General features: G+C 41.7%; 2 protein-coding genes across 3 annotated transcripts in view; one reads left to right on the top strand and one right to left on the bottom strand.

The window, feature by feature from the left end:
* Positions 1-36585: 36585 nt before the first annotated feature.
* On the top strand, positions 36586-113049 carry ZNF366 (zinc finger protein 366). 2 transcript variants are annotated; one of them, XM_058434090.1, is made up of 5 exons: positions 36586-36607; positions 95306-96651; positions 100123-100314; positions 109236-109410; positions 112346-113049. In XM_058434090.1, exons 1-5 carry the CDS (start codon positions 36598-36600, stop codon positions 112879-112881), a joined length of 2259 nt encoding a protein of 752 aa, XP_058290073.1. In that variant the 5' UTR covers positions 36586-36597; the 3' UTR covers positions 112882-113049. The 2 variants fall into 2 exon arrangements, with proteins under 2 accessions (XP_058290073.1, XP_032001197.1); XM_032145306.2 differs by lacking the exon at positions 36586-36607 and adding an exon at positions 50703-50782.
* A 9948-nt stretch (positions 113050-122997) lies between these two features.
* PTCD2 (pentatricopeptide repeat domain 2) overlaps positions 122998-144179 on the bottom strand; it is a 110829-nt gene continuing 89647 nt past the window's right edge. The window contains exon 12 of the transcript XR_009211798.1: positions 122998-123064. The gene's annotated coding sequence lies outside the window, so the exon portion shown is untranslated. The remainder of the gene's footprint in view (positions 123065-144179) is intronic.

The following is a 144179-nucleotide window of genomic DNA, read 5'->3' as shown; positions in this document are numbered from 1 at the left end:
GAGCAGAGGGAATAATTCAACCTTAAAAATCAAACTGATAAAAATGGTAAAGAGAAGAAAGGACTTAATCTTTCTCTGCTTGGAAAGGTCAAGAGCCTTTAGATCTGGTCTCATTAAAGTTTTTTCTCTTTTCTCTCTCTCTCTCAAAAAAAAATCATATTGTAATTTATGTTACTCGTAATCCCTTGCGATGACTTTAATACTTTTTCAGCTGCTGGGTAGCTACTGGTTTTCACATTTAAGACAAGAAATCTTCATTTAATGATCTTAAAAGTGTTGGTATGGACCCCACCAATGGCCACACTCTAGGAAACTGGAAGCTGTGACTGGTGTTTTTGTTCCTTTCCTGTTTATTCGGATCCATCCCCTTGCTTTTTCTTCCAGATAGAATTGTCCAGAGGAAATGCCTTTTTAGAGTCACAACTCTAAAAAGTTCAGTCTTTATTCAATATTTCTTGAGAGCTGCTATGTGTTGAATGCTAGCACTGAGATAGACGCTGGTGAGTAAGGAGAAAACAAGACAAATGGGATCCCCATGTTCCTGAAATATACAAGGATTTGTGTGGGGTGTGTGTGTGTGTGTGTGTGTGTGTGTGTGTGTGTGTGTGTGTGTGTTGTGTGTGTGTGTGTGTGTGTGTGTGTGTGTGTGTGTGTGTGTGTGTTTAGATGGCACAGCCTAGAAACAGGAAAGCAGAAAAATAAGTGAAATGATTATCAGAATATGTATTGTGATAAGAGCTGTAAAGTAGACAAAGGGCTGAGATAGAGGAAATGGCAGAGCAATGATGTGTCCATCTGGATGTGGGGAGGTAATTATGGCTTGGATCTGTTTTCCCACCTAAATCTCAGGTTGAAGTGTAATCCCCAGTGCTGGAGGTGAGGCCTGGTGGGAGGTGACTGGATCATGGGGGTGGATTTCTCATGAATGATTTAGCACCATCCCCTTGGTACTGTCCTCATAATAGTGAGTTCTTATGAGATCTGGTGGTTTACAAACATGTGGCACCTCCTTCCCCCCCACATCCTGCCCTCGCCATGTGATATGCCTGCTTTCCCTTCACCTTCCACCATGATTGTAAGTTTCCTGAGGCCTCCCCAGAAGCCAAGCAGATGCCAGCATCATGCTTCCTGTACTGTCTGCAGAGCCCTAAGCCAATTTCACCTCTTTTTCTATATAAATTGCCCACTCTTAAGTATTCCTTTATAGCAATTTGAGAGCAGATTAATATAGGAGGTGTGAGGCGAGTGGGGTGCTTTTGAGTGTGCAGCCAGAGAAGGCCTCTTTGCTAAGAGAAGCAGCTACACCAAGAGTGGAGACCTGATTGGGTGGGTGAGAGTGACCAGTGGAAGGAATTACTGCCTCCTCAGAGCAGCTGGGGAGATGGAAGCACTAGTATCCTCTTCTCTGCACACTAGAATACATGAAATTTTTATTTGTGAGATTTAGTTTAGCTATCAAAAAGAATGTCCTAAGCTCACATATATTCACATATATGTGAATATATGAAGCATTGTCAAGTCTCCTTAAGGCCAGTCTGGAACTGCTCAGCAGGCCCCACCTTCTTTAGCACAGGCTCCAGAGGAAGTGGGCTCAGTGTGTTGCCTCTTTCAGTGGTGAAGGCCAGCCAGGATACTGTGTGCAAAGTTTGGGACTGAAAATAATCTCCACTTAAAAAAAAAATCCTTCCATCAGGAGGAGATCGAAGAATGAGAAATAGAATCAAATAATAATTGCTGTTTTTATTATTTTTATTAGATTATCTAATTTATGCCAGGCTCTTTATAATTGTTTTACAAGTTTATTTTAAGCCCTGACTCATCTGTATGAAGTAGGAATTATTGTTATCCCAATTTTACAGATAAAGACAATGAGGCCCAGAGGGCTCAAAGTGCTTGCCCAAGGTTCCAGAATGCATTCCCTTAACCTTTGGCAACACTGCTTTGGAGGGGTTAGTTTCATATGAGAATTTCAGGTAGCACACATTAGGTAGCACAACATTAGAAACTAAGAAGTTCTTTTCGGAGTTAAGAGAATGCCAGTTTTCCATTTGAGAGTGAGATTTCTAGACTCCCATCATCTCTAAATTAGAATCTCTGGGCGTAGAACTCAGGTATTTGCACTTTCAAACTGCTGCCCAGTTGATTCTAAACACTGTTTGAGAAGCGTGGTTGTGTGGGCACTCACAAGTATAGAGCCAAGAGAGTAGACTCTGAATTCCTTCAAAAATAATAATAATAATAATCATAACAACAACAATAATAATGGTGATAATAATGCTATTTCTTGAGTGCCTTCTCTGGGTTAGACATTATATTAGCTGTTTCCATGTGTGATTATATTTAATGTTGACAACTCTACAAGAATTGTATGATTTTTTACATTTTACAAATGAGAATAAATCTAAACTCAGAGAGAAAAGTAACTTGCCTAAAGTCATATAGACAGAGAGTTGCAAATCTGATGTTCAAACCTCATCTGCCTGTCCATGTTCCACAACTTCATGCTTGTTATCTACAATTCTATAGGCTCATTTTTAGATTACAGAGATCAACCTAAAATTTTCCATCTTGTCTCATCTCAAAACACAACCAAATGAACAAATGACATTTTTCCAGGTATATGGTCTTTGACAAGTTGCTTATCCTCTAATTTTCTTACTTATAAGATGAAAATAGTAGTGCCTACCTCATGAGTTTGTTGTAAGGATTAAATGGGATACTCCATGTACAGCCTGGAAAGTGCCTGGCATTTGGTAAGCACTCAATAGATGTAGCTGCTCTCACCAGTAACATGATTATACTGCCCAAGTCTTCCTAAGTGAATTTATGCAATTGTTCCATAATCAGAATTTCTGTCCACCAATACTGATTGCTGGTTTCCTCTTGGCCATATTGAACTGACAAAGATCAACCTACTCCTTAATAAGCAAAAACAAAGAATCCTCAGATGTCTGTGACTATTCCTGTGTTCAAACTTCTTTCTCCCAACTGACTTCCAGGAAGATATGTCACGTCATCAGCTGAGCTCTAGCTGCTAATCTGCAAAGTCACTGTCTCCTTCCTACTATCTTCCCTTTATCAGGGAAACTTACACTTTTCACCCATCATTGACATCCTCTTCATTCAGTCACTCATTCATCCAGCAAATATTTATTGAAGACCTATTCTGTGTCAGGCACTCATTATTCCAGGCACCATAGATGCAGCAGTGAACAAAGATCTCTGCCTTTTCGAAGCTTACATTCTAATGGGAGCTGAGCAAGACAGACATAAACAAACAAGTTGAGTATAACATATGTTAGCTAGTGATAAATTCTATGGAGGAAACTAAAGCAGGGAAAGGGGATAAGGGTTGCAGGGAAGCAGGGAAAGGGGGAGATGGGGTGCAGTTTTATGTAGCATTGTTAGAGAAGCCTTCACAACGGGAATATTTCAGCAAAGGCTTGAAGGAGGTGAGGGAGTGAGTCATGAGGATTTCTGGGGGAAGAACTTGCCAGGTAAAATTTAGCACATAAATAGTCCTTGAGGCAGATACCTTTAAGTGGCTGCTGCAGATTGAGTAAAGCCTGCAGACTGAGTGAAGGGGACTGTGATAGGCTATGTGCTCAGAGAGATAATGGGGATGGGTATGCATAGGGCCCTGTAGGCCACTGTAAAAGTCTATTGCTTTTAATCTGAGTGGGATGGGATGCATTTGACGGTTCTGAATAGAGAAATGTTATGCTATAATTGATATTGTTTCAGGAACTGTAACTACTCCATTGAGAACACCTGCAAAAAATGGCAAGGCTCAAGGTAGAGAGACCACTGCATGACTTGCAATAATCCAGGGTAATTTAGGAAGAAAACAGGCCGGGCGCAGTGGCTCACGCCTGTAATCCCAGCAGGTGGGTGGATCACCTGAAGTCAGGAGTTCAAGACCAGCCTGACCAATATGGTGAAAACCTGTCTCTACTAAAAATACAAAAAAAAAAAAAAAAAGAAAAGAAAGAAAAAGAATAATTAGCCAGGCATGGTGGTGCATGCCTGTAATCCCACCTACTTGGGAGGCTGAGGCAGAAGAATCGCTTGAACTAGGACGACAGAGGTTGCAGTGAACTGAGATTGCGCCATTGCCCTCTAGCCTGGGCAACAAGAAACTCTGCCTCAAAAAAAAAAAAAGAAAGAAATATTTTATTCAAAGGATATTGGGTAGCTCATCAAATATATCTAAGAGGTCTAAAACCAGCTTCATCATAGTATAGAACTGGTCCTGCAATGCCCTCTCCACTGCCAGCACTGCATCCCCAATGTTGCAGCCTGCCCCCACCAATGCCCTTGATACTGGACCCATCTGCTAGAACCACTGCCACTGCTGCATCTGACAACTAAAAATAGCTGCCTTCATGCGTCACTTCTGGTCACTGAGCTTTTGATTCTAAGTCTGGGGGTTGTCTGTGCTTGGTGGACTCTGGTCAGGTAGCTATGCCCATGCTCTAGCTACAAAGGCAGCATGCAAAGTGTGTGTCTGATGCTCTTAGCTTCTGTCAGGGAGGTAGGTGATTCCCAACCATAGGGCAGGGATTCAGTTGTTAATTGGGGGGAAAAAAATATGACAACTGCCCCCTACTGGTGGGTTCTTGTGTTCCTTAGTTGCTGCATTGCTACCTGGTTGCATACCAAATGGCAGTTTGGGGTCTGTCGTCTTGTTTTCAACAGCAGCAGCAGCAGTAGAGTATCAATTGTTCCCATAGTCATCCACAGCAAAACCTCACAATGTTGCTGATTCATACATAGAAGGGAGCCATGTTTAGATGTTACTTCCCCATTTTCCCATTGTTCACAGCATCTTACCTAGTTCATCACTGAAGCCCTGTTGTTTCCCTCCGTCTGCTCTTATCATTATAATTGACAGTTCAGAATGGGGAATAGATGGGGAAATTGACAAGAAATGGAAACAAGAATGAGTAATAAGCGTCCTGGTAGTTTCACAGCTGTCGATATTTTTACTTCGATCACTTTACCATCAGATGATTCATGTTATGAATGAACCACGTGTTTGAAATAAGCAGAATTTAGAATTTCCCATTCTTCATTTATCTTAGAGACCGGACAACGAGGCATTGTGTCACTCCCTTAAAGACCCCTTCTCCTCTCTCCCCTTTTCTATTTATTTCTTTATCTTTGAGGCCCCATGTCACTCTGTCACCAGGCTGGAGTGCAGTAGTGCAACCATAACTCAATGCAGCCTGGAAGTCCTGGGCTCAAGTGAGCCTTCCGAGTAGTTGGTACTACAGGCATGCGCCACCATCCCTGGCTAATTTATTTTATTATATATATATTTTCTTTTTGGTAGAGACAAGGTCTCATGTTATTGCCCAAGTTGGTCTTGAACTCATGGGCTCAAGCAATTCTCCTACCTTGGCCTCCCAAAGTGCTGAGATTATAGGTGTGAGTCACTGTGCCCAACCCCCTTTTCTATATAAATTCAATATTAACAGGTACAAAATGACCTAGGAGGAATTTATACGATTTTCAAGCCCAAAAACTAAAATGACCCGAAAAGGCTAATTTGTAGCCTCTACTTGCAAAATGCTTAACTCAAAAGTTAGTATTTAAAGATAGTTATCAGAAAGTGGGAGTATATTACCCTCTTCTACTCGTTTGATATTGTACTTTTGATGTTCACTCCTTGCTTAAAGCTTCTGGTGTTGTAAGTAAAACGGTGATGGGATTTTAGAAGACAGTTTCCCTGGTCAAATTAAATAGGGAGCTGCCAAAAATACCTACATCTGGATTCACTCAAGATCTATTAAATGAGACTCCCTGAGGCCCAGCCCCTCACTCCTCCTTGATTCTAACTTACAGCCAGAGCTGAGAACCACTGGTCTAGGCCTTGGAGGCATTTGTGTATTGAATCAAAGAACAGCCAGGTGGTGGCTCAGCAGGTAACTCAAACTTGACTCAAGCAAGGAATGGGAATTTATTAGGTGGCCTAAAGATAATGTAGGCTTTAGCACAGGGGCGGGCAGGGGGGCAGGAAGGGGCAAACAAAACAAGTTAGTGAACTTGGGGCTGTATCAGGGGTGGGGGAGAAGAGGTGAGGTTGCAGGGAACACTGGTACTTCCTGCCAAGGTCACACCATTCTGTTCCTGAACAAGACCTTAAAAAGCTGACTTTCACCCAAGGGTAAAATCAGCCTTAAAAACAGGTGGATTGCTGTCTCGAATGAATCAAACAATATGGTTGAAGAGGGTGGGCCTTCCCAGGACCAGAGACAGACCTGCAGGAATAATAACAGTCAGAACTATTAGGTTGTGTGAGACTTTGATTTGGAAGGCAATGCTGCAATGAACATGGTGTCTTGAGAAAGCGCAGTTAGCAGAAGCAGCGGTGCCAGAAGCCCTAATAGATGCCTTGCAGGCCTGAACAGGTGGTGCAAGCTGTGAGGCCTATGCCAGCTGCTGCAGCAGGAAGAATCTGCAGGAGAATCTGGTGATGGGATTTGAGAAGCCTTTCTGGCTTCATGGCTTCCAAGCTGGATTCCCCAGCCTTCCTAGGGATTCTGGTCCTCAGCATCCCTTAATAAACGACTCTTGTGCTTAAACCAACAGAAGCTCTGTGTTTATAATTAATATCTCTGAATGACACACATTCATTCTCATTTAACATTCATTCAACCCAGTGGGATAGAAGATATTATCCCTATTTAATAGAAAAGAAATTGAAAATCAGAGAAGTTAAGAAGCTTGTCCGAGGCCAGACAGCCAGAAAACGGCAACACTGGAGTCAGATTCACATGTGAATGACCCCGAAGCCCATGCTCCTTCCCTGTCGGGCTCCAGGAAAGAGGCCACATAGGCAGCGTAGTAGTAGCGAGGCTGTCTTTGGCGCGGCCTCCTTTGTCTTCATGGTTCAGTTGAGGAAAATGACCTGAGCCCCAAGGTTGCCTAAAATTTGCCTGCTAGTGTCTGCCTCTTACTAAGGTTCCTCACAAGAATGTGGGCTCTGATTGGATGCTTCTACGATTTTGTGTTTTTGTACTTCATAATCTCCTAGCAAAATGTCTCTCTGAAAAATGTCCTGCTTTCAGCGTTGAACTACAGGAAAAAAGATTTTTCCCATGTCTGAGCCAGTGGCAGGGTGGTCATACGTGTGTGGCTCGGAGACCCAGTTTTAGAAGAACTGAGGCAGGTGGTGAGTGTCCAGGAGAGAATAAACCCGGAGTCACTGTTGGCCCCTCTTCCTAAGGGCAGCTCACAGATGTCACCTACCCGTGGCCCCCCAGAAACAATGCATTTAGACCCCAAACCACTGTACTAGAACAGCTCTATCTAACTTCCAGCTCTCTAGTTCAGGAAAGTCTCTGAATTTAAAAGCTGGAAGAAACCTTACAAATCTCATTTTGCATATGAGAAAACTCAGAAAGGATTTTCCTGAGGTCACACAATTAGTGGCTGGGCAGGATTATTGCTTACAACAGAAACTACAGAAAAAAAATTGCTTAAAGCAATAAAAGCATATGGCTCTTTATGCTTCACAATTTACTTGGGAGACATATACCGAGAGACGAGACATCTTGTGAACTATAAACGCCCTACAGGAACACAGGCGTGGGGGACCACGGAGGCCGCAGCGGTTAGAAAAGTCTTCAGGGGAGGTGAGGGGCTAGCCTGGGCCCCTGGAGGACGAACAGGAGAGCCCGGCAGAGAGAGGGCGACGGCGAGGAAAGGAGCAGAGAGACAGGGCCCCTCTCTGGCTGGGCCTAAGGAAAGGGAGGAACCCCGCCACCCCACCTCACCCCACCCCTGCTCAAATCTCTGGATGCTGGAGCAAAAATGGGAAAAAGCGCCCAGACAGCTCTGCGGGGTGGCTCCTCCTTCTCTGGGCGAGTGTAACCAAGCCCATGTGTTGGGACGCGGCTAAGAGGATCCGGGCATGCTTGGCGGGCGGCCGGGAGGAGGCGCCCGCCCCTGCCCAAAGCAGCCCCTCTGGGCCCCTCCCCGCCGCTCTTCGCTCTGTCCTCCGCCTGGCTCCGGGTTGTGGGCTCCCAGTCACCTCTGCATCCGCCTCCATCGTCGGTCGCCTACTGCTGCTTTAGCCGTGAAAGGACCAGAACACGCTGCCTTTTACAGTTAACGTGGGGGCTGGAGGGAAGGAGAGAGCTCGTGCTCCCCTCCTTTTCCCTCCTTTGTCCTCACCCCTGCCCTGCTTGTCTAGGCGAAGGAGGCCCAGGAAAGCGGCCCTGCCCGCAGCCCTGCCGGCCTCAGCTCCCGCAGTCCACCCTTAGATCTTACAACTGAAGTTGGCGCTTTCAAATCCCAGTTTCGTTACATATTTGTGCTTCCTATCTACCGGATACCGCGAACTGCTCTTCATGCTACACGGGGAGAAAAAGATGCATTCAGACCTTCAGTTTGTTTACTACAGTAACCATGACGCTGGAAGACCGGGCATGCAATATAAAACCCAGGAAGGGAGCGATTAAAAGAATAGAAACAAGACAAGCAGGCAACACAGCCCAAATCCCAGAAAGCAGAACGGGCATTGCTCTCAGGTTGCTGCCTCGGCCCCGTCAGCCAGGGAGAAGCGCTTTTTGGAGCATTTGTTAAGTGCCACAAAGCCCTACCAGGATTGATAAAAAGCGTTTTCCTCTGAGATTTTCATGCATTCCTTCAACAAATATTTACCAAGTGCCTAATATGTTACAGACATTGTTCTAATTGACAGACATCTTTGCCCTCATAAGAACTGACATTATCATGGAGGAAAGAGAAAATAAAGAACAAACATAATAAATAAGTGAATTACATATTGGAAGGTAATTTTTAAAAAACAGAGCAAGCTAACAGCATGAGTGTGTGGGGGTTCCAGTTTTAAAGAGAGTGGCCTGGGTGGTCCCCAGGGGGAAACCTGCTGGCAGGAAATAGGCAATCCCAGATTAGCCTGCTGTCCCTATGAGCTCACGGGCCCTTCCTTGTGCTCATACATGTGCATGGAGCTGGAGAGCCTTGCAGAGGGTGGCTGTCTTTTACTGCTTGAATAGGATGGGAGGTGGGGTATCAGTTATTCACACTTTAATAGACCATTGCAGCTTTGACTTCCCCTGCTTCCATTCCTAACCTCTGGAGAGCTGCGAAATGGTGCCGATTTCCGAAAACAGGTAGGAAGGTAAGGGAGGAAAAAAATCCTAAAACAAGGAGTTGTGTGCTTTGGAGAGGCACTGGCGTCCCCGGATTGGCTCCTGAGAAAGCTAATGGAAGATGGATCCCGCTTTAGGGTAGGAACTAGCTATTTATCTATTAGTCAAGGGATATATTTTAACCATCCTGAATTAGATTGTGCAATCAGGTTGATAATAATGACAATAATAATTAAAGTAGCTGGTGTTTATTGAGTACTTACTAGGTAACAGGTATCGTGCATAGGTTTCACATGTAACCTTTTAGTTTTTTCTTCAGCTAGAATGTCATGTAAGCTCCATGAGAGTAGAGACTTTATTTTGTTCACTGCTATATCAGAATCAATGCCTGGCACCTAGATGGCACTCACTGCACGAATGAATGAGTGATTGCATTCTGGAGAAGAGGTTCAAGGTGCTCTTGCTCTGGGCCTTACAATGAGATGCTGAGGAGGTTTTAGGCCCTTCCTCTTCTTCAGAGTGCAGCAAACATAACACACCTCTTTCTTGTTATTGTTGACTGCTCTGTAGATACTCCAGGCACTGTTAGAGGGACAGTTTCTTCTCTTTACTGTGTTTTCCACCCTCCCTATCTCCTTGGTGGGCAGGTGGTTAGAGGAGGAAAAAAAGGGGGTGAGGGGAAAAGAAAACTTTATGTTGCCATTCATCCATGACTTCATTTACATTTAGTTCTTACAACAACCCATTTTACAGAAGAGCAAACTGAGACTCAGAAAGATTAAGTAGCTGTCAAGGTCTTGTGGCAAGTTAATGCCAAGGAGCCTCAGCCCCTGGAGCTGTGCTCTTACCCATTACACTAGATGGCAGGGCAAAGAATGCACTATCATTATTTTGCATTTTTTCTGTTGTTTCGCTTACCCCATCTCCAGGGGTACGGCAATGTTTAGGGCAGGTTCCCTACTGTCTAGGGGGATATTTAAAAGCATGCCAAATAGCTTGACAATGAATTCAAAGCAAGAGATCACATTATTTTCTTTCTTGGAATTAACAGTGAACTGGCTCGAGTTCATTGTTACTAACAGTTGGCTCAGTGGAGGAATATTGGGCCATGAAGCTTATTTGGGCATAGGGTGTTTGTTGTTCGGCTGCTTACCTCCTTTGGGGTTGTCAAGGAACAGGGGTTTGTTAGTGCCTATTATATATTCAGTGCTTAAGCAAGTTACTGAGTGGGGAGGGGCAGGAAGGATTAAAACTGCAGCAGAAGTCCTGCTTAATCTGACTGCACTGATGGCTGGCAGCTACTGAAGAGAATAGTAATAAAAAAGACTACTACCAGATCATCCTGGCTAATACAGTGAAACCCCACCTCTACTAAAAATACAAAAAATTAGCTGGGCGTGGTGCCGGGCACCTGTAGTCCCAGCTACTTGGGAGACTGAGGCAGGAGAATGGCGTGAACCCAGAAGGCAGAGGTTGCAGTGAGCTGAGATCGCGCCACTGCATTCCAGCCTGGGTGAAAGAGCGAGGCTCCGTCTCAAAAAAAAAAAAAAAAAGACACACATAAACTGAAAATAAAGGGGTGGAAAATGATATTCCATGCAACTGGAAACAAAAAAAAGAGCAAGAGATATCAGGTAAAAAACTACAAATTAAGGACTGTAAAAAGAGACAAAGTAGGTCATTATATGATGATAAAGAGGTCAATTCACCAAGAGGATATAACAATTATAGCTATCTATGCACCTAACACTGGAGTGTCTAAGTATATAAAACAAATATAAATAGAACTAAAGGGAGAGAAAGACTGCAATACAATAATAGTAGAAGACTTCTACACCTCACTTTCTGTAATAGACAGATCATCAAGACAGAAAGTCAACAAAGAAACATCAGAGTTAAACTATACACTAGACCAAATAGGCCTAACTAACATTTACTGGACATTTCACCCAACTGTGGTGGAATACACATTCTTTTCATCAGCACAGGGAACATTCTCCAGAATAGACCATGTCTCACACTACAGAACAAGTCTCAACAAATTCCAAAAGGTAGAAATCATATCAAGTATCTTTCTGGCCACAGTGGAATAAAACTACAAATCAATAACAAGAGGGACATTGAAAACTTCACAAACACATAGAAATTAAACAACATGCTCCTGGACAACAAATGGGTCAATGAAGAAATTAAGAAGGAAATTAAATAATTTCTTGAGGCAAATAAAAACAGAAATACAACAAAGCAAAATCTATGGGATACAGCAAAAGCAGTGCTTTGAGGGAAGTTTATAGCTATAAATGCTTATATCAATTAAGTAGAAAGACTTCAAATAAACATCTAATGATGCACCTTAAGGAACTATAAAAGCAAAAACAAACCAAACTCCAAATTAGTAGAAGGAAAGAAATAATAAAGATGAGAACAGAAATAAATGAAAATTAGACCAAAAAAAAAAAAAAACCAATACAGAAGAATGAAATGAAACTTGTTTGGACAATATAAACAAAGCTGACAAACCTTTGGTTAGACTTTGGTTTTCAAGAAAGAAAGAGAGAAGACCCAAATGAATAACATCAGAAATGAAAAAGAAGACGTAACAATGGAAACCACAGAAATACGAAGAATCACTAGACTATCATGAACAACAAATTGGAAAACCTAGAAGAAATGGATAAATTCCTGATCACATACAACCTACCAAGATTGAACATGAAGAAATAGAAAACCTCAATAAATAAATAATAGGTAATGAGATCAAAGCTATAATTAAAAGTCTCCCATCAAAGAAAAGTCTAGGACCGGATGGCTTCACTGCTGAATTCTACCAAGCATTTAAAGAACCAATGTCAAATCTACTCAAACTCTTCAAAAAAATTGATAAAGAAGAAATACTTCCAAACTCACCCTACAAGATCAGAATTACTGTGATGCCAAAACCAGGCAGGGACACACACACACACACACACAAAAAGAAAACTACAGGCCAATATCAGTGATGAACATAGATGCAAAAATTCTCAACAAAATACTATCAAACTGAATTTAACCACAAATTAAAAATATCACTCACCATGACTAAGAGGGATTCATCCCAGGGATGCAAGGATGGTTCAATATAAGCAAATTAATAAACATAATACATCACATTAACAGAACCAAGAACAAAAGCCACATGATTACTTCAATAGACGCCAGAAAACATTTGATAAAATTCAACATTCCTGTATTAAAAGCCCTCATCAAATTGGGTATTGACGGAATATATAACAAATTAATAAAGGCCATATATGACAGACTGACAGCTAACAACATTGTACAGAAAGGGGAAAAATGGAAGGCCTTTCCTTTCTTTAAAATCTGGAACAAGACAAGGATGCCCACTTTCACCTCTTTTATTCAACATAATACTGTAAATCCTGGCCAGAGAAATTAGGCAAGAGAAAGAAAGAAAGGGCATTCAAACTGGAATGAATAAGTCAAATTAGCTTTGTTTGCAGATTACATGAACTTATACTTAGGAAAATCTAAAGACTCTACAAAAACTGTTAGAATTGATAAATGAATCCAGTAAAGTTTCAGGATACAAAATCAACATTCAGAAATTGGTGGCATTTATAACACACTGAAAGGAAATAATCTGAGAAAAAAATCAAGAGAGCAACCCCAGGTCAGGTGCAGTGGCTCACGCCTGTAATCCCAGCCCTTTGGGAGGCTGAGGCAGGCGGATCACAAAGTCAGGAGATCAAGACCATCCTGGCTAACACGGTGAAGCCCTATCTCTACTAAAAACCCCCCAAAATTAGCCAGGCACGGTGGCTGGTGCCTGTAGTCCCAGCTGCTCGGGAGGCTGAGGCAGGAGAATGGCATGAATCCAGGAGGTGGAGCTTGCAGTGAGCTGAGATAGTGCCACCGCTCTCCAGCCTGGGGGACTAAGCAAGACTCCGTCTCCTCTAAAAAAAAAAAAAAAAGAGCAACCCACTTACATTGAAAGAATACAAAATACCTAGAAATCAATCTAACAAAGAAGTGAAAGATCTATACAAGAAAAACTATAAAATAGTGATGAAAGCTGCTATAAAGACACATGTACACATATGTTTATTATGGCACTATTCACAGTAGTAAAGACTTTGAACCAACCCAAATGTCCATCAATGATAGACTGGATTAAGAAAATGTGGCACATATACACCATGGAATACTATGCAGCCATAAAAAATGATGAGTTCATGTTGTTTGTAGGGACATGGATGAAGCTGAAAACCATCATTCTTAGCAAACTATCGTAAGGACAAAAAACCAAACACCACATGGGCTCACTCATAGGTGGGAATTGAACAATGAGAACACTTGGACACAGGAAGGGGAACATCAGACACTGGGGCCTATCGTGGGGCGGGGGTAGAGGGGAGGGATAGCATTAGGAGATATACCTAATGTAAATGACCAGTTAATAGGTGCAGCACACCCATAACATGACACATGTATACATATGTAACAAATCTGCACGTTGTGCACATGTACCCTAGAACTTAAAGTATAAAAAAAAGTGATGAAAGAGACAAAAGAGGATACAAAATAATAGCTATTCCATGCTCATAAATTAAAAGAATTAATATTGTTAAAATGACAACAGTACCCAAGGCAATTTACAGATTCAATGCAATCCCTATCAAAATACCAATGACATTCTTCACAAAAATGAAAAAACATTCCTAAAATTGATATAGAACCACAAAAGACCCCAAATAGCCAAAATAATCCTGAGCAAAAAGAACGAAGCTGGAGGCATCACATTCTCTGACTTCAAAATTTATACAAAGCTATGGTAACCAAATCAGAATGGTACTGGCATAAAAACAGACCCATAGACCAAGAAACAGAAGAGAACCCAGATATAAATCCATACATTTACAGCCAACTCATCTTCAACAAAGGCACCATGAACATATAATGGGGAAAAGACAGTCTCTTCAATAAATGGTGCTAGGAAAACAGGATAACTATATGCAGAAGAATGAGACTAGGCCCCTACCTCTCACCATATATAACAATCAAATCAAAATGGTTTAAAAACTTAAATCTAAGACCTGAAACTAGTCTGAAAGTACTAGAAGAAAACATTGGGAAAATGCTCCAGTACATTGGTCTGGACAAATATTCTCTTGTGCAAGACCTCAAAACCACAGACAGCCAAAGCAAAAATAGACGAATGAGGTTACGTCAAGCTATAAAGCTGCTGCACAGCAAATGAAACAATCAAAAGAGTGATGTGACAACCCACAGAGTAGGACAAAATACTGGCAAACTACCCATGGGACAAGAAATTAAAAACCAGAGTATATAAGGGATACAAACAACTCAATAGCAAAGAAACAAATAATTTAAAAATGGGCAAAATATCTGAACAGACATTTCTCAAAAGAAGACACACAAATGGCCAAGAGATATACAAAAAAATACTCAATATCGCTAATCACTGGAAAAATGCAAATTAAAACTACAATGAGATATCTCACTCCAGTTAAAATGGCTATTATCAAAAAGGCAGGCAATAATGGATGCTGGTGAGGATGCAGAGAAAGGGGAACCCTGTGCACTGTTGGTGGGAATGTAAATTAGCACAGCCACTATGGAGAACAGTATAAAGGGTCCTCAAAAACTAAAAATGGAACCACCATATAATCCAGCAATTTCACTACTTGGTATATACCCAAAAGAAAGGAAATCAATGTATTAAAAAGACATCTGCATTCCCATATATATTGTAGCACTATTCATGATAGCCAAAATATGGAATCAACCTAAGTGTTCATCAGTGGACTAATGGATAAAGAAAATGTGGTATGTATATACACAATGAAATAGTATTCACCCATGAAAAAGAATGAAATCCTGTCATCTGCAGCAACATGGATGGAACTGGATGTCATTATGTTAAGTAAAATAAGCCAAGCACTGAAAGACAAATCTCATTCTCACTCTTACGTGGGAGCTAAAAAGTGGATCTCATGAAGAAAGAGAGTAGATTGGTGGTTACCAGAGGCTGGGAAGGGTAGGCAGGAAGGAGAGATGAAGAGAAGTTGAATAACGGGTACAAATGTATGTTTCATAAAACAAATAAGATTTAGTTTTAGATAGATCAGTAGCTTGACTAGACTTTACAATATCTTTTTTTAAAGACACTTCTATAAAGCAATACAATATCTATTGTATATTTCAAAACAGCTAGAAGAGAAGAAGTCAACTGATTTCAGCAAAAAGAAAAGGCAAATATTTAAGGTGGTGGATATTCCAAGTACATTGATTTAATCTTTGCAAACTATATGAATGTATTAAATTATCACATGTACCCCCAAACTATGTATATTTATTATGCATCAATAAACATTTTTCAATTAAAAAAATTAATAGAAGTGACTATGATTTGTCTTTTTGTGTATATAGGTTACACATCAATAACATTTTTTAAAAATAACAAAATCTCACAGCGTTCTGATATTAAGTTAGTCCTGGGTTGAAAGGATCGTCCCATTGCTCTGGGTAACTGTACATGAAGTAGGAATAAAGACACCTCAGAGGTGGAAAGCCATTTTGAATAGGGTTTAGGATTTTGCAGTGCCCATTCTACCTCATCAATCACAGGCCATGGTCCTCTTGCATCTCCCCACCTCATCACTAGAGCTGTCAGACCTCTGGCTCTCATTCAAGCTGTGAAATGGCACACAATTTGAAACTTATTTACTGGGTCTGAGCCAAGGCCATATCCCACTCCTGCTCATGCATCTCAGTTGGCTCAGTACAAACTTCCATTCCCTTCACTTTCAGTCAGGATCCAGATAAGCCAGGACAAAGCTGGAGCTCCAGTGGCCTGATTAGAAATCTTTCCATCTAAGCTTAATGGGAGGGTTGGGAGTTTCAGCTCCTGACACCCAGTGGGTGGTTTCACAAGTTTTAGAGGGTGACTGTTCGGGTGACTGTTCAGGTGATTGGCAGCACAAGGAAAGAGGGAAAAGCCTTTTCTGTGAATCTCACAGGCAGGGTTGCAACCCGGTGTGAGCATGGAGCAGCTTGGCACAAGGCAGTGTTAAGAGGCCCCTGGCTGGCTGCGGGGATGATATCAGATCCCGACTGGATACTGCCCCATTCAGTCAAAGCCGTGCAGCCTGAAATGGTACATGTCCCCGCGGGTCAGCTGGCCTGGAGAAAACAACATGGCCTCAACGTGACAGTCCCCACATTCTGCAGACTTAAAAGGGAAATCCCTTGGATTCTGCCTGGACTCCAGGGGCTCAGACTTGGCCTTGCCCTGGGGCTGCAAAGAGAAATAAAAATATGGGAAGGCCTGTGTGTGGCTGCGATGGATTCTTAAACGATCAGAGGCCGTTTCCTGCCTGTGAGGAGTTGGTACCCTGAGCGTCTTGTTCCTTGGATCCCTCCTTTCCTCTGCTGCTGATGCCCCCGACACCTCGGTCCCTCCCTGTTGCTTCTCCTCGCCCCACCTCACTCCCAAGGACGTCTGCTTTTTTATTGTGAATTTCAGCTGCCTGCTTGTTTCACCTCCCGTTATTCAAAGGTTTGCCCCAGTGTTGCTGCCCCTTTAAAAGACTCCATTCCTAGGTCTTCCTGCTCCATTCTCTCATGCCCTTCCCTGGCTTTCTCAGATTTTCATTTTCATTTCCCTTCCCATTTCTACAAAGGCAGGATGCAGAGGAAGGCCAGCAGAGGGCAAAGAGCCCGAGAGCCGGGATCAGGAGACAGGAACGTGTTGACGTGTGGCTCTGGGCAAACCACAGAGACTGTCTCTGGTCATCCATGTTCCCCACTGTTGGTGAGGCTGGGTCACCCAGGCCAGAACTCCAGTGCCGTGGGGTGTGCCAGTGTTGGTGCTGTGGTGGATGCAAGGAATGGGACTCTGCCCTGGCTTGTGCACATCTACCGAGTAAAAAATCTTTACCCCTCCCTCCCTCCCTCCTCTCTCTCTCTATCACACACACACACACACACACACACACACACACACACACACACACACACCCTCTACCTAGAGGCTGAATCAGAATGTTTCTTAGCCTTGACTCACTTTAGCAGCTCCTTGCTGTCAGGTGTAACTCCACACCCCATTTTATTTTTCAAAATTTTGTGAAATGAAGACATTAATTCAAGGCTGATTTTCTTTTGCTGCCACAGATGTCTACATAATTGTCGGATCCTCGTAGTGGTGAAGGTGGTCTACTGTCCTTACCTCAAGGCAGACAAAGGGAATGGCAGTTAGATCCAGAGAGACGCGATAAGACAAAGCGAATCAGAGATGTAGAGAGCGGAGTCTGGCGGAACTAGAAATAGAATTGCACTAGGGAAGAGCACTGGCTTACATTTGGCTTTTTGCAGAATCCACTTGACCTCCTCCCTACTTGGTGGCTTGTGGCTGCCACTAACTTCTGTGCTCAAAGGGACAGTATTTTTCTGATTAGCCAAACCCAGATTCTGCTTATATTTGCACCCAGATCCTTATATGATGTGAATAGGCCTGTTACCCTTCAACATCAATTAATTAGGGTAAATATTTCTCACTTTCAAAACAATTTACACAGAGATAGGATTTTGTTTCAAAGTAGAAGGGCAAATGTAAATGGGTATATCTGTGTGAATACTCAAAATCCAAGTCAAAGAGAGTCTCAAGTTTACTGTGGACTCAGGACTGCAATATGACCTAAGGATTAACTTTCTTTTAGAATATAAAATATGTTGCTTTCTATTAAGAAGAAGAAGAAAATAAATATACCTTAATACCTGCTATGTGCTAGGCACTTTACATATATTATTTTATTTGATTCTAATCATAACTCTCTAAAGAGATATTTAATTCCCTTTTCACAAATGAGGCAACTTGAAGAGGATACAGAGCAGCCAGAGAGCCAAAGCCAGAGTTGTAACCCACACACTGAAGCCACTAATTCCACGTGACCTCATCAGACCATAACTCTGCCATCTTCTTTCACCACATTTAATTTCATTTTGTTCCTGGTACTATGCTGGTGCTATGACTATTATCAAAGAATAAGATGATCCCTCCCTTTGAAAGCTTACTCATTTGAGAGAAATTAGAACCAAAGACAAAAAAGCATTAGAGCATATCTGATATATAACTGAGATGGAGGAGGATCTTGAGTTAATGAGTGAATCAGATTCAACTAAGTACAAATAGATGGATGTCAGATGAGGTCCAATTAGGGAATCCACCCTAGAACACATGGAAAGGTTTCATGGAAGGAATGGCAGTAGGTCCTGAAAGATAAAGTTGGCAAAGTGAGAAAGGAAAGATTGGCTGACTGTCTTGGGGCAAGAGATTCAACCCCCTGCAGTGGTTAGCCCCAATGCATTCATTTCTGTGGTAGTTGGTAATAAAGAGACTTAAATTGTAACTGAATATGATAAGAAACTATTGTTGTAATTTATCCTTTATTTTTCTGTTCCTTATTTTCTTTTTCTATGACCTTTTAAAATTATGCCTTTTAAATGGAGGGTTTTTCTTTTTTTCTACTTATGCAAAACTAAGCAAAGAGGGGCTATCCATAGAGAAAGCTTGTCTTCTATCTTTTTGGAGTTGCCTATTTAATCCCTTGAAACCTCAACTGCATTCGCCTATATCTGTGTTGTTTGAAATTTGTGCCAATAATTGACAGGAGTGTAAATATCCTGGCTCTTTCACCTCTCATGGAGGATGACTCTGTGGCAGGTGTTTTATCCTGGATCCAAGAACTTCCTCAATGAAAATTCACTTCAGTTGCCATAGTCATAGCTGGGTTGATCATCCACTTCTAATCATCTTCCCTGTCTCACTTTCTTATCCCACTTGCCCACTTCTTACCTCCCAAATAAACTGCTATCATTCTAATCCTTGCCTTTGATTCTGCTTATAGGAGAGCCCAAACTAAGATAAACATATAAATAGATCTATAGTCAGAGAATGAAAAACAAAAGTAAATTATATATATTTAAGAATAAATTATCTTTTCCATATGTGGCATCAGTTGCAATATTTCTACTGAATGTGGGCTATATTGGTACAATAAACTCAAAATTTCAAATGATTAAAAATAATTTTCCTAGTTGGGTTTTTTAAATGCTTTGGTATTCTCATTTGCTTATGAAAATAGCTGGTGGCTTAAGAATTTTCAGGATTTCAAATAAAATAATGAAGTCAGTAATTAAAAGACTCTTCCTCAACTGCTTACCTTGTTCCTACAAACTCTAAGTTAGAGAAGTTTTACTTTGCCCATTGATGTTAAGCACCAGCTTAAAATGCATGTCTGCTGTAGTTTTTCTTCATATTATTCCTGGTTTTGGAAAAATTATTGTTTTCATTTAATCTCTTTTCTCCTAGGTGCTTGACTGGATAGGAAAGATGGATGTAAACAATAATATAAGCTGAATAATTTTCAAATCTACCTGCTTAATTACAAGTATTTGCCCACGGAACTCCAAACAAGGTTTGCTGTGGATAATGCATTTTATGTTTTTGAAAAGAAGTTGCATCTTTATCTGCTAAAGATATGGCCACTTTCATAGGAAGCCTGTATGTCCAGATTTCCAGGAAGGCTTGGGATGACAGCATTGGAGACTAGGAAGACACCAGTCTCGGCTCACATCTCATGTTCCCCCCCAGACATGTATAAGATTCTCATCTGACCACAAATTTCTTCTGCTGGCATACTTCAGTTTTAAGTAATTGAATTTCTTTATGGACCATGTCAAAGGATTATTTTCTTCATATTAGTTTTTATCTGTCTTCTGTCTCTAGTTTCTGAAACTTCATCTAGCTCTCTTCCTCTTTGTTATTTCCTTCAGACTTTTCTAAAAACAGTTCATACCCAAGAGGATTTCATTATCCCCAGAATACACTTCCTAAGGGAATCTTCTAGTCTATGATCAGCTGTAAATTGCACTCCAATTGTTTCGCTTGTAATCTAGTTTTTCCTTCAGCTAAACTGTAAGCCCTTGAAGGCAGGAATTGAAGCGTCTTTTTGTATTTACCATAAAACAGCACTGAACACATAGTAAGAATCAACACATACTGACTAGCTGCTTCACTCTTGCACTCTATGACAATAAATACAATATCTGCAGGTCCTTTCAATTTAATTGAGAATTCAAACTAGGAAATTGCACATAGAATGGCACCTCCACCACGGCTATCTTGCTTATCCAAAAAATTTTGCAGCTGTTTAAGGCTGTATAGCTTACAAAGCACTTTTAAATGTTTTGTGTATTTCATCCTTACAGTAGACATTTGAGGTAGAAAAGGCAGGGATTAGATCTCCATTTCACAGTTGAGAAACCAAGGGTAAGGGATTTGCACATGGTTATGAGGCTGGTATATTGTGGAGCTGGAACTAGAGCCCAAGCCTTTTCGAATCAATTTATTCCATAAAGATCTTACTACCTATAGTGCTGTGTATTAAACTGGAACTAGGCTCAGAGGAAATTTACCATATATTCCTGAGCATTGTATTCACCGAATTTTATGACCAGCCTTAAAGATGCCCCGTAAAGTGCTTTCGCTTAATGCTTATGAGCTTAGGTACTGTAGTCAGCCTGCCCCAGCTTCACCACTTAATCGCTGTAAGCTTCAGTTTGCTCAGCTCTAAAATGGCGATGATAAGTATACTTACCTTCTAGGCTTTTTGTTAAGATTGGGCCAGACTATATAGCGAGGATTTAGCATAGTGCCTCCATAAATATTAGCAATTATCCCATTACTCCTTTGTAATCTTTGGACCTTTTTATCCCTGCCTTGTAAATCATAGCCATTGTTTTGAAACTTCATTGGTTTAACTCTTATATTTTTAAGTTCACTTTTATTCTAGTCTACATATAATAGAATGTACCCACCAGCAATGTGTCAGAGTTTTAGTTGCTCTATGTTCTTACCAATACATAGTATTTGCAGTCTTCTTCATTTTTGCCATTTTAGTGGGCATATAGTTGTATCTCATTGTGGTTTTAATTTGCATTTCCCTGACGATCAGTCATACTGAGTATCTTTTCATGTGCTTATTTGCCATTCGTATGTCTATTGTTGTGAAGTGACTGCTCAAATCTGCCAATTTTTAATTGATTACCTGACTTCTTAATGAGTTGCAAAAGTTCCTTATATATTCTGGTTCTTCATCAAATATGTGTATTGTATTAGTCAAGGTTCTCTAGAGGGACAGAACTAATGGAATAGTTTTATATATTTATATATATAAATATATATATATAAATATAACTATATATATAAATATATATATATATAAAGGGGAGTTTATTAATTATTAACTCATATGATCACAAGGTCCCACAACAGGCCGTCTGCAGGCTGAGGAGCAAGGAGAGCCAGTCTGAGCTCCAAAACTGAAGAACTTGGAGTCCAATGTTCGAGGGCAGAAAGCACCTAGCATTGGAGAAAGACGTAGGCTGGGAAGCTAGGCTGGTCTCTGCTTTCACTTTTTTCTGCCCACTTTATATCCTAGCTGTGCTGGCAGCTGATTAGATTGTGCCCACCCAGATTAAGCGTGAGTCTGCCTTTCCCGGCCCACTGACTCAAACGTTAATCTCCTTTGGCAACACCCTTGAAGACACACCCAGGATCAATACTTTGTAACCTTCAATCCAATCAAGTTGACACTCAGTATTAACCATCACATGTATCATAAATGTTTTCTCCCATTCTATAATTTCTCTTTTTATTTTCTTAATGGTATTTTTCAGGGAACATAAAATTTTAATTTTGAGAAAATCTAATTTATCAAAGTTTTTTTTGACGACTTTTTTGTTTTTTTGCATTGTAAGAAATCTTCGCCACCTCCAAGGTTGCAGGTATTTACTCTTGTGTTTTTTTTATCCTAGTTTTACAGGTTAACTTCTTATATTTAAATGTGTGATCCATTCTGAGTTAATTTTTGTGTATCCTGTGACGTTAAGGGTTGAGGTCCATTTTTTTGCCTAGTAATATCCAATTATTTCAACACCATTTGTTGGAAAGTTATCCTTTTCTCATTGAATTGCCATGGCATCTTTTTTAAAAAGTCTATTTACCATTGATGTGTGGGCCTATTTCTGATCTCTCCATTAATCTAAATGCTTGTTGTTCGGCTGATACCAGACTCAGTTTCTTCAGCTTTATAGTAAGTCTTGAAATAAGGCAGTGTAAATCCTTCAACCGTGTTCTTTTTCAAAGTTGTTTTGGTTCATCTAGGTACTTTGCATTCCCATACAGATATCTTACTGCACACACATACAAAAGCCTACTTGAAGTTTGATTGGAATTGCATTGAATCTATACATCAATTTGGGGATAATTCACATCTTAACAATATTGAATCTTCTAATTTGGGTACGGCATAATATTCCATTTATTTAGGTCTTTTAAATTTTTTCTCAGCAGTATTTTCTAGACTTCACCATACAGGCATTGTACATATTTTGTTAAATTTATCTCAGTGTTCCATGTTTTTAGAAGCTATTATAGTATTCCATGCTTTAGAAGCTATTGTACATTGAAAGTTAAAATTTTATTATTCGATTATTCATTGTAATATATGTAAATACAAATGATTTTGGATTTTTATCATGTAAACTTGTTAAATTCACTGCTTAATTCGTAGATTTCTTAGGATTTACTATGCACAGAATTATGTTTTCTGCAAATGCATTTTTTATATATGTGTGTATTAGTTTGTTTTTATTGTTGAATATTATTTCGTTTTATGAATATACCCCAATTTTTAAACCATTCACTTGTCAATTGACATTTGGGTTATTTTCAATTTTGAGGCATTACAAATAAAGCTCCTATGAACATTTTTAACAATTTTGTGTGCGGACATGTGCTTTAATTTCTCTTTGGTAAATATCAAGGAATAGAATGGCTGGATCAGAGAACAGTTGTACATTTACCTTTGTAAGAAAACACCAAAATATTTTCTGAAGCGGTCGTGCTATTTTACATTACCACTAGCAGAAAACGCAGTGTATTTCTTCACACTGTAAGTGAGAAGTAAGGAGGAAATACTGTAAGTAGCCTCAGCTCTCATGTTATTGCTTGCTGTCGTGGTCATTTTCTTTCTTTTAACCATCTTCTGGATGATCGTCTATGCTCCAGACACCTGCTCCCTCTCAGAGGCTTAAGCACACAAAACAGTTCTTGCCTTATGGCCTCCATGCAAGTTTCTTTCTCCACCCGGCCCGGGACACTCTTCCTGTGTCTCCTCACAGGCCACCTCTATCTTGTTGATCAGCTCTCAGGTTGTGTATCGCTTCCTGTGAGGCCTTTTTTAATCACTCTATCTAGGTAGCTCCCACCCCCACCCCATTGTACTCTATTGTTTCTTTCCTTTGTAGCACTCATTACTACTTGGAATTTTATTATTATTTGTTTATTTACTTGGTTTTGACTATCTCTTTAGCTAAACAGTAAGTTCAATGAGAGCAGCTTTGTCTACCACATATTTATAGGGCCTAGGTTAGAACAGAGTAGATGCTCAGTTAATATTTGCTCATCGAATAAATGAGCATCCCCCTCTTGGGGAACTTCAGAGTCCTTGCCCTACCTTGACCCACTGCTCTACATGTGATTGCCAGGCTTTTTGCCACCTGACCTGCCACCCTGGGTGACTCATAATGCACATTCCCCTGTTGAAGGCTCTGAAAGGCCCTACAGGAAAAAAAAAATTCTATTTAACTCAGTATTTCTCAAAAGTATTTGGTAATCGAATCCTTTCTTTGTGGCTTCTTTATTTGCTTCCTACACAGGAACATCCTGTAGAATCCTTATTTGGGAAATTCTAGTTAAGGACAAAGCTAGATCTCAGCTCAGTTAAGCAGACTGAGTTGAATGCATGAATAATGATCAACATCCCTTCCTCCCCTTCCTCCTCTTTAGAAAGGGTGAGGTGAAGAATATGGTGAAGAACAGTGCTATGTCTTGCACATACTTCATCAATAAAAATACCTTTTTGTATTTGATGCAGTTCAGTTGTTTTATATGTTGATGTCTCCCTCAAAATGGATTTATCAAATCAGCTGATCAAAGTGTCTGGCCTTGATTTGAATGAAATTTTTCAATACAATTAAAAACAGGCCAAATAGGATTATAAAATAGGAATTGTGAAGTTTCCTATAATTCTTGTGTACTTTGACCTTCGTCAAACATTTTCCAGTCTATAAATGTTTAGTACATATAGGACTACTAAAGTTGATTGCTTCTCCTTTTGGGAGCATCTTTTCCTTTAAGTCTTTGAGCACAGTTACAGTAGCTGCCTTAAAGTACCTGCCTGCTAAATTCATCTGTGTTATTTCCGGGTTGGTCTCCCTTGATTGCCTTTGTCTCTTGAATATGAGTCACATTTTTCTCTTTTTTTGTATGTCTAGCAATTTTTTATTGTATCCTTGACATTGTGAGCAATACATTAAGGAGATTCTCTATTCTGCTATTAGGTTGGTGCAAACATAATTGCGATTTTGCCATTACTTTAAATTACTTTTGCATCAACCTAATATGTTCATTCAAAGAATATTGACTTTTTTAAAGCAAGCAGAACCAAAGTCTTAAATATAAGTTCAGTGCTTAGCCTTAACTGGGTTGCTTGGAGTCTGCCCCACACATGATGATTCAAGAGTCAGCCAGAAATATGAGCGGTTTATCAGCAGAGGGGACTCTTCCTCTCTGACTCTGTTCTTTCTGGAATTTCTCCCCTCACTTTCTTTTTTTTTTTCTGGAGACTGAGTCTCACCCTGTCCCCCAGGCTGCCAGGCTGAAGTGCAGTGGTACCATCTCAGCTCACCACAACCTCTGCCTCCCAGATGCAAGTGATTCTCCCACCTCAGCCTCCCAAGTAGCTGGGAGTACAGTCATGCGCCACCATCCCCGGCTAATTTTTGTATTTTTAGTAGAGATGGGGTTTCACCATATTGGCCAGGCTGATCTCGAACTCCTGACCTCAAGTGATCTGCCCTCCCTGGCTTCCCAAAGTGCTGGGATTACAGGTATGAGCCACCGTACCCGAGAACCCCTCACTTTCTAGCTGGTATGATTGTCCTGATCTCTGTCTCCTAATTCTTTAAGCAATAAGATTGTGGGTTTCTATGTCCTGCAGAGTGTGGACCAGGTCTGCCTTTAGGCTAAAAGCTGTAAAACAAAACGAAAGAAAAAATAGGAAACTCATCTAATGTCACTGGTCTCTTCTAGATTTCAAACCCTTTCTAGTACCTACCTGCTCTTACTTACTCTCCAATACTTTCAGATGGTGGTTCTAAAATACTTTGTCCAGAGTTTCTCATTATTATTTGCAGTAGGACCTCCTCAGCCATTACTGGAAGTGGAAACTGTCCTCGTGGGAATGTCCAGTTCTGACCACAATTGAAAGAAGACCTGAGTGGAGACATAATTTAGGCTATCTTGCAAATCACATGACAACTTCTGAAATTTCGTGTATAAGTGTGACCCTATAATGGTTTTTGTGTCTTTTTTTTTTTTTTTTTGGACGGAGTCTTGCTCTGTTGCTCAGTCTGGAGTGCAGTGGTGTGATCTCGGCTCACTGCAAGCTCCGCCTCCTGGGTTCACGCCATTCTCCTGCCTCAGCCTGCCGAGTAGGTGGGACTACAGGCGCCCGCCACCACGCCCGGCTAATTTTTTTTTTTTTGTATTTTTTAGTAGAGACGGGGTTTCACCGTGTTAGCCAGGATGGTCTCGATCTCCTGACCTCATGATCCACCCACTTCTGCCTCCCAAAGTGCTGGGATTACAGGCGCCTGGCCTTTTGTGTCATTTTTTAAAGTGTCTTACATCTAAACAATTAATTTTCTCTCAGAGGCCATTTGCCAGGGCTCCTTGCCTACACGCAGGAGAATGGTGACAGGATCTTCCCACAGGCTAGGGCTGGGCAAGCAGAGCCAGGCTTCCAGGGCAGAAGTCCTTCAGAACTATTTCCCTGGAGGCAAAAGCAGACCCAGAAACTGCCTCTTCTTTGTGTTGGCCTGGACTCTCTAGTGGCTGCTCAGCTTCCCTGAAAACCTGCCTCTCTAGGCATAGAGAGTTTCACTGCCTGGTCATTAGTTCACCCTAAGGCATCCAAACCCACTTTAAGTGGCAGGAATTCAAAAGAGCTCTCCTGCTCAAAGACATCTTGGATATTAGAGAAGGGAAAAAAAAAGAAATATATAGAGAGAGACAGAAAGCTAACAGAGCCGGTCTTTGGGAATGCATTTTTTTCTTGGAAACCTGCATGCAACTTTACAACTGGTTCTTGCGTAAAATGTCATTAGACTGGAAATAACCCACTCAGTATGCCCTCTTGGCATCATTCCACCCACACTGAACAATGTAACACTTTTCCCTCCCAACCCTCTCCATCTGCTTCTGCTACCAGAATATTGCCTGGCCTCAGAAAGTACGCAGAGGGATGGCCTCCCTTTCTGACGTGTTATCCCTAATCCTTCCACTCCCACCACAAAGGAAAGGCCAATCATAATTCACTCTTCAAACACTTGGCCACTCAGAGGAGTCTGAAGAAACATGGGACTCTATTGGAAAAGAGGAAGAGAGAAGAAATTGTTGAGCAGATAGCCAACTATATCAACTTCACCTGAATATTTTTAGTAAACCTATTTGGATATTAATATGTTTTCAAATATTTGTTAATAATTGACAGCACGGATCATAATCCACTTGTTCTCAAACCTGACTTCGTATAGCAATCATTTAGGCAGTTTGAGAAAATGCTGATGCCTGGGTGCTTCCTCCAGAGATTCTGGTTTAATTGGTTTGGGACACAGCCTGGGCAATGGGATTTTAAAAAGCTCTCAGGTGATTCCAATATACAGCAAAATTTGAGAACCATTGTCATAGTCTGCTATGGTTTGAATGTGTCCCCCAAAATGCATGCGTTGGGAACTTAATCCTCAACGCAATAGTGCCAGGAGGCAGAGCCTCATGGAAGGTGTTTAGGTCACGGGTGCTCCACCCTCATGAATGGATTAATGTTGATTATAAAAGGGCTTGAGACAGTAAGCTTGATCCTTTGTGCTCTCTCGTCCTCTCTTTACTCTTCTGCCATGGGATGACACAGGAAGAAGGTCCTCACTGGATGCCAGCCTTTTGATCTTTGACTTCCCTGCCTCCAGAACTGTGAGCCAATCAATTTCTGTTTATTATAAATTACCCAGTCTGTGGTATTCTGCAATAGAAGCACAGAATAGACTAAGACATAGTCCATCACTATTTCACACATTCCATCTAGAAAAGAGAGCCAGAAAGGTAGTTGCAGTTAAAAACTAATGTCAATAAAGCCAGATGGTTCATAAATGGTATTTTTTTATCTACTGTAATTGGTATGTGTACATATGAAGTTAAAACTCCATTTTAGTGTTTGAAATAATCATTTGAGTCTCCTCCCCGTGCCCCCCACAGGCTAATCAGTAGAAAACCCACCTCCCTGTCTAGGAATCCCCCTCATTCTGACCTTGAAGTTGTCCAAGAAAATCTTGGTGCTTACTGAGTACCAAGTGCCGGTCCTGATTCTTATCATGGATAAAGAAACGTGGGATGTGTTCACTCCTCCAGCAGGCCCTTCATATTCTCCTGCCATTGCTTCTGTGCCTGCCACATGATGCCATTTCGTTAAGACAGATGTACGTGTGCTGTCTGCTGCTACCAAGATCACTCTGCTGGAAGCAGCCAGCAATAGTGTTTTGGCTATTATAAAAATAATAAAGCTACACTTCACTAGGTACCCACTGTGTGTTTTTATTCACTCTTGCAAGTCCTTAACTCAAAGGAAAAAAATCGTTTTGTTTTGTTAGCTGGTTAGATGAAACTTGAGCTAGAAAAGTTTCCTTTAAAATTTGCTACTGACTTCTTCACCTGCCTGTAATCTAAGTATCCTCTCTTACTTATACAAAGATAAGGTGAGCAGGCACTTAATACTGGAAGTTTAAATGACATTTATGACTTAAAAAATAACCTTACTTTTTGTTGCAGTACCTCTTTTTATGCAGAATTGGCCCATAGAGACTTAAACATTTTATAGAGATGGAGGTAAAGAAGGCTTTTGGAATGAGAGAGATAAGATCTCTCCTCTTTTGAAGTCGAATATGGTTTTGACTGAAGTATACCAGCAGGACAAGGCCTTGAGGGCCCTATCAGGATAACTCACAGCAAGGGAAGGTGGGGAAGGGGCCGTGGCCCCTGACCAGGGCTCACTAGCAGTCTTGGATATTCCTGTTTGGAGAGCTGGTTCAGCTCATCATGTGTCTGAGACTAGAACACATCCACAACTCCCCAGGAATAAGGGGACGAGGTGAGTGTGAGCCAAAATGCTTATCTTGGGAACTCCAACAGGGGGCCTCACCCAGTCCATTAACAACTGCATTCAGGAACGCAGCAGTGAGAGAGGGCAGCTGCAGTCCCAAACACACATGCTGGGACCCTGTCTAGATGGGCAGCCACTAGCCACACATGGCTTTTGAGCCCCTAAAATGTGGCTATTCTGACACACATGTCCTCTAAGTGTAAAATGCACATTAGATTTTGAGGACTTACTGTAAAACAGGATTATAAAATTTCTCAATTTTTATGTTGATTACCTGTCAAAATAGTGTTTTGCATATATTGGGTTAAATATGGTATATTATTAGACTTAATTTCATCTTAATGGGGTTATTAAAAACAATTAAAAATCACATATGTGGTGCATATTTGTGGCTTGCATTGCATTCCTGTTGGACAGTGCTGGTCTAGAAGATCCCATTGCCACTGCTGGAGCCATTTGGAAACAGGTAGTGTCATTAGGATGTCTTAGTTTCAAGGGATAACAACTCCAACTCAAAGTGGTATTAATAATGAAGAAATGCATTATCTCAGAGCAGTTTGAGGCTGGAGAGCACCAGTGTTTTGAACACCACGGCTTGCTGGCATCATTAGACCCAGTGCTTCTCACTTTCCCACTTTGCTGTCATCTGGCTCATGCGAGGTCAATGTGTATCTGTGGAAGTCCCAAGTGTCCATCTAATGTCCAGAGAAAACTGGGGGGGGGGGTGTTGCCTTTTCTTATCTCTCTTATTAAAAGTGGAGACATCTTTCTAGATGTCTAATTAGCCATAATTGAGTCACATAGTTTTGCTGAACCACTCACTGGCAAAGTCGTTGAATCCTGAATGGCTTGGAGTAATCTAGAGTGAGGAGTCTGTTGGGGAGGAAAGAACCAAGGCCATGATAGGAGAAACGAACATTTTGGACCAAATAACCCCTGATGTTCTTGGACAATTTAGTGAAAGATCACAGGTCTCACCAGGGCTACTACATATTCTGCTACTGAGACAGGGCTTATTTAGTTTGAAACACAAAAGAGATGTTATTGTGTTTGTACTCACAGGCTATTGTAGCTTAACAAGCAAGTAACTTTATATAAATAGACAAACAAGCAAATAAAATCCCATAGTTCAATGTGGCAGAATGGAAAGAGCACTGTATCCAAATACGGCAATCTAGAGACTTGGCTTTACCAACACCTTGACTACTAATTTGTTGTGGCACCTGTAGAGCTCAGCTAACCTTTCTGTGCTTCTGCTGGTTAACCTCTAACATGAATGTCCGAAGATTATGAGTCCATATGGCAAAATCATCACATGAATTCTTCATTTATTCTCTAATACAAACATGTAATGCATGGTGATAGAAATGGCATATAACACATTTTTAAAATACATGTCTTAGAGAAAAAGAGAACATCTCTTTTAAAAATAAAAAATAGCAAGTGTTTGGAAAGTTGAAGTTATGGGGCACATAGGGAGTAGGTGCTGTCAAAGTTCCTTTGGAAATGAGGGTCAAGAGAACTCTATTCACCATGGGAGACCAAGTTCCTTGAATTAAGCAGGGGGCTGGACAGCACCTTCATCCAGGGAACTGGGACTTAAATTTTTCTGCTTGACCACATAGCTATGGCTAGAAACATTCTACTTGTGTAGAGAGGAGCCCACGTAATAAAGAGAACCAGGCTAGCACAGGGCACAGGTGTAATGTGTTACCTGCTTAAGCTGAATGATTGGAACTTTCATGTAAGACTATCCTGGACGTGTGAGGTCCGGAAGGCCAGGCTGAGGCAACCACGGGAAGGAACAGGCATTCAGCAAAGTTTCTCGCAGGATGAAATCTCAAAAGAAATCTACAAAGCACACAAAAAAATTTATTGCAACACGAACCCATTACGAGATTCAACGAGTGAGAATTCATACCCAAAGAAATTGGAATGACATATAAATTTCAAATAACTTTAAATTTAACATGCTTAGAATTCTTAAAGAGATTAAGGATGTATTAATAGCATTCTTTCGATATTAAATGGGAGGTTATATGGCAAGAACAAGAAGATATAAAATAAGCTTGTTGAAAATTAAATTTTATTCCTTGAATTAGGAAAAAACACACTCAAAAAATAAACCTTAATACTTAGCATAAACAAGAGACTGGGCAGACTTGAAGGCAGAATAAAAGAATTGGAAGATTGCGCTGAGAGGGGTCATACAGAACTTAGCCTAGACCCAGCCTAGAAAGAGGAGATAGAATAAAAGAGTTCAGGTAAAAGAAAAATAGACAGAGAAACACAGACCACACATCCAATGGGAGTTCCAGAAGGAATGAATAATAAAAATTGGGCAGAAAAACTACTTAAAAATATAATAACAGAAAAAAATTTAATTGAAAAAATATTGAAATCCTCAGACTGAAAAATCATCCTGAATGCTTAGGAGGACAAAAATAAATAAAAATAAAATTCACATTTAGATAGAGTGGTCTAAAATTAAAATGGATGTTAAACAATTAAAAAGGTTGTCTTGATTTTACAAAATTATTTTGAGGCTCAAATGAACAATGGGTGGGAAGGTGCCCTGTGGAGAAGAGCAGGTAATGCTATGATGTGCTGGGGTTAGAGGTGATAATCAGTTATATCTCCCCCCAACTCTGAGTTTGGAACCAGTTGAGAAATAGCCACAAAAGATAGAGAATGAAGATACAAATATCAGCTTTATTATGGATAAGTCTAGATTGGAGAATACTATCCACCTTCAACCAAGATGATTCTGATACATAATAATACTTGGGGGCCGGCTGCAGCAGCCCACACCTGTAATCTCAGCACTTTGGGAGGCCGAGGTGGGAAGATCACTTGAGGTTAGGAGTTTGAGACGAGCCTGGCCAATATGGTGAAACCCTGTCTCTGTTAAAAATACAAAAATTAGCCAGGCGTGGTGGCACGCACCCACTTGGGAGGCTGATGCAGGAGAATTGCTTGAACCCAAAAGGCAGAGGAGGCTGCAGTGAGCCAAGATCGCACCACTGCACTCCAGCCTAGACAACAGCATGAGACCCTGTCTCAAAAAACAAACAAACAACAACAAAAAAAGGAATCACTTGCTACATTCCTTTTCTTTCTTTTTCTTTTTTGAGACAGGGCGTTGCTCTGTCGCCCAGGCTGGAGTGCAGTGGTGTGATCTCTGCTCACTGCAACCTCTGCTTCCCAGGCTCGAACAATTCTCCTGCCTCGGCCTCCCCAGTAGCTGGGATTACACCTGCCACCATACCTGGCTAATTTTTTATTTTTTTTGTAGAAAAGGGGTCTCACTATGTTGCCCAGGTTGGTCTCAAACTCCTGGACTCAAGCAATCCTTCTGTGTTGGCCTCTCAAAGTGCTGGGATTACAAGTATAAACCACCATGCATGTCCACTGTACTCATTTTCTATTGCTGTGTAATAAATGTTTTAAATTTACCAGCTCAAAACAACACGGATTTATGATGTCACCATTCCTGCAAGTCAGGAATCTAGACATTGCTTAACTGGATCCTCTGCTTGGGGCCTCACAAGATTGTCTGCAAAGAATTGACCAGGTCTCCTTCCTTCCTGGAGCTCAGAGTCCTCTTCTAAGCCTAGGGGGATGTTGAGCAAGAGTTAGTTCCTTGTGGTTACAGGACTGAGGCTGGAAGTTTCCTAGAGACTTCCCACAATTCCCTGCTTTGTGACTCTCAACATATGCAGTTGACATGATGGCAACTTGCTTCTCCAAGGCCAGCAGGAAAGTCTTGCTTCTTCAGTCTGCTAAAACTTCTATCACAACATAATTATGGGGTGATAGCCCAACATCTTTGTTGTATAATCTAAGCAAGGGAGTGATAGCCTATCACTTTTGCCATATTCTGTTGGGTAGAAGCAAGTCACAGGTTCATCCACACATAGAGGGAGTGGATTACACAGGGCTTGAACAGCAGGCAGCAGGAATTATCAGCAGTCACCCTAAGGTCTGTCCACCATGCTCACTGTCATAATCTGTAAAATGGGAATATTTCACAAATGGGAATATTTGTTATGAGTATCAAACGGAATAATAATATGAGAAAGGGCTTGACACAGAGAAAATGCTCAGTAATGTGAAATACCCTTTTCTGGCCCAAGAAGAGGGTCAGTGATGATCAGACCACAGGGTAGTAATTTAAATTTTTAGCCAATGCCTCAGTGCTGATGCAGATTGTCTAAGGGCTGTATTTTAAAAACACAGAGAGGATATGTCATCTGCGCAAGGTCCTATAATGATAAAGCACAGACAACCTGGAGTCTTTGTCTGACTTCACGGTCAGCACATCACAGTGCCCACCCACCCCTGTCCAAGGACCTGAGGCCTCTCAGTTCCCCTGTAGCCCTATAATTCATGTCACTCTGGAGGTCCACCCAAGGGCTCTGCTTTTTAAACTAAGTCTAGAGTCTCCAGATTTCTTTATGTACTCCTTCCTCAAATTTGAGTATACATCCCCAAAATGTGTATCTGTGTTTGATTGTTTATAAATTATACATATAAGCTATCATATTAGTTTATTATAAAACATACCCAAAAGGACTTTTCAAAGGATAGAAAACATGTAATAAACCATACGTTAAAGTTTTCTGCCAATTGCAATGGCTCTTCTTCATGAGCTGGTATTAGTTGGGGTTTCCATTAATGATTGATGGTTTAAATCTATAGTTCAAATAAACTTCTTGGTGGAGTTCAATACCCTTTGGCCTCTGTGTATGCTTCTTTGTGGATCTGATTCAATTATCATTATTTTTACTTTGTAATATGATTGAAGGAGTAGGAAAAATGTCTGCTCTGCCATTTTCTTATTCTTCGCAGAATTATTAATTGCATTATTACTAATTGCACTGTTATTTGATTTAACTTATTATTCGATTTAACTTGTAATTCTATTTAGTTTGTAATTTAGAGGGCAGGAGTTTTTTAAAAAATTGTTAGTTGGCAACATAAAAACTGTATTGTGTCACAATACACTAAACGCCAGTGAAGGAATGATATTATAACAGTCAACCTCTTCACGGTGTGAATTCCCACTTTTCCTTCAGGATAACTCAAGTTCTGTTTGTAACCCATGACTGGCTTATATAGGGACCAAGTGAGATTACCAGTGCCATTATTTATACTAAATGTTGATCAATCTAGATTGCCTATGGGGGAGGATGAATATAAATAACTTTGGAAGTTCTGCAAACCCGTATTTAGAGACCAGTGAATAGGATTTTTCAGTTGCGAATCCAAGTTAATCAATATTGGAGATTCTGGCATCAATATGAATAGTCATTTTAAAAAGGTATTTATCACACCTTTGCCACCTCTAATGCATAACATTTCCATATGTCACGAGATATCTTGCCAAGTGAGATAAATGAAGCTTAAGAGAATTCAGTTTTATCTCAGCAGAGGGCGTCCCTTCCTTCAACAAGAGGCTGTCTTAAGCCCTGGAACCTAAGCAAAGAGGTCATGAGAATAATCTCCAAGTCTAAAAGGACTAAATGAAGTTCATCCATTATCCAACCTAATGTCCTAATTTCCTGTGTGAGCTGAAGTCCAGAGAACTGCTCAGAATTCCACGGTTAGCTGATGACTAAAGTAGGACTAGAATTCAGGCCTCCTATCCTCAGCTCATGGCATTCTCCAATATTCCCCACAGCCCTTTAATGCAGATTTATTAGGAAATATTTATTAGGAATATTAAGGCTAGCTCATTTACATTTAATGGAATCACTGATAAAATTGGGTTTTAATCTAGCATCTTATTTCATGATTGATATGTTCTACCTCTTCTGTGATTCTTTTTCTCATCTCTTGACTTCTTTGTGATCAATTAAGATATTTTAATCATTAATCTTCCCCTTTACTATTTTGGAAGATTTACAATAACTATTCTTTTAGTGGCTGGCCTTAAAATTATTATCATTTTCTATTTATTATTTTATTTTTAACCTTTCATTGTTAACTTATCCAAATATAATATAAATGTTAATCTCTATCATTGGCCTATACAATTCAGAAGGCTTAGAACACTTCAGTCCCATCTATCTACATCCCAATTAATTGGCGCTTGTCACAATTTAAAATTCTATGTAATTTTAAAATTCTATAATATATTTTTATTGTTTTTAGGTCTTCACTTCTTCCTGAATCTCAGATTTTCCATCTGGATCATTTTACTTGTCCCTTAAATAATCCTTTAAAATTTTCCAAACTCTCAGTATTTTTTTAAAAAGTATTTATCTTTACCATATATAATATAAATGGATATATAATATAACAATATATTAATAAATATAATATCTCCTGGGAATAGAAATCTCAGTGAGCAATTATTTCCTGTGAACATGTTGACAATACTATTTTACTGTCTTCTGACTTCAATTATTAACTTTTAAAAGTCAGCTGTCAATTTCATTTTATTTCTTTAAAGATAATATGTCCTTTTCTCTATGGCTGCTTTTAGTGTATGGTGTGCTTACAGTTCAGTTTCTTTGGTTTTCTATGGTTTCACTATAGTGTTTCTGGCAGTGCTGTTCTTTAAATTTATATTGTGTAAGCTCTATTAGCCTTCTTGAATCAATCGATGTCTTTTATTAGTCCTTAATATTCTTGGCTGTCATATCTTAAAACATTGCCTTTGGTTTATCCTGTCTGTTTTCTCCTTCAAACACTCAGAGTTATTTTATAGTTTGTGACTAATAATTCCAACAGACATTATCTCCAGTGATTATGGGTCTATTTGTGTTGTCTGTTGTTTCTGCTGGTGTTGTTCAATGAACTCTGTTTCCATGTATGACTGGCTGTTTTTGACAATGTGTTGGACATTGTGTTTTAAAGATTATTTGTACTAATTTTCATAATAATTTGAGGCCTAGCGTAACATCATCTTCTTCCAAAGAGGATTTTCCTCTGCCTCTGCCAGACACTTGAGGTGCTACCAGTCTAGGTCTATCTTAAACCAAGTTCAAAGCTGGCAGTTTCCTAGACCACCCAAATGACATAAAGCCAAATCAAAATTCTTTGCAGGGATTAGCTTACCCATGATTTACCTTATCTGGATCCTTTGGGATCCCAATTTAAAATGGTCATGATTTATTAAAATCCTGACTTCTGGTGGATTACAGGTCTTGCCTTTTGCCTCCTGGCCCCAGGAATTTGCCGAAAATAAATTTCTTTAGGCTTAGCAAATGTTCTTAGGGCAAAATCAGATTCAAATGTTGGTTTTACTCTCTAGGTTCTCCTCTTCTTGATTTTGTTTTTGTAATTCCTCAATATATTGTTAATACTTTGATTCTTTTAAGAAGTTTTTTTATATTTCATTCAGTTCTTTATGTTTCCTTAGTGGGAGGATTGGTCCAAATCTTCTAATCATCAGTTATTGTGAGTAGAAGTTTCAGTTTATGTATTTATCAGAAAAAAAGAATATCTTTCATAGCTTTCTATTTCTACTTTATGTTTATGAAATTGTTAGTCACTATAAATCACTTTACATATACCAAGAATAGATATATATATATGTGTGAATGTGTGTGTGTGTGTAACATATCCTACAGAATCAAAATTGTTATGTAGCATTTATCAAGTCCCTTTAAAGACCCAATCCTGTATGATATGAAATTGTTTATAAGATAATTTTAAGTCGTGACTACTTCAGGTGTTTGATATTCAGTATGAGAAATGTGTGCTTTACCAACTCATAAAAATACAATGGAAGATTCAGTGATCTATATATAATATACATACATAATATCATATCCCACCAAGGGTGCTTATTCATCCCACTGAATGAAAGTGTCTTCCCCTTCTCTGGCCTCTTTCAGGTCTTTTCTCTATCCTCATCTTCTCAATGAAGCCTTTCCTATATATCGTATTTAAAATTGCAAACTCCCCCACTCCATTCCTGCATTTCTTAATCTCATCTTGTTTTTTGCTTTTCTCCATCATACATACTTATATACTAAACATTATATATCCTGGCTCTATCTATCACTGCCTCTCCAATTTTGGTAAATCTAATTAACGTCTCAATTCCTCATTTTCCCTAGATATAAAACAGCATGAAGAAAAGCATCCCACTCTTCTTCATCTGGATGCCTCACAGTAAGCATGGTGATAGATCACAAAGGGGGTTAAATTTTGATAAGATTGCTACCATTATTTTTGCATAATAGCATTTTTTATATTAATGTGCTGGATTGTAAGAAATGATCACAAATTCCTCCTATCTATATATGCACACATACAGTCCAATCTTCATTCTCTTAAATCTGGATAGCCTATGACCTGCTTTGTGGTGGAAATGACACTGTATGTTTTAATTGCAGGCTTCAAGAGCCTATGTAGCATCCACTCTTACCCTCCTAGAACCCTGAGACATTTATGTGAAAAAGTCTGGGATAGTCTCCTTGAGAATGAGAGACCACATGAGAAGAGAGGCCCAGCCAACTTCTTGCATCAATTGCCAGTGAGTGAGAATGTCTTCGACCATATAATTCCAGTCAAGCCACTGGAAGAGTGCAACCACATATGTAACAATAAACAAGACCAGCAGAAGAGCTGCCCATCAATCCCAGCCCCGACTGCCAACCCATAGAACCATGAGAAAATAAATAGAAAACTGAGACAAAAACTATTTGCTAAAGAGCAAAATTGACTAAGTCTTGGAAAATATTTGAATAGTTATTTGTTCAAGAAGCAAAAGAATAAAAGTTATACTCCCTTTTATAATAATAAACCCTTACCTACCCAACTTTTCTGCAGATAATAATTTAAAACTTTAGAAAAATAGAAAAATATCTGAGGGCAAATAAAAGCAGGCAGATATTACAGAAGAGTCTATACTCAAAGAAGAAAATACCATGAGTTAAGTTTTATGTTTTTCTTTTTTATAGCTTTTATCCTGAGAGCAGGCTATAGCTGGTGTGACATGGGGGTCACTGAAACTCAGATAGAAACCCACAGTCTTCCTGGCTTGCAGAACCAAATGTCAGAGTTTAAGGCAGCCAAAGCTTCTTGAAAATTAGAGGGAAATTCCATGAAGGAGATAATCAGAGAGAGAGAGAGACAGGGGGAGAAAGAGAGGATACCCAAATGCTGCCTAGAAATTTCTGGTTGAACCCTATGTCTCACATTTGTGGGACAGAGCTCAGGCCTCTCAGCTGAGGCTAAGAAAACAACTTGGATTTGAGCTGCTGCCTACTTCAGGGCATACAGAATTTGCAGTTTGAATTCAGCCAAGATAACTGCCTGCCTAGAAAAAGCTGCACAATATTCTTTAAAACAGCATAGCAGAACACAGAGTCTCTTCAATATATCATTTATAATAGCCAGAATACATTCCAAAATTGCTCAACATTTGAAGAAAAAAAAGACCCATTCTCAAGAGAAAAAAAAACAATTTGAAGATAATACAGGTGATAGAATCGGCAGACTAGATTTTAAAGTGGTTATTGTAACTATACTTAAGGACATAAAGAAAAACATACTCCTAATAAATGAAAAGATAAGAAAGCTCAATAAAGAACTAAAAACTATTTTTTTTTCTTAAAAGAACCAAATAAAAATTCTAGAATTAAAAATTACAATATCTAAAATAAAAAATTTACTGATTGGCCTTAACAGGAAAATAGAAATAACAGAAAAGTTAGTAAGCTTTAAAATCAATCAATAGAAGTTATTCAATATGCAGAACAGAGAGAAGAGACATTGAAAAACAATGAGCAGGTCCTCTGGGAAGAGTGGACAATATCAATAGGTCTAATACATATGTAACTGGAGTCAGAGAAGGAGAAGAGAAAAAAATAGGTCAGAAAAAATATTTGCAATAAAAGTATAGGTGAAAATTATTCAAATTTAGAGAAAGGCATAAAGTTACAAATTTAGGAAGGAGAGCAATGCCCAAGGAGAAGAAGATTAAACACACACCTATACATGCCCCCCCCCACACACACAGGAACATCAGAGTCAAACTGCTAAAAACCAGAGAACACAAAGGATCTTATTGTAGACTCATTCTACACCAAATAAAATACTACATCCAGAGTTTCACGAAGTGTTTTTATTCAGGAAATTTTCAGTGTAGGATAAATTGCTACTTTTCACTGCAGACACAAATCCTGGGTGTGAGGAGCTCATCCACACAGTCAGGGCCCAAGGAGGTGGGTGGTTGAGGAGGAGACTACCAGCCTTTCACTTCCATTTCAGCTGGGGAAGAGCTTCTGGAGGAGACAGGATGCTGTGAGCTCTCTGGAAGACAGAAATATTTTGACATAAATAACTCTAAAATCAGGGAAAGAGAAGTGAGATCCTCATGGTAAACTTGAGAATGACCCAACCAGAGAATCTAGTGCCTTGGAGCCAAGGGAGTTTTTGAAATGGAATTAGCAGAAAGAAATTTGGGGGGAATGGGGAAGGCCCAGAAGATTTTGATCCTTACAGCATGTATTTCCTTATATGCTTTCCCTCCTTTCTCCCACAATTTAGCATAACCCTATTCAGGGTGGATCAGTTTGAAACATAAGGAGGTAGATTATTTCCCTTCCTTTTCACCAATAGATCAGAGATATCTGGAGGTAGCTGCCTTGGGGAATGTGTGGCCTTGTTTTGACAAATGTGGACCTCTTAGTTCATGGAGGATGATGTTAATAATTGAAAACAAATAAATAACAAAACCTCAAATGTAAACCCAAAGTTTGCTGCTTGTTATAATTATGTTTTTCATACTAGGCTGGAAATAAGGCTATTGTGTTTCTGTTTGTAGTGTAAGCCTCTTTTTCTCTTTTTATTCCCCCTCCCTTATTTCCTCACCCCTCCATCCCACACCATCTTGTTTTAGGGGCAATATTCCCAAGGGAAGGTAGTAGTCCAAAAAATAGCCGGAGGCTGGTTGCCTGAGGTTGAGGCAAGGGCCTGGTGTGATTCCAGGCTGAGCACCAGTGGGGAATAGTGCAACCCAGCAGCATTATGGCCGGTCTTTCAGCCCGTCTGCAGCTCTTCCTGGAACACAGGCCTTTTCCTGTGTTTGAACTCACCGCCAATGGCTGTCCTACCAAAGGTAAACAGTAGCAGTCTAAGCAAACTACTCTGTTTCCAAAAGAAAGCTTTTAACTTTTCTTCTGGAGGAGGCAGGAGGGGGTTGTCTGAGGACTGGGTGGAGGAGAGAGAGGAGGTTAGACCAGAGAAAACACAAGTGACCCTGGAGCCTTGCCCTGCTGTGTTTCTTTCTTTTCTTTTCTTTTTTTTTTTTTCCTTTCACCGCTCTCATTATTTTTGGCTGGCTCCTTTGTGCATGCTGCCTCTATTCACTGACAGCTGCTTTGAACATCAGTCATATCAGGTCATGTGCCAAGCTGTGCGCCTCTGGTCACATCGCTCTGAGGCCTCCGGTTTTTTAGCTTCAAAGCATCTCACAAGCAGTGACCCGCCTCCTTCAGGGAGGGTGTTAAAAAAAGGGGAAGCTTGGCACAGAGTCATGAAACCTCTGGTGTTGAGGCTGGAAGCTTTGATCTCATTTTGCAGAGGAAGAAATTAGGACCGAAGAAGTGCGGCAGAGGCCTACTTCCAGGGCCTTGTGGTCAGGACCAGGGGTAGAAGCCAGATCTACTCTTGTCTAGTCTGAAGGTGTTCTTCCCACTCTTTGGATTTCACACCATATTTCTTAAGAAGTCTTAGCCTACCTCAAATGTGCCTCACTGATGATGACATTTTGAGAGTGAGATGGGTGAAGGGGTGGGGCAAGGAGAATGCCCCATGGACGAACCCATCCTCCTCTTCCAAGTGGAGAGTCTTCTCTTTGGTCTCATTTACTCACGTATTCATTCATTCAAAGTTGCTTGTTGAACAAATTTCACATGCCAAGTGGCTTCCAGACACCAGTATACAGCAGTGACCCAGCAAAGTCTGATTCCCATGAAACTTACATTCTGTTGTTTGAATTTGTTTCCAAGGAGGATTATTTTTTCGTGAAAGAGTTCTGTTGATTTTTTTTCTCCTTTAAAGAAAATAACATCTTTTCAACATCTAGCCTTCAGAGTATTAACTGGCATTCGTTAAGCACTTGCAACACTAAGTATAGTCACCATCTAAAGCAAATTAGCTGCTGATCTTCTAACCCATGGTCATGTAAAATCTATAAAGAAAAGACGCCTAAAAAGAGAACTTGCCTAGACAGCGTCACCTCCACTCACTAACAAATGTGGGAAAGAAATAAACAAGTCGATGGCATAGTTGGTGAGTTAAACTCCTGTGGCTTATAGTCTACAAAGGGACACTACTACATTCACTCTTTTGTTATCTCATATATGATATAGGGTGGTGAAAAAATATGTGACTATTTTACAACAGACCCCCTTGGTTGGTGGTGTGGTGAAGGTGGATGCAGCAGTTAACAGCCTTAGTTAGTTTCAGAGTCAAACTTTGAGAGCCACCCACCTGTGAATATTCCTACCTGCGATTTTTTGGTTTGAAAAGTTAGAGCCAAAATTGTAAACTAGCAGCCTCTCAGCTGCTGAGTATATCACTTATCTTTTGTTACATAACAAATTATACCAAAACTTATTGGTTTTAAAATAAATGTTTATTATCTCATTGTTTCTGTAGGGCAGGAATTCAGAAACAGCTTATCTGAGTGGTTTGGCTGAGGATCTCTGATGAGGTTGCCTTCAGTGTGGCAGGGGCTGCCACGGTCTAAAACTGTGACTGAGCTGGATGCTGGATCGATAGCCAAGACAGTGTACTCAAAAGGCTGTTAGTGGGAGCCCTCGGTTTCTCTCCATGTGGCCCTCTCCATAGATTACTTGGGTATCCTCATGACATGGCTGCTAATTTCCCCCCAAAGCAAGCAATCCAAGAAAGTGTAAAAAAGGAGGGAACCCCAATGCCTTCAATGACTATGTCTTCTAAGTCCCTTACGGTCACTTCTGCCTTATCCTGCTTTTATGTCCAACTCACACTGAAAGGATAGGTAATCAGATGTCATCTCTCAAAGAAAGGAACATCAAAGAATTTGGGGACATATTTTAAAACCCTAACACTAGGTCCCCTTCACATATATAATTTATTTTTTTCTTAAGTTATTTTATTTTATTTTGAGGGGGTCTTACTCTGTTGCCAAGGCTTGAGTGCAGTGGGGTGATCACTGCTCACTGCATCCTTGACCTCTCAGGCTCAAGCAATCCTCTCACCTCAGCCTCCCAAGTAGCTGGGACCACAGGCGTGCACCACTCCACTCAGCTAATTTTCTTATTTTTCGGCCAGGCGCAGTGGCTCATGCCTGTAATCCCAGCACTTTGGGAGGCCGAGGCTGGCGGATCACAAGGTCAGGAGATCGAGACCATCCTGGCTAACACAGTGAAACCCCGTCTCTACTAAAAATACAAAAAAATTCGCCGGGTGTGGTGGCGGGCACCTGTAGTCCCAGCTACTCAGGAGGCTGAGGCAGGAGAATGGCATGAACCCAGGAGGCGGAGCTTGCAGTAAGCCAAGATTGGGCCACTGCACTCCAGCCTGGGTAACAGAGTGAGGCTTCATCTAAAAAAAAAAAAAATTAATTAATTTTCTTATTTTTCTTCTGTGGAGATGGGTCTTGCTATGTTGACCAGGCTGGTTTCAAACTCCTGGCCTCAAGCAATTCTATGGTCTTGGCCACCCAAAGTGTTGGGATTACAAACCTGAGCCACCAAGTCTGGCCCAATTCTAAAATGTTTAAATTCTAGATTCCACGTAAGTATTCAGATTTTTTCTTACTTTTTTAAAAAAAATCTGGTCACACTAGGCCTACGTGCTCACAAAGCACTTTATATTGAACATAAACTCTTCAATTTTTCATACTCCCCACCAAACCCTCTGTATTAAACATGGCACACTTATTTAACACATGTGTGTTACCTGCTTGGATGATTTAAATAGCTGAGTTTAGATCTAAATACTGATCTAGATTTAATGAGACTGGAAGACATGACAATGGAATTGAAGAAAGAAGCCTGACCCCTGGTGTGAGTTGAATCCCAGAAGACTGGGAAATGAGACATGTTGTGGGTTTTCTTAGAGTGGCAGCAACCTTGCATTACACCTGCATAGGGCTGTAGAGATGACAGGGGCAACTGTGGAGATCTGGGCATGAGGCAATAGTCAAATAGATTTGGCAGACATTCTTGTGATGGAACTTGACACTGAGTATGTAGAGTCACCAGGGGAACCAGCCCCTTTGAGAGGATGATGAATGACCCAGCGTGGATCAAGGCTCACTGCTGTCTTCCTGAGACTGCCTGAGTCCTAGGTCTGGGACAACCTAAGGAAGGATCCATGTGGGATCCATTAAAAATAATGATACAGAACTGTTGGCCAACTTTGTCAAGGAGGGGAACTCTAATCATATTTAATTTAATGTATAAAAATAAAGAAAGTTATTTCCTATCCCTGGTGTGCCACAGACACATAAATAAGCATTTAGAATGCTTGAAGAGCGCCTACAAGCAGAGGAAAAGGCCTTTACAACCTCTCTGGAGGAGACTGTGGAAAGGTGAGCTTTACTAAATTACGGAAATGAATACTGGAGAATGATTAGCCTAATAATAAGCTCACAGTTGACAGTGTACTCAAAAGGCTGTTAGTAGGAGCCCTCCGTTTCTCTCCATGTGGATCTCTCCATAGGTTACCTGGGTATCCTCATGACATGGCTGCTAATTTCCCCCTAAAGCAAGCAATCCAAGAGAGAATAAACAAGGTCATGCCTGCAATCCCAGCACTTTGGGAAGCTGAGGCAGGCAGATTATCTGAGGTCAGGAGTTCGAGACCAGCCTGGCCAACATGATGAAACCCCATCTCTACTAAAAACACAAAAATTAGCTGCGCGTGGTGGTGCATGCCTGTAATCCCAGCTACTAGTGGTGGCTGAGGCAGGAGGATCACTTGAACCTGGAAGGCAGAGGTTGCAGTGAGCTGAGATTGTGCCATTGCACTCCAGCCTGGGCCACAGAGTGAGACTCTGTCTCAAAAAAAAAAAAAAAAGAGTAAACAAAGAGGACTTGTTTTACTTGTAATATGACTACAGCCATTCCCCAACTTAAAAATGTTTGTTTGCTCATACCAGATATTTGGAGCTCAGACTGCATGTTCCTTGGTGGTTAAGTCCACAAGCCAGTTGTGATATGGTGGCCTTAGTCCCTATTTCCTGGCATACAACTCCTAAAATCCTTGGAATCTTCAAAATGATGTGGCTTTTGGTATGCTAATCAGTTGACTGGTGGCCCGCAGCCCAAGGTAGCTTCAGAATGCGGGCTGGTCACAGGAAAGACCGAGCTGTAATTACAGAATTGGGACTCTCAGCCTCACCCTCCAACCTCCAGGAAGGGGAGAGGGCCTAAAGGTTAAATTGATCATCAATGGCCAATGATTTAGCCAATCATGCCGATATAATGAAGCTTTCATTAAAAACCCAAAAGGACTGGGTTTGAGAGCTTCTGGATGGCATGCCCAGAGAGGACATGGAAGTTCTGCCCTTCTTCCATATTTTGCCCTATCCAACTCTTCATCTGGTGTTCACTGGTATCCTTTGTAATATCCTTAATAATAAACTAGTAAATGTAAGTAACCTGAGTTCTGTGAGCTACTCTAGCAAATTAATTGAACCTGAGGAGGGGGTCATGGGCACACTGATTTATAGCCGATTAGTCAGAAGTACAGGTGAAACAACCTGGGGCTTTTGATTGGCACCTGAAGTGGAGGAAAGTATTATAGGACTGAATCCTCAACCTGTGGGATCTGATACTGTCTCTAGGTGGATAGTGTGGACATTGAATTGAATTAGGACACCCTACTGGTGTCTACTGCAGAATTGGTTGATTCCTAGGTGTGTGGGGAAAACTCCCATACATCTGGTGTCAGAAGTGTTCTGTGTTGTGAAAGTATAGCAGGAAAAACTGAGTGTTTTTTCCTATATCCTCAGACTAGTTCTTAAAACCATAATATGCTGGAACTCTGTTATAACACCAGCAATCTACCAAGTGTAACAGTTTTCTTAGAAATTTCAGCCTGGGTTCTACATGGAATGCCTGGGGTACATTTTCCCCCACGCTAGTAGTTCAAACACTGAGATCTACTCCATCCCTCCCACTTACCACTCCTGGGCTAGCTTGGAGGATGCCACTAGCTTTTTGGTAACAGCACTGGATGTGTGTTAAAGGAAAAGCAGCTCTCTGTTGGGTGAGTATTGAGAAATTCAGACATGGGACAATGACAGCAAGGCAAACAGACAGGAGGCTGCGGTGGAATAAAGGAGGGTAGGCACTCAGCTTTGGAGGCTCTGGAAATTGGGGATGGCAGGGCAATGGTAGATGTTGCTGTTTGAAAGTAGGAAGCTTTCATAAGCCAGTTATTCTTAGGCCAGGCATTGCCTATATTCATTCTCCAATAGACACTTGTCATACAACATCTGAGCGCAGCTCTCAAATTTGGTCGTCCTGTGACCTCTCCAGGCACTGACATTGAAACCGCCTTTGCAAAAATTATAACTGAGGAAATTATGACAGTGAAAGAGATCAGACCTAATTGACTCTGTCTTGCTTCTAACCCTTAAGCTGTCCTTGTTCATTCCTGGGCATATGTTGAACTAACTTTGGGAAGGAATTCAGTTCATGGTTTGACTCTGAAATAAAATTGACAATAGCCCTTTCTGGAAAAGACCCCCTTCTTGCCGGGGGACCAGTCTGCCTTTATAGGACTAACAAATTAGCTATAAGATTAGAAATTACAGTTTATGGGTCATGTAGCCTCCGGCTCCAGGAGTCTGAGCCTCCCTGAATTGCTCCTGGAAATAACATCACTGTTGTACAACCTAAGATCAGTGTTTGAGATAGTTTGCAGACCCTGCACTGGATGGATCAGCTGACACCACCGAGACTGGTAATCTGGCTCAACCAGTTCTGCCATCCCACCCAGGAACAGAAGACAGCAAGAAATCTGACTTCCACCTCCTGTGATTCCATCTCCAACCTGACCAATCAGCACTCCCCACTTTCCAAGCCCCTACCCGCCAAATTATCTTTTAAAACTCCAATCCCCAAATGCTTGGCAAGACTGATTTGAGTAATAATAAATCTCCAGTCTCCCTCACAGTCGGCTCTGCGTGAATTACTCTTTCTCCACTGCAATTCCACTGTCTTGATAAATGGGCTCTGTCTAGGCAGCAGGCAAAGTGAACCCACTGGGCGGTTACAGCACACCCACCTATGTCTCTTGATAGGCCCTACTGGCAGGATTGAACTTAGCCTAGACTTTACAACTGCTCATCTGCTTCCACTCTTGTCCTCCTTCATTCTTTGCACAGTGACCAAAAATAGTCTTTCTGAAATGCAAACCCGATCATTCTATCCCCTTAGTAAAATCTTTAACGATTTCCCACCCTTCTCAGGATCAAGGTCACAATCTGAACCCAGACCTGTCTGACTGGCCCTTGCATGAGCTGCTCCTCACCATCTTCCCTGACTCATGCTCATTCTTGAGGTCTCAGCTGACATGCCATTTTCAGGAAGAGCCTCCTGACCTTCTTGCCCACATTTGGTCCCCTGCTATATGCTCTTGTAACTCCCAGACTTAATATTCAGAGCACTGACCGCCGTGGTAACTGTTTAGGTATTCAGGTATGGTTTGTTTGATTTCTTTAACGTATCTCTCCTCTATGAGGCAATAAAATCCAGAAGCACGTTAACCACACCTAGCATGGGGCTTCCTTGTCCATAAGACATGCTTGTTAAAGGGTTGCCCAATGAATCTTTGTGTCTATTATAAACCTGTGGTTCTCCAATTTTAGGGAGCAGTCATTAGTTTTTACTAAGCGACCTACAGTGTTAGAGAGCAAGGTATGTTAACTTTGTGGTTAAAAATTAGGGCTCCGAGCCAGAATTCCCTGGGTTTGAAATCTTACTATTTGTGTGGGATCAAGGAGGTAGTATGATGTCTCCATTACTCAGTTCCTTCATCTGTAAAAAGGGCAGGGGGGATGGTGGACGATAACAGCACCTACTTCATAGGACTGTTGTGATGACCAAGTTGGTTTGATGTGTGAAGTGTTTACAAGTGTCTGGCACATGGTAAGTATGTGAAAGATGTTAACCTATTCTTATTTACTCCAAATACTGTACAAAATAGATGTGTTCTTATCCCCATTTGTCATATGAAAAAACTGGATGCATAAAATAGACTTTCTTCAATAACTTGTCTAAATGAATCCTTCATATCATCTTTTCATGCTAAAAAAAAACTTAAAAGGAAAAAAGAAATGAACATTCTCACATTTTTGAGAGTTGGGACTTGGAGGCTTTTGGGGTTTGGCAAGTTGAAGACAATAAATCAAAGAAACAAAGGAAGTTTCAAAGCAGTTTCAGGCCGGGGACTGCGCCATCCCTCCTGCACTTTCATATAACAAAACTCGGCATGTTCGTGAGAAGCCCGGAGCGGGGAGGAGAGACACATTTTCCATCGAATCTGTAGTGGAGATGGGGAGCCGCTGGAGCGTGACTCAGAGCACCAGGAACTAGCATCTCCAGGTTACTGCAGGAAGTGAGAACAGTGGCTCCCAACCAGTGCCCAAGTGCCTCAGGAACTCTGCCAGTGTCTCCAAAGGCATGGCCACGTCCTCAAATCAAAGTCATTTGATTTCTTTTTTTAAATCTATGCTATGCATCCCCTTTGAGAGGAAGTGGGTGCCAAAGGATACCAAACAGAAACACTGAGTCACTGGAGTGGCCATTCTTCCTGGAGAGAGGAGTCCTGCATCAGGCTTCTAAAAAGACATCTGGCAGGGACAGGAATATTCCTGGCAGCCCATTTGTAATGGCTCCAAACTAGAAACAATCCAATGTCTGTCTTAAGTAGAACAGACATATAAATGGTGGTATATTCACAGAATGAAACCCTATCCAGCAATGAGAGTGAATGAGCCACAGCTACACTAGACAATAGGGACAAATCCCATGAATATACTATCGAGACAAAGAAACCAAATGAAGTGCAAGCCAATGCCATTTTCACGTACATTCAAAACCAGGTAATGTACATCCATGTCAGGTGCTGGAAGTCAGAGCACCTGAGAGGAGGTAGTGACAGGAGGGGCTTGGGGGGTCTCTGTCCTGTTTCTTAATCTGAGGGCTGGCTACTCAGATACGTTCCTTTTGTGAAGTTCCCTGACCGGGACACTTACGTTTTGTATACTTTTCTGAAGAATATGTTCTATTCCAAACCTTTCTCCATTCTCTCCTACCCTGCTACCTCCATGACCTGAAGTCAAGTTACTCTGGGAGTCAACAGATGACCCCAGAGTCTGTGTCACTGGAAGCTGGTGCCATACAAATTAGGATGCTTCAGAGGCAGGATGCCATTTTGAGTAGAGCTCCTATTTCTGTGGTGCTGGTTCTGAGGGTTGGGGTCACAGCATTGTCCTCACCTTGGTTTCTCTCTTGTCCTCCTATCTAGTCCCAGGGGTAGGCAGCTCCTCTCTCTACTCAAGTGATCTCTATGATACGCTGTGCAACATGGGGCTTTCCGGAGGGGTGAGAGCCAAGGCCATATGCCATTCCTACTCATGCGTCTCAGTTGGATCCTTCACTTTCAGTCAGGATCCAGATAGGCCAGGACAGAGTTAGAGCTCCAGTGGCCTGATCAGAAACCTCTCCTGCCAAACCTAATGGGAGGGTTAGGAATTTCTGCTCCTGACACCCAGTGGGTGGTTTCACAAGTTTTAGAGGGTGACTGTTCAGGTGATTGGCAGCACAAGGAAAGAGGGAAAAGCCTTTTCTGTGAATTTCACAGGCAGGGTTGCAACGCGGTGTGAGCATGGAGCAGCTTGGCACAAGGCAGCCTTGAGAGTCCCCTGGCTGGCTGCGGGGATGATGTCAGATCCCGACTGGATACTGCCCCATTCAGTCAAAGCCGTGCAGCCTGAAATGGCACATGTCCCCATCCAGGCTGTCTGGGCGGGTCAGCTGGCCTGGAGACAACAACACGGCCTCAACGTGACAGTCCCCACATTCTGCAGACTTAAAAGGGAAATCCTTTGGATTCTCCCTGGACTCCTGGGGTTCAGCCCTGGCTTTGCCTTGAGGGTGCAAAGAGGAATAAAAATATGGGAAGGCCTATGTGTAGCTGCAATGGATTCTTCAAGTGATCAGAGGCCGTTTCCTGCCTGTGAGGAGTTGGTACCCTGAGCATCTTGTTCCTTGGATCCCTCCTTTCTTCTGCTGCTGATGCCCCTGACACCTCGCCCCCTCCCTGTTGCTTCTCCTCACCCCACCTCACTCGCAAGGACGTCTGCTTTTTTATTGTGAATTTCAGCTGCCTGCTTGTTTCACCTCCGGTTACTCAAAGGTTTGCCCCAGTGTTGCTCCCCCTTTAAAAGACTCCATTCCTAGGCCTTCCTGCTCCATTCTCTCATGCCCTTCCCTGGCTTTCTCAGATTTTCATTTTCATTTCCCTTCCCATTTCTACAAAGGCAGGATGCAGAGGAAGGCCAGCAGAGGGCAAAGAGCCCGAGAGCCGGGATCAGGAGACAGGAACGTGTTGACGTGTGGCTCTAAGCAAACCACAGAGACTGTCTCTGGTCATCTGTGTTCCCCACTGTTGGTGAGGCTGGGTCACCCAGGCCAGAACTCCAGTGCCGTGGGGTGTGCCAGTGTTGGTGCTGTGGTGGATGCAAGGAATGGGACTCTGCCCTGGCTTGTGCACATCTACTGAGTAACAAAATCTTCATGTCTCTCTCTGATACATGCACGCATATTCAGATAACTAGATAGACAGAGAGATAGATAGATGTATGGATAGATTAGATAGATAGATAATGATAGATAGATAGATGATAGATAGATAGATAGATAGATAGATGATAGAAAAATATCTGTCAGAATAAAAATATAATCCTATAGGCCAATAAGGACTCGATCAAAATCTTACAGGGTCACTGAATCAGAATCACTCTTCCCCTGAACTCACTTTCATGACTCTTTGCAATCAGGTGTATCTGTCCACCCCATTTTTTTCACAATTGGGTGAAATGAGGAAGTAGTGTAAGGCTGGTTTTTCTTTTGCTGCCACAAAGGTCTACATAACTGCTAGTTCCTGTTCACAGTGAAAATGGTCCTAACCAGATGAATGAGGGACACAAGAGATATAACACAAATCAGAGAAGTTAAAACCAAGCTTATTCCTAAGTGCAACTAAGCCTAAGCGAGCTCATGCCTCCCTGCTGAAGCCCCAAGTCTTCTACCTTGATAAAGGGTACTCCCTCCATTTTATCTGCTCCTGCCTCCCCCATCTTTTTTCAAACACCGGGGCTGATTTATCTAAACCCTATGCTGCTTCGCAGTAGTTTGAAAACAAATTAGAAATCTCCTTCCAGTTTTCCAGAGGTGATTAAATCCAAGTCGCCTTAGGAATGTAGAGGATAGAATAATATAAACAACAGATCTGAGATAACCATGGCCGGCAGCAGTTGTGGTTAGCTGCTTCTTTTCCTTTTTCGTCCATCAGTGATGGAAGCTGGATTGGGTCCACTGTATAAAGTTCGGTGGGCATAAATCTGCTATTTGATCCTGGAAAAACTCTAAGGATCTAGAGTCAGCGAGGAATTGCAGCAATGCCGGTGTTTCAAAGGGCCTAGGAAAGGCCAGGAGTCCTGGCTGACCAGCCCCGACACTGTCTTACAGGCTGCAGGTTCACCTCGGTTAGCACAGCAGGCCAAGCTCTCCCTTGCTCTAAGTCGACATGACATGATTTGTTCCCTTTCGGCTGTGTCAGTTCTGCAAACCAGATACCAGAGGCTGCAGGCTCAGGAGAGCCTGCCTGTCTGGAACACCGTTTGTTTGGACAGGACAGGCCACTAAGGCGTTTCATCTCTTTAAAGCTCCCAGGGCAGAGAGCATATTTGAGGAATTCCTTTTTTTAAAGATTTTTTTTTTTTTTGCCCCTTCCAACATTTTGTTTAAGAGAAAATGAGATGTCTATCTTCTGTTTCCTTATTTTTTTTCAGGAAAGCAAAGGGTTGTTGACTTCCTCCCTCTCCCCTCCCTTCCTTCCTTCTTCCCGAAGGTACTCATCTGAGAAAAAGAGAACGAAGTATTGTTCCTGTTCTCTTTCTTAAGTCATTTGAAACACTGTCCCTGCGAGTTCTTTAAGTTCCCTGCAGTCTGTACACAAGAGAAAGAGGGAAAGAGAGAGGGAGAGAGACAGAGAGAGCAGGGATCAGGTAAAGGAGTGGGGCTGCTGCAGCCATTCAGACCTCAGGAGCTGGTAAGTTACCCATGCAATCATTTCTGCTTCCATTTCAAGGTTCCTGGGTGGATACTGCTGTGGGCATCTTCAACAGAAAATACCTTACTGGGAGTAGTCCTTAACCAAAGGGTATGAGTGATAGATGGCCCAGAATTTAAGCTAATACTTTTTTTTGGTAAGAGGATACTGATGCTTTGCAGAGCTAAGGCTGGCAAAACTAGAAATAGAATTACATTGGGACTAAAGAGGACACTGTGTTAAATCTGAATTTTGGCACAGATCATGTGGCTGGGTGAACCAGGAGCCACTGGCGTGTGAGATGTGTCCCACTGGAGAATTTGCTCTTCCTCAGTACTGTGTCCTGGGAACCTTATCAGGGTGTCTGTTAAGGACTGTGGTTTGCTCTGGGGTTTTTGTTAATACGTTACCTGGATTGAGGTGCCCTTCTCCTGTTCTTTCCTTTCCATTCAGCATCCCCCTAAAGGAGGATTGTTAATTGTTATATGATGGTTATTGTGCATCACTGAAGTAGAAGGGAAAGAGAGAAGGGAATGTCACTTGGAAATAGTTCTGCATGTGGGGAGCTTATGTGTTCAGGTTCCCCATGCGGGTTGAGTGTAAATTTATTATTGACTGTCAGTGGAAGATGTCATCTGCCACATGATAGAAGGCAAAGGTTTTGGGGCATATAGCTTTAGTTTTGGAAAACAATATGCAGCTAGAATGGGAGGATTAAGATGGATCGTTTGTGTCAGTAGGAGGGAAAAACTAAGTTACAGACGCAATTGAAAAACATTCACCCAGTGCCTGGTTTTCCAAGCACCAAACAGGGCGTAGCAAGCTAGTCAAGCTAATATACACAACTAGTTTTTAAAAGTCTAACTTGCTTCAATTAAATTTGTCATAAAGGATAATGTTACCAGGACCCATCATTGCAAGCCATGAGGGAGCCAAAATCATGTTGTCAAAAATAGGTTAGCAAGGTCACTCTGAGAGACTCGTTATGGTTCCCAATATTAATACTTTAATTCAGAGAGATGCCGAATGGGTAAAAGCCAATGGCCATGCATAATTTTTAAAAATATTCACTGCTATGAAATTTACTGACTGAAATCACCTGGGATGTGAAGAATAAGATAAAAATAGCTGGACTCTCATTTAAAAAATTAATTTGGCTAGACTATGCTTTAACCACATTCAAGTAATTAATCTTTATTCAAAATTGAACCATTATCTTACTAAGGATGAGAAAACATGATAGAACTAGACTGTGATGTAGCTTTTGTTCCATTAGTCAGACCTCTTTTTTCTTCTCCTTTTTTCAAGGATTTTCTTTAGGAGCACCATAAAATGAGCAATGTAAAGAGACGTGAATAGCGTTTGCCAGCTTGCAGATGCAAAATTATTCTAATAACAATTGAAAATGTTTTACAGCTACCCTACCACCTCCCCTAACTACTCCATTTCCACAGATCTTCAGATCAAAAGGTAGCTGGAATAGATTGTCGAGGGCATTATTGCATCATTTATCAGCAATTTTGGCCCCAGAAGAAAACGCAGGTCTGCGAGCTTGACTTGCTCCTTTCAGTTTCATTTCTCTTGATAATGTATTGAATTTTGTGCTCAACTAAAACAACGTCACAGAACACATTCTAGTTTTGTTTACTGAGTAAAAGCATCAGATGCAACACAATAGGAAACAAATGACAGCAGAGTCATTTGTTAAAGACAAGGAAGGCAATTAAATTAAAGACAAGGAAAGCACAAGGTGGGTAGGCCAGTGGCTCAGAAAACAGCCCCACTGCTAGCATGACTATGGCTTGAGATTAAGAAGCTGAGGATACGCAGTTTTCTTTTAAAGAAAAAAGTGTATTCAATATTTCCATTTAAGTTGTTAAGTCATTGCTGTGAAAATATTTCTTGGATACTGGGGGAAATGAATTTTAGCTACCTGAAGAATAAAAGCCATCGACTAGTTTAGTCTAAGTCACTGCCACTCAATCTATCTTTACTCACTCAACTCCAAAGAGTGAGTTGGAATTTGTGGAAACTTCCAGTGTGTGATTCTTTGGGGGTCATCAGAGGCTCTTTTGTGATATCATTGGGGGAATTCCAGTTTGAAGTGATCCAGAATTTGAGACACACAATATTTTATTCATTAATTTCTGCCAAAACTGTACACATAACTAAATTACAATTTCTTATACACATTTTAAATTATGTTAGGATGTGTGTCCTGCAGATCCGTGTGCTGGGATGTGAGTGAAATTTGAGCAGAGCACAGGCTCTGTTGTTATACTAATTTGGGTTTGAATTTCAGCTTCGTTGCCTACTGTTTATGGGCCTCGGAGCAGGTACTTAACTGCTCTAAATCTCAGTGTCCCCAAATGTAAAATTGCATCAACATAATGGAGTTGTGAGAATTAAATACAACTATTGGCATAAAACACTTAACATAATGTTTGGCAAGTAGTAGGAGTCAATCAGTGTCAGTTATATATTTTTTAAGGGTCATATATTAACACTGAAGAGTACTGTATTTTGTTAATACAGAGAATAGAATGAGTCTCCTATAATTTGTGTCATTATTCTTGCTTAATACTACACCAAGGATCTATCAGAGCAGATATTATTCCTCATAGCTTTAGAGTTGGGCACACATTGAGTGAAGATATTCTGAACTCTAAATTCTTATAAAAGAGTGTAGAGTTTAATGTATTGATATTCATATTCACGAATGGCAGAAATGGCAGATTTAGCTTCACTGAATGCAGCTGTATTCAACACAGCTCAATGCAGGGGAAAGTTTGTCTTGGGATAAAAGTTTTCAACTTAGATGAATGTGCGAAGAGAGTTCAGTTATATTGTAGACATTTTATTCTCCCTTTCACCCACTTCCCCAACTGCTTGAGCTCTGTGTTATTGGTGACCTTTTCCCTGGTTGTGGAGGGCTGGAGACACTTTTTTTGGAGACCATCGTGGTTGTACCATGACTCAGCTAAAGAGGAAAGGACTTAAAGTGACACATTCTCCTCCTGCCCAGGGCTGAGCACACTTGGGGTTCTCTCTCCTCAAACATTCTAACAGTGAGCCACTCACCTTCACACAGAGAAATAGAACACTATATATCACCATGGGTGTGCGTGTGTGTGTACGCGCGTGTGTGTGCGCGCATATGTGTGTGTGCGTGCGTGTGTGCGTGTGTGTGTGTGGTGCCTGATTGATCCAACTGCTATTTTTCTTTCACTCTAAACTTTAAAACCCGTATGACCGTTAGTTTGTCAAGTAATAATGATACTTTTACTTAGGTCTTAGTTAAATTTCTCTCCACTTTCCAAAAGCAAAACACACAACAGCAAGGATAACAAAAAATCTACCACCAATAACCAAAGCCATTCAGGTCCTTTTGTTAGACTGAGAGCTTGTGAAACAACAGAGACGTGTTTGGACACTTAACCTTAGGGACAAATCGAAGCTGAGTTGTTCTGCACTAATGTGCAAAAGGTGCCCTCTCATGTGGCTTGGTGGAGTAGAAAAAGACCAGACTGGGAGTCAGAACACTGCTGTTCTCATCCAATCTCTGCATTTCCTATATGCATGACTTGACAGGTTTCTTTACTTGCTTGGGTCTCAATTTTCTCATCTGTGAAATGACAAAATGGGATAAATAAGTAATTTTTGAGGTGTGTGTGTGTGTGTGTGTATTAGAATTCACCTGGGGGCTTATTTATAGTCTCCTCCTGCCCTGCCCACTTCATAGGATGATCTATGAGACTCTTTGCTGACATGCTGTGATTCTCTAAAACAGATGGTCAGTGGCTTGCTCCGTCTTCTTCTGGGTGGCATTAACCTTAACTGTAAATGCTCGTTTTAAGAGCCATGCTTTTAGCTGGAATTCCTATTCAGCACTGGATGTTCTCTCTAGAAGGTAGTTCTGAGTATATCAAATATTATTTTAGAAGCTATTAGTATTATGGAATAAGGAATGTCCTAGCTGGTTGAGCAATCTGATGATAATGACCAGTGTTCTAGAACCATATGTAAATCACAAGATCAATTACTTAGATCTGTAAACATTATAAATCAATATAAATAGCACTTTTTTTTTTTTTTGAGACAGAGTCAGGCTCTGTCACCCAGGCTGGAGTACAGTGGCACAATCTCGGCTCACTGCAAACTCTGGCTCCTAGGTTCAAGCGATTCTCCTGTCTCAGCTTCCTGAGTAGCTGGGATTACAGCTGCCCACCACCACGCCTGGCTAATTTTTTGTATTTTTAGTAGAGACAGGGATTCACCATGTTGGTCACACTGGTCTCGAACTCCTGACCTCAAGTGATCCACCTGCCTCGGCCTCCCAAAATGCTGGGATTACAGGCATGAGCTACTGCGCCCGGTGGAATAGCACTTTTTGATTTATCCATTTCTATATTATTTGCATCTTAGATTGAGCATGTATTTGTTAATTAAGAAAAACACAGATACTAAGCTTTTTCTATTCCCTTTAAAAATATTAGTAGATTCTATCTCATAAGGTTTTGTTTCTTATTTTTTTACAACGTGTGCTGTGATGAGCCTATTTTACAAGTTAGATCCTTGTCCCTAATTTAATGGTAATGTAGAAAGGCAAAAAGATTGATAATGGTGTTTGAAAAATCAGCATTCACAGGTCATATTGTATGCTTCAATTATAAGGAAAATATAAACCTTATAGAAAAAGTTGTTCTAATTCTCCTGATTGAGTTTTTACCTAAATCACTCATTTTTTTTCCTTCTATGTTTATATGGATAATGAAATAAAGCAGCAATGGACACAGATCTCCCTCTGACAGGAACATAGAGACAGCAAATAATTTTAATGTGCACCCTCAGAAACAACTAGCCTAATGATGGCTGTTCTTTTAGACTATTCAAAAACCAAATACATTTACATAAAACAATGGTTTTACATGAAGGAATAAGAACATGTCTTCATCCAGCGTTATGTGTAATACATAAGTTCACAAGAAAGGAAGCACCATGAGGACAGGGACTTTGTTTTGTCCACTGCTGTCTGCCCATGGCCTACAATAGCACAGAGCCTGTCATAGATGCACAATAAATATTTGTTAAATAGATGAGTTAATGAATCAGTGGGCTGTAGAATGAAAGATGCTATCTTTATACAATGCCAAATGAAGCCATTAATTTGAAAAAAAAAAGTTAGTCAAACTTTTTTGGAGTCTAGACAATGCCAAACTGCCAGCTTGATGGATTTATCCCTCACCTGAATTGACTGGAATTATGTGGGCTTGTTCTGCTGTTGTGTGCATGGGGCTGCTACATGTGTATTAAAATGTCATCTTGGCAAGCACCCCCACCCATTTGTTCATGGGAAATCAACATTTATCAGATAGATACACAGACTATCTGCTGTTGCATTTTATTTTCCATTTATTTTCTGGGCAGATGATGGGTTTGCAAATTGTTTTTGGCGAGACAGAGAACGGTCATTTGTTTTTCCTTGACTAAAAGAGCTGTGAGCCAGGATCCAGCCTTGTAGGAAATGTTCGGCTCTCTGGTTTGTTATAGGCAAAGGCTGTGAATCCAAGCTAAAGGAATGCCACTTGGGCTGAATTGACAAAACACCATGGGGTAAATTCAGGGAGAGAAATGTGATATCCTTGTTGAGCACAATGCCCTTTCCTTTCTTTAATTCAAGGCAATTGAAGAAAGACAAAACCACTGGATCCAGTCAGTTTTATACTTATTTGGCAAATTTAAAGTGGCAAATCTAAACACCTAATGACAAAAGTTGGGATTTTGGATGATGCTTTTTACATTTAACAACATTGGGGTTCTAGGTGTCTGTTAACTGGAGTAGAAACTGAAAAAGCTCTCTCTATTAACATTGATAGAATCTCTCTTTAGTGTCAAGTACCAGGGCACACAAAGAGAATTCTGGACAATTCTCCTATATTCCTTTGATAGATTATGGCCCCACCCTGACCTCATTCTGTGATGGCCACTGATACTAAATGGGAGAGTGATTTACCAACAACGGCACTGCCACCACCAGTGCCAACAATTATGGAGGAGTCATTACTAGGTTTGGGGCCTCCTCAGAACTTTAGATACTTCATTTCACTTACCCCATTCTCAAGTATGTGCCTTATTCTCCTCATCTTAGAGCTGAAGAAAGGCAACCACCTTGTTTAACAGATAAACTACAGAAAGTACATGATTTGCTCAAGGTCAGTAAATTAATGTTGCTTGTTTCCAGGTTCCTTAGTAAGGAAAAAGTGTCATCTGTAGCTAATAATTTCTTTAAAACAAATATGTATCCTTTAAGGTAGTAGCCGTCAAATGGAGTCCAAAGACCAACACCATGGCACCACCTAGAAGCTTGTTAGAAATGCAGAATCAATCCCAGCTCCACCGCACATCTACTGAATCAGAATCAGCATTTTAACAAGATCTCCAAGTGACCAGTTGCACATTCAAGTCTGAGCAGCACTGCCTTATGGTTTTGAACTGTTGCCCACAGATTGATCAGGGAATATAGGACCCTATTCCAAGGAGTTACAAAGCCATTTGTTAACTTTGACCTTGTCCAAGACAACATTCCTCCCTATTAAATAGTGGCATTACTGGACAAGTCTCCAGTCTATTCAGCTCTGAGCAACAGTAGGCATGATTTCTGTGATCTCTCCCATGAAGTTAACTCCATATCATGGGATCCTAGCACTCTCAGAGAGGAAAGGTCGAGGGTATTATTTTCAGGTGCTTTCTGAGCACCAATCATCAGAGTTACCCGGGGCAGATTTCTAGGCCCTTCCCCAGATCTAACAAAGCTAAAGAGGGGACCAGGGCTCTGCTTATTATTCAAGCTACTGGCTCAGGGTAAGGAAGCCCCCAGGGAGGGTAGTGATGAGTATTTCAGGGAGATTACCCTAAAAAATAGTTTAGCTTTTTTCAGTAGCTTGAAAAAAACATTTAAAACCATAGTGCACGCATTAAGGCACCGCAGAGTTCTTCCAGGAAGAAAAGGTACTCTGCCGATTTCTTCCTTTGAATGCTTGAGAATAAGGATGAGAAATCTTGCTGTCTGCCCTGTGTCTTCCTCAAGGAGAAAGGGAGGACCCGCTTCTCCAGCATCACAGCCAAAGAGGAGACGCCAGTCCACACGCCTCCCTCTTCCCAGTGAGAAAACTCTGTGGAAAGAATCCTTAGAGTTTCCTTTGCACTGGGGACTCACCGTTCTCTCTTGGAACAGAAATCAAGAGGAGACTATTGTTGGAGGGGTGGGGGAAGGAAGCAGTGCCGGAAGAGAGCGAGGGAGAGGACCGGAATCGCCTCTGGTTCGCTGAAGCCTGGACAAAATGGGGCCTCTGCCTGGATGGAGCCGATGGCGTCTCTCCCGTGACTGAGGCCCTCTGGCCACCTTCCATGGAAAGTTCAGGGAGATGAGGAATTTCAGGTTTTCAGCGCTGTTTGATGGAACACCTACCTCCATAGTGTCCACCACTTGTTAGTTGCTGTTTTTCTAGTTCAGGCATTTTCTTTCCCACAGCACGGTGGAATTTCCTCCTCTCACCCCTACTTCCAGAGAACTTTTTCAGTTGTGTTTTTTCTTTTTTAAGTACAAAGAAGGGTCTTCTAGCATTATCCTAAAAAATGTATATATTGAACATTTTTAGGGTACCAAAGAGTTCTATGCTTAATCTATAAAGGCGGGGTTGGCGACAGAGCGAGACTGCGTCTCAAAAAAAAACAAAAAAAAAACAAGGCGGCTTCCCTGAAGTGCTAGAATTTGAATTCTTAGGGTGAGGAATATGTGAAAAGTTCTGAAAGGTTGCTGGCGGGCATATCCAGAATCTCACCTCCTACCTGGCTTTTCAGAGATCTGAGGAAGGAGGGACTATTCCCAGCATCGTCTTTCTTGATATTCAGGAAACATTCAGTGATGCAGCAGGCAAGCAGGCGTCTCCTCCAACATGGTCTGCAGCCCTCCTAGCACCCAGTGATTTCATGGCACAATCACCTGTCTCTGGCTGGGGAGAAGTCTCCAGGGTCACAGAGTTCTTCTGGTGGCAGCCTGGGCCCCAGATCTAAATGGGGATGTTTGTGAAGGAATAGAGACACCAGTTTTGTGGGTAACAAAGTTCTGCTCAAAACTGCATCATTTTGCGGAAGGCAGTCCCATTCCATGTGTCTTCACATCCTCCATATGTTCAGACATATCCCACTATTTAGAATGACTGACATTGGCTCTTTTCCCCCTTGAGTCTCCTAGGAGAGAAATTTCAGCATCACATCTTTAATACATGCAGTTGGGAAGGACATTTAATGGTGAGAAAATCCCATTTCAGAAGGATTAGGACATAAAATGCCAAATGTATTTGCTCTTCAAGCAATATGGATATTTTGGGGGGGATAGTGGTTTGCCGAAGTGCTATCGCTATGTACATGGTACATGTACCTTACACTTGTGTATACATACACACACTGCCTACCCAAAATCATTGGTTCTTATAAAAGATTATGAGCCAATGGGTTAGCCCCAAATTGTTTGACTCAAGAATGTAGTATCTGATATTCAATCTCTTAAACTTCCAAACAGATTTACTGTCCTAATTATATTTTTCTTAGTGATGTTAAAAAGAGTTTGAATATTGTTAGCTAGTGGGGGCAGGGAGAAAATGAGAGAAGATTTAAGTGTTACTACAAGCAATTCATAAAGCACTTCATTCACTGACTGTGTGTTGTTTTGAGAATGTGAGTAAAGCAGGAAAGAATGCTACTTGGAGTCAGAGAATAGAGGATTGAGTGTGTGTACTGACACACGAATGGATGGCAGATCAGTGAACTAAAATGCATATGGCAATTTAGTACATGATAAAAATACCATGTATATCAGTGGAGAAAGTTGTATTATGTAATTAATGAGATTGGGACAACTGGGTAGCTATTTGGGAAAAAAATAAACTTATATTCCTACTTGATTTTTTAAATTAAAATAAATTCCAGATAGATCAAAGACTTAAAATGTTAAAAATAAAAATATACTGTGAACTTAAAATTTTCCTTTAAAAAGTCTTAAATAAAACAAAGAAAACATAAAAACTGTAGAGATTTTTTTTCGAATCGCAGAGTAGGAAGGGCCTTTCTAGTTTTACGCAGAAGCCTTAACATTTATCATGCATTTTATTGCATTACAATAAAAAGCTTCTGCAAGGCCAAAACTCAATAAACAAAGTCAAAAGACAAACAAAAAACGGAGGAAGCATTTGCAACTTGTATCACAAAGAGCTTAGTATAAACAGAAAAATGAGCAAATGACATGAAACACATACTTCATATAAAATGAAATATAGTTGGCTCATAAACATGCACAAAATAAAAGATATTTAAATTCATAATAAGAATATGCAAATTAAAACTATGAGATACAAATTTTTATTTACTTGATCGGCAAAGATGAAACATTTGTTAACACACTTGTCTCTGGGGTTCTGGAGAAAGCTCTCAGATATTTCTGGTGTAACTGAATTAGCGGAACATCTACAGAGAGCAATTTGTGAATGTCTATCAAAATGTAACATTGACTCCTCTTGAATTTATCCTATATAAATAAGACGTAAAAATACATACCTACAATGCAATGTATCTGCCACAGCATTATTTGGACAGAAAATAATTAGAAATAGCACAATTGTCCATTAATAACAGACTGGTTAAATTAATACAGGGCATCTGTACAATGGAATATTGTGCAGACCTACCAAATGAGGGAACATAATAGAGTCCAGAAATGGACTCTCGGTATATGTTCAATTGATTTGACAAAGGTGTCAATGAGGGGAAAATAGTCTTTTAAACAAATGGTACTGAAACAATTCCATATCTATAACAAAAGAAAAAATGAACTTTGGCCCTTATCTCATACTATACACATATATTAACTTGGAGTAGATCATAGGCCTGAATGTAAGAGTTAGAACTATAACATTTCTATAGGGAAACACAGGGGAAAATCTTTGTAACTTTGGCTTAGGCAAAGATTCCTTAGTTATGACGCAAAACATGAAATACATGAAAACATTGATAAATTGGACTTTATCAAAATTAAAGACTTTTGCTCTTCAAGAAAAAGATACCATTATAAAAATAAAAAGACAAGCAACAAACTAGGAGAAAATATTTGTGAAATATGTATCTGATAAAGGACTTGTTTTAAGAATATCTGATAAAGGACTTGTTTTATACATATTTTAAAACTCTTAAAATAAGGCAAACAACCCAATTTAAAAATGGACACAAATTTTGAATAAATACTTAAAAAAGATATAGAAATGGCAAATCAGCACATCAAAGATACACAATATTGTTAGATTATGAAAATGCAAACTAAAACCATGATGAGATATCACTACACACCCAGTAAAATGTCTAAAACCAAAAAGATGGAAAATATTAAGTGTTGGTAAGGACATGGAGAAACTGAAATTCCCACATGTTGCTGGTAGGAATGTAAAAGGGTACTGCCTCTTTGCAAAACAGTTTGGTAGTTTCTTAAATAGTTGAATATATGCTTACCATACAACCCAGCCATTTTACTCCTGGGTAACTACCCTCAAAAACTGAAATCATATGTTCCCATGAAGACTTGCACGCAATGTTCACTGCAGCATTATTCATAATGCCCTCAACTGGAAACAGTCCAAAGGCCCATAAGTTGGTGAGTGGATAAGCAAAAGCTGGTTTATCCATGCAATGGAATACTACTCAACAATAAAAAGGAACTATTGACATATGAAACAATGGGTGAATCTCAAAATCATCACACTGAGAGAAAGAAGCCAGACACAGTATTATTAAAGGAACCAGACACACAGTAAATATTGAATGATTTTGTTTATAAGAAATTTCTAAAAGCACAAAACTATAGAGACAGAAAGTAGATTGGTGGTTTCCTGGGCCCGGGGATGGCAGCAAGATTGGCTGCTAATGGACATAATAGAACTTACTGGAGTGATGAAATTATTCCAAAATTGGATTTTTTGATGGTTGCACAACTGTATAAATTTTCTAAAACACATCACACTGCATATTTTAAAACACAAGAATTGTATATCGTGTAAATTATACCTCAATAAAGCTGTTTAACTTGAAAAAAAATGAGGCAGCTTTATAAGTTCTGATAAGGGAGCTATCTCCAACCTGTATAGTTAAGTAAAAAGGAGAAGGTACTTTAATTCTATAGAGTGCTGTCATTTTTGTTAAAAAAAAAATGTATTTTTCATATGTATAGAATATCTCCAGAAAGATACAACAGACTGGCTAATAGAATTTGCCTTTGGACAGGGGAATAGGATGGCTGGAAGACAGGGATGTAAGGAAACATTTAACTGTATTTCCTTTTTGTACCAGGATGGGGTGGGGTGGTTGAGACCCAGGTCAGCCATACCAGCTCTTTTATAGTGGGCAAATGTCTGAGGCTTTGTTTTCTCATCTGTAAAGTTGATCTTTAAAGATACTTCTGATTTTAAGTACCATGCTCTGAGAATTTCTTTTTTTTTTTTTTTTTGAGATGGAGTCTCGCTCTGTCGCCCAGGCTGGAGTGCAGTGGCGCAATCTCGGCTCACTGCAAGCTCCGCCTCCCGGGGTCACGCCATTCTCCTGCCTCAGCCTCTCTGGTAGCTGAGACTACAGGCGCCCGCCACCACGCCTGGCTAATTTTTTGTATTTTTTAGTAGAGACGGGGTTTCAGCGTGGTCTCGATCTCCTGACCTCGTGATCCACCCGCCTCGGCCTCCCAAAGTGCTGGGATTACAAGCGTGAGCCACCGCGCCCGGCCTGAGAATTTCTTTAAGGACGAGCATCTCTCGCCTGCCGACATTCCTCTTGTTCTTTCCCTGCCAGCCTGTCACCAAATGCCACATATAAAATCACGACCAAAGGCTTTGTTCCTTTTCATTCAGTTGCCTCTCAGTTTAGTGGGGCCATGTTCTCTTGTCAAATACGTAAAATATGTCAACCACGGTGAAACGGCAGCCTAGAAAGCTAGGAGCAAACACACAAGACAGTATACGGGAGCAGTTACAACCACATCCTAGGGGCAGCTGCTTGAGATGAAACCCCAGCCACCTTGCTTGCTAGCAACATGACCATGGGGAGTTCACCTGTGCGGTTTCTTCATCTGTATGACAGGTATAAAATAGCATCCCCTCTTTGGGTAGGAATTAAGAGCGATAATTCATGTAATTAGTAATATTCAATAAACAGTTAGCCCTTTTAATTATTAATCTGAACTCCCCTACTCATGGGACCAGGAGCTTTCCTGGGAGTGGGGAAAAGAAAGGCATGTAAGTTAGTTAACAAGTTGTATATTCATTACCACTGTGAACTGGGAGCCCTGGCAGTGATGAAATGGCCTATTTTTTCATGCAACAACCCAAAGGGAGAGGCTGGAGTAAATTCTGCTACCCACAAGCCAATATCAATGAGGGAAATTTCTTCAAGAAACTTCTTCCAAGATTCCATCCCCTGGAGTCAATTTCATCCTGAAAATGTGAAGGCATCATGCCACTGAACTCCAGCATGGGCAACAGAGCAAGACTCTGCCTCAAGAAAAAAAGAAAAAAAATTTTTAATGTTACTGAATTCAAAATAGCTTTTATTTTGTATTTTTCTAACTTATTAGTAATGTGCAAAATGGGTTTATTTTTTAAACTTACAAGAGGTCCTTGATCTGAGAAGTCTGGAATCTGCTGAAGTAGACCAAAGCTAGGGCTCACTAACAAGTTGCAGAAGGTGTGTTTTGAAGAATCTAGGTCTTCTGGTAGCAAAGAACATTTCTATTCTTCAATTGCTACCTATAATAGGTTTGCATACTTGATCAAAGTCTAGAAAATGCTTGGAAGTATTGATCATCATTGTTTAATTTCTTTCTTCATCTAATAACTATCTCCCAAAAAACTTCTAATTCTTTCCTTTATTATCTGTGTGACCTTGGGAAATTTGCTTAACTTATTTGTGTCCTAGTTTCCTCATTGACAAGATAAGGAGAACAGTAGTACCTACCTCAGAGGGTGCTGTGATGGTCGCATGAGTTAATGCCTATGAAGTCTTTAGCACATTCTTGTCACACAGAAAATACTCAGCAAATGTTATTGTTGCTGAATACTTGAGACTGTTTTTGACACATAGTTGGGGCTCAATAGACTTTTTTGGAATGCATTAGTGAGAAAATGAAAATGTGAAGTAGGAATAAGGGCAGTTCTATATATATAATTTTCTAATTACATTTCCTTGGTTACAGGCAGGCAATTAGGACAGTTGCTTTTGTTCAGAGGCTACATTTGGGGAATATTCATTTCGGTAAGCTCAAGCTAGAGAGGGGATGATGTTTCTATATTTTCTGGCCCAGCAAACTTTACAGGTTTATCAGCTTTATATGCTAAATGTATCACGACATGCATTTAAGGGATCAGGCGGGAAGAATTTGGGCTTGGAACTGATGTGAAGTAAAGGCTTTATTCCTCATTAAAAACCATAAGAGGAAACAAGGCCGTCAGACCCTCTAAATGGGAGAAGAGAAGCGATGCTTACTTGCCACAAACCAGAATGCTGAGGACCACAGCTGTAAGAAGGTCAAAGGAAGTTAGAATGACCTTTCATAGCAGGCTCAATGGTTAGCTAGCTTAAAATTTTACTTTCAGATCATCCCAGGGATAGCTATTTGGTTGACTACATAAACAACCTTCTAGCCTTATAGAAACAGTTGTTTTTGCTTTCGTTCTGTTTTTGTGAGGTTTTGAAGATAGGAGAAAAGAATCTATTGCTTGACTTTAAAAGATGAGCTGTCCTGAGTTTCAGCACTGGCTGACATGGTTGTTTTTTTTTTGTTGTTGTTGTTGTTTGTTTGTTGTTTAACAAAGGTATTTGGCAAATGGGCCAATGAAGAAAAAATCAGTTTGTCAGACTCCACTGCTTTTTCCAAGACTAGGCAGTAATCAGATGACAGGTCATAGTGATGATAGCAGCTAGTGCTCCTTGGCACTCCATGTTGGGGAGGCCCTGTGCTGATGCTACAGACACTAAAGTAGACCCATTTTCTGCCTTACGGAACTTTCTAGGCATAGTTACAATAAGGGACATTAATATGCTTCCCTGTCACCTATATTCACTGGCCCCGTGTCTACCCACTGGGATCAAATGAAACAAATCAAGTTCTTTCAAGTGTCAGCTCTTTGAAGTATTTAAACATAAGCTATCAAGAACCCAGGTCTCCAACACTCTTCCTTATTAACATACTAGGGAACTCCGGCCCATCTGAGTAAGATATGGTTTTATGTCTCCTCACCAGTAGGTCACATTGCTTTGCACACTCTCTAATTTGTTCCTGTCCAAAACGTTTGACTTAGAACACTCCTCCACTACCACCATCCCAGTGGTTTTGGCCAGTACAGAGTAGAGCTGGGCTCTCCAGGGCCAATATTCAATATTCGGAGTCATAGCAAATGCTGGAATTCTTCCTCAAAAAGCCCAGGTGAAGGGACCTGGAGTAAATAAATAAGAAACTTGAAATAAACTGATTGATTTTCTTTATTATATTTGTAGATCCCCAGCCCTAATCTTGTCTCAGGTCTTCCTCCTTTCTCTGTAGAACCATGAGAATATCTTCTTACCAGTGTTGTTAGGAAAACTAAATACTAGTATAATTGCCATTTATTAAGTGTCTTTTTCTGGTATGAGGTGCTCTAATTTATTATTTTATGAAATCTTATAATAACCAGGCAAGTTGGGTTATTAGTGTTTTTTATCCCCATTTTCCATAGGAGGAAACTGTGGCTTAGAGATTAAGTAATTGCCACAGTTGTAGAATTCAAACCCGGGGCTGCCTGACTCCCAAGCTTCTGCTCCTTCTCACAAATCACTCAGTGTATCTGTGATATGTTAATAACATACTTGGACATACTTAGTACTTTGGCTGGCCATGCTAGGTGCTCAATAAATGTTAGTTTCCCTTTTTCTCATCATCCTTCTTCTTCTCCCAAATAATCACATGCAATCTAAAAATGAGGAAGAGGGCTTAGAGTGGACAAAACTGTTTGCCAGTTTTCCAAAGTTGTCAGATAACATGAATTCTGCAATGACGTGTCTTTGGCCACGTACACCCCTTTCGTGGGGCTGTGGGCCAGCTCTACATCTATTAACACGTACTAGGCCAACTTGCTTACTGTCAAGAAATGTCTGGGAGTTCTTTCTAACCGATCCCTACCCCATATAGTTTCTCCTTATTTCTTCAAATAATTCTATGCACTCCCTAAACCACTCTGTTAAATCCAGTGACTTTTGAGAGCTCCACAGCAGCCCAGAGCTGACCCTGTCTTCTTAGGACTCAGAGTCCACAGGTCAGGGAAAGATGTAGACAGCACAGGCCATCAGGGAGAAGAGGGTCTCAGGGCAGGCTTCTCTTTGGCTCCTCCTCCCATTGCTGGGGTTCTTTGCACTCCTCTGAGAGCTGTGTTCTATGTTACTTACAGCAACTATCATGCTCAAGTTCAGTAGTTCTCAACTGGGGGCAGTCCAATGCCTACAGAGGCATTTGGAAATAGGGAGGATCTTTCTGGTTATCACAATTACTAAGAGGCACTTTTGGCATCTGGTGGCTGGGGGTGGACAGGGATGTTAAAATTCTGCAATGCACACAACAGTCTGGCATGACGAAAAATGGACCCCAAATAGCAATGCCATTGCCCCCAATGAGAAGGCCAGGGCCACCACTGTCTTCTTGCCATTGTCCCTCCCTGCCCAGCACAGTGCCCATGCCTCCATGAAAGCTAAGTACAAATCTCATGAATGAATGCTCTCCTTGGTACCTTGCCATCTTTCAGCATGTCTCCTCTCCCAGGGGAGCTGTCATGCTTGCCTCTCATTTCTGGAACTGACTTCAAAAGTGGAGGCTTTATTCAACTCTCTCTCATCTGTTTTCCATTCCTTTTTTCTTCCCTTATTCTCAAAATTTTCAAAATCGACCTTCTAAATTGATCAATTATGATTTACCCTTTGAGTAAAACTCGAAGACGTGGTTTTCTAGAGTAATTTTAGGTAGGAGCTTTTATCTCCACAGTAGATGTAAACACTCCAAAAAGGTATTACATTGATGGTCTAATTGACTAGGTTATTAAATGATTAAGTGATTTGGCCAAAGCAGCAACAGTGGCCCTGTTGACTTCCCTTCTCTGACCCTTGAAGCTACTCTTGAAGCCTGGAACTTGTGGAGGAAGGGAAGGGAGTCTTAAGGAGTCAGCAAGGAAGAAGCCCAGGCTCGAGCCCTAACCTCTTCATCATTCCTGCTGAAATGTCAGAAAAGCTGGTACTAAGCAGATCAAGGACTGCAGCACCCTCTAGACAGATAACCTGCTAGAAGAGAGTCAGAAATGTGTCCCTATGAGATACCTGTATCCTGATTCCAGTTAAGTGATAGCAGCATGATGCTGCTGCATTGTGGAGCATTATCTGTGGTTGGAAATTTTCAGAGGTCGTGGGTTTTACTTTCTGGCTGGTTCCCTTGAGAAGACCCTTAGTTCTTTTCTTCTTGTAAATTTCAGAGAGAAGGTTCTCTTTCCATGGTGGGAATTCCCAACTCTGCTCCATTCAGGGGCTCTCCCATTTTCTTAAAGGGTATTAGGGAATACTTTTAAAGGTCTTAAAACAAAGTTCATTCTCATTCTGCTCAAATTGAAAACAACTTTCTGAAGGGTAGCAAAGCTCAGGGCTGGTAAGTGTGGGCTGGGAAAAATCATGGGGCGGAGAAACTTGGTAAGAGGGGAAAGAACAAACATTTACTTAGCATTTGCCATGTGCCATTCACATTACCTATTAGGTACATTATTTAATCTTCCTCCAGTTCCATGAAGAAATATGTTAGTCAGGATGGATGAGGTTATGCTCCAATAACAAACAATCCCTAAATCTCCTAGCTTTAAAAAAAAGAAAGAAAATAAGAATATATGCCTTACTTGTATTACATATCCACTATATAAATCCAGGTCATCTTACCTTTAGGCCCTAGACTGACAGAATAACTGTTATCTGAAATGTTTCAGGTTGCTATGGCAGAGAGACAGAAAATAATATGAAATTGTGTGGACTATTTCTTTTTTTTTCTTAATTTCTTTTTTGAGATGGGGTCTTGTTGTGTTGCTCAGGCTGGTCTTGAGCTCCTGGGCTCAATTGATCCACCCACCTTGGCCTCCCAAAGGGCTGGGATTACAGGCATGAGCCACCACAACTGGCCAGAATTGTGGGCTATTTCTTAAAGATTCCACAAGGAAATGACACATGTCATTTGTGCTCATGTGCTCACCTTTTATTATCCAAAGCAAGTCATGTGCCATGCCCGCTTATAAAGGGATAGGAAAATGCAATACAACTATGTGCCCAAATGAAGAGCTAGAAATATTTCATGAATAAAGTATTATTGTCTCTGTTTTATAGCTGAGGAACTGAGGCTTAGGGAAGTTAGGAAGTGATAGAGCTGGCTTTCAAGGCCAGGTTTTGTGATGTCAGCTTCTGAGCTCTTTGCTCTCCTATAGTGGGTACATTTCACAAGCATGTTCCATACATGGTACCTAACCTCTTCTCCAAATGCGGTTGCTGGACTAAAGTGTTCTTGGGGCTTAAGGGGGTATGCACATGCCCCAGATGTGGACAGGTTCAAGCAAAATCTAAATGACTATGGCTCAGCTATTATTTCATTTTACCCACTTCAATTCTCCTTCAAGGGATTCAACACATTCAATGTGAAATCATATGAAAAAAAGTGATATCTTTGAACACATGTTAGATTTTTCTTTTTAATCCTCCTGGAACCCAGAGGAAGCACCCTGTTATGTAAGTTCTTTTTTTTTTTTTTCTTTCAGATGGGGTCTCACTCTGTTGTTACCCAGGTTGAAGTGCAATGGCGCAATCTTGGCTCACTTCAACCTCTGCCTCCTGGGTTCAGGAGATTCTCTCCCCTCAGCCTCCCCAGTAGCTGGGACTATAGGCGTGCATGACCACACCTGGCTAATTTTTTTGTATTTTTAGTAGAGAGGGGGTTTCACCATGTTGGTCAGGCTGGTCTCGAACTCCTGACCTCAATGATCCACCCACCTCAGCTTCCCAAAGCACTAGGATTACAGCTGTGAGCCACCACACCCAGTACCCTGTTATGTCAGTTCTTCTCAGACTTTCCTATTTCTAATGGGGGAGAAAAGTATGAAGAAGAAATCCTAAGCAGTCTGCCACAGGTAGAATTTCAGACTTTAACCAGTCCTGGTATTTTGCATTTTGCAAAATACCCATATTTGTCCACTACTATATATGCCAAAAGATACACCAACTTACTCTGTAGTTTCCACCACACCTATGAACTTGAGCTTAAGCCTTCCCCATATTTTAACAGCAATATGCTTATCATCTGAAAGTGGGTCCCTGAGGGAGAGGGACAAGGGTTGCTGTCAGGCTAGGGGCATGGTAGTTGCCCCTTGGCAGCTAGAGTATCCCAGAAGCCAAAGAGGATGAAGGAAAAGAGGAGGAGGGAGAGAGGGAGGGAGAAGAAGGACTGTGAAATGATATCAGAAAACTAGGAAGAACCCCAAATATGGCCTAAAAAAGCACATGGAAATGACTTGGAATCAAATTACTGAAAACATAGTTGTTAGGGAACTACATTTTTTATTCATTATATTTTTCTGATTCATTAAAAAAGACAAAGTACTTTGTTCAGAGCAAAGCAGGTTTTAGTCTGAGGCAAATTGTTTAACCTTGCTGGGGTCCAATCCGTAAAGCACGAGCTCAAGCACTGCTCAGCCTAATGAGGTGTAAAGTTTGCAAAACTCTTTGAAGACAGAGAGCTCAATTTGAGTATTATGCATTATTGAATAAAATGCCAGTTTAGGAAGGAAACTCTCCAGTAGCATTATATATGCCTTAACCGGTAGCCAACCAGAAGAGCTGGTTGTCGAAGCTTCATGACAGAAAGAACCTAATTGTTGATCACTTAAAATGGAAAATAAGAATCCGGGCGTAGTGGCTCATGCCTGTAATCCCACTTTGGGAGGCTGAGGCGGGTGGATCACGAGGTCAGGAGTTCAAGACCAGTCTGGCCAACATGGTGAAACCCCGTCTCTACTAAAATACAAAAAGTAGCCAGGCATGATGGCAGGCGCCCGTAATCCCAGCTACTCAGGAGGCTGAGGCAGGAAAATCGCTTGAACCCAGGATGCGGAGGTTGCAGTGAGCCCAGATCAGAGGCCATTGCACTCCAGCCTGGGTGACAGAGCGACTCCATCTAAAAAAAAAAGGGAAAATGAAAGAACAAAGAAATAAGCCAGGCAGTAACAAATGGCATGCACCATTACAGCATTGGCTTGGTTCAGAGACAGATTCCTGAGCTAAAGAAGGCCTCATTTACTGGAATGGAAAAATATAAGGCCAGGAAATTGCTCAGAGGTCTCCTGTCTTTTCCTGTACACATGGGATGCACTATGTGTTGGCTACTGTTTTGGATCAGAATCTCAGTTTTAGAAATAGCCCAAGTCTGTCCTTGGGAAGGGAGAGAATGTTGTGGTGTATTTGTGTGTGGTGGTGTAGGGCAGGGGAGGTACAGAGGATGTTGGGAGGAGCCAGTTAGACCCTCCCTGCATCCAAACTGTTTCCTTAGTCCTCACAGTCATAAGAACTGAGCTGTAAGATTGGGCAGCCAATCTGAGTGTAAGGAGCCTCCAAGTCTCCTGAACTAGCACCGAGGTGGAGCTGAGTTGGTCCCACTGACAGCACAGGCCAATTCTGCATGTTCAAGCCCAATGGCTGGTCTCAAGTCTGCCTATTTTTCAGGTGCATAAGCTAAGCTTTAGTCTTACAGTCAACAGATATTTACCAGGCAACAACCTCTCACGAAACATTATTTTAGGCAGTAGGAATATATGAGGAAACAAAAGACAAACATTCCTGTGTACACAGAGTTGCATTCTAGTGGAGGAAAATGAACAATGAATAAAGTAAGGTATACAGTGTGTTAGAAGATATGGAGAAAAATTAAGTCAGGAAGGAGAGAGAATACAGAGTGCTTGGCAGCCAGAGTTTGGGTGGTCTCACTTCAGACACGGTATTGAGCAAAAACTTGAAGGAAGCAAAAGAGGCATGTGGGTATCTGGGGGAAGAGCTGTCCAGGCAGAAAGAACAGCAAGTGAAAGGCCCTGGGGTGGGAGAATGCCTGGTGTGTGCCAGAAACAACCAGAGGCTGGAGAGTGGGAGTGGAAGAAGCAAGTGAGCGGGTGGTAGGGCATGAGGTCATAGGAGTAACAGGGAGAAACTTCATGTAGAGACTTGTAGGCCATGGCGTAGACTGCGGCTTTTACTCTGAAATAGATAGAAAATCACTAGAGAGTTTTGAGCAGGGGAATGACAAGATCTGATTTACGTTTTAATAGAACCTGCCTGACTACTGTGTTGAGCAGACAGGAGCCCAAGGGAGAAGACAGGAGAAGAGTCAGGAGGCTGTTACAATGATCCTGGAAGGAACCTCTGGCGGCCTGACCAGGATAGAGGCAGTGGAAGTGGTGAGAAGTGCTTGGATTCTGGACAGACATTGAAAATGCAGCCCACAGGATTTGCTAATTCGTATACCAGGTTACTCAGGTGGCCTGTCCAAGAACACATTAGTGAACTGGGAAGAGGTAATAAAGAAGGGAGGGACACAGCTAGAGCAGGCAGGATTCCAGTTGTTCTTCCTTTGTTCCTTTCTTTAACTGAGGGTCTGTTATGGGGCAGGCACAATAGTGACTGTGAACTAACAGGATCCCTGACCTCATGGAGCAAACAGTATGGAGAGAGTCAGACATTAAGTGAATAATCACACAAATCCATGTAAAATGACCACTCTAACATGTGCTGAGTGTTGATGTTGAAAAATATTTTTTCAGCATTTAATCAAGAGAATAAAATAATTACCAAATATTTTTTAATTTTTTAAATTAAATTTTTGAAATCCAGTGTGCATTTTACATGTACAGCATATCTCTATCCAGGTTAACTGCATTTGATGTGCTCAAAAGCCACATGTGGCTAATGAGTGCTGAATTACACAGCACAGCTCTAAACCATCAAGGCATACACATTTTAAAGTCATGAACAAAGCACTGGAAATATGGGTCCTTCTATGGTAATTTAAAAAGTAGGTAAGACCTTAAATAGAGCCTTTTGCATTTTAAAATTGAATACTTTGTCATTAATTAGCTGTGTGCATTTGGGGACATCAGCTTACTACCCTGTGCCTCAGTCTACAATAAGGAAGTGTGATGGGGCTGGGTAATGTGTACTTACCCTTTCAGTCTTAATGATCATTGACTCTGGATAAGGAAGTCCAAATAGTTTTTCCTTCTCTTGCCAGAGAGAAGAGATCTCTTCAGATCGCTCCTGAAGAGATCTTTCCTTTCAACCTTAACTCTTCTATGATATCTGAAAGGTGGAATTTGACTAGTTCAGTAGTGAACTGACAAAACTCCAAAATGGCCTTCATTCCAAAGCAAAAGAATTGAATTTTTCTAGAGAAATTTGAATGCTGACTATTTAAATGAATAATGAAATTATTGAGTTTTAGTTATAATATACTATTGTGGCTAAGTTTTAAGAAAAATTCCCCATGTTTAAGAGATACATTCTAAAATATTTGTAGATGAAATAATATGATGTCATGGATCTCCTTCAAAAGCATCCCACTCGGAAGGTGGGGAAGTGAGTAGGGTATAGATGAAATGAGATTGGTTATGAATTGAAACTAAGTATAAGGACAGATATTATTCCGTCTACTTTCATAGTTTGAACTTTTCCATAATAAAAAGTTTTTTTTTTTTAAATAGATCTTCAGACTTTCTTAGATTTTAAACTTTCCCATTAAATACTGTGTATCCCAGCCGGGCGCGGTGGCTCACCCTTGTAATCCTAGCACTTTGGGAGGCCGAGGCGGGCGGATCACGAAGTCAGGAGATCGAGACCACGGTGAAACCTCGTCTCTACTAAAAATACAAAAAATTAGCCGGGCGTGGTGGCGGGCGCCTGTAGTCCCAGCTACTCGGAGAGGCTGAGGCAGGAGAATGGCGTGAACCCGGGAGGCGGAGCTTGCAGTGAACCGAGATTGCGCCACTGCACTCCAGCCTGGGCGACAGAGCGAGACTCTGTCTCAAAAAAAAAAAAAAAATACTGTGTATCCCTCATGGTACAGATGAAAAAACCTGCTTGAGGGCCAGGAGCACATGATCCTTAATACTCCAGTGGGATGAAGCCCCAGGCCCATCACTCCCATCATAGTTTAAATATCTCTGGCAGTTTTAGTGGTAACACAACTTTGTTCTCTCATCCTTCCCCTTGGTACAGTTTAGGATCAATATTTAGAAGTGAAAGGCTGTCTCTCCTGTGATTCAAGGAGAGCCCCAAACTCTGCCAGAGCCACACAGGTATCCAGGGAGCATGGCGATATATCACTGGTTTGTACAAAATACACTGAAAATCTAGAAAGGTGCAGAAGCTTGGCTCACAGGCACAAAGAATGTTACTTCCTCTCATATTGTGGAAGCTGGAAGCTACATGCCACAGAGACAGGTAGGGGCTATCTGAGGAAGGATCTCAGAGGGAATGTGACCTCAAAGGCCAGGAAGCCAGCATCTAGGACCCACCACAGGGGTGGGTATAGGTCTCTTGTTACCCTGGGTTGCCTGGGCATTATCTAAATGTCTGGCATAATGCTCTAAGTTCAGTGCGAACTTTCTGGTCTCCACCTGTTCATTTTACCCTCTCAAACATCATGATAGAGGATGAAGAAGCTGGACCTCACCTCTGAGTTACTACCCAAGACATTGTGAGGGGCTGAATGGTAAATGGAGAGCACAGGACAAACTTGCGGGATTGACAGCTTCAGGTACCTTTGCCTGACCATCACGGATCTTCTAGCTTCGACACCACTGGATGCACTGAATTACAGCAGGCACTCATTTTTACTTCCAAAGGAAGACTACTGCTAATTTCTTTAAAACAGAGTCTACAAAGAAAGAGAACAGGACTCAGTCTGGGAATGTTTTCCTTTTGCATTTTCATCAGCCAAAAAAGTATTGAGTTTAGGGTACCAACATACGGTGCAAATGTTAATGTTAAGGGAAATTTGGCACACTCAGCATGCTAAACTGTGCTACTTTCTACACATGTGATACTTGGCTTCAGTGGTGGCAGTACAGTGCCAGATTTTCTTAAATGTCAGGCATTTTAAGAGATGGTTTCTCAGAATTTAAAATCACACACACACACACACACACACACACAAATAGAAATGCGACTGTGATGTTTCTAAATAAAATAAATTTGACTCCCATAGGAAAACAAGGCTACAGCTCTCCGGAGCCTGTGGTGGACCACGGATTGACTCTCAAACACCTGCACAGTGCTGTTTTAAGCTCTAAGCAATATATTGTAATCTCATAATACATTAACATGATGATAATCTGCAACATAGAATATTCAATCTTTAGGGCGCATAGATGGTTTCCCTTGAAGGTGTCCCCTGTCTGTTGAAAGAACTCGCTTATGCTACCTAAATCAGAGAAGCAGGTGAGAATTATCCAGAGGAGTCCCAGCAAATGTCAGCATTTGGTAGTCCTTACTGTCAGAATAGTCTGATACTGAAATACGTTGGGCCTGGAACCCTACACTTCTTCTTACTAAACTTCCCCTTGACTACTTTGGTTTATCAAGTTTATCCTAAGCACAGATCTGACTCTCTCAACTTCATTGGCTCATTACATGATCTTGGGGGATCTTTTCTAGGTTTTCACCCACATTATAGACAAAACATTCATTTCAAGACTGTTTTGTCTCTACTTATGAGTCCGAGTCCAGATTTCTAGTTATTTTCATACTCCTGGAAGAGCAAGAAACCTAATGGTGTACTTCCCAATGGACTGATGAAACAGTGCAGAGGAGGAGGAAATTGAGAATGATACAAAGCTTTACACGGACCAGGATAGAGTCAAAGTCATCCAGCAGGAAGGAATATATGAACTGAGATTCCTGACACTTGGACTCTAGAACTTTAAAACTCTCATATCTTGCCCATGCCTCTATCAGATGAATGAAACCTGAACTAGAGGATATCAGAAACCCTTTCCCATGCACTAAACATTCTATAATTAATTCTCTTCACCTCAGGGGTTTTGGAGGAACTAAACATACTAATGGGTATGAAAATTTTTGAAAGAATTGAGAGTTACCTCAGTGTAAGTTAGCACAACGTCATGAAATAATTATCTCAATAAACCTAGAATTGTTTCTTATTCTTATTATAATGTTGGGTCAAATGTAGGAGCTTACTTAATGTCGGGTGGAAAATAAAAGGAGTCATAGAAGACAAAAAGATACATTTATAGAAATGAGTAATATAAGTATAAATTAGGTTGACCTTTTGGGAAAACAATTTAGCAATATGTATTAAGACCTGAAAATTAATATACTTTCACTTTGTAATTCTATTTCTAGAGAATCTAATCTAAGGAAATGATAGAGATGTAACAAGGATTTATGAACATAATTGTCTATCGTGGTGCTATTTGTCTAGTGCATAGAGATACATAATAAGTAGTGCAGTAAAAGAAAATATATTCATGCATAGTAAAAGACTTGAAAGAAACAGACCAAAATATTAACACAGTAACTCTTGGTGGTAGTATTATTGATTATTTTAATTTTCCCTCTTAGATATTTCAGCATTCTATTTACAATGGTAATAAATTATACTATTTAAAGGTTATTAAAAATAAATTATATAGAATTGTTCACCTTAATCTAATTCGGGTACCAACACATTTTGTCTTTTAATATATCTGATCAGTAGCCAGCTTATCTCAACTGCTTTCAGGACTTTCTTCTGTTCTTTGCTAACCATGAGGCTGCACGGGCTTTTTATTACGGCTATTATTTGCCAATAGCCCTCTAACACCCAGAGAGCTGAGTCACCTGTCCGTTTTAGGGTGTCCACACATGATGTTCCTTCCATCCTTCAATATTCCCGGCACTCTTTCTCCACATGAAGTTCACAAGCTGTGAATTGGCCCAGGGCTCACTTCTTTGGCAATACGATATACAGGGGCTCTTAAAGTGTGGCTTGCTTAATCCTCTCTATGAAGCAGTCTTCACTCACGTTGAATTTTCCATTAATTTCTACAGAATAGCTATTTACTCTGAGAACCCAAAGGTTTTAGAAATGATAGGCGATTCTGCAAACTCTAGATTGAATTTGCTTGTATTTTGTTGTTATTAAAAAGACTCGAATTATCTCTTTCCAGGTGAGACCGTCAGTAGAAAGATGTTTTGTTATTTATTCACTCCATTATTTATTTATGCGTTCAAATTAGTTCTGTCTTAGGTTCGCCTCACCAGTTCTTCAGTCAGTATAAATGAAGATGAAAGCTTGAAAGGTTCATTTCCCAAATGCCCATTAAATGTTATCTAACGTACTCCTTTTATAAGGAAGTTAGAGAAGGTTAGTGATAAAACAGAATCAACCTGTTACTCCACCAAGACAGGGGGATTGTGGGGAGGCATGGAGTACAGGAAGGGAGGGATATTGATTGAAATCCACCAGAACCAAGTCATTCCAAACCACTAAAAGTCGAAAAGCTCCAAGGAACAGAAAATAAGTTATGGGAAAGCACTTAAAAGAACTCTTTCTTTTGCCAAACCTTCCAAGAAAATATTCTTTATGCAGAATCTTCTTCTAGATTCAGTCTGTGGCATCCAGTCTCTCAGAACAGGCCCCTCAGTGTCTTCATTGGCTTTCCCTCAGTACCTCATCAATTTGTCACACAATTCTTATTCAATTTAGATCCAGCTATTTCTGCGTACTTTCACATTGATTTGGAAAATGTCCTTCACACTTTGGTTTTAGTCTCTACTCATGAAGTGTCATTTGCTTTAGGATGATTTAGTTTCATGAATGGATTTTTCTCATGTATGATTCTGCCTTAGATGAGCCTTGGACTGTGTATACCACATTCCAGCCATTGCTGCAAAACAAGACTTTGTGAGCCTGCTTGCATTTCCTCCTTAAATATATCTGTTTTTTCACCCTCTGTTCAAGTTCTCAGGTTGAAGTCTTGGTTATATTAGTATGTGTTGTGTTCACAAGCTTTAAACCCGAAATTCAGTCCAATCTCTGTCTCCAGTCTTATACCCTCCAGTCATCTAAGCTGTCTCAGGCAGGTGTGTGTTTATACAGAGATTACACATGCTTGTGCACACACACTCATCTAACTTAAATATGCCATATATGATCATGTATATTTTGTCTAAACATCTCTATTACTGGTGATTCTATGATAATTAGGAATCTGGTGTTACTTGAAAGTAGCCCCCAAAAAAGTTTTAAAAAATTTGTCCTTAGTATTGTTCTTTTACATTGCATTTTGGTGGCTGTTGACCAATTTTCCACTGTAAGTTGTCACTTTCGTGATTGATTTATAGAAGCTTTTAGACATTGAATAACATTAATTATTTGTCATATGTTGAAAAAAATTTTTTGGTTTGTCATTTCCTTTTAAATGTTATGTGATTTTTGACATACAGGATTTTTTTTATTTTTCTTTTTTTGATTTTTAATTTTTTAATTTTTTTAATAAATAGAGACAGGGTCTCCCTATGTTGCCCAGGCTGGTCTCAAACTCCTAGGCTCAAGCCATCCTCTTGCCTCGGACTCCCAAAGTGGTGGGATTACAGGTGTAAGCCACCGCGCCAAGCCAGGATTTGTTTTCTTGTACAATCAGGCTATTCAACCTTCCTAGTTTCTGACTTTTAGCCAGAGGTTTAAAAAATCATAGGGGTAAGGCAGACTCAATAAGTCATCTCTACCAATGAGTTGGAGCTTTGGACTTGGAATGAAGCTGGTACAATGTTTCCTATTATAATGGTATTGTTGAAACAAATGGGCAAGGGCTAGGTCTGGGATAAAGGGTTGGATTTATATTCATCCTCAGGACGAAGAGCCCATTTAAAACTAGAACAGAAGTAGGAGGAAAATCTCTTGGAGGAAAGCAAGGAGGGAGGCAGGGATGGTGATGAAACAAGTGTTTATAAGAGTCATTTATGTGAGTAGAAATTGAATGACTATTCTGTAACCTTTTCCAAGTTCCTGGGCTTCAGACTGATTTCAGGGGATTTTTAGAGGTCAATGTCTTCCCAGACTTGAGCCGTTTGAATGATTCAGTAGACAAAGTCCCTTTGGAGTGGGCAAACCCTTTCAATGGCCAGTTCCCTGGCAGGTGCCACCACTTTACATTTGCAGACTATTTCCCCCCTTTGCAAAAATCTTTCACCTACTCTATCTTGCTTGATTATTACAGCAATCGTGTAAAATGAGTAGGATTACCAGGGTTTCCTTTTCTTTTCAAGGGGTAAAAATAAATAGAATCTCAAATTTAACTGAATTTCCAAACTCAGTGATTGAGTTAAGCAAGGTGAGGTGTGCAGTTCACTCTAAAGGAGCAGTGTGGACTAATGAAAGGTGTACAGGCAAAGAAATTGGGCACATTTGGGGTGGAATGCCAGCTCAGCCACTTACTCACTCCCTCACCTCAGGCAAGCCAGTTCCCCTCTGTGCTTTGATTTCTCATCTATAAAATGGAATAATGGCACTGTGTTGCAGGATTGATGCAGGGATTCAATGATACAATGCTCCATTTCCTTCCATTATTCTATCATTGTGGTTGTGTGTGTTTTTGTGTGCCAGCTTGAAACCTGCATAGAAGGGGTGGTATGAAGAAATGGGTGAGTGTGAAGGGCCCCCACACAGGGCCTGGCACAGAGCAGACGTTGCATAAATCTAACTCCTCTTTCACTACCCAGCTCACAAACTCCTGGGAGCCATGACGCCCTTGGAGGCTTTCCCCTGAAGGTTTCTTATGTAGTCTTACAATCCTACTAACTGAAATGTCTTTTCCCACCAAAACATTGAGAGTGTTGCTGGAATTCAGAAATAGGATTCATTAAAAAAAAAACCCTCAATTATTTATCCAGAGGGCCATTATATAAGTGGGCTCAACAACTGTTTGCAATAGTTCTTATGTCATGACTAAGAGCAGAAATTGGCAAACTATAGACCTGAGGTCAAATCCAGCCCACTACTTTTTTTTTTGTAAATAAAGTTTTATTAAAACACAGCCACTTCCATTGTTTATGTGGTGACTCTGGCTGCTTTCATTGCCACTGGCAGGATTGAGTAGTTGCAACAGAGACTGTGTGCCTCAGAAAGCTGAAAATATTTACTCTCTGATCCCTTACTTCTAGGTTATGTGACCTTAGATAAGTCATTTATATTCATTGTGCCTCAAATTCCTTACCTATAAAATAGGGATAATTGTACTGATTAAATCATAGAATCCATACAAAAGACTTGCATGTGGTGAGTACTCAGTTAATAATAGCTAGCATTATTATTACCAGAATTGTTGATTTGCAGCAAAGCTCTTTGGGTAAAACACTAACCCAGGAACAGAAACCTATTTGGTCACCCTCAGTTTTAAAGGTCTCTCCTGCAGATATCAATAGCAGCTAGAATAGTCATCCTTCCTTGTCACAATCATGTTTCCTTAAGATCAGCCATTTCAATGCCATTAGCTCAACTTCCAGGACATTAAAACCATACCCTGCCATTCCTCCACACTTAATGTAGACGCTTGGATCCGTGCCCATGGATATTTTCCAATACTCTGTGTACCCTCTCTGGGAAAGAAGGAATTGAATGAGGCATTTTGTTGAAATTAAATGTCAAGAGTACCAGCTGCTTCTTTCTAAAAATATGAGCTAGATATTCCAAAAGGTGTGAACCATCAATCAAAGTACAAGGGAAGATTTTGCATTTAGTTGTTTGTTGTTAGAAATTTTTTTAATGTTGTAAAGAAAACCAACCTTTTGACAAATGGCATTGAAAGCCCTTAAGGGAGTTGAAAAACCAGCAGTTCCACTTTGTCTCCTCTGTATGGTGGGAAATGCTTTCTCAATGTAAAGGAATCGTATCCTGAAGTCCAACCAGCATATGGAGGTGATTTCCAAGACAGAAGTGAAAAAAAAAATCCCACAGCCCAACCTTTCAGAAGTATCATAGTCATGCAGAGACAAAGCGTCTTGCCCTCTTCCTCATTTGTGGGTTAGAAGAGCCATCCCTATGGGGGTAGCCATATCTCCAACCCAGCTTCTCACCAAGTGGCTGGGCAGGGTCTTGATGTGAGATGGAGAGAAGTATTCCGCTCAGGACTCACATGCATACAAATGGTGCACCTGTGAGCACTCCTCTCTGCTGCCAGGGGAGAGCATAACCTGTTCAGGACCTTTCCTTTGTGATTACCTGGATTCCAGATGGCCATTGCCATGGCTGTGCCTCATCATCTCGATCTTGACATACAGAAAAATTTTCTCCACACCTACAACACCCCACCATTAGTATCCCGGGTGGGTGGTGGAAAGGGAGGGATGACTGCAAGTCATAGGGCTTTTTCCAGCAGAATGTCTCTTCTGCCATGCTCACCTACTCACCATGCCCATTCACACTTCCCTTATTGTAGAGACTTCCATTTACATTGAACAGAGATTCACTGAGTACTCCCTACAGTACTTTTCAGCCTAGGATGGCCATGAGAATCACCTACAATACAGAGCTCTTAAAAAACATCGATGCTTGACCCCCACCCAAGAGATCTTGAGGTGATTTTGGTCTAGGAAAGAGCCTAGGCTTGCATTTTTTAAGGGAGGGGGGCATTGTATGTTTAAAACTTCCCAAGTGATTCTCGTGTGCTGACCTACCATGTGCCAGCCATTCTTCTAGAGGCATACAACAGTGAACACAGGCCAGGTACCTGGTCTCATGAAACTTAGGATCTAGTGGGGCAAGTCAGATGATAAACATATGAATGGCCAAGATATTTTTTTTTTGGTGCTACCAGGAAAATAAAACTTGAGGCTGTGAAAGAGAGAGCCAGGGATGCAGAGATGTGTAACTTTAGAGTGGTCAGGGCATCATTGCTATGGGGTCATACTTTGCTTCTTTACACGTGGTGAGCTCAGTGCTACAACAGGGCTGCAGTCAGACAGATCCTGCTCCTTGTTCATGACGGCTCCGTGTTCCCCGAGGCCAGATTTTACAGGCTGATGGACAATGACAGCCTCCGATTGGGCAGATCAGCCAAATCAACCACTGTTGCTGGAAGCCACCTTAGAGGGCATGACTTACCCTCAGTGATTTGGTTCCAGAATGCTCCAGTCCTTTTTGTCTTTTACCTACTATTAAATCAATAGCAGAACTTCTTTGACTACCTCACTCCAACGTGATATCCTATTATCAGTATCATCTATTGAATACAATTTTCTGACTTGTGTATTGATAGTACAAAAAGCAGATCAAAACTCACTTATTCTGTACAGGCCCTCTGCAAGATAATGGTCTCATTGAATGAATTGCTAAGGTAGGCATTACTAGCTGAGTTTCATACATGTGGAAACCAAGCCTCTGAAAGGTTAAGAGAATTTAGTGCAACTTACGTCTGTAGTCCTTTTAGGTTCCTTCCAGCTTAGACAATCTATGGTCCTATGATCTGTAGTGAGTTTCCTCCAATGAGGTGGCAAGCCTCTAAGGGAAGGCATTTCATCTTACACATCTTTGCAGAAGACTCCCTTCTCTCCCACCCACCATGGGCCTTGCTCGTGTTGGGTAGTAAATACATCAGAGACCAGTCTGTGAAGGCAGCTTTCTGCTCACTCTTGAGTCCCTGAGCCCTGCGGGAAGGTCTTCAGGCTGCAGGCTTCAGGACTGCTGCTCATAAGCTCCTGTGTGTCAGAGCAAAGATGGTAACTCTGGCCTTTCTTCTCAAGACTCCAGGGTGGAGTTCTCAGTAAGTAACATTGAGCCTCCTCAAAGAAGCTCCCAAAGCACCTCACAGGCTTTTATAAAGGCTTCTGTGGGTGTTTGTCCCAAGATCTGTACCCTGGACAGAAAAATTCAAGAGAAACAATTCTTTTATGCTACCCCTCCTTTCTTTCTAATTAAATTTTTTAAAATTGAGATTAAAATGCCAAATAAAGAGTCATCATAATTCCTAAATTAGGAATTATTATTCAATAAGGCAAACTTAGAATTCCAAATAGTAAGTGGATTCTGTGGTTAAAGATGTGGAGGATTCCATACAGAGAAAGAAATTCCAGTAAGGTTACTAAGGGAACTATATCTTTGAAGGGAACCCCCTATTTTGTTAACGTAATGCACACACAAAGAATTAGCAACTTGGATTACTTTACATGGCTTGTGTGTGTGTGTGTGTGTTTGTGTGTGTATGCGCACGCATGGGTGTATGTTTGAGACAAAGAAAAAGAAAGCAAGGTTATGAATGTGATGAAATCTTATTAAAAAATTAACATAGAAAACTGAAAAATTACAGTAACCTTCCTTTCTGAATTTGGACTTCCCCCCCCCCCCCGCCACTCTGATGTCCTTTTTTATTTTCATAGTTTAAGTCCCAAATGAGAGATACAAACCTGTCCAAGATATAAGTCCTGTGATTATTTCAATTTAGTTGAAGAATACTTAAACCCTCACAGGTTTAATCAACAGTGGTGTTTCCCCCCCCCTCCTGTCCTTTCTCCTTTGTGTGCAGTGGAGAACCACAGCCCTCCAAGGAGACTTTCAGGATGGCTTAGCTGCCCCAGCTCAGTGCAGGAGCCTGAGAGCTCTGAGCCTTTTAATTGGCCTTTGTGGTGCTTCTGAGACAGTGTCAGGAACTCCTGATCTCATCTTCTTGAGGCCAAAGACTTAGATTTAAGGGGTTAAAGGTTCATCTCCAGTACCAACAAATGCTCTTTAAACAATGTGCAAATTCAACATAGTGCTCACAGCAATAAATAAGCCATAATGATAATGTTTGCTGCTGCAAATTTCTCCACATGGCAAATTAATTCATTCTGATTCTGAACTGGCAACCAATGGCAATATTAATTTACCAGATGGAGATACAACCTAAATTCACATGTGCTCTACAAGCCACAGACAAACCTCTTTTCAAAGGCAGATACAGCAATGCATAGTAAGAGGATCACAACCAAGCAAGGGATATCTACTGAGTATCTTCATGGTGATCAGTACACTGCAAGGTGCAATGACAGAAGAGAGTATGAATCCCAGGCTGCAGGGAGCTTAAGCACTGGTTAAGCATTAAACCTAAACACAAAATAATCAGAGTGCAATATGGGGGGAAAACATACATTTAACCTGGGGATCAGTGGGTTTAATGTCATAGGATTTGAAACAAGAGACAGATAACTGAGTAGGGAGCAAAGATTTCTGGGAAGAAGCTGAACTTAAGTTCAGCCTGGAAGAATGGAATGGGTCAATGAAAAGAACATTCCTGGATGGCCAATCAGTCTACACCAAGGCAATGAGGAAGGAATTATTATGCCCCTTGTAGATAATTGTGAAAGTCTGATCTGACTGCAGTTGACAGGATTTTAGAGAGAAAGGGAATAGAGTTGGACTTGATTATGGAGAACTTTGACAGTCAGGTAGAGGAGTTGACATTTGATTTGCTCTATGTATCAGACAAGGATTGTATTTAGCTGCAAGCCACGGAACTCTGAATACATCTGCTTAACCAAGTAAAGGATTCATTTTCTCAAATAACAAGAAGACCAGCACCAAGTGGGTACAGGAGCTCCACACTGACAATCTCCCTCTACCTCTTGACCATACATGGTAAGAAGCATTGTTGCTTCATAGTTCCAATACGGCTGCTCCTCCTCCAGCCTCATATCCACATTCCAGGCAGTTTTGTCTACTATTTATTGTAAAAGGACAGAACAAAATCCTCTTAAGACTAGCAAATTATAGCAATTTGAAAATCCATCACTTACAATGTTAAGTACCAGTCATTGTATAAGATAGTGACGATGCAGAAAGGTTTAGGAAATGGTCCCTGGCTTCAAGGAGATCTCAGTGTTGTGGGAGGTTATATTATGCAATACCCCATGAGGAAGGTCCCTCGAGGGTGTGGGCACAGTCTGTGGGAGCTGAGAGGAAGGGGGACTGATTCTGTCTGAGGGCTGGGGCATGCTTTGCACTTTGATATTGTGTGGTTCTACAGTGGTACAAATAGGATTGGACTTTTCATTTACCCTGAAAGCAGCTTTTAAGCAACTCAACTACATTAGAGCCCTGGGGAAGGACTTTACATTGCCAAAATCTAAAGGGCTCACCCTTGACACGCCAGAGTGCCTTCAGCATTGGGGAAGAAGCCAGGGAGAAACTCGGAGGGCTGGAATGGAGAAACTGGATTAATCATATTGGCAGTGTGTAATTCTGTAATTACTGTGAATTTTTCTAACTGATTCTTCTTTATTTCAAGGTTAACTGCAGTTCATTTTTGGACTTATACTTACTGGCTTTCTTAATGCAGTTAATTGAAGGTCAGCCTAGTTTTGCAAGTCCCCAAATTCTTCCTCTGTTCTACAGAACCCACTGATAGGGAAGGCTGTGGCACTGGTTTGGAAAGGGGAAACTTTTTCTCTCATCCTTCACATCCAAAGATAGTCCTTCATCCTTTTCATGTTGTTTTAACTGACATTTTAATGATTAAATAAAAAAAACAAGAAAAAAGAACATTTTGAAAGAAAATAGTTTCTGATGTTAGTCAAGGAAATGTAGTTCTGCTTTTTGTTCTCTCATGTTAGTAAATCAACCAACCAGTTCAATATTCTTCTAAGAGCTCCTAAAACGTTTTGCACGACATCTGGTTGTCAGTTTCTTCCACTAGATGGTGAGTTCCTTGAACCTAGTTTTTGATTTATCAGACACTGTCCTCCTGGCACCCAGCATAGTGCAGACACAGAAGAGACACTTGAAGCAGTTTGCTGAGTGAATACCTGCAGGGCGGTTCCTCACAGTCTGAGTTTTTACTGTGGTTTGTATTTATTTTCCTGATGATACAAGCCTAGGTCATAAACCTGTATGCCCAAAGTAAAAGCCAGGGTGAAGTCTGACAGGAGTATCCAAAGACCTTAGGCAGAGGCTGAGGCTGAGGCTGGAGGATCACTTGAGGCCAGGAGTTCAAGACCAGCCTGGGCAACAAAGTGAGACCCCGTCTCTTAAAAAAAAAATTTTTTTTAAGACCTTGGGCAGAAAAATCAAGGAGTCCACTAAAATGCCTCAAGGGAATTTTTCAGAGCTCAAAAGGAAGGGAATCCCAAGTCTAATTTTGTCTGAGTGTTTGCTGCTTGAAAGCCAATGTGAATTTTTACATTTTTAATGCAAGTGTTTGAATAGCTAAGTCATCTACAGTGTATGGAAGTACAAGCTGCAAAAGTATACCATTAAAAGTTTCCTTTCCACCCAGGCACTGAACAGCTGCAGAGGCACCCACCTATAGACTATGATGGGAATGGCCCCTTCATAAATTGGTAACTCAGCTGCTTCACTCCCAAGCCTTCCTCCTCCAGCTATACAGTCCTTTTCCCCAGAGACAGCAGATAATACCAGATTCTTTTATTTCCTTCTAGAGGTAGGCTATCTGTACATGAACACAAGGAGATAAGTGCATGCATTTTATAAGTATGTATATTTTATAAGAACGATTTTAGTGAGCAGAATCAATAGAAAAAAATCAATATGAAGCAGATGAATGAGAAGACTTGGAACAATAAAAATGTAAAGTGGGGAGAAAAGGTATCCAGATGCAGAGTGGTCATTCATCAGAAGGCAGAAATATAGCAAGAAATCTATCTACATAAAATAAAAAGAAACAGTGAACAGTGGGGTCACAGACCCATCTGCCCATGAGGATGGGCTTTTCCACAAAGCGAATGAGCATTTGCATGGAGAGTCATGGGGAATCTGCAGCTATTGAGTCAGTGAGGGAAATCATGGTGGCCTGCTCCCCCAGGACACACTGTGTTTGCAGGAATGTGGGTGTGTTTTACTCTGTGGTTGCAGACTCACTCAGACTCATTGGCATTTGCCCACTGTCACCTTGGGCATTTTCAGAACCTTCCCACATTCCTTTATGTTATTTCAGTAAAACAGGACATTCTATCTTTCATATCAAACGAACATGCCACTCACTGGCCAAGGAGCCTGAGCCAGGATGAAGCAGGGGCCATCCATTCTGAGGAACACTGCCCCAGTCCCTGCTATGCCATGGCTAAAGCACCTTCCTCATGGGAGATGTTCTTGGCAGTTAATTTACGTGAGGTTGACTTGGGATAAACTGGGACAGGACAAGTCAACCAGTTAGTCCTGTCTTCCGGAAATGGAAAAATTTTGCTTGGGATCAGGGAGCAAGAGAAACCTAGGACATGGTTATTTGTCAAGTAAATTTCCAAGTAATGATTGGATTTGAACCATATATGAGGCACCAGGCAAGTTTCTGACTTTCTAACCAAATTATGTTAGAAATATAGGACATCCACCCACACAGAAAGGTGACTGGCAGCACAGGACCCTGCCAATGAGTGGAACATCCAACAATTGTGATAGGCTTCAGGGAAGTGAGGGGTTTGCTTCTGGCTCTTGTGGAAAGGAAGGTTTCACCTAGAAGTCTCCATAAAGACTCCACTAGGGAAGGTTCTCTCCTCCTCCTGCCCTGCAGAATCTTGCAGCAATGTGGCGGATACAGCCAATGAAATGTCAAAGAAAGAAGGCAGTTGGCTGCTCAGGTAGGCTGCATGGGAGAGCAGCATCTGGTGGGGCCATGGCAACTTAGGATTTGGCCTGCGAGTGTGGAGATTATTATAATAAACAACTTCCATATTGTCAGAGAACTCAGTTCATCAAGCTTAGGGGAAATGATACCCAAGAGTGACCTATCAATACCAATCTTCTGATTTACAAGAGGTAGAAGTATATTTTCTAATGGCCAGAATGATCGTGTCCACTGATAGCAGGCTACTTTATTATTATTTTTTTTTATTTTTTAAATCGGGGTCTTGCTGTGTTGCCCAGGTTAGAATGCAGTGGCATGATCATGGCTCACTGCAGCCTTGAAATCCTGGGCTCAAGCAATCTTCCCACCTCAGCCTCCTGAGTAGCTGGGAAGGCAGGCCCATACCACCATACCTGGCTAAGTTTTTTGTTGTTGTTATTGCTGTTGTTGTTGTTTGCAGAGACAGTGATCTCAAACTCCTGGCTTCAAGCAGTCCTCTGGCCTCAGCCTCCCTAGTTGCTGGGATTACAGGCACGAGCCACTGTGCCAGGCTCCAGATGATTTTGCATTTCAAGGAATGTTAGGGCAATTATAGAAGATTGTTTACTGAACATGCAATCAAGGCAAAAGACTACCTTGAAGGATAACTTGATGCATCATCCCTGCCCCCACAATATTCTTGCTGAATAGACTATACACACACAAAAATGCTGGTATCTACGATATTTAAAGTCTTCCCTTTGGATAGAGCAGGAATTAAGATAATTAAATTCTCATAACCCTGTTCCCCTCTGTATATATCATATGAATGTCATTGGACACATTCCACAAATATGAATTGATTATTGGGTGGGGTCTGGTCACCTTGACTATTGCTGGATGTTTTCTAAATATCCTCATATACACTTTTAATAACGATGTGCAGAATAGCATTTTTTATATATTTCTTTTATATTTTTTTAACTTATTTTTAATTTAAATTCGGTAAAATTAATTCCTTTGTTCTTTAAATTTTGACAAATTACAGAGTTGTGTAATTACCAAGCAAAATACAAAATATTTCTATCAACCTCTCCCCAGCTAATATTCCCCTGAGTTATACTTTTAAAATAGGCTCCTTCCACAGATGGCTAACCTCATCAATTATGCATTGATTCTCAGCACTTTTGCTTGCAGATCATCATATTTTCTGGTACTATCTACCAGACTGAATTCTGGAGCCCACCAGACTGAATATGCTGCCATTTCCAGAGGTGGACAAAATGAAGGTTTCTAACATGCATATGTATTTTTTGTGTAGCTAAGAGTAAGTTTATCAAATTTATTTGATCTATGAACATGAACAAACAACATATATTCTAAAGACATTCCCTCCAAAGAAAGTTGGAGAAAAATTCTAACATTCTAGTTAGAGCACCATCTATAAGAGATATACTAGCTCTGAGGGTTGGGGGAGAGATCTGCTAAGTCATATCTCCAATTCATTTCCTTCCTTTAAATGGGTCACGAGGACAGAGATAACCCCAACACACTAGCCAGCTGTTCCAAGCTCAAATAATTATATTCACTCCTGCTTTCCAGAAACTAGGCCTAGGTATTCAGCACTTAAAAGAAAAACTTCTCTTTCCTAAATGAAACCCACATCCATTTTAACCTATGCAAGTTAGTAGCTGAATCTGTTGTTGATAATTTTTTTACTAAGGGCTTCTTATCAACATATATATTTAAGATATACAAATGTTCATTATGGACAATTTAAACAATACACAACTAAACTTGACTTTATATTATGTCTTGGTTGTATTTAGGAACTTTCAAAAATTGATTTTGTGAGTTCAATTGTCTACTTCACGTGTGAACACGTCTCATCACCAAATCATATTTTCTGGCCACCTAGAGGACTCAGCCCGCATCATGGGCTGACAGATTATTTTTATAACAAAATGGGAGGAATTGGGGCTTATAAATTAAATGGGGACCAGAAGGGCATTTGGAAGGGTCCTGGGGCCTGGCCCAGCATCGGGTTACCTCTTTTTGGTTCTACCACTGACCCAGAGAGCGACGAGGCAGAACATTCACTTTTTTGACCACATATTGCTCCATTTGCCAGCTATCTTTTGAGACCGTTCTATTCCTGCCAATCGCAGGAATGCCAGACTGAATCATTACTTGCCAAATATCTACAAATGAAGAACTCAGCAGTACAAGTTCATATATATTAAGACAATTATGTTGAAACGTTAGAACGTTTCATTTTAAGACTTAAAAATCCCTCTTCAGAGGAGCCTCACTAGGAGATCCTTGGTATGAACAGAGAAGATAACCCGCCAGTTTGTGTCTATCCTCCTCTGCCTTCCTGTGGTCCTCCCCACCCCCTTTGCTTCTTCTTCACACTGTTGTTTATTCTCACCATTTTCCTTGACTGTCACCTTTTCCCTGCTTCCACCTCTGTTGAGAATGGAGCTCTGGGGTACATCACATAAGTAAACTGCCACTCTCATATTACAAGGGAAGTCAGGGCCTCCGAGAGTAAAATGTAACATTTTCCAATGAAAATGGGAAAGCTTCAAGGAATAAAGAGTTCATTTTCTCTCTTTCATGGAAGAGTGAATATTCTTTTGTGAATTTCAGGACCAACAGAGTCAGTGTGGTGGAGGAGAGATAAAGAGATTTGCCCCTGGCATGCTGGCTCACTGTGACTCTTTCAAGAATATTTACTGGAATGACCTTTGATTTGAATGCGAACCACAAAATACCAGTAATTTTATCTGGGGAATATTTATATTTTGGTGCAGTAGGTGAATTCCCAATTAAAGACCATTATTAGCAGCATATTTCCCCCAAAACAAAATGTGGTTTTATCTTGGTCAGGCCTTGGATTTCTCTCATTGGTCCTTATGGGTCAAAAACGAGGTTTTGGTTTTGGTTTTAAAATTCATTCATTCCCGATTTCCCTATTTCTATAACTAACTCTTATGGATAATAGCAGTTAAGGAAGCTATCTGAGTCCCAGCTTCCTTTAACACAGATGAACCCAATATTTTCCTTTTCAAACTATTTGTTTCTTGATTTATAGCCTATTGGGTTTGGGTGATGCATTGTTGAAAGCCAGGGACCTTAGAACAATGTCTGACCATAACAATGAAAATGTATGATTATTCTAAAGTCTTCTCCCTCTTATTAGTACAAAGAATGGGCTGCTACTAATTTCCCAAACATTTTTTTAGGTGGAAGAGTGAAGGGTGACCACCCACTCTTGCTTTACATTTCCCTTTCTCAGTCCAGGAGTCTTTCTTTCTACCCATGACTGCCCTTTGGACTTTTCAGGAATCTGTTTTCTGGCTGGCTTGCAGAACTTGGTGGCACTTTGATAATGGCTCTCCAGCATTAGTGTAGCCAGGATTTAGGGCTTACCCTGAATCTGAGAGTTAGTTCAGAGAATAGTGCCCTTGGATGAGGAGGGTAAGCAACAGCTCACACAAAGCGTGTGTATCAAGTTCTTTTCATAATAACTAGCTAATAACTTATAGATGTGCCGATGATTTCATTAGGGAAGTACTGAAAGTCATCCAAAGTCTAAATAATGCAAAATAAAATTATGCCTTTTAAAACTTCATGGGGAGACTTTAAAAACAAGAACCACCCATTTCTTCTCTCATCCCAAATCAGTTGATTGGGCATCTACTTTGAGCCAGGCACCATACCGGGAATTGAAGATGCAGCAGTGAATAAAACAGATCCAGTCCCTGTCTTCACAGTTTAGCAAGAATTGTAAGAGCTGGTTTGCTAATATTGACCCAGCGCTATTCTAGTGTCTGAGACTTTGGGTTTGACAAACGTCCTCCTGTCCCTAGGAAGGTGACCTCTGATGTTAGATTCAGGGCAATGTTTCAGTTTCTCACACACTGGCTGAAATAGCTCGTGAGATCAGCCTTTGCTTCAACTCCCCATTCATCAAAGCGAACTGTTACTAATATAAGCTTGAAAACATCTCCGTAATAGCAAAAACAGCCATAGAGAAGGGATGGGGAGGTGTTCTTTAACTACATGGTTTATCGCCACATGGTATGAATAAACTCACCCTAGCCTTATCCATAGCCTTTTTGAGCGTGGTTCACCTTCGCTGCTGTGACAAGACCAACTCAGGATAAGTGGGTAAAGTCTTGGTTAACTTGCAAGGCAGAGGCCCAGATGCCATCAGTCGTGATCAAGAGCTTCAGCTTAGAAAACAGACATGATGTCAGACAGCATCAAACCACCGATCACAACCCAGTCCCCCTCTCCTGTCCACTCTTTCTCACTCCTTAAGGGCAGCATACTGTCTAGTGTTTAACATACTTGCTCATACACATTCTAAATTTCCAACAACCCTATGGGGATATCCTAACTCCCATTTCATGAATGAGAAAATCAAACCTCAAAAGTAACTTACTCAGTCTCTCACAGCTGCTAGCACAAAGCCAACAATCAAACCTAGACCTTCAGGCTCCAAACCAATGCTCTTTCCATTATCCCACACCCAGCAGTGGCTTTTACATTTTCAGTTCTTCTTTCCTTTTGCATGTTGTTTCAGCTCTTCCTGGTGGGGAACTGTCTTACAGTTTCTCCAGGGCCTCTGGAAGCAGCCATGGATCAATGACTCAGAGTGGGGCTTGCCCCACCTCCTCATGTTTTGGGTCTCATAACCAGATTGCCATCCCCAAGCCTCTCCTGCCTCCTGCATAAGAATCCTGTCAGTTTTATAGGTGCCTGTGGATCTACTTTAAGAAATAGAGGGGAGCATGTGGGTGGTACACATTGAGGTTTTCTATGAATCTATTAACATTTTTGCTCAGGACACTCAGAATTTTAACTTAACTGATTTCAAGGTAAATGACCTCCTCAGGGAGATATCCTTCCCCTGCTTTTCCCTTCAACACTCCCCTTCCCCAGAACGGTTTGTTTGCTAGATTTTGTTGTTGTTGTTGTTGTTTCACCATCTAGGGCTTCTCCTTATCACCTGGTGCTGGTGCTCAAAGGCAGGGATATTAATAGCTAGAAGCAGCCACAGCTGATCTCCCTTTCAAGCAGGCCAAGGAGAAATCAGATCTAGTTCTCCTTGACCTCTGTAGGGACCGGTGATGATCCTTAAGGTCTTTATGCAGAAAAACATCTGTATTCAGAAAGGGACTGCTGTTTTAAATGTCTGTAAAAATTTCCCTGGATAGATCCTACTTTTTTCTTTCTTTTTTTTTTTAGACAGAGTCTTGCTCTGTCGCCTTGACTAGAGTGCAGTGGTGCAATCTCGGCTCACTGCAACCTCCGACTCCTGGGTTCAAACAATCGTCCTGCCTCAGCCTCCCAAGTAGCTGGGATTACAGGCACCCGCCACTACACCTGGCTAATTTTTGAATTTTTAATAGAGACGGGTTTCACCATCTTGGCCAGGCTGATCTCAAACTCCTGACCTCGTGATCCACCTGCCTTAGCCTCCCAAAGTTTGCTGGGATTACAGGCATGAGCCATCGTGCCCAGCCGAGATCCTACTTTTTAAAAAACTTTCTGGGTTTCTGATTTTATTCTAGTGTGCACAGACTACTATTTTAAGGGTGGGAGAATCATTATATATACACACACAGAAACTGGGGGAAATTAATATTATGACATTAAAATACGTAAAAAATTAAAATGTATGCACCTAAAGTCTCTGCATTTGGGGACATAATTGTGCCATTTATGTTTAAAGAAATAGCCACATCATCTCTGTTCAACATTTTTTTTTTTTGCTTTACTAGGACAATGGTGATAAAAATTCAAATGCTGAAAATAAATATGCTTTTGAGATTAACATTATATTAGGAGTATATTACAACTCCTAATGTATTAAAAGGAAACAATTAGTTGATTATGTCATAACTAAAAACAAAAATATTAAGCAAAAGCAATAATAATGTGCATAGACTGAAATAACTTCCGTTTCAAAATTAGTGATAACATTCCATTCCAAGTCAGTAGCTTTCCAGTATAAGCTACAGCACGTTGTATAAAGATACAACACGTCATTAGCCATGTACTTAAGAAGAAGTACTTTCTTAATAATAAAACACACAGGAAACTCAGTATGTTTTGGCCCAGGTTCTGACATGTTTCTTTTTCACTAATTCTCAACCCAAGATCTCTAGTATGTACCAAGAAGTATTGCCTCTTTTAATCAGAGGAAAATTGTAAAAAGAGAACCAGTTTGCTTCTCAACGGGCTCTGCAATGGTTTGCCATAGGTACTTGTAGTCTGGAAGAGACTTTTCCAATCTGAGCAGCCTTTCTGCTAAAAGAAATTTATCTCTCAAGGGGTTATAAAACCAACTGTGTTCCAAATGAAATAATAGGGAAAGGATCTGCCATTTTCCCCTCCAATTCAGCAGGACACATTTAGTCTTGTTGAAAGTCAATTATTTTTATAGATGCAACAAATTCTTGGGCCAGGGCCACACTCTGTATAACTCTATGTGAATCTAGAGATCAGGACCTGCTGGATTGCAAGCTAAGAGATGATTTAGTAAACAAGAAAAACCATCAAAGAACCTCTGTTTCCCCATCCTCCTGCTGGTCCTTTCTGATAGCAGCAGCACGATTCTCATTTCACCCACCCACACCCCTCCGGGTCTCATAAAGCTAGACATTTCATTCTCCCACTGCCCTTGTCACTTCCTACAATTGCTTGGCCCTTGAGGCAGCAGTGGAAGAAGATCTAGCATTGCAGTAAGAATTTTAGGAGGAAGCAAAGCTAAGACACGGGCTGGGCCTCCCATTTGCTGGACACACAAGAGCTTGCTCTTAATTACTAAGCCCCAAACCCATGGTAAGAAAGACAAGCCGGGGCTATCTTTCCACTCACATAAACACAAAGCAAATATTAAGCATTATTTTTTAGTTATCTGTCCAGTTTCACATACACCTTTAAATAATGCCCAGATAGTTATATAATAAGGCACATATTTTTTCCTCATTGGATTGTCTGTATATAGACTAGGTAACCAAACAAAAAAAGGCTCATTTTTGTTTTAATTGCACTGCAGCTCTCAAGCCTCCCAAAAAGACACACATGCTATTTAAGAATTTAGGAATAGCTGGATCATTGTAAAAGCTGTATCTGACTCGCCAAGGATCATAGAAAATCACTGAAAACTGTTGGCCCTCTCACCCCCGGGACCCTCACCCCATATTGCCTTGTTTGTAGATAATCTCAGGGGCTAGAGCCCTGAGTTAGTCTAAGACTCTATGTCAGCCCTGTCTCCAGTGGCCCTACATCAGACCTTACACCTGGCCAAGCCAGCTGGCTCCGTGGGAGCATCTGATGAGCAAAAGGGATTGATCCCATTCAAACTCAGAGGATTTGGGTAGAACTGACCTTCACTGGAAATGTGGAGTTGGCACTCGGTTCATTCTGTCAGTATCCACATGAAGAAGACAGAAAACTGTCAAGGATAGGCGCAGTGGCTCACGCCTGTAATCCTAATCCCACAACTGTGGGAGGCCGAGGCAGGTGGATCACTTGAGATCGGGAGTTCAAGACCAGCCTGGCCAAATGGTGAAACCCCGTCTCTACTAAAAATACAAAAATTAACAGGGTGTGGTGGCGCACACCTGTAATCTCAGCTACTCGGGAGGCTGAGGCACAAGAATCACTTGAACCCAGGAGGCGGAGGTTGCAGTAAGCTGAGATTGTGCCACTGCACTGCACTTCAGCCTGGGCAACAGAGCCAGACTCCATCTCCAAAAAAAAAAAAAAAAAAAAAAAAAAGAAAGAAAGAAAGAAAGAGAGAAAACTGGCAAGGAGACATGAAAAACACTGCCCCTGGTTCAGACTCTAGTCCTACCACCAGCTCTTTCAGACATGCCTATGTCTCAGGACACAGTAACTGGCTGTGTCAGCAGGGGAAATGTCAGGCATCACAGGAGTCATCAAGCCTGCCCTTTACCTTGACACCTGTCTGAAAGGAGAGACCCATGTGAGGCTTTATTTCATATAATAATGGAATATTTCATTCCAGCTTGCTTCAGGTTTAAGACTGGAATGTGTACATTGCCAGGATGACTTTGTAACATTGAGCTACTCAATATGCTTTTTAAAATCATGTTTATGTCATTCACTCCCTATGCCTTAGTAGCACACCTTACTCAGAGTGGGTACTCAGAAACGATTAGATCTGAGTTAAGCATTAACATCCCTTCTCGTATGAGGCTTTGAATATCCTCATTTTCCAGCAGCAAAGGCCCAAGCAAGGGAGCAGCAGTGAAAATTGGTTTTCTTACAAAAAAAAAAAGACCCTAAAAGTCACTTTCCAATCACCATTAGTAGATGTAATTACATCTCAGATTGAAAAGTTGCAGCAGAATGGGTCTAGTGCTCACTCCTTCAGTGAGTACCTGTGTAACTTGAGAATGTCATTTCATTTATCTGGACTTTGGTACCCTGATCTTAAATGGGGACAATGGCCAGATGAGTTCTCAGATTTCTTCCCAAGCTAGTCCACTTCTCTTCCTACCATCACCCTTGTGGTTTTGTGGCTGGATTTACACTGGGGCCCAATTTGATTCAGCCCTAGGGTCACCCCAAGAGGTCAGTGCTATCCATATTGACAGCTGGGTTTGCAAGGAGAAAGAAAAGCGATATTTTGAACAGCCCTAGTATAAATGAGGGTCCATATTAAGCAAGTATTACTCTTCATAAATTAGTACTGATAAATAGCCAGAATCCTTTAGGGAAAAGAAGATTTAAAACAAAACAAAACCAAAACACACAAGTTTCTTTCTCTTTAAAGGAAAATTGCCAAGGATGCAGAAGGAAATGAAGATGATCAAAGATGAGGATGTGCATTTCAACTTGGCTGTGAAGAAGACCCCCTCCTTTCCCCAGTGCCTGCAGCCAGTGGCTTCTCGGGGAAAGGCTCCCCAAAGACACCCCTTCCCAGAAGCTCTCCGAGGGCCATTTTCCCAGTTTCGGTATGAACCTCCTCCAGGAGACCTAGGTGGGTTCCCCGGGGTCTTCGAAGGAGCAGGGTCTAGGAAACGGAAGAGCATGCCCACAAAGATGCCCTATAACCACCCTGCAGAAGAAGCCACCCTCGCCCTTCACTCAGAGGAGAACAAAAACCATGGCCTTCCCAAACTCCCTTTGCTGTTCCCGCAGCCCCCGGGCCCCAAGTATGACTCTCAGATGATCGACCTGTGCAACGTGGGCTTCCAATTCTACCGCAGCCTGGAACACTTTGGCGGCAAGCCCGTCAAGCAGGAACCCATTAAGCCCAGCGCCGTGTGGCCCCAGCCGACGCCCACTCCATTCCTGCCCACGCCCTACCCCTACTACCCCAAAGTCCACCCGGGCCTCATGTTCCCCTTCTTCGTGCCCTCGTCCTCGCCCTTCCCCTTCAGCCGGCACACCTTCCTGCCCAAGCAGCCCCCGGAACCTCTGCTGCCCCGGAAAGCCGAGCCCCAGGAGAGCGAGGAGACCAAGCAGAAGGTGGAGAGGGTGGACGTGAACGTGCAGATCGACGACAGCTACTACGTGGACGTGGGCGGCGCGCAGAAGCGCTGGCAGTGCCCCACCTGCGAGAAGTCCTACACCTCCAAGTACAACCTGGTCACCCACATCCTGGGCCACAGTGGGATCAAGCCGCACGCGTGCACGCACTGCGGGAAGCTCTTCAAGCAGCTCAGCCACCTGCATACCCACATGCTGACCCACCAGGGCACGCGGCCCCACAAGTGCCAGGTGTGCCACAAGGCCTTCACCCAGACCAGCCACCTGAAGCGCCACATGATGCAGCACAGCGAGGTGAAGCCGCACAACTGCCGCGTGTGCGGCCGCGGCTTTGCCTACCCCAGCGAGCTCAAGGCCCACGAAGCCAAGCACGCCAGTGGACGCGAGAACATCTGTGTGGAGTGCGGCCTCGACTTCCCCACCTTGGCCCAGCTGAAGAGACACCTCACCACGCACCGAGGCCCCATCCAGTACAACTGCTCCGAGTGCGACAAGACCTTCCAGTACCCGAGCCAACTGCAGAACCATATGATGAAGCACAAGGACATCCGGCCCTACATCTGCTCAGAGTGCGGCATGGAGTTTGTGCAGCCGCATCACCTCAAGCAGCACTCCCTCACCCACAAGGTACCGCGGGGCCCCTGGTGGGGCGGGCGGGGCCTTGGGAAGAGGAGCGGGGCCCAGAGCAGAGCCCTGCGGAGCAGGACGCCTGTGCCGCTCTGCACCTTACCCCAAGGAGCTGGGCAACCCCGGACAAGCGGTCCCTTGGCCGAGCCCTGAGGTCCTTCCTCACGTTTAAATAAGAGAGAACGATTCTCGACCAAGCCCTTTGCCTCACCGGCCTTCTAGACTCCAGGGTAGGCCTAGAAATAAATAATGCAGACATTTGCAGAGGAGATGAGGAAGGATGCTCCCCAGCCTCCAAGAATCTTGCAGATTCGGTTTCTAGAAACTTCATCCAAGGCACTAGCATGAGTGTGTCATCAGACCTAGATCAGCTCTGTGCCTGGGATGTGCCAGGGAGCACCTTCTGGATAATTCTCTTGGTGTTGTACTGTTGAAGCAGTGGAAAACTTTTTGGATTTTTTTCTCCCTCAACTGTGAGACCTGCTTCATATGCAAGCTCTCCAAGGGAAGCAGAGCCTGGCCGAGGCCGGCAGGGCCTATGCCTCCACGTGTTGAACCCGTGCCTAGCTGGGTGAAGTGCCCTGTGGTTTATATTGTAGGAGGCATGAGAACGCATCCTTCTCTGTTTGGTTTTGTTTCATCTTCTCTGTGCTCAGGTCTTCAAGGGGAAATACAGGCCCGAGCGTCTAAGTTCAGCCCAGTTTGCAACCATAGCCCTGGAGTCATTCAGGCTGAACTAAAACAAGGCCCTAGTGGTGTCCCTGAAATCTTACCCCAGCTAAACTATGGAACCTGCTTTGAGCCTCTGAGAGGGAGTTTTGCCCCCACTGACTCCTACTCTCACACCCTTAACCTCAAGTGGTTTTCTTGGCAGGAAAGACTTCTAGCAAGCCAGAGTTTCTAAAGCATTCTTTAATTCTGAAAGGTCAGGAGAGGACTTTGCCCAGCCAAGATAATGTTTCTGCTGTGCTATAATACGTTTCACTTCTTAGGTTAGGACAAAACACAGGGTATTTTTTGGCTCTGCAGCAGAGATGAAATGTGTGGCTGCCTTGTGGGTTCTGCACAAACAGCTCCTGACCTATAAAAGGCACCTGTAGATGCTATCCAGAGGGGAGTTGCCTGCCAAGTGCAGGAACCATCAACAAAGGACCCAGACTGGGATTCAGCCACAAAGGGGACCATTCGCTAACTTCAGGGGCTCCTTTATATGTGGGAAAGGAATCAAAAGTGCATTTTAGAGCATATGAAGATCCTGTAAGATGGTAGAAAATGAAGTCAAAATGGAAGAAACAGTCTGGTGTCTGAAATAAGTTTCATTTGAATTAGAAAACAAAATACATTTTAATGAGAGGTGTCAGCAAACAGTGAGAGGTAGTATTTGTTGAACACTTGCTATATGACTGGTGTTTCACTCTTCATTTAATCCTCATTTACTCCTCAACAACTCTAAGAGCTACTCCCGATCTGCAGTTGAAGACACTGAGGCATAGGAGGTCACTCAGGAATCTCTGACACAGGCACCTGTGCCTTGGCCACTCTACAGTGAACACTTTCTCTTTTCCACCTGCTTCCCTGTTCGCACCCCTGACCACCTGACAGGCTCCGACTCTGTGATTCCACTGATCCCGTCAGAGAGACAACGCCTTCCTTTGTTGCCTTAAAGTTGTGTCCAGGCTCCTGCTCATTTGCAGTCTAGGTCAGCCCACAGGTGAATCTTACTTTAGAAACAGACTTCTCTTTAAAGAATTCTGAAAACAGTGATAAGCAGAAACGTCTCCTTGGTTTCAGAACAAATGGATCAGAGCCAAGCCCAGAGAAAATCTTGAGAGAAGAAAGATGCTGGCCGGGCGCAGTGGCTCACGCCTGTAATCCCAGCACTTTGGGAGGCCGAGGCGGGCGCATCACGAGGTCAGGAGATCAAGACCATCTGGCTAACATGGCGAAACCTCGTCTCTACTAAAAATACAAAAAATTAGCCAGGCGTGGTGGCGGGCGCCTGTAGTCCCAGCTACTCGGAAGGCTGAGGCTGGAGAATGGCGTGATCCCAGGAGGCGGAGCTTGCAGTGAGCCAAGACCGTGCCACTGCACTCCAGCCTGGGCAGCAGAGTGAGATTCTGCCTCAAAAAAAAAAAAAAAAAGAAAAGAAAGCAAGATGCTAAAATGAAATTTAAAATCCATTAAGAAAATGTTTTTCATTAATTTTATAATCTTAAACTCAGTTGTGGAATATGCACTACATTTTAAAGATTCATCTCCTTAGGGAGAATCAAAATTTAATTTCTAAAGGAGGTTGATTTCTAGGTCTCCTTATTAGCATAAATGCATACTCATGTACCATCATCTGGACTAGACAGTGCTTAAGTTAGAAAAAACCCCAGGGTTCTCATGACCCACCACTTCATCTTGTGATGAGAAGGCTTCACTAAAAAAGGCCACACGACTCATCTAAGGTTTTATAGCCAGTAAACAGCTGGGCAGAGAGCTGAATCCACCATTTAGTACCATGGGCCCACCAGAACTGCAGAGTGGTTCTTTCTTACCATACCTCAAAGTAAAGAAATGGAAACATAGACAGAGAGAGTCAGAGATGAGCTTGGAATCTCTCCTTCCCTCCTTCAGCCACTATGAATACCAGGCAATATGGATTTCATCAGGTACAGTTGTTAACTAAGTAACTTGTTCTAATCCTATGATAACCTTCAGTTTAGTGCCCTGGTTCTCTAAATTTTTCTTCCCAAAAGTCATTCTGTGTCAAGACCTCTTGCAAAGGCCTTTGTGGGGAAGTAATGGATAGTCAGGATTAGTGAATGCCCGGCTCAAGCTGTGAGTCCCTGGAAATGCTCTCAATTAAGGGCCTTGGTTCAAACACACCTTCATGCACAGCAAGGAAACAAGAATGCCTCCCATCCTGTTCCTTCATTCAGAAAGCTATCTCTTGCCAAATTTCTTTATCAGTTGTAATTTAAGTTGTAATTTACTGCAGTGTGGATATAAGTTGTTCTGGGATTTTCAAGTCCATTAATGAGAACCCAAGAGAACATTGGTTTCCATAAGAGAAATGATAATATCGTTTTGGAAGATTTTATTTTTTCATTATCATGAAAGCTGGATTATAGACTCATATTGCATATCAGCCCATAGTGCTCTTACTAAAAGCCTGTTAATCCTCAAGAACTATCACTGGAGACTTAACCCCAGCAGCAGCTGGAACAACAAAAGCAAGAGCTTTCTTTTCCTCTAATAGTCTGACTAGTTTATGGTTTTCAGAAGGAAAAAAAAAGATTGTATAATCAACACTTTTCAAGAAAATAGTAATTTAACAAGGCTGAAGCTACGCCATTTGAAACTCAACATCTATCACCAAGCTCTTTGTGGATTTATGTGGCAGAGAGGAAAACGAAGCCTATGATCCTGATGAAAGCACGTTACCTGTCAATCACCACTTTTCTGAATCTTGCCTCCCTGCAGGGTGTGAAGGAGCACAAGTGTGGGATTTGTGGGCGGGAGTTCACCCTGCTGGCCAACATGAAGCGACACGTGCTGATCCACACCAACATCCGCGCCTACCAGTGTCACCTCTGCTACAAGAGCTTCGTGCAGAAGCAGACCCTCAAGGCACACATGATCGTCCACTCTGACGTGAAGCCTTTCAAATGCAAGGTGGGCAGTGGGACTAGAGAGGAACCAGAGGGTTGTACAAATGCCTGATGGGAAAGGGTCCCCAGGGAGCCTTCTACTCTATTTCATCAGTGGCGCTACAGGGGCTCAGAGTAGGTCCATGGCCAACCCCAGGTCCCATCTGCCACTCTATCCCTCTGCACACCCCACTTATGTCATGCCAAGCTGGAGGTCCCTAAGGAGCCTGCCCTGTTTGTCTCACTGTGGCATTCATGCCCAGGGGTAGAGCCAGGCACTAGGGAAAGGTCTGAGGGCAAAAGGCCCTTTTGGAGAAGGAGGCTGTTAAAGGATGCAAGTGATGTGGAGAGCCTTTGTTCTAGAGAGGAGAAAGCAAGGTTAGCCTTCTTCTCCTTACAAGGCAATGAGCAGGACATAGAAAAGAGTCAGAGAAGCTTCTAGCACAGCTTCCCCCCCACCCACTGCCACCTCCTCCCCTCTCCTTGCCTCTTGACACTTGGGCTGAGCCATATGTATACTTTGAGGGCAGGCCTCCCAGAGACGATGAGAGGGATTCCAAAGCTAGCCCCTCAGAGGCCCTCAGAAATGCTTGCTGGGGCTGTGGAATAACTGTGAGCACAGTCACTTCAAGTGCCTTTCACCTATTGCTAAGTGCCATGTAGCACAGGGATAGAGCATCTTTGTTAAAATATCTGTTAGACTAATTTGGTTGGGTTTGTATTTCATCAGCTGAGAAAATGTGTGAGCTGGAGATTTGTAAAGCCCAAGGTGCTGACGGACATAACTCAGAAATGCTCCAGCTCCCCGAGGCTGTCCCCACCCCACAAGAGGGTTTCCTCTCTCTACTTCTAAAATGAGGAGAGAGCATTGGCCATGACTGGGTTTAATCTGAGTGATGTACTGGCCAAGTGTCATCCGGTCATGAAGAAGGCTGAGGGGGAAGAAGAGGGAAATTACCACATTCAGATACCATTACAGCCCTTCTGTTTGAAATGGAGGTTTTCTCTCTCTGCTACTGGGTGCCTAATTGGGTTCAAATGATACTCTGATGATCTATATTCCTGAAGTGGGGTTCCCTGCTTCCAGGGGCTGTTTCTTCTTTAATACCTCTGCAGTGTGGCCCCACTTGAAGGAATCCCCTGTGAAGCTGACTTCTTTCCTGTGTTGGCAACTCTTGGAAGGGGTGAGGGGTCAGACACCAGAGCTTCCCTAGACCTGTGTGGGCATTGTCCAGAGGTGGGAGAGGGAGGCTTCTCCCTCCAGCCCTTTTCCTGCCACCCACTTCTGTTTCCCCTCCTTTTCTTCATATTCCCAGTTGTTCGAAAATCAATTTACATCCATCTAAAGCGAGAGTCAGCTTCATGCAGCACAGGCCACATATTTTTCAGGACTCAATGCAAAATGGAAATGCAAGGCTCATTGTTCAAACATTACCAGGAGTTCAAGATGATGGAAGCAGAGCAATAAGCCAAACTCAGGAGCTTTCTGACTATGGTACCCTGTTTCGTATGCCCATGAAGTGCGGCCTTAACTGCATGCGGTGATGGACTCCACGGCCTCCTCTTCGCTCTCTCTTTAGGGACTTCTTTCATTTCCTTCCCACTTCACTGAGCCCCCAGAGCACTTCACATTTCACAGAGGAGTTTCTTCTTGCAAAGGGTTTACTGTCTCCTACAATGGAGGTACAAGCAGGTCTCTTTGCCATTCTTCATTCCTTGTGTTGAGTTTACTCTTGGGCTTCAAGCATTAACTGAATTTTTAATCCTATCAACTGATAGTGGTGGAGTCAAGTTGCTAAAATATGAAGGGAGCCATTAACATTGTTTATAATCCCCTGAAAATTCACATCTGTCGAGTTCAGCCATCTCCTACCTCCACCTCATCAATTCTGGTCCAGTAGCAGTCGTAAAACCAGGCAGAAAATGTTCCTGAAATATAGGGTTAGGTCAGGGGGCAAAGCCAGTGTAGGCTGTGTGTGGTTTGAGGGTACAAAGGCATTTCTGCTTCTCTACCCTCAGGGGTTTAGAGGACTTCTTGGACCAGGTAGTATCTGAGGATCTAGAGGGTTCTCTCTAGTATGAGTGCACAAGAGACTGCAAGGTGCTATGTAACCTGGGCCCTTGATGCAATGAGCAATCCCAGCTTGATGTTCAGGGCCTCCCTTCACGAACGATGGCTCCTTCCTGCTCCACTCCAATGATGGTGCATGTACATGGTCCAAAAGGTGTCGGATGCTCAGCTTTACGTTCAAAAACTGTTTTACTCATTTCTTGAGGTTAGATTAAGCTCCATGTCTGGTCCACACCATCACAACCCATAAGAGAGTGGTTTATAAAGTAGAATGCCAGCTTTGAAACAATGCACAGCTTATATTTTACAATGGGAGAGATGGGCCTGGCACTGGAATTGGACTGGTCATTTGCAAAGGTTGCTTCTTCCTGGTGGTAAGTCCTCTCAGGAGACCTCACTAGAGGTCAGGAGGCTCCCTACAGAGTGTCGTCTATCATCAGACAAAAAGAATTGGATGTGAAAGGGCGTTCTTGTCAAACAATGGAGAAGGTGGGCCTTCTCCATTCTTAGCCATTTGTGAAACAAGAATGAGTGTCAGCCACCCTGACTCACAGCCCTTTGAGACAGTACTCAAAGCATACAGTCAGGGTCTTCCTCTCCCTGTCCCCGTCTCCCATCAGTGTCACCCTGCTGGGTGCCCTCTTTGTACCATTGCCCTTCTTCATTTCAACAAACTTAGAGCGCATGTCTGGGTTTACAGATTATGTCACAAGGCTCTTGGCATTTGTAAACTAGCTCCAGGTCACACTGTGGGGTGAGCCATCTCAAGATGCTGTCCTGTGGTTCTTGCTTCCCAACTATGCTATGCTAGATTCTTGGAAATTCGGCCTTGGGTGAAGGTTGTTGGGGATTTGGGAGTTGAGAGAGGGATGGAGGGCCATTTGCCCATTGCAATGCAGTTCACAGCCATCTGAGAGACATGGCTGGCTGGCTGCTCCGTGGTGTTGGAGTATAAGCCCAGGCAACTGAACTTGTGTTTTGTTGCCGTAACAGGGAAGAGCCATCCACTTCATGTCTTGTGATTGACATGGCTGGGCAGAAGAGGCAGTCTTCGCTCTCTCTCCTTTACCCAAAAACTCAGAGCAAGGAAGAGGTTTTTAGTAACAGATTCTAATTTTTTGGGATTCTAACCATTAAAATTCCTTCTTAACATACATCCTTCCTCCTGTTTCAAGATGAACTGATCTTCTCCAGCCCTGTGCTCAGTGGAAACAGCTGTCCCTAGCAAGCAGAAATGTTCACTCACTGTGGGATTAGGCATTAACAATAGGATGGAAAATTAGAGGAGAGGAAAGGTTTCCATTCCATGTTTCTTTTCTTTTTTTCCTTATAAAAAAGTTACTGCCCTTCTGGGCTCTTTTGCTATTGGCTGGACTTCTGGACTCGTGCTTCTTGGAGCCAGCTGGAGTTTTTCCAGAGACCTGTGCCTGTAGACTTAAGCCACTTTTCAGAAATATGCTTCCCAGATTCTGGGTAAGCACACAGGGGTTGATTTGGAGCCTATCCTTGTAGTGGCCAAACTCCATAACAGCAAAGAACCAGCTGCCGTCTTTGGGAAACCTGTCCAGGAAAAGTAGCCATCCAGAATTTCCGGGACAAATTCTCTTTTGAGATGGGTGAAGCCGGGAGCTGCCTAAGTTATGAATCACCAGGTCATCTGAAACCTTGTCTGTAGCAGAAGGCTGAAGGCCAGAGGGCAGAGCTGTCAGAATAGGGATGAGGTTCCCTGCAGAGGGGCTCCACCACTGTTGTCAAACTGGCTCCATTTTCCCCTCACTTTCTTTGACGCTCCAAGAAGGAAGAAACCAGATGGGGGGCTTTGAGGGGCCCAGTGCTTGGGGTCAGAGTTTTCAGGCTGGCATAGAGGGGGTTAAGGCAGTGACCAGATAGCAGCCTTTTGGCAGCAAAGCCCTCCTCAGCAGAAGGAAGGATATAGCCGTATGAACTGCCTGCTTAACAATGCCTCACATGTCCCCAGGGGCCCGCCTGCAAATAGATTTCATCTTGCTTTCTCTTGTACTTTTCAAAGCTTCCTGTTTTCTCACGGTCCTTTTGGACAGTTTACAGTCTCTCTCTCTCCCTCCCTCCCTCTCTCTCCCTTTGAGGAAAGGAACACCCTTCTTATTAAAAGAGAGAGAGGGAGAAGAATGTGCGGGAAGGGCAGTTTCACGGAGGCCATTCTCCTCAGCTGCAGGCTGCAGCTCTCTGACCTCTTCTCTCTGAATAGGAAAACACAGGCTTCCTGGTGCATCTCATTTCTAAAGCTCACACCAGGCTGGCTGGGGCGAGGTGGTGTGCTGCTTCTGGCCCCAGCCCAGTAGCTGCCCGCTGCTATCACCCTGTCTCTGGCCACAGCCGACTTCTCCATGGCTGTCAGCATGGCCACTGGGGTTCATGGCAAGTGCCTGAGGTGCCTCCAGGCCCTGAACCAGGGAGGAGAAGGGTGCCAGGAGGCCGGGATGAGGAGGCCTGGAGCACACAGGCATCCGTCAGCTGTTCAAAGGGCAGACTAAGGATGGGGGAGCCAAATAACTGGGCCCTCTCCCAGCCCTGAACCTTGGATGAAGCCTCTCTTTCCATCCTCATTTCCCAGACCTGGGGCAGGCACAACTGCTTGCATTTCTACTACACTTCAAGTAGCCTGGCGGGTATTTACTCAACAGATTCCTCATTTGGCTCTTCCTTTAATATTCCCCTCATCTTCAAAGAGGTTTCCATTTCTGAAATGTAGAAGAATCTACTATATACACAATAATGATAGTAAAAAGAGCTAATATTTATTGAGCTCTTACTATTTGCCAAGTCCTTCTTGTGAATTATCTCACTTGATCCCGACAACAACCTTCATAGGAAACAATGATTATTATCAACATTATACACAAGAGAAAATGGAGCAAGCTCTCTGTCCTTCTGTGTCTGCACCTCCTCTCTCTACTCTGAAATCTCAAAGCCTAATAACCCATGCAACCCATGTTTAAAGGGCGCTTTAAAATATTTGTTTCCAGTTTTTATTAAATTTTGAAGTCCACCTCCATCTTAAAAAGCAGGTGGATGGATAAGCTGAGATTTCATGTTGAGACATACTGACGGTGCTCCTTGGAGCGACTGAGAGGTCAAGCGGGGGCATGCTGGTGGAGATTCGCACCTGCGCGATGAGATCAGAGTCCTCACCACTCCGGCGGCTTCCTGAACCAACATCCACTCCTATTTTCATCTCCACAGACCTTGGCAGAGATGTTTCAGCAGGTCCTGCTTGGGCACACTCTTAGCTTCACATCGCATGATTTAAGGAGGCCTTGACTTCAATGGCTGCTTTTCTCTGGAGAAGAACCTAGCGATTTGGTGGTCCCTCCCATCCATTCCTCCTCCCTCTGGTCTAACTCCCCTCCCCTATTGTGACAATTCTGCTTGGGGCTCACATCTCAGACTCCACCCAAGAGCACCGTGATTTATTGGCCCCATCCTCTTTCTCTGGCCTCTCTTTACTAACAGTGTCTGAGAGGTTTCTCTCTTGAGTTTCACAGACATAAAATATCTCCATACACTTGGGTGTTTTCAGATGAGGACAATCTTCTGAGAAAGATGAGAAGGCCAACTGTTCTGGATAAGAACCTAAAGGCTTGGTGGAGGGTCAGAGGCTGAGAGGAAGAAGCTAAGTACCTACCGCCCAGGTGTGCATGGAGCCCGAGTATCTCAGGTCCTGCGTTAATTGGCTCTATCCTTCTGCCACTGAGGAGTTTAGTTTGAAAACTAATAGGTTTTGTGAGAAAAGGATGAGAGCTGGTGATGGCTGCTTTTTAGAATTTTGCATTAAGTAATGATATTTCCCTGACTTGTTTATTTTCCCAAAGACTTAGGCATTCAGAAGTGTACTATATGTGTAGTCCTGTGCTTCATACTGAGTTGGCTACAAAGAAAAGGAGGTCAACTCATTGGAGACTACCTGGGATGCTGTTTAGAGCCCAGACACCATTTTACTACGTGCACACCTCCGTGCATGGAGTTGGGAAAGGGAAATAGATGGGACCTTGGGGCAGGTGAATTACAAGGTCTACAGTACCCCAAGGTCCCAGAAGGTGTGGCAGCAACAAGAATTTGATCATTATCACAACAGTAGTTACCTTACTTGTGGTGTAAGGTTGACTGAAGTGTCTGAAAATATCTTATGAAGAGACTTTATCTTTGTGTACAACTAAGTGCACTCTACACATTTTTCACAGTTAGGCTAAAATTCCATCCGCTTTACAAAACCTTCTCAGACCAGTTCAGTTTCTAAGCCTTCAGCAACCACAGATAATAACTGAAAGAAGAATTTCTGTCATCATGTGAGCCAAGTGCAGAAGGTGCTTGTCACTTCTTTTCAATGACCTCTTTCTGGCCTATAGGACCACGAGACCCTGTTCATGCTTGGACTAGTGCAGTAGCCTAATTGATCTTCTGGCCTTCAGCTTTTCTCCCCCTACATGCCTTGTCCTTAACCACTCATGACTTTTCCTTTGATCAATTCTTTCGTGGCTATGTTTCCCACCCCTTTCCTCACTCAGCAGATGCTCACTGAGGAACTGTGACGTGTCACGCCAATACTAGGCAGATAATAAATAAAAAAGCAGGCAAAGCTTTAATGCGTGTTGCAGTCTCCTGAGTGACAACATATCTGAACCAAATACTGGTTATACTCAGCAATTGTAACAGCAGCTTTACTCCAAATAACCAGGAACCATCCCACAATCCAAAGGAGGTAAGCTTTTTCTAAAAATGACCCATGACTGGAAATCCCTAATGTAGAATCTCTAGGTTCTTTATGGCCTGGCATGGTGGCTTACTCCTGTAATCCCAGCACTTTGGGAGGCTGAGGCGGATGGATCACTTGAGGTCAGGAGTTTGGGACCAGCCTGGCCGACATGGGCAGAGATCCCCACCTCTACTAAAAACACAAAAATTAGCCAGGTGCCTGTAGTCCCAGCTACTTGGCAGGCTGAGGCACAAGAATCACTTGAACTTGGGAGGTGGAGGCTGCAGTGAGCCAAGATGGCACCACTGCACTCCAGCCTGGACAACAGAGCTAGACTCTGTCTCAAAAAAAAAGGTTTCAGCCACGATGGTGGAGAAGTGGGCAAATTAAGCTAATAAATATAACTCTAATAGAACTTTTATACATGTGCATGCTGAGCCACAGATTGATACATCTTAATAAATTATCTCAATTGAGAATAAAAGAGTCATCTATCTTACATATTGCTTCTCTTGAGAAAGTTGGAATTAGACCAATTCTGTCACCCTTTTCCCCTCTTAGGTCACCATTTTCAAATGAATGTGGTGTGCAGGTGCTCTGTCTGGATGCTGAGCTTGGAACCCCACCCAGCAGGCCAAATTCATTCATGCTAGTAAGAGAGAGCAAAAGTGGGGAAAGTACTTACAATTCTCAAACATGAACCATTCAAGAATACAGAACCAGCCATTCATTATCCATACATGGACCCAGAATTCTTCTAGGTTAAACTCCCCAAATCATCATTTGAGAGGTCTATCTACTCTTTCAAGAAGAGCTCAACACTCATCTCCCATAGCCAACTAGTGAAATTATTGCCTTCATTAATAAAAATTTAATCCAGAATCCCCAGCATTGGCCCTAAAAATATATCTCAGTGAGAAAGGAAAACCGGTGTAAGCCTCAGAGGATGCCTCACCCTGAGTGTCCCTGTGGCCTCTCTCACTACACAGTGCAGCTCCAGGTCCACTGGCCTCTGAGGTTGGGGAGGGAAGGAGAATTCTCCTCCCTTAACATTCTTGTCCAATCACAGACACAAAATCACTGTTTGCATTCCTCCTACCACAGTCAAGGAAGGGCTGAAATTTTCCTGTTCTAATAAGGCTTGGGGACAACAAAAGCACCCCCAGAGCAGTCTGCTTCTGGGTTACACTTTCTGCGTATACAAAATCACCTGTGAGAAGAAAGTTCTGCTCTTCTTCCAAAAGCAGTTGGAGAACCAGTTGTCCTTCATGTATTTGCACTTCGATTGAAATAGAGAGAATGATGAGAAAGAAAGAGTAAAACATGTTTACTTCTTGTACACCTGAGATACTACTCTCACTACTTCAAATTTCTACCCAGAAAAAAGACAAACTCTTTCCTTAGATGATTTTTCATTTTTTAACTTTGAAATCCATGCCAGTAATTAGAAAATAAAGCAATTTAAAAAGCATTGTCTGATACATTGTATATAATAATACAGTGTATTCTTTTATTCTCTTCTGCCTGATACAGAAGAGTTGTGTTGGGAGACACACAGTATGGTCTGGTGGTTGACCATGTGTTCTGTGGCATCTGATGGCCTGAGTTCATTAACCCAGCTTCAGCACCCACTACTTGTATGCCTTGGCCAAGTGACGTAAGTCCTCAGATTGTGCATCTGTAAAATGGGGATGGTAATAGCAACCATCTCATATGATTGGTGTGAGAATTAAATAAGATATTTCATGGTAGACTTAGAACAATGCCTTCCATATTTCAAATGCTGCATAAATATTAAACACATAATCACATTCTTATTATTAAAGGAGGAACACTTGCAGCCACTGCTTTTCAGATCAGCTCTTCTCCTTTTCCAAAGCTTTTATTCAAAAGAAGCTTTACAAGCTTTGATATTTTTACTTTGAATTTAGAGATCTCTGAACTCCAGGAACAAATCTCTTTAATCTACCCCTACTTGCTCCACCTCTGAGGCTCCTTCCTGATTTCCTTACGGACATTTTCCTTGCAAGCAGATTAAAATGTCAATGTCCAAACAAAGTAGAAGTGGTGTCTGTGCTCCAGGGGCCTGGATGGGGCTTCACTCGGGCAGAGTAACCTGTGTTCTCATCCCCATCTTCGACAGCTTTGTGGGAAGGAATTCAACCGGATGCACAACCTGATGGGCCACATGCACCTGCACTCAGACAGCAAACCCTTCAAGTGCCTCTATTGCCCAAGCAAATTCACCCTGAAGGGGAACCTGACACGCCACATGAAAGTCAAGCATGGGGTCATGGAGCGGGGCCTTCATTCCCAAGGTAACCAGTCAGTCCAGTGGACAACAAATGGGAGCTGAATTCGTTTTATGGGGCATTACCTTGAGGGTTATTCTTGTCAAGACCACAGCAGAGTAGCAGGAGTAGCCTTATAATGTTACTAGAGAAAATCTGATGCTAATTTCTGACATAGTAAGTACAAGTGAATTAGAGTAAATTGGACTATCATCATGATGCCAGTCGGTCCCATTATTTGTTCCTTTGTTCCAGACACTACATCAGGTGCCTTGTCGCTAATATTCATGGCAACTCCAGGCTGGAAGAACTTCTATTATTTCTATTTTACAGCAGGGGAATGAAGGCTTCAAGAGATCAATTTGCCCAAAGTTGCTCTGCTGAAAAGTGGTGGAGTCAAAATTTGAACCTAGGCCTTTCTGACTGTGCAGGCTTTATTGTATCCTCTTCGTGGCTTTGCTGTGAAGGGGCATGCAATTTTTCTTTCCTTTTTAGAAAGCACATGTGCAAGTCTTACTGTTAGCAGAAATATGTTGGTAGCAAGCTAGGTCTTTCCTACTTGTTCACGACCAGGCACACCCAAGGACAATTTTCCTGCTTGGTAGGTAGGACTGATTGGCCCATATGCAGAGCAGGGGTTTACATCTCCCCCACTGAGTCCTCACTGAACTAATGAAAAGTTCTCACTGCCTTTACCTTCTCAGTCCCAGGGCCCTTGGCAGTGAAGAGTTTATGTTCCAGATCTAGTCAATTCAGCAGGGTTGCTCCTTAATTGTCTAATCAACCAGTCCTTCAATAAACAGGCAATAAATGCACTTGTGTCCAAAGCAGTGAACTACATGCAGCGGCAGATACTAGGGGAAGGAGATCATCTGCCCTCTAGGATGTCTGTGTTTACAAAATCATATTAACAGCTTTTCGGCCACTAGTATGATCAAAGCACAGAGTGAGACACCTTAGGGACATTATTGCTTGGCCCTACAATGCCATGAAAGAGACTGTGTTATTCTCATTTTATATAAGAGGAGACTAAGGCCTAGAGGTGTTAGATAAACTGCTCAAGGTCAGACAGCAAGTCTGAAGACAGAACTGGGATTCCAACTCAATTTCTGAATCAAGCCAGTGCTCACTACCCTAGGCAGAAACATGGGGTGATTTGTTTGTGTGCTGTTTCACTCACCTCCTTACAAAAGAGATGGTCGAGTGGGCGAGCATATTCATAAATAGATACACATATGCACACAGTGTGAAACAAAATGATTGTAGCTTTCAGGTTTTTCACAGTACCCACTGAATTTCTAGTGACTCCTGGATGACAGGGAGCTGTGGTCACAAAACAAGGGCTGGAGTTTGTGCAAAAGCCCTGAAAAAAATTGTAATTAAAACAAAAACAATTTTATTTTTCCTGCAAACATTTTTCTCCTGAATTATTCACTGAATCTGTAGTTGCCTGAGCCACTTCCCCAAGCTAGGCCTGGATTTTTCCAGAAGAGGTGAGGTTTGCTCTGTCATCAGGATGGGAGACATACAAGTCAGTGAGGAGACCACACTCCAACTGAAAGCACGACCTGGTCGCCATGATTTACCCCACACCGCTGCTCAAATCCTAAAAGACGCCTAACAGCTCTGTTGTTCTAGAAAAATAACTATCAGAGGGTTGCTTTGAAAAATTTTAACACACTTTCAACAATCTTAGTGTTTTCATCTACAAAGGGTATTAGCTTTTATTTTTCACTCTAGCTTTTGAAATGGCTCAAAAATCATTAAAAAGATCTTTCCTGTCCCCTGACAAGATTAAAGATACAGACAGCTTCATTGCCTGACAGCATCAAAAAGTGAACAAAATTAGACATCATCGCCCCTACCTTTCTTTTTTGCACCCCCCCTCCCAGAAGCCTGGTCTGGCTGCACCCCGGGACCCCTCCCTTCCTGTTGCTCCTCCTCAGTGTCCAGCCTGTCCCTGGAGGCCTGACTATTGGCTCATCAAAGGTCAAAGCCTTAAAGATAGGATCAAATGAAACTGCCATGCTGAAAAGCCCATCCCTACAGCCCTGCAAACTGAAGCCAAAAGTGAGGCCTCTTTGAATCACTGTGCCCAACAGCAGGGACACTGGAGGTCAGGCACAGGGGCTGTGTGAGCTCCTCAGAGGACCTCTTCATGCCATCTCTACCCTGTCTATGAGCAGGCTGTTGGCAAAGAGGCCACAGTCATGGGGTGGTGTCTGCTGCCCCAAATAGGATCTCTTTGTTTTGTTCAAGATGAAAATGCCTTTATTATTGATTTACTTTTTTTTATGACAAAACGTATGCTCATGGTAAAAAATAAAACAATAATACATTAAAAGTGAAAAGAGAATGTTGGTTAATTTTAAGATTTTGACATCCCTCCTTTCAGACATTTTTAAATAGAGATGGCTAGCTAGATAAAATCAGGTCTGCACTATAAATAAATACACACACACATACTTACATCTATATTTTGTTTTTACTTAAAATACATAGGAAATATCTTCTGTGATCATTAGTAGATCTCTACATCCCCTATGCATAATTCGCTATATGGATATATCATTATTTATTTAACCAAACCCCTATTATTAAATACAAATTTTTTTCACTGTTTGACTGTGATTAAAAAAAAGAATATGGTGATATGCATCCACACAGTGTTTCATGCACCTGCCTGCCTATTTTTTCAGTTTAAATTCTCAGTAGCATAATTGCTAAGTCAAAGCTTATTTTTAAAGCTTTTGGTGCATGTTGCCAAATTCACCTTAAAGGGATTAAACCAATTTGGACACTGTCTGTGACAAGCCTCCGATGACCACATCCTTACTGGGAATGATCTATTTTTAAAATACGCATCAGAATTCATTAAACAGCCCCAGGCTGCTCCCCTTCCTCAAGGTCCCATTTCCACAGCATTTCCTCAGGTGCATGAATTCTTACTCTGCTCTCGTAGGTCTGGGAAGGGGGAGAATCGCCCTGGCACAGACAGCCGGTGTCCTGAGGAGTCTGGAGCAGGAGGAGCCCTTTGACCTCTCTCAGAAGCGCCGGGCCAAGGTGCCCGTGTTCCAGTCAGACGAGGAGAGTGCCCAGGGCAGCCACTGCCACGAGGAGGAAGAGGAGGATAACTGCTACGAGGTGGAGCCCTACAGCCCTGGCCTGGCCCCCCAGAGCCAGCAGCTCTGCACACCCGAGGATCTGTCCACCAAGCCGGAGCACGCCCCCGAGGTGCTGGAGGAAGCCTGCAAGGAGGAGAAGGAGGACGCATCTAAGGGAGAATGGGAGAAGAGGAGCAAGGGCGACCTTGGGGCAGAGGGCGGCCAGGAGAGAGACTGTGCCGGCAGAGATGAGTGTCTCAGCCTCAGGGCTTTTCAGAGTACCCAGCGGGGCCCCTCTTTTTCTGATTACTTATACTTCAAGCACAGAGATGAGAGTTTGAAAGAATTACTGGGGAGGAAAATGGAAAAACAAGCAGTGCTTTTAGGTATCTAAGTGGACAGTTTCAAAATTACATTTGGAAAATGAGAACGAGGCATTTCAAATATAGCTTTCTGCATGAACTGTCATTTTCTGGAGACTGGCGAATAGTACCAATCTCTACAAATGGCTTAGACTAAATGAGCAGGGATGTAGGTAATGGAAAGCCTTCTCAGGTCATTCACGGGGCCCTTGATACCCTTCACACATGTGCAGGGTCTTCGTCAGTGGCGTTTTATGCATTGCCAGTATAATAAACTGTGAGTATTCTTCCAGATATCTAATTGTAAGCTGATGCTGAGGTGCTTTTAGAAATTCTACTTTCCTTTGATTCATATGCAATACAAGGTAAATTTCTAATTGCAAAAATATGGTGCTTGAGGTGTCACCTTATTAATAACTATTTAGGTGAATTTGTGAAGGTTATAATATTTTCCAGATAGATGAAAATATTAGTCGTCGTATATATAAAAATAGCCTTTATTCTATAACCAAAAATGTCAGAAATGGCACAGGAGGATGAGCTATTTGAAGAGAATGCTCTCGAGTAGTTGCTGCAGATATAAGGTAAAATTTCAGGAGAAGAATAATTTTGACTAAGGGAAACTGGTGACCTAGAATACTCTCTTGTTCTGTGTCGGCTGTCTTCATCAGATTGAGCATTTGGAGCATTATTTTTCAGATGATATGATGATGTTCGGGGCCCTGGCTCCTCAGACAAACCCTCACTTCTCCAGCAGAGCTCCCTCCTAGAGACCATTGCTGTCTTGCTCTGAGGCCTCATGCCCCATAAGACAGATGCAGGGGCCGGGCGCAGAGGCTCACGCCTGTAATCCCAGCATTTTGGGAGGCCGAGGCAGGCAGATCACTTGAGGTCAGGAGTTTGAGACCAACCTGGCCAACGTGGCGAAACCCCTTCTCTACTAAAAATACAAAAATTAGCCAGGCATGATGGCGGGAGCCTGTAGTTCCAGCTACTCGGGAGGCTGAGGCAGGAGAATTGCTTGAACCCAGGAGGTGGAGGTTGCAGTGAGCTGAGATCACGCCACCGCACTACAGCCTGGGTGACAGAGTGAGACTTTGCCTCAAAAAAAAAAAAGGACAGATGCAGGAAGAGTTGTCACCAGTGACCAGGGGGCTTTCTCCTCAGAGCTAGAGCTGGCGGGGTGGGGGGGGTGGTGACCTCAGAGAATTCTCCCAGAAATCTAAGCTCTGACTTATTTGGGGTACTAGAATAGTTGACAGCTAATCATTAGTAAAGAAGACTGGACTGTGTTCTCAGTGCTGGCTGTACATTAGAAGCATCTGGGGTGACCTTTAAATAAAACCACCAAACCAAGGCCTCACCCATTAAGATTCCGATTTAATTGATCTGGAGTGGAGCCCCAGGACTGGAATTTTCCAAATTGCTCCAGGCAATTCTTATGTGCAGCCAAGATTGAGAAGATTGAGGGGACTAAAATAGAACTCACCATTTCTGTGGCTTCCAGGACACTTACCAGAGACTTCATAAGTATTTCCTAGCCTCAGACTCTTTAAGGTTGAGAATAGGAGACCTCACAATCATACTGCTGACTTAGGCCTTCTTACCTGTCTGTAAGAGCCTTATGAGCGGACGCACACACTCTATATATAGATACACACTTTTTACATTATATTAGAAGATGATGCCTGTGGTGTTTATGGTCACTATGTTGAAAAATGCATGGCTGGCCTATGGTGACTCATTATTTCTTCCCAGATGCTTGAACCGTGATGCCAGTGAGTGGAAATGACTCTATTGGATGGGATGGGCCCAGCAGATTGGACTGACTTAGGCACTGGCACTGAGAAAAGCAATACTGACCGGGTGTCATGTACATGTGACTGCCTATAGCAATAACCCTCTGGTACTGTGTCTGTTTATGTAAAAACTTCTTGTTTGGTAGTTTTGACTCTTATTTGTAGAGCTAGGTACTGGTTATTATTGTGCTTCATCCTATCCCAGATTTCCCAGTACATTCCTTTAGAAGACATGTCCATCTCCAACTGCTGGGGGCTGGCCTTTTCTGTAGGCCAAGGTGCTGCCCCATTTAGCCCCACCTGGTTGCCATCACTCACCCGTGTGTTGTGTCCATCTGGGACCCATTTCCCCTGCCACCTTGCCTAAAGCTTCTCCTGTCAGCCTTCCCACCACCATGAAGTGCTAAGAGTACTACGTCCTGAGGTAAGGGCACCTGCAACGGAGATGGTGAAGAGAAGACTGTGGGTTTCTGTGGTTACAAGCACAACTCTGGGTCAAAAACCCATTCCAAGTCCTCAGAGGGGCAAGTCCCTTCCATTCACTATTAATATAGCTCATTAGTGCCTCTGAGGAAACTGCCCAGGAGGCTGGAAGAGTGGCCTGGGAGGCTTCCAGCTCTTAGGATCCGGTTACACATTTATTCACACTGCGGCCATGTGTTGAAGACCTACTATGTGCTGTGTTTGACCACACATCCTGTAGAATGTAGAATGCCGTTTGGTTCTGAGTATGCCTGGCTGGAATGGATACCAGGAAATTCTAGAGTAATAGGCTCTAGTCCTTTCCAACCGAAACAAATCACATGGGAATGTTTGAGGGACCAGTTAATGTTGAGACGGAGAGAGTATGGTCTAGAATGGTGGTTTTCAGATTGTGTTTTGAGAAGCCGGAGGTCATCTTTAGGCCTCTGAAGAGTGGTAAGTGGAGGAGAAGCTCTCAACTCCCATACCCACCTCACTCCAAGCAGCTCAAGTTCCATCTGATTTATATGTTAGCATTCTAAGTAAAATTTTATCTGGAGGCAGTAAAAAGGTCTAGGAGAAATAAAAACAATTTGTTATCGAGTGTAATCCAGGGCCTGTTTTTAGTTGTTGACTCTGGGCATAAGACACTTAATTAGATCTAACCTGATGGTTAATACAGCATTAACCTTCTGAGCACCAAGGCTAAAACCTTGGTTTTGTATGCTGTTGAGTGACCAACATCCTGGTTGGCCTGGGATGATCCTGGTTTAGATCTGTTGTCCCAGGATAATTATTCAAGTGTCACCTTAATTCTCAAAAGTATTCCAGTTTGGGTGAGAAATTACACGGACACTTTATGCATGAGCACAGAGTTAAGGGAAGGGTTGGCCAACCTTGCCTAATGAGCTGATGAACCAGAAGGCAAGCCTTGAAGGAGAGTCCATGTGGGGGCCATCTCAGAGAACTAAGGGATGAAGTCTTCCAAGATTACCAGCCTTCCAAAACCAGAATATCATATTGTGAGACTCTGAAAATAGTCACTACCAAATGCTTTCCAGCCTTTTGACCACTGTCACTTTGAACCCATCAATGGACCAGCCAAGTGGCATATTTTTCTTTTATTCTTTTTATTCTTTCCTATGATTACTCCTCATGTTACCTTTCAATTCCTCTTTCTGTCTCTCTTTTTAAAAATTTGACTCTCCACTGGCCATGAGACTAAGGCTGACCTTTCATAAACCCACAAGAGTAACTGGTATATTTGTATATGAGTGGTTGCATGAGAAAGCTCAATGTGCATACTGTATTTATTAAGCCCTGAAGGCGTTTAATAAAATATTAACATGGTGTTTTGAATTATGATCCTCGTCTGCTTTGCTGGAACAAAATATAACAGAGCTAACATTTGAAATCCTTCGCATATTTGGACAACATTACACCAAATGTTGATTTTGTACAGAACTCTGGCTTGCTATTTAAAAACTAAAACTCTAAGTATATAGCAGCGCAAGTTGTGAATATTGCTTTCTGCTTCACTGAAAAAGCAGTTCACCTGAAAAGAGCATGTAACCTATACTTTGTTAATTTAAGCAAATAAAGACATGTTGAAAAAGCTGAGTTAATTATTTGCAGATACCTGAAATTTTGCAAGGAAGCTGCCATTGTCAACATCTCACTCCTGCCGTTATACCCTCAGCCAGGGTGGTTCCCAGTGCTTGGCTCCTCAGCCCCAGGGATACAAGTGTGTTGGATTCACCCTCCCTCAGGGCTTCAGAAAGAGATGAATGAATTCCAATCCATCTGCAGGAAGGTGACATCTTCCTCATCCTGTTGCCCTTTCCTATTCAGAAAAAAATTATTCTGGACGTATGTCACAGGCAAGTGGGAGGTGAAGGCAGGATTGTCTCATTCTGCCTCACATTCTTTGTAAAATAAAGTTCAACAAAGAGGCAGTAGACGCTATAAGCAAAAGCTCAAATTCTGCTCCCAGGTGGCCTGTGTTCAAAACCCAGCTCTCCCACTTCCAATCTTTGGGACCTGAGACCAGTTCATGAACCACTTTGCACCTCATTTCCTTATCTGTGAGATGGGACTAGGAACTCTACCTTTTTCACTGGGTTGTTGAAATGACTTAAAACATGCAAGACACTTGGAATGTGCTGGGCTCACAGTGATGCTGTGTTAAGAATTAGGCACTGCAAGGCTGGGCATGGTGGCTCACGCCTGTAATCCCAGAACTCTGGGAGTCCTAGGTGGGCAGATCACAAGGTCAAGAGATCGAGACCATCCTGGCCAAAATGGTGAAACCTTGTCTCTACTAAAAATACAAAAATTGTCTGGGCGTGGTGGTGTGTGCCTGTAGTCCCAATTACTTGGGAGGCTGAGGCAGTAGAATTGCTTGAACCTGGGAGGCAGAAGTTGCAGTGAGCTGAGATCGCGCCACTGCACTCCAGCCTGACTACAGAGCGAGACTCCGTAAAAAAATAAAATAAAATAAAAAAATAGGCACTGCGATTGTCAACAACGTGGCCAGAAGACTGAGCACTCAGCTTCCTGTCCTCAATAGAAACCTCACAAAGTTGTGTCAGCATGGGGGACTGTCCATTCTTGGGGAGCTTCCCTTTAAAACAGCAAAACTACAGCACATATTGAACACTATGATATGCCAAGCACTGTGCCAGGTGGTTTGCATACTAGCATATGTATGTATATGCCCCAAATTACCTAGTTAGCAAGTTTCTCCTTTGTCTGTAGCAGGCAAAGCATATAGCCTATAGCATGTTGGGTTCTCTGGAAGCAGATGCTGAGACAAATTTGGATGGAAGCTACTTATTAAGGATGAACACCAGTGAAAAGAGGGAAGAGGAAAGAAAGATTGAGCAGAGGAAGAAAGCAATCTGCAGTGCAGCCCTGACAAAGCCTCAGCCAGTGTGGTGGGCAGCTCTGGGGCAAATGTTGCCCATCAGAGTTGTGCCAATTTGAACAGAAATGTCCATTCCTCTACACCTCTTCCTGGCTCAGTCACCAGATGTGGGCTTCCCCGGGAAAGAGCTGACTCTCTGCAACTGGGGCAGACCCCGAGGGAGCTGGCAGCTGGAGGCTGTCTGCCAACTGCACTCTCATAGCTCAGGTGCAAGTGCTTCCTTGAAGAGAGACTAGGTGACTCATCTCTGCCTCACCCCAGTCCACTTATTCGTGCATATTCATGAAGCATCTCCTGCAGGTTCCAGTGGGCTTCTCTTCCTGATTGAAGACTTAGAAGAGAAGGTGAGCACAAATTTCAGCCCCCACAGCTGCAATGAGTCTGGAGACCAAAACTGATACTCATTTTCTCTTTCTCCATTACCCAGTCTAGACTCCCCTCACCATCAGATACCACCTCTGGCAGTCTTAGTGGCTTTCCTAGTGATTTCATCCAGGTTTTCATCTGCAAGAGGTCTGAGCCCTTGTCACCATGCTACTATGGACTGAATATTTGTGTCCCTCTAAAATTCATATCTTGAAACCATAATCCCCAATGTGATGGTGTTCAGAGGTAGGGTCTTTGGGAGGCAATTAGGTTTGGATTAAGTTATGTATGGGGCCCTCATGACGTGATTAGTGCCCTTAGATGAAGAGGAGGAGACTAGGCCTTCTCTCTCTCTCCATGTAGCAAGGCAGCTGTCTGCAAACCAGGAACAGAGCCCTCGCCAGACATTGAATCTGCCTGCACCTTGATGTGCACTTCCCAGCCTCCAGAATTGTGAGAAACAGATGTTTGTTGTTTTAGCCACCCAGTCTATGGTGTTTCATTACAGCAGCTCATATGCTATTTGACATATGCCCTTTGCAGAATAAGGTTGCTGTGCCTGTTCATTTAACATCACAAGTGGGCCACGAAGTATCAAAATGAGCCTAAGTAGATCGTTGGGTTCCATACTATACTTCCTGACCCACTCTGTAACAACAGCCCTACTTCCTCCTGATGATCAGGTCAATTACCTCTGCCAAGATGGTGACTCCTCTCCTTGTCTTCTGCACCCTGGAGGCAAGGAACAAAAGTGTCCAGGTGGCAGCTGTGGCTTATAATTTAATGATACTCTTGCTATGTTCCAAGGTGAAAGTGTACCATCTTTGAGAATGGGAGTTTCTAACCCTGCAGAGCCCAGAGTTACGTGATAAGAAGTACAACTCCACCATCCCCCCGCAACCCACCAATCACCCCAGAGTGTTATTGGGAGTGACGGCAAGCGGGGCCACTCCCACTTCCACTCCTGGTCCCTGGACCTATGCAATCTTTCTATTAGGACATAGCAGCATATAAAAGTCTTTGATTCAATTATATACCAGAGGGTGGCACCCCATCCTTCCAGAGCATTGCCGCCAAGAAGCGCTGTAGGGAGCCAGCCACTTCTGGGTGGTGCATATTTGATATGATCAGTAGATCCTGTGGCCAGGGATCATTTCTAACCTCAGTTACTATAAGCTGAAGGCCATGGCTTGATGCGATGTTATATAGGATTCTATGCCAACATAGCAAGCATTCCATAACCCCATCCCTTGCACAGTAGTGCTGGCTAAGTTCCCATGAGCAGGAAAGCAAACATATACCCACAGTATGTGTCTATGCCTGTAATAAGGAACCACTGGCCCCTCAGGATGAAAGCAGCTCATTAGAGTCAACATCTTACCAAGTGACTGATTGGTTTTCTTGAGCAATGGTGTCATACTGGAAGCCCACCACCAGTCCTCATGGTTGGCATGTTGGATATCCAGCAGTGGTAGTAGCTAGATCAGCCTTTGTAAATGCAGTTCTTGCTGTTGGACCCGTGTGTAATCTCTGCCAATGTGGCTACTTTGTTCATGTGTTCTTTGCTCCAGCACTGGGGTGGCTGAAGTCAACTGGTGAGGTCATTTTTGTCTGCCAGATTATTTAATGTCTACTCCATGGTAGATGCTATCTAATGATGTGTATTAACATGTGATATAAAGATTTTCATACTCTGTGTTCACTCTCTTATGTCTATCCACATGCTCTACCCTAGACAGAGAATAATAGTGAATGCCTACTTTAAGTAAAATGAAGAATTGCCTTTCTGAGGAAGTGAAATTTAATTTGAGAACTGAAGTATAGAAGAAACAGGCCAGGGAAAGAGAGAAGAGCATTCCAGATAGAGCAGACAGCAGATGCAAAGGCCCTGTGAGATATATATATATATATATATGCCAGTTTTAACAATTCATTATATTAAGCATTCTGGCAAATAACTTTGTTTCTTCTTCTAGGAAACTGGTATCAACCTTGTGTCAAATGAGGGGGTAGATAAGGTAAAATCTATTCATCATCTTCCACCTGCACAGACTGTTGCTGTGTCATTTATCATTGCTGAAGGACAGCTTCCCTTCCAACCTGTGGCAAATCTAGCGAAGAAAACAGTTTCACTTGGAATGGCAGGTTATCCAAGTCAGGACAATATTTAAAATCCTCAGCAGTGGTTTTGCAAGAGTGTATACATACAAGATTGAGTCAATTGCCTCTCTTCACCCCTTAAGGCGGTGTGGTAGAGCACAGCAGGAGAGGGTGTCTGCTGCAAGTTGAGGCTAAGATGGAAAGCCATTGAGCAAGGAGGTGAAATAATGAGATTCAGTTTTTGAAAGCTCATTCTGACTATAGTGGATAGGATTGGAAGAAAGCCAGGATGATGCTAGAAGACCGTCAAAAGGCAGTTTCCGTAATCTCTGAGAGATAATGCTGGCCTGGATTAAGGAGGTAGCAAATAATTTAGAAATGAATGGTTCAAAATCTGATGTGGAGGTCCAATGGACTTGTTATACTGAAGGTAAATTGTAATAAGATGCATATTTTTCTAAGTTCAAAATAAAATGCCACTTGATATAAAGTCCATCTCCTCACATAATGACTGAAGGGATCAGTTCGATTTTTATGCTGTCATAAAAACCATGCTCTTCACTTAGTTGGCAGGAGGGAATATTTACTAAGTAATGTATGTAAAACTAAGTCCATCTGGTTTCTCTCCATTTTGCCTATGTTACAACTGGTGAAGAAGTAAATAGTCAAGACTGAGGAAGGCAATGAGGCTTCTCAGACACAGATGCTGGGAAGAAATGACAGAATAACAATGTCAAATGAACACTGAGTTAGAAGATCAGAAAACTAATGGAAAGGCTAGAATTTCAAGACCATCATGTGAGGCTGCAGAGTCCTTTTCATCTCCATAGACCTTGAGGACATCTTTGATACAGCCAATAAAATAACACATCCATGAACATGAACTTGCACAATCAAAGAGTTAACCATCTCTACTGTTTTTATTCACTAAATGGAGTCCAGATACATTTCCATTTTAAAAATACAGTTCTCAAAGGATGACAGTCCAGTTATCTGGAAAATTTTATCTCATGATCATCTTATTTAGCAACGGTGTAGAATAAATGAGATATCGTCACATTCTAAGTCCCAAAGTTAATTGGCCCATGGCACCACTGATAGCACCTTAAGAAGAAACAAAAACACAAAAACATGTGGAAGGAATTTGTTCCTGCCCTTAAGGAACACACTGTTCTTAGCTGGCCTGCTGAGGCTGGCAGGAACATGGCTAATGATTTCTGAAATCTCCTTTCTCCAAATCTCCAAAGCCTTAAAGCTAAAAATCTCTGTCCTGTGAAAACTCAGGTGTGAACAGAGCCTGGTTCCCTGAAGCACTGTGGCATTTCTTTTTCTTTTCTTTTTTTTTGGAACATCAGAGCTGAGCCAAGAGTAACTTCCATTCCCGTTAAAAATTCACTCTGTAAGTGGAGGAAGACATGCTCATTTGATAGCTGGGGAGTGACCCTTATGTGGTCCCTGGGGACCCAGTATCAGTGGCGCTCACTGTTTCCTCTTCCCTGGATGCAACAATATATTAAGGGAGAAAACAAAAAAGAGGAGGTTGGCTCTTTTCATGATTTTCCTTTTTAATTTTTGTTGAAAACGGAACAGTGTTCTCTTGATCCTTCAAACAAATGGAGGGGAAGTGGAAGCCCAAAAGTTTCTCTTACGTTCCCCAGAGAGGGTGGCTGTGTTTGTAGTGTGATGTGGGAAAGTCCTTGTGTATCTACTGCATTGTCATGGTGTACCAATTGATTTGCAGTAGGAAGTGTGGGATGAATAGAATTTTTATGTAAGAGAGAAAGTGATGGAGCCACATTTTTTGAATCAAAGATCTCCATTTGCCCTTCATCTCTAAGACATGCTTCCTCTGATGCCACCCCTTACCTTTATCAGCTGATGAGAAAAAACGTAAGAGCTCTCTCTGAGCCTGACCCAAACAATGAGTCCAAGCAGAAGTCCTTGCTACTCAGAATGCACTTGGGCAACGAAAATGAGAGCGTGAGGGTACTTGGCAGGGCACACCAGAGATCACACACGCAATGTGAAGGGGAGGTGGAGGGCTATTAAAACTTCTGTCGTCATACCTGAAGAACCGTTTTAAACGGACGTTTGAAATACACCATGTGACTCTTTTCACAGAATGGATCTTAATAAACAAATGGTCTTTGTAAGGAAAATGGATAGATATATTAAGAGACATCAAAAAGATTACAAGGATAGTGCTTTCAGCTTAGAAATTCATCATACTAAGATGCTGGCAAATGGTTTTGTTTCTTCTTCTAGAATGTAGCAATAATGAAATTGGTCTCTCCTCGTGTCAAAGCTTTTGAAAATAAAGCTTTGGATGAGGCAAGATCTATTCATCATTCTGGACTTGCGGAAACAATTGCTGTGTCATTTATCATTGCTGAAGGACAGCTTCCCTTCTAAACTGTGGCAAGTCTAGCGAAGAAAACAGCTTCACTTGGAGTGGCAAGTTATTCAAGTCAGAATAATATTTCAAATCTTCCGCAGTGGTTTTACAAGACTGTATACATATGGCATGGAGTCAATTGCCTCTTCTCCCTCCTTAAAGACCAACTGAAAATAAAAGAAATATGAAATCCCCAGTAACGGCAAAGTCCTTACAGAAAAAATAAAAAGCAAAAATCAAAGCAAAGTTATGCAGAGCCTCGGAAACAGATAATTACAATGTCAGCCTCCCCAGGGACATTCAATAAACATTCGTCAGGTATACTGATGCATCTCTCTGAAGCACACTGTTAACAGGCTCTAATCCCCTTAGAAGTCACTCTAAGCCCCTCTCTGAAGACACAGGTGATTTTGTGGATTTCAAACGGCTCTATTTCCAAAAGCTCCATATGCCTCCATGCTATTAATCTCCTTACCTTCCTGCAGGGATGCTTTACTTTTGATCTCAGGTTTATCTACTCAAATGCTTTGCCTTATTCAGACTGTTAGCTCTCTGAGCAAAGGACCTGGCTACTACTACACCATCTTCAGCAAGGTTTTAAATATACTTGCAATTGGATACAGCCTCTATCTCTTCTTCTCCTTAGAATTCCATCAGACCAAGATTGATATATGAATTTATCAGGAGAAGCCTTCAAGAGGACTTCTACAAAATGCTGCTGTTTTAAAAGATGCATTTTCCACTATGGTTAATTAGAACTCTATGAGGAAGAGAGGAGCTTCCAGAATGATAATGTAATGATGCCAGTGAAACTTCTCCCCCAGGGAGACATCTATTAAACAGGTAAAAGATAATCATTCAAAAATCTCTGGTGATTGGCCAAAGGACTTACAACAATTTAAGAAATATTTATTCAACAAATCTACAGAAACTCAGTAGTAACAGTGAGAGGCCATGGCAATCAAGCTAGGATCTTCACCCTTCCTCCTCTCCAGCTCCAGGTGGCTTGTCCAGTGGGCTTGGCAGCCAGGTGGCAACTCCCACCTCCCCAGCCTATACAGACAGAAGATCTCTCCTGGGTGGGCATCCAGGCGACATTTTCCCCCACCCTCAGCTGCTGCTTAGTGGGGAGGAGCTGAGTGGAGAAACTGGTGAGGAGTGCAGCCCCTCTTTCCCCGCAATTCTGTGTTGTGGTGGAGCCGTTCTAGTGGGTTCGGCAGCCAACTGGCATTCCCATCTCCCCGTTTCCTGGTGTAGGATTGGGCTATGGCAGACCTACACTGAGGGAGGTAGCAGAGCATGGTGGTGATGGTTGTACAACATTGTGAATATAATTAAACTATTCTTAGGTTTTACAATATCATCTTTATTGTTGTAGAAATACAGGCTGGGTGCGGTGGCTTACACCTGTAATCCTAGCACTTTGGGAGGCCAAGGCGGGCGGATTGCCTGAGCTCAGGAGTTTGGGACCAGCCTGGGCAACACGGTGAAACCCCGTCTCTACTAAAAATACAACAACAACAAAAAATTAGCCAGGCGTGGCTGTGTTCTCCTGTAGTCCCAGCTACTCGGGAGGCTGAGGCAGGAGAATTGCTTGAACCTGGGAAGTTGCAATGAGCCAAGATCGCGGCACTGCACTCCAGCCTGGGTGACAGAGTGAGATGCTGTCTCCAAAAAAAAAAAAGAGAAAGAAATATATACATAACATAAAATTTATCATTTTAAGTGTATAATTCAGTGGCAGTAAGTATATTCTCAATGTTGTGCAATCATCCCCACTATTACCAGAAAATTTTCATTATCCCAAACAGAAACTCTGCATCCATTAAACAATAATTCCCACTATCTCTTTGCCCCAGCCGCTGGTAATCTCTATTCTACTTTCTGACTCTGAATTTGCTACTCAGGTACCCTATATAAGTGGAATTACACTACATTTGTCCTTTATCTTAGGCTTATTTTACTGGCATAATGTTTTCAAAGTTGATGCATGTTATAGCACATGTCAGAATTTCCTTCATTTTTAAGGCTGAATAATATTTCATTATATATATTTATACTACATTTTGTTTATCCATTTATCCATCAATGAATGCTTGGGTTGTTTCTACCTTTTGTCTGTTGTGAATAATGCTCCTATGAACATTGGGGTACAAATATTTATTTGAGTCTCAGTTTTCAGTTCTTTCCATTTTGATTTTGAGTATATACTGTCTTGATTCATTTTCTGCTGCTATGAAAGAATACCACAGACTGAGTAATTTATAAACAGTGTAAGTTTGCTTGGCTCACGGTTCTGGAGACTTGAAAGTCCAAGATTGAGGGACTAGCATCTGGTGAGGGCTTTGTTGCTGCATCATACCATGGCAGAAGACATCACATGGGTGAGAGAGAGAAAGGGGCTAAACTCATCCTTTTATCAGGAACCAACTTCTAAGATAATGGCATTAATCCATTTATGAGGGCAGAGTCTTCAGGACCTGACCACCTCTTGAAGGTTGTACCTCTGAACAATGTGGCAGTGGGGATTAAGTTTCCAACACATGAACTTTGAGGGACACATTCAAACCATAGCATATACCTAGAAGTGGGATTGCTGGGTCATGTGGTAATATTCTATGTTTAACTTTTTGTGGTACTGCCAAACTCTTTTGCACAGAAATTGCACCATTTTAAATTCCTGCCAGCAATGCACGAGGGTTCCATTATCCCCACATCCTCATTCCACACTTGTTATTTTCCATGTTTTAATAATAGCCATCCCAATGGGGGTGAAGTGTATCTCACTGTGGTCATAATTTTTTAATTAAAGCACTTGAATTCCTTTATATATTCAGCTGTTAATGCTGGGATCCATATTTACTTTCATAATCTCTCTTCTTTTCTCATGAATATAAAAACAGAAAATAAAAGATGAACTGTACCTGCTCTTCATAAGTAGAAACTGGATGCCCAGTGATTTATATGGGGTTTATTCCTATAGCGGTGCTGTTATTCTGTACCTCTTATCCTTCAAACAACAAGGACCCTATCTGAGTTTTGAATAGAAGCTTTGTCTTAGTCCATCTTGTGTTGCTATAAAGGAATATCTGAGGCTAGGTAATTTATAAAGAAAAGAGATTTATTTGGCTCATGGTTCTGCAGGTTGTTCAAGAAACATGGTGCCACCATCTGCTTCTAGTGAAGGTCACAAGCTGCTTCCATTCATGGTGGAAGGTGAAGGGGAGCCAGCATGTGCAGACACTCCATGGCAAGAGAGGAGGCAAGAGAGAAAGGAGGTGCAGACTCTTTTCAATAACCAGCTCTCTCAGGAACTAACAGAGGGAGAATTCACACCCCTCTGCCCAGGGTGGGTGGTCACTAGTCTATTCATGATGGAGCCCCACCTCTGCCATGGCCCAAACACCTACCATTAGGCCCTGCCTCCAACATTGGGAATCAATTTCAACATGAGAATTCAAGGGGATGAACATCCAAACTATATCAAGTCTTTACTCCAGTTAGGGCATTTTCTTCTGTTTTACCATTCCATTTTCTGTTTCCACCCTGGATCCTATTTTCCCTTTATCCTGCGTTGCAAGGTGACCTAATAGCTAACTGTGCCCTTGGTTGACCTCTGTAAAACTTGCATCACAAATATTGTGGGTTAATCTTTCCTAGGACTTGTCTGTGTATAGTAGACAAGTACTGCATCTTCCCTTTGGGTGGGTGGAGGTGGTGATGGGCATGCACAGGGAAGTAGCAGAACATGTATCCAACCAGGATTCAAGTTACTGGGTCTACCCCTTTGTCAAAGTTTGCACATTTTAAACTGTAAAAACTTCAGAAATCAAGCAAGCAAAAACCCCAAAAAAACCTCTGTGGGGCTTTTGTTTGTTTAGAGAGAAGGAACCAATGTGGCTAAGTACTCACATGAGGCATTTAGCGATAAAAGCCTATACTTAGCCACTGAAGATAAGCTATAGTCATCATATGCAATGCCTTGATACTTTGTCTCAAAGTTAAAAATTTGTCTGTAGTATTTGCCAACCAAGACTTTTCCCTTTGAAATCAAAACAAGAGGACCCATAGCTTCATTTACTCATTCAATGAATGTTCATTGAGCACCTGCTACATGACAGGCACTGTGTTGGGGAGGCTCTGGAGACCCCAGAATAAGCATCACAGATGCAGTCACTGTCCTAAATGAACTTAACAGTTTTGTGAGGCCATTATCAGTCTGTCAATCTGACTACCCTAATAAGCAACAATACATAAGCTATATAGAAAGCTCCCAAATTATAAGCAGAATGATTAAATTCCTTTCAAGGCAATGATCTAGAATTCTACTTATATAAATGAACTAGGTATAATATTAACAACTATTACAATTATTACTTAAATGCGTATAATAGGTAGAGGTTGTCAATCTAGACACCTCTCCCCTACCCCAAATTTTAAATGTCTTCCCTGGCAGTAGAAATTCCTTTTTGATGCTTTCTAAGGTAACAGTGGAGAAGGACTTGAGTGCTAAGTATTCTAAGAACCATGAAACATGGTTCCTGACCACAAGCAGTTTATTTCTATTCATCTAAGCAATAAAGTATAACATTTCTCTTGGCATAAGAAACATGGTTTAAGAAGGAATTTTAAAAGTCAAGTCTTACATTTATATTCAACTTTGAAATGTCCTAATCCCTCACATCTTTAGCTTTGATCCTTAGGGAGCTCATAAAAGCCCATTGGCTTGCACGGTTATTTGTCTGAAGACACAGAATGATTTATCTGAGACCTCGTCCCCTGGCCCTTCAACCCCCAGCGAGCTTATGGAGAGTCAACACTAGAACATGTGTTTCTCAATAGCAGCCCTAGATCTTTCCATCCTACCATGTTCAAATTTGCATTCCAGAAAGAATCACATTTCCCCTTAAATTTCTCCTGGCCACCATGGGCCCAGGAAGCAGCAGAGTTGAAGGGTTCTAGTGAAAGAACCTGGCTTTGATGTCAAGACAGACTCCTTGTGAATCCTGGCTCTGCCACCTGTTAGCTGTGGAACCGGGGTTACGTACCCTTTACTTACTCTTTTTGAGCCAGTTCCCTCTCCTACAGTAATGCAGGGTGGTGGTGACGAGCACCGGCTGTGGACTAGGGAATACCTGGGCTCTAGTCCTGGCTCTGTCTTACACTAGCTGTGAAGCCCTGGGGAAATTATTCCTTCCATCTAAAATTTAGTTTCTTCATCTGAAAAATTTGGAGTCATATAGTACGAACCTCATAGAATTGTGAGATGCAAATGGGATAATGCTCGTAAATACCTAAAGAAAAATAAGCACCCAACACATGTTAGCTCTTATTACACCTACTCCAGTGACTACACACATCAGTTTCCCTCCTCTGTGTCCCTAGGCTGACCAAACACAAATGTGAGATCATTAATATTACTCCGGGTGTGATGGCATAACGTTAGGGAGAATTCTTTTACATCTGCCTTCTCATTTTACTCTATTCCCCAGGATTCCCCACACAGCAGATCACTCTTCTTAGTGACAGACGCACATGCCTCTCCCCACCACGTAACCCAATCAACTGCAGGGAGACAGATTCTTGGCCTGGGCAGGCTAGCATTTGTGTTATTTTCCTGTGAACTCCATCAAAGGGCATCTGGAGGGAAAGTACCTCTCCAGCTGCGACAGACAGTCAAGAAGAATGACAGAACCAGGTGCGCTTACTGATATTCCCAACACCAGCCCCAAATGACAGCACATTCATGCCAACTTATGAGAAAGTCTTGGATTTATGTTGCTTCCAGCACATTTGGCAGGGACAACTTCTAACTTTTAAAGGAAGAACAAATCTAACAAGCAGGGCTCAAAGGCTTTTAAGGTTTTTATTATACAAGGCAAACACTTGGATTTTACTTCAGGCCTGTAGTGTGGCATAGACAGTGTGGTGTTTTTAAAACTGCAGGTCATGACCCATTAGTAGATTGTGAAATTAAGTGGGTTGAGACCAGCATTTTTACAAAATGGAATAGACTAGAATATAAATTATCAGAAAATATTATGCATAATAAGGCTAAGTGCTTTTGGTGATGCTTTTCAAAAAGATATACATAGATGGGTAGATGGCTGGATGGATTGTAATGTCAATGTGTTTCATACTGTTAGCCATGGTCAAAATAGACTGGAAGTCACTGAAACACTAGATGTACATGAAAACATATGTGCATTTTATCAAAACAAAGAAAACCACTCTGGATTAAAGAAGTACATGAAGATAGTGGAAAACCCACATCATTCAGCCAATGCCCTCTATTCATAATGGTATAATTTTACTTCATCACAAAAAAATTGTGTGTCTATGTGTGAAAGAAAAATGAAAAGATAGAGGGAGTCCACCCAAGAGTGTATTTCTATCCTCAGTGACCTCAGGGCAATTTCTCCCCTGGCAACTGGAACTGTGTCATTGAAGGAGAAAAACCAACTGATTGAATTTAGCTCTTCTGAGTCCCAACTGATGAGAAGAATTGATTTCCAACTTCTGAAGGATGAAGACCAAGTCTTTCATTTCTTTTTGGCTCTTACACTATGTTTTATGAATTAGGTGTTTGAGAACTTTTTATTGACCTAGGAGTCTATGCAGGACACAGTAATGGACTTGTTGAAATAGTCCTGTTTTAATGTTTTTAATAACTCACCCATAAAGTTTTCAGCTATTTTCTCTGAGTTTACATAAAGTGCTCCTTATCTGATGAGTACAGTAGGGTCTCCAGGCAGCTTACAGTAAGTAGAGGTTCCAGTACTTGAGTGAGAGCTAGGAGTAGGTAGATGATGCATAAAGGATCAGGCAACTCCTGTAGATACTGAGTGAGAAGCCTGGATATCAACAATTCCAATTCTAGGGATTTGTTCTGTGTTTTTATATGTATGTGTACAAAAAGATGATGGTACACATAGGTACCTTGAAGCATGCTTTGAAATACTAAAATAATCTAAATGTCCATCCATAGGGGATTGTCTAAATAAATTGTTGTACCTACCACCATACAGTGGAATACTATATAGATGTGAAAAAGAATAGGGAAGCCCTTTATGTACTGATATGGGACAGTTTCTAATATAGTTAAAAATAAAATGGCTATAGTTTAAAAAAGTAATAACTGTGATTCTTTCTCTTCTGTCCCACAGGTCCAGAGGCATAAGAAATCACCCCAAAACTTAGTTGCTTAGGGAATCACCCCAAAACTTAATTGCTTAAAACAACAATACGCATTACAATCTCATGGGTCAGGAATTGGGGAGTGGCTTATCTGGGTTGATCCAGCCTATGGTTTCTCATGAGGTTGTGGTTAAGATGTCAGCTGGGTCTGTTTCCCCTACCCCAGGCAGAAACTGGTGGGAAGTGCCCTTAGTTAAGCTGACTGTGCTTATCATGCCTGAGGGATAGATAGGTAGTGAGAATACCAATGAAGCTGCAACTAATCCATATTAGAAAAAGAGCATGTCTTCAGTTCTAATAGCCTGCAGAGGTGGGGAAATTCTATAACCCACATCAATCTCCCCTCTGGCCATGGCTTCAGTCTGCTTTCTTTTATTATGTCTACCTTGGGCATGGAGAATATGTGCTCATCATTATTTCCCCATTATCCTTTTTGGACTTAGACAGTGATGAACTCCTCTCTCTTTTCTCTAATAAGGTGAAATTATCTCATTCCTATTATATCTCTTTCCCTCACCATTCTTTTCATTATTTTTTCTACTTGCATGGGTAAAAATGGAAATATAGCCTGGAAATCTGAATTGTACTCCCTTCAAATAATTTTTATATATTGTATGATTGGGGTCAGGGTGTTTGCCCTGTCCCCCTCACAAACACCTTTTTCACAGTTCTCTGCATCTTTTTCAGCACAACTTAATCATCAGTGGAGTAAACTAATCTGATTGTGAGGAAGTGGGTTGAGGATTATTGCCTCTTTGTAGCCATTAGACCACATCTCCCTCAACCTTGAAGCTACCCCAAAAGAAATACAAAATCTAACTGCATCTGCTTTAATGAAGCCCCCAGTCCCTTCTCCCAACAACATTGTCATCCCTGAGACCATCCAAATAGATGCTTAGGAGTGGCTGCTGGTCTTGGTATACTGCATGATAAGCCATACCTTTGACTTTCCAGCTTCTACTCATTAAGGGGAACAGCTCCTGATGATAAGATTCTAGAGCTCTTCATTTTTACTTTGCTTCAGGTTAAGAGAATGGAGGATGTCTCTTTTTGGGGAAATGGTTGTTCTTATTAAGGCAGAGTCTGCCCAGTGCTTTTAACACAGGTGTCATACCACAGACAGTCTCTTATATAAAAGAGAAAGCTCTCATGTCCCAGCCCCAATTAATGGTAAAATGGTCTTTCTTTAGTCCTGGCTTTTCTACTATCTTCTTGTGCTGTTCTTGAATTCCTGGAACATGGATCTGGCCTCCCTCATTTTGACTCTTAGATATACTCTCTTAAATGTTGTTTCACCTGCAGCTTCCTTTATGTCTAAGTACCCCAGAAAGTGACCTTACCTAGTAAATGCCAGAGCCTGGGATCCACTCCATGGCTGCTTGCTTGGCCATTGTCAGATCTTATGACTTCATTAAAGGCAGTTGAAAGGAAAGGAAAACTGGGTCATGAGCAAGTTTCACATTTCCAGATTAGCTGTCTCGAAAACTAAAAGGGCATCCCGATGACAGATTCCAGAACAATCTCCTCATGGGAATCACCATTTATCTTAGCAGCTGTGGTTTCTCAAAAGTGACCAAAGTCCAAGTCTTTCTGGGGTTGATGACACCTGTGTATGACATTTAGGACTTCTTTTGTTCCCTGCCTCAGTCTCAAATACAGTGCCTAAAGGTCAGAAGGCTTTACAAAATAATCTCCCAGTTCAACTGTAATTCTAATTTGCTGGGCAGGGGAGAGATCCAGGAAGGCATGAGAAAACTCACTAACAGGAAAACTTATCAAGGAATCTTGCTTTTCCTATTACCATGTTACTACCTTAATCTTATTCTTCCAACCCCTATTATCACCTCTTAGGATTTTGTCTTTGAATCAATGATTCTAAGAATTACTTTTACTCTTCCAATATCTATATGCCCACTAATTTTCCAGGTGGAAGATGTGTTTTGTGGAGCTTATCCATAGTGAGAATAAGGAGATGACTGTAGTTTTCCTGACCCAGTCAATTCAGAACTATGTCACCTGTTTGAAGATATCTGAAAAGGAGAGCCCAGCCTAAGCCTGCTACCACTCATCTATGTGCTCACATGGGAACAAATGATAAAGTCAGGAGAGATTTACATATGTCTCTATTCTAGATAGGAAATTTAAGAACTAGGCACCACAGTAATATTTTTATCCTTCTTGTTGAAGATTCTGTCTTTAAAAGAAGACAGTTGTGAGATGTGAGTGGTAGCTACATGGCTGGCATACCATGGCTTGGGATAAGTTCCAGGCAAAGATTGAGAGCCACTTATGAAGGCTTGAAGGAATTCATTTAAAAAGAAAAATAAATAGAAATCCTGAAATGATGAGGAAGAAAAAAAGTCTAAGAAAAACTATAAAAATATGAAAGAAAGATGAAACAGAATATTGAGTTCTAGATGGTCAGCATCTACAGGGGAGAGGTTATTAATGTTATTGAGGGGTAAGTAACAATTTTCAAGAAGAAATAGTGGGAAAGTTTCAGGAATAATATTTGTGATTCTCAATGGCTATACAATAAGCCCCAAATGTGATTGATTGCTAAAGTAATTTAACAGATTAATATGAGGAAAATGCTTTTGTTGATACTCCTTTCTAAAAGATTTGGGGCCGCAAGGTAATAGAATTTTAGTAGTACTGTTAAAACTGGCACAGATAATTACCAATATTCCTGGGACTTCCACTACTTGGATACCTGTGGGAAGTCTTATCCTGCTGAAGGCAGAACATCTCATAAATTTCTAATATCCTTTGCTAATAACATCTTTTCTCAGACGCAGATGGATCAATAAAGGAAATATGGCCAACTCTTAACTCTGAGCAAAAAGGTAGAACCCATTAGTAAAGTGGAAATGAGGTGAACCTTGAGAGACAGTAACTACAGTGGACATTGGTTGTTCTTCAGCATTCTATCATGTATTCACTCCACTACAGGTAATTGCACCCCAATTTCCTCTGGGGGCATTACCTCCTCCCCATTGCCTGTAGCCTTATTGGACACCAGAGTTCCTAGCCTCCCCTAGCCAAGGGATAGGCATCTGACCTATGCTGGGCCAATCAGACTCACTGCCTCTCTTAAGATTTTTAATCTGAAGTATATGAAGGGTCTTCAAAATGTTCATGGAAATGCATATTATGAAAAAACTGAGTGAATTTCAATTTTGTTTACCAAAATAAACTTGTACTAACTTGTTATAACATATCTGAATAGGGTCTAGTTTGAGGCATGTGAAGAAGGATAAGACTTCAGTTTGAAAAGAGGCCATATCAGAGCAACATGAAATCTGCTAAAAATGAAGAAAGAACAAACATCCAATTTATGATGAAGCTTGGGTGGAAGAATGGTGAAATCACTGATGCTTTACAAAAAGTTTATGGGCACAATGCCTCACATAAATCAGCAGTTTACAAATGGATAACTCGTTTTAAGAAGGGATGGGACAGTGTTGAAGATGAAGCCAGCAGTGGCAGACCATCCACATCAATTTGCAAAAAAAAAAAAAAAAAATCATCTTGTTCTTGCTGTAATTGATGAGGGCCAACAATTAAGTGCCCTAAATGAAGAGGGCTGACAATTAACAGCGAAATAATGGCCAACACCACAAACATCTCAATTGGCTCAGCTTATACATGTGACTGAAGAATTAAAATTGAGCAAAGTTTCCATTCAATGAGTGCCAAAACTGTCGTGCCCAGATCAGCTGAAACAAGAGCAGAGCTTTCAATGGATATTTTAAACAAGTGGGATCAAGATCCTGAAGCATTTCTTTGAAGAACTGTAACAGAAAATGAAACATGGCTTTACCAGCACAATCCTGAAGACAAAGCACAATCAGAGCAACGGCTACCAGGAGTGGACCAGTCAAGAGCAAAGGTCATGGCAACAGTGTTTTGGGATGCTCAACTCATTTAGCTTGTTGACTTTCTGGAGAGCCAAATAACAACAGCATCTGCTTATTATGAGAGTGTTCGAGAAAGCCAAAGCTTTAGCAGAAACACACACACACACACACACACACACACACACACACACACACACACACCCCTGGTAAAGCTTCACTGGAGAGTTCTTCTTTACCACAACAATGCTCCTGCTCATTCATTTCATCAAACATGGGCAATTTTGTGAAAGTTTTGATGGAAAATCTTTAGGCATCCACCTTACAGTCCTGACTTGGCTCTTTCTTACTTCTCTTTGTTTCCTAATCTTAAAAAAAATTTTTTTAAAGGCACCCATTTTTATTCTGTTAAATATATAAATTAGACTTCACTGACATGGTTACATTTCCAGGGCCCTCAGTTCTTTAGGGATGGACTAAATGGCTGGTCTCATGTCTTACAAAAGTGTCTTGACCTTGTTGGAGCTTATGTTGAGACATAAAGTGTATATTTTGTAATTGTTGTCTTTTAATTTTGTTTTTCCATGAACTTTTGAAACCCTCTTCTATTAGCACCAGGACAGATTAATTCCTGCTGAATAAACTCGTGGAGCCACCCTGGTTCTGACTGTTGTATAGCCTGATTCTGATAATCAGCTTCAGGCTTCTTGATAATCCCTCCAACAAATTCCATTTTTGTTTACTGTAGCCATAGTGTGTTTCTGCTGCTACTAACCTAAGAAACTTACTGAATGATATCCATACACTCTCCATTGTGTCCAGAAGAAAACAGAAAGGAGAATGAGGCATCTATCTGAGATTTCAGATATTTAAGGGAGAGATAGGTATTTTTATACAGCTAGAGCCTTTATATAAAAGGAGAAGTGGCCTAAGAGTCTATAAAAAAATCTGAAGATATTATTTTTAAAAAATGCTGTTGGGGTAAAGGAAAACAGACAGGAAGGCAAGGAAGCAAATGAGTAGCTAAGGCCACTTCGGTGGAATCAGATTGTAAAAGATCACACACACACAGCATCAGAGAATAATACCTGACTAGGAGAAAAAAGAAAGATTGGTGGAGAGGAGTCAAAATTACATCCAGAAGGCTGAAGCCAAGAAAAAAATGAATCGAAGCTTATGAAAAAATCTAGAGGCATCAAAATGGCTTTTGTTGGATACAACCAGAGTGAAAATGGCCAGAACTGTGTAATAAGGCTCATGTTGTAAAGCTAATGAAAGATGGTGAGTAGAACTTCTTTACAGCTTCTATTCTGCTTCTATCTTCTCTATGAAAATGAGAAAGCTTCAAAACCTGAAGGTGTAGAACAAACATGGTTGCACTGAAGTCCAAGATAGAGGCCAAGATAGTAAGAGAACAATGAGCCTTCGTGAAAGACTTTGATTCTTCAGGCTTGGATACATTCTAGCTCAAGACGTAAGAACTAATAAAAATAATGGTAGAATCGCTACCATTAATTTTTGGAAAATCAAAAAGAATAGAAAAAGTGCCTGAAAATTGGAGATGGACAAATGACTTTATTTCTGAAAGCCGGTAAGGTAATACAATTTAAAAAAATTATATATAATAGAGACAGGGTCTTACTATGTTGCCCAAGCTGGTCTTGAACTTCCGGGCACAAGTGATCCTCCTGCCTCAGCCTCCCAAAGTGCCGGAATTACAGACATGAGCCACCACGCCTGGCCAGTAGTACAATATTGAAGTTTGGAATCTACAAATAGTCAATTTAATATGAAGCACAGTTATTTGGGAATTACAAGAGTTAGATTACCGTATCTGTAGGCTGCATATTATCATAACTTAAACAGATAAAGCCCCTCACACTATCCATCTGAATAACATAGAAAACTGGACTAAGAGTACAAGTACATGAATTTCTTTTTTCTTTTTTTTCTTTCCTTTTTTTTTTTTTTTTTTTTTGAGATGGAATCTCGCTTTGTTGCCCAGGCTGGAGGGCAGTGGCGCGATCTCGGCTGACTGCAAGCTCCGCCTCCCAGGTTCACGCCATTCTCCAGCCTCAGCCACCCGAGTAGCTGGGACTACAGGCACCCGCCACTACGCCCGGCTAATTTTTTGTGTTTTTGAATAGAGACGGGGTTTCGCTGTGTTAGCCCGGATGGTCTCGATATCCTGACCTCGTGATCCGCCCACCTCGGCCTCCCAGAGCGCTGGGGTTACAGGCGTGAGCCACCGTGCCTGGCCCATGAATTTCTAACTGGTTGAAAACTGCTACACAAGAAGTGCTGAATTGTGAATCGGTAGTCTTCTGGAGGGAAAAATACTGGGCTATGAGGCAGGATTCTGTTTTTGTTCATACCATACAATATTTTATCAACAACATGCATAGAAACACAGAAGCCACTTTGTGGCTGACTCAGAGCTAGAAGAAATAGTAAATACACTAGATATAAGACTGAATCTAAAAATTACTGCTATGTGTCATTTATGTGTGGAAATTTGTTTATGGATAATTTAGAAAGATATTTATTAAGATTCCAGAAAGATATACATCAAAGTATTCACATTGATTAACTATGGGTGGGTGGCATAATAAAATTTTAATGTTATTTTTTGTTTATCTGCACTTCATAATATTTTTTTAATGAGCAAATATTCCTTTCATTAAAAAACAATAACAAAGATTTATTTCAAAAAGAAAAAAATATATATTGGCTGATGCAATATAAAAACAAACCAGATGAAAGTTAGCATGGATAACTGTAAAGTCCTGCGTCAAGGTGGAAACAAAAAGTACTTATGTAAGCATAAGATGGAGGCAAGAAGGGTCTGAAAACAGTGGTACACACACACACACACAGAGTACTTAGAACAGTGACTCCAGCACATGTAATTAATTGTCAGCTAATGTTGCTCTTATTGTTAGTCAACAGAACTAGGGTATTCAGGTGAAGCAGAACTACCCATAACACTGCTTGATGTGGAAGCAAAGAGGTTTGCATTCAAGGTCCTTTCATCTTGGTCCCTCACTGGCCTGTACTGAGAGGTAAGGGGTTCCAGGTGTAGACACTGGGGAACTCAGGGATCCAAGAAGTGGAATGTAACAATTGGCTTTAAATGTTTCAACACTGGGCTTCCCTTACTCCACATTACTCCTGAAAAGCAAAACTAATTCTAAAAGTGGCCATTAGGATGTTTTAAATTCAAGATCAGAAGAATATTAAAAACTGTTCTGTCCAGCGATGGAATGAGCTGTCTCCTGAAGAAGTCAGCTCTTTCTTACCATACACACATAGTCTGAGACAAAGTACTCATTTGCAAAGCATGTCAGACACAGATCTCCAAGTGGGGAGGGAAGTTCGAGTCTCAATGATTCCTTCCACATTTTAGAATCTGGGAGTCTAGACCTTAGCGTTTAGACATGCAATAGGCCCCGGCCTTTCACCTTTATAAATGCCCTCTCCAATCTGCATAAATGCTTCCCTCCCCACTGCCACCCCGTGATTTTCTTTTGGCTCACGTCTATGTCAGCTTTGGAATCCAGTTGTGACATGATTTTGAGTCTGGAATGAATTCATATTTAACAAGATGAGTTACTGTAATATTAATTGTTGCATTTTTTTTTGTTCCTTGTCTAGACTTTTCTAAAGAAACAAAGATGATTATACTACCTTCTCCCACAAATAAAAGCTAGGCAGTTAGGGTTTTACTCTTATCTTTGAGAGGGAATTAACAGTGGTTTCATATGCCTCGGTGATGCTACACACACACACACATACACACAGAGAGAGAAACACCAGGGAGACAACTCCAAAGAGGCCTTATTTTTAAAGACCTGGGGATTGCTTCTGCATGGAGAAACTCTTATATTTTGAAGGTAAAAGAAGGGAGTGTTATGCGGTTGTTGGTTTCCAAGATACTAGGAAAGAGATAGGGTTTCTGAGTTCCTCGTGGGGCAAGGTCCAACTTATACAACCTGTGTGCTGCCTACAGAGGCCAGATGTCAAACAACTCTGCTGCCCTTCAGAGCAGAGCTAGGTCCCTCTGTCCAGACTCTAGCAAAGGCGGAGCTCTATGAAACCTGTCTAGAGTGATCTTACCAATGAACAGGTGGCCAGCTCTCCACCCCAGCAGCATGCAGCAAAAGGAGCCATGATGTTGAGGGTGACCAGTGTGATCTGATAGGCAGATACCTTTCCTGTTCCCTCCAAATAGACACACACACACACGGATGTGTGTATGCACACATAATTGGAGACACATTGATAAGGAGCCACTGTCCTTGCATTGATAAGTGCAATCCAAAAGAAAGGGTGAACATGAAAAATGACAAATATTAGACTGATACTGACTCCCCTAATTGGGGTCTTCGGGTCACAATTTGTTTTAGAAAAATAAAGACATCTGTCACTCCTTGAAGCTGACATGATCTAATGCAACTGATACATGTTATAAATCAATAGCTCTTTACTGAGTGCCTGTGAAGTGACCAGCAACAGAAGCTCCCAGGCTTTTACATACTTTTTAAATGGAAAAGAACACCTTTGAGACAGGTATTAACTCCATTTTGCAGATCTCACAGTCAAATTAGCAGAACCAGGACATGAAGATTTTCTACTAAACCATGCTACTTTGCTCAGTGCCAGATCATTAAAAAAAAAAAAAAAAAAAAAAAAGGCCTTTGTGATATCAGACAAAAAGCCAAGAATCTACCATAACTGACACAGACGGGGAAATCTTATTTGCAGGGGAATTAGAACAAGTTTTATACTTATTCCTGTTTTTGTTAAAACAAGATTAATTATGTGCAGGTATAGATAATGGGTTAAACGTTACACAGTTGGCAAATAAATTGAAATTCAGTTTCCTTTAACAAAAATGCAATGTCAATAAAATTTCCTACAAAAACAAACAAGCAAGCATCATCCTCTCAAGATAAGGTTATACAACAGTATGCCATGGTAGCATCTCACTGGAAAGCTTCTCACAAACAAACAAGCCCAGACTGAAATTCATGATGACAAGATACAGAATAAGCATATATTTGACAATTTAAAACAAAACTTTCCTCAAATTAAGTTTTGTTTCCTTAGTCTTCAAAATATCTGATTTGAACATATTCTTTTACCTTCATTTGTATAAAAGATTTATTCTTAAAGCCTTGTGCCAACAAATCAATGTTTCTCCCTTCCTGACTGATTCTGCTATTTAAAACCTTGAGACCTTTGGCTTCACTTTGACTTCTGAATTTGAAAGCTTGGAGATTTTAAATTTTCCATTCTACAGCAGCCATGGAAAACATATCACGTTGCTGTTTATGCTTTTGTAATATGTTAAACATCTTTTTAAAAAATATGCTAAACATCTCATCTCTTTTAAAAAAATGTTAAACATCTTTTAAAATGTGCATAGTTTCATAGTTCTACTTCTAAATTCATCCTAAGAAAATCATTGGACAGGTACACAAAAGTATAGGTACAAAGGAATGTTTTTAATAGGTAAAAGAAACAATTTAAATATTTAATAATAGATTGGCTAAGCAAATCCAGGTATATTCAAATAAATGAGATATGCAGCTATTTATTAAAGATGACATAAATGCATGTTGACATAAGATATATTGAAATTATACTGTTCAGTTTAAAAAGGAGATAGATGACTAAACAGCTTGCACAGCATGGAAAAAAGTCCAGAAGGTTGCCTACCAAGATGTTGACAGAGTTCATATGTCTTCATGGTATGATTAAAGGTTTCTTCAATAAATTTTTTCTTCCTGTTTTCTTATCTGTATATTTTCTAATGTGGCTACAACAAACCTATCTCCCTTGTGTCATAAATAAATAAATGAACACTACATAGGAGAAAAAAATAACACTTACTTCCCATCATGAAGAAAACACTCCTTTGACCCCATGTCTTCCATCTTCTGCCCATTTTCGGCTCCCATTTATAGCAAATCTTTTCCTGCTGTTTCTGCTTCCTTCCTCCCCTTTCTCTCAAGCCATCTCCCTACACTCCACCAGAGCTACTCTGTTAATGTTGCCATTCACCTCCACGTTGCCCCATCTTCTGGCCTCGGCTTACTTGTTCCTCAGCATTGGACAGAGCTAATCACAATTTCCTTCTTGAAACATTTCCTCACCTGGCTTTGGGCCACTTCTCCCTTCTCTTTCCCCCTTCTTCATTAACAACTTCTCAGTCTCTTCTGTGACCCTTTCTCATCTTCCTGACCTCTTGTTGTTGAAGTCCTAGAGCTCAGTCCTTGGGCCTCCTCTCTCTGCACTCCCAACACTATTTGCATAGACTCCACCAATACCCACATTAGTATCTCCTCTGCATTCCAGACCTTGATAACCAACTCTCTTCCCTACATTTCCATTTGGATGTCTAAAAGATGTCTTTCTCCAACCTATCGATCCTCTACTCTTTTATATCCATTAGCAAATCTTGAAATCTCTACCTTCAAAATAGATCATAAATATGACAATGTCTCAACTACTTTTACCACTACTACCTGAGTCCAAGCTAGCGCCATCCTCCTCTAGGTAGAGCTCTGCAAAATCTCCCATGCTCCCCATTTCCCCGCTACCATATTCTTCTTGCTGCTCCTTGGACAGGACATCACACATTCTGGACTCAGGCCTTTGTGCTTGCTATTTCCTCTCCCTAGAATTTCCTTTCCTCAGCTATCCCATTGCTCATTATCTGAACTGTCTTTTGGCCTCTGGTCAAATGCATTTATCAGAGAGGTCTTTCCTGCCCAACCTATTTAAAATATTACAGTCCATCCCAGCTTCACCTCCATTGTCTTGCCTTAGTTTACCCACAGTACTTACTGCTTTCTAACATACCATACATTTATTTGCTATTGTCAGTCTCTCTCAATTAGATTTAAGTCTCATGTGTGCAGGGAATTTTTTTGTTGTTCACTGCTGCACTGCCAGCTCCTAGAACAAAACCTGAGACAGGATAAGAACTCAACAAATATTTGTGGAATGAATGACTTGCCAGTCTAAGACTTTTCTTAGAGGGAACTCTTCTCACATTCTCATAATTCTTAACATCTTGGGGTGGTGAGATTAGTAGTGATGTACCAGTGGGGCAGAGCGGGCAATAGGAGCTGTAGCCCCTTCTTCTGGAAGTCTCAGTCAACTACAGGATACTAATGTGACAAGAAGAGCAAGGAACAGCAGAAACTAGCTGGGAAATAGCCCAGCACCTCCAGTCTATGTTTGGGGGTGGGGTCTCTTAGCATAGGTGTTGATCACTGAGGTTTCCCATTGAACAGTTTGGCCTTCAAATGGAAGAAAAGAAAAAACACTCTTGAACAGCAAGCTCCAGACCACACCAGGAAGATCAGTTCAATTTCATGAAAACTCTAGACAAGAACAGCCAGAGGTATCTGCGGTACAAATGACCCTTTCTCCCCACTCCTGCTTAGGGGCAGCCACACTTCTGCAATCACAGTGTCTTGGCCCTAGTTCCCTTTACCCAGCCTTGTTTTCCTAGGTGCCCTCTGAAATACCTGGTTTAGATCTGATGTCAGAAAAGATTCTTCTCTCACCTTCCTTCGTAACTTCTGTTATCTGACATCCTTCACAACTTGCATGTCATCTGATATGACAGCAAGCATTATGGTGGATTATGTCTGTCTCTTTTGGAAAACAAATACCTGATAATCACTTTAAAAGGCACAACAAAGTTGCGACATGCCTCCTACCCCTTATAGTGACCATGAGCCCCTTCTGTCATCACCTTCTTAATGTAGGAAAGTAAAATACAAATCAGGAGTCCCAATAAATTAAGTTCCCCGGATGGGAACTTAAAGGTAGTCTGTGCCTTTGATTTGCCCGAGCCTCTGATGTCTCGCCTAGAGTGGGCCTGAGGGTTGGCAGCCAGCAAGCTGCTGTCTCTGCCTGAACTGTCTGCAAATGGTTATAATCAAACTTCTTCTACGCCTTGCCTTTCTGCAGGCTCCTGGAGGCTTCTATTTACTTAAGGAGACTTGTCTTCTGGTCTGAATACTAGATGTGTTAATGGATTGCTTTATTTGAAATCTATTTAGACACAGATCTAGGGGGGCTCCTTTGTCCTGGGAGAGTAAACTGTAGCACCTGTGGAATATTTCAGATCTTAGGACAAGTCTCTGTTTCTGAGACTATTACCAAGGGGCAGTAATTTCATTATGCTATTCTGGGAAAAAATTATTCCTATCTTATTTTTGCATTTATATAATACTGGTTGTGTTGATGTGGTTAATTTCAAAGATACTGTTCATTCTCATGTTATTCATTCTCTCATCATTAAATACTAACACACACACACACATTGAACACCTACTGTGAGTCTTGAACAGGGCTAACCTTGAGGATACAAGCTAAGAAGAAAGGATCTTCCGAGGGCTTGTGCTCCAGCAAGCTGAATCACTAAGTCAGGGACCTGAAAGCAGAGTCTGTGGAATTCTTTGCTGGATTTTTGGGTTGCATCATGATGTACATTTTAACAGTGATGTAAGTTCAAGAGTTCAGGAGAGCAAATATTAAGTCCCAGTGAAATTTCAACATTCAGAAATAAAACGAGCCACTTGTGAATGGCAACTCTCACTTTGCATGTAATAGAGTAATTAATACATAATTCCATTCCAAGTCTGGAATATTTATTGAGCACCCACAGAGGTGCTCAATGTGTATGAGGCACATGGCAGGGCTGCAGTATTTCTCAGACTTTCCCAAGGAAGTGCTTTGAAGGGCACAAGGAAATGAACTGCAGACCCACAAATTTGGGAGTTAGGGGTCTTAGTGGCCAGTGTCTGCTGCAAGCCTGGTATTTCTCTGAGTTTCTGTGTTTTGTTTTAAATATTCATATGAATTTTCTTCTTTCTGTTCAATAATACATCAGAGTCTGTTTTAATACAAAATATTGCTTTGTCCAAAACCTTCAATAAAATGGGTGTTCCAAATAGGTGCTTATACTGTGGCTTTGAATAGCCCTGACACAAAACAGTGACTACAAACACACCAATTTGACCAGCACAGCTCTAGGGGCTACCATGTGGAACTTGGTAAAGCACCCACCCTCAGGCGTGCTCCAGCCAGGCTCAAGCTTCAGATGCCACCCTTCTTGACCTTCCCTGACTGCTAGGTCTACAGTAGTCTCCCTTTCCCCCAAATACCATGTTTTTGTTTTCACAGCATTTATCACCATCTGAAATTATTACCTTCTTTATTTTTAAGATTTTAAACAATCAGAAAGTTTAGTAACAGGAGACAGGTTAAAACTGTAATATACCTATATTATAGAATGCTATCAAATGATTTAATATTTAAAATGTTTTATTATTTTCTCAATACATTGTTAAGACTAAAAGTGAAGCTACCAAATAGCATGTATAGAATACTATAACTTCATAAAAGAAATATATATACACATATATGTTAACAGTGGTTGCCTCTGAGTGGTAAGATCAGAGAGGACTTCAATATTTTTCTGGTTGCTCCTCTAATTTCCAGATTTCCCACGGTAGTATCTATTGCCTTTGAAATTAGAGGAAATATTATTTATTACAGTGCCATGGGGACACTGCTATGGAGCTGGGAGATGGGAGGAAAGGAGAAGGTGGGTCCCCACGCTCTACCTCAGGTGGCACCTCTGAAAGTCACTGCTGAGGATCCAGCTCGTGGCCACCGGGCTTGTCATGGTTCTAGATCCCATCTGATGCCCATGACTCCTGATGCTCACAGGAATGGCAGCGGCTTCACTCCTAAACTGTGGATTGCCTTGCCTTCCCTGTTGGCTCTGCAGTGAATTCTAGCACCTGTGCAATCTTTTTTTTGCATTAATTCCCACACTGTTACAAAAATTTAAAGGGAGTTTTCTATTTTCCTGGTTGGACTTGAATTGATACTCTATCTGACTCATCATTCATTTCCAGTAATCTATCATAGAGAAATAAAGAAGGTAACATCAAAGAGTTATGTAAAATATTGCAGCATTGTCATTTGGAAAAAATAGAAATAAACATAAATGTTCAACAGGAAGTGTTGTGGGTTAAATTGTGTCCCACCAAAAAGATATGTTCAGGTCCCAACTCCCATACCTGTGAATGTAACCTTACTTAGAAATAGTGTCTTTGCAGATATAATCAAGCTTAGATGAGCTCATACTGGATTTGAGTGGCCCTTAATCCAATGACTGGTCCTTATAAGAAGAGAG

Source organism: Hylobates moloch, unplaced genomic scaffold, assembly GCF_009828535.3.
Source record: "Hylobates moloch isolate HMO894 unplaced genomic scaffold, HMol_V3 SCAFFOLD_23, whole genome shotgun sequence".
Classification (NCBI taxonomy): domain Eukaryota; kingdom Metazoa; phylum Chordata; class Mammalia; order Primates; family Hylobatidae; genus Hylobates; species Hylobates moloch.
The sequence above is the reverse complement of the archived record's forward strand: the minus strand, read 5'-3'. Positions and strand labels throughout refer to the sequence as shown.

Bases quoted from the DNA above. Each gene is read 5' to 3' on its own strand.
- ZNF366 (XM_058434090.1), top strand. The intron at 96,652-100,122 runs GTACCGCGGGGC...GCCTCCCTGCAG, and splicing joins AGCACTCCCTCACCCACAAG to GGTGTGAAGGAGCACAAGTG. The intron at 109,411-112,345 runs GTAACCAGTCAG...CTGCTCTCGTAG, and splicing joins GCGGGGCCTTCATTCCCAAG to GTCTGGGAAGGGGGAGAATC.